Source organism: Stenella coeruleoalba (assembly GCF_951394435.1).
Source record: "Stenella coeruleoalba genome assembly, chromosome: 15".
In the NCBI taxonomy this organism is placed as follows: Eukaryota; Metazoa; Chordata; class Mammalia; order Artiodactyla; family Delphinidae; genus Stenella; species Stenella coeruleoalba.
The window spans coordinates 61,471,386-61,615,564 of NC_137161.1; the positions used below are offsets into that span (position 1 = coordinate 61,471,386).

Sequence of the window (144,179 nt, forward strand, 5' to 3'; positions counted from 1 at the left end):
TTTTCCTATCCCTCTTACTCAAAAGCAGGTTTTCAACTCGGGTAGGAGTTCCAGGGTCCATGATTTTGTTTGTCTGCTATGGGCAGGTCTTCTTTAATGAGAAGTGGCCAATTCATACAAGTGTGAAAGGACCAGTGTCATGAGTGTCAGACCTGTCTTCTCTTTCTAATCAGCTGTGTGACCTTGAGCAAGTTACCTAGCCTCTCTCTGAGCTCCACTTTGAAAATAAAAGTGGAAATTACTAATACCTACTTTATGGTTGTGAGGATTTGATGAAAATGCACGTAAAGTCAGCTGTTTGGTTACCTTGTGAGAAAGTCTAGTTAAGCTGGAAGCATTTTCATGGAAAGGTCTTTACAAGGCAAAGATAACTTCCGTTTCACCTGTATTACCTACTTAGTACCAACTTAATCTCAGCTGGAGGGGAAGGGCCAGAAGGCTCCACCTGCCAGGCAGTGCTTATTACAGCATCCTGTAGACATTCTAATAGTTTTTGCTCTGTGTGAAGTGGGGCCTCTTTTTCGTCCCACCAGTCTTTTGTAAAATTATTTTTGTTAATGTGGAGTTGGATCTATTTGGGTAATATTTCCAAGTTTTAGAATAGCTAAAACTATTTTAAACTCAAATAAGGTGAGAAGTCTCACGCCAGGGTACCTGTCCTCAGTAGGGTCTGTAGGGTATCTTGCTGATCTTTACTCTCAGGGTTCTTAGCCCATCTATGAGTGTCAAGCACCAGGTGTTATTAATGATTTCTGAATGTGTGGAGCTAGCAAACTTTAGGCTCCATTTTCCCAGTTTAAGACAGGTTGTGTTTACTATTAAATACAATCCTATGGCGCAGAACGGCAGGTTCGGAAACTCGGAAAACTTGCTCAAGGTCACTATGGGAAGTGGCACAGCCGGGATATGAACCTAGGCAGGCGGCGACCCCAGAGCCCGCACTCAGGCCAGGTTGGCTGAAATGTGAGCCACGCTTTCAGAACTACATTTCCCAGCGCCCCTAGCGGAGGCGGGGCGCTCCCTCCCGTTTGGACTACGTTTCCCATGGGGCCATGCGCCACCCACCTCCCCCCCCCCCCCCCCCCCCACCACCATAGATTTCCTCAGCCTCTTGGGGCTGCACCGCTTCCGTCGGACTCCACTTCCCGGTGGCACCCGCGGCTGGGCGCGGCGGCGGGGCGGCCCGAGAGAGAGGGCGAGGGCGAAGGCGAAGTCGAGGGCGGGGGCAGGGGCGGCGGGCGGCCCGCGGCTGAGGAGGCCACCGCCTCCCTGGGCCTGTCGGGGCGGCCGCCTCCGCGATGCCGCTGCTCGTGGAGGGGCGGCGAGTGAGGCTGCCGCAGTCCGCTGGGGACCTCGTCCGAGCCCACCCGCTTCTGGAGGTGAGCAGGGCCCGGGCGGGGGGCTTCGAGGCTGGCCCGAGGGAATCTGCAGGCGGTCCAGAGCCCTCCTCACCCCGCCGCCACCACCCGCTCTCCCCGAATCAGGCTCGAAACTTGGCGCAGCGGAGGTGCTATCGGCACATCCGGAGCCCAGGCCGCCGGCAGCAGAGTTTCTGCCCTCGCTTGAGGCATCTGTGGAGCTTTTACCTTCTTTGGACCTTAGAGGGCATCTGCTGAGGCCCCTCTTTTCCAAAGGAGGGAACGGGGGCCCAGAGAGGTTAGGTGACTTGTCCAGGGTCGCCCAGCACCGCGGCTTGAGGACACCCCGGGACCCCCTTTTTCCAGACAGGGCGGTCCCAATCTCCAATCCGGACTTGGCCCGTTTAGGCAAATCTGGGCAGCGCCCTTGCTCTTTCCCTCGCCGGGGATCCCCACCCGTGGTGAGCGCGGCATCGTCCTTGGGTCCTCAGGAAGCAGGAGGTTTTCTGGGGTGGGCAGGGGCATCCTGGCGGGTCGCCTAGTCTTCTAGACCCGGGATCTGGGGCTCCCGGTTAGTTTCAGTCGGAAGAAAGGGCCCTATTTTCACCCAGCTGGGGCGTGTTGAGGAACCACACCCTATGGAAGGGTTTTTTGTTTTGTTTCCTGCTTTTGTCCTTAGATGGACCTCTGAACCCTTAGTCCAAGCTTATGCAGAGACTGTTTAGAAAAGGGTTCTTACTGTAAAAAAAAAAAAAAAAAAAAAATCCGAACCAAACCTCCCACTTGCCCCAGATCCAGTTAAGGGGAAATCAACCATTTCATTGATTTAAGAGATTCATGTTGAGCCTCTAATGTACGTTGCCTATGGTGTTTGCCTCTTTCCCCACAATCAGGACATTTATAGGGTGGGGATGTTTTTTAATCACAGGGTGGCTCAAATACCATGACTGTTAATTAAGTGCCATAAAGGGAAAAAAAAATGCCCCTTTTCACTCTGCAGAGTGAAGCCGGGGAACCAGATTGAGTCTGTAGGCTTAGGGAAGGTATTTTTGGGTTTTCTTTTGTAACAGTTGCAGGGTGATTTTGTCTGCATGCTTGTTTTGTTTATTTTCCTTTGGTCTCGCCCCCAGAATGTAAGCTTCCTGAAGGCAGACAGTGTGTCTTTGTATCCTCAGAGCCTAGGGCAGTCCCTGTCAGTGAATCTGTGCTTTGTAAATATTTGTTCCACAAATGTCTGAGCAGAATGACCCCTGAAAATGACCCAAAAGATGAGGCGGGGGGGGGGGTGTTACTGACAGGGAAAAGAGGACAACTCTGTGTGGTTCTCAACTTGCATTTCAAGAAAACAGTAGTGATATTAGCCAACACATATGGGGCACCTAGCAGACACTAGGTTAAGTGTTAAATACTTTCCTTGTACTGTGTCACTGCCACACCATGAACTGGTGTAGTTGGGAGTACGACTCACCAAGGGAGAAAAATTGCAGCTGCCTAAAGAATATAGGTGGCACCCTATTTTTACGTCTGCTTGAAATTTTCTATGATAAAAAGTTAGATCAGTGTCCAAGGCAGCCCCCTAAGTGTGTAGAGAGGGGGGAATGAGATGAGATACCAGGGCGGCTGGACCCCTAGAAGGGAGGTTTGGCCTCTCTGGGGAGACGTGGCCTAGAAATGCTGTGTAGCGGGGACCAGTTTGCCTTACAGGAACGGGGGGGGCGGGGGTGGGGGCACTTCCATCTCGGCAGCCTAAGGGAAGAGGGGGAGGGCATTCTAGCTGAGCAAGCTGGACTGTGCCCCGTGGCCCCTGGGCGGGAGGGGAAGGGCCCCGAAGGCGGGTGGACTGGCCCGTTTCCCTGGCAGAGAGGGCAGGAGGGGCAGAGTGGAAGATAAGCTGGGAGGGGTAGGTCGTACCTACGTGGCAGGGGTTTAGATGGATCTTTCAGCAGACATGCAGTGTGGAGAAATGAAAGGTTTAATTATTTTTTTAAATAACAAGTAGTGTTCCCTTGGTAAGAAAATAGAAATTATAAATCTCAAAAAGAAGAAAAAAGAATCTGTGACCACAACCATGCTTCACATTTTGCTATACTTTTTTACATGATAGCGTTACTATATATTCTGTTCTATAATGTGTCTTTTTCATGTGACTGTAGGTTGTGAGTATGCAGTAGCAGCACTTACAAGCCTGTCCATAGCTATGCTTAGCATAGGATAATAGTAACAACAGCAACAATGATAGCAGTGCCGTGGAACTTGCTGAGCATCCCAGCCCTAGGAAGCAGGTACTGCTCCTGTTCCCATTTTACAGATGGGGACTCTGAGGCACAGAGGGTGGAGTAAATTGCCCAAGATCCCACATCCTGTGAGTGGTGAAGCCTGGATCACAACCCAGGTGGTCCGCCTTTGCCTCTAGAGCAGCAGTGCTCAATATGTTAGCCACTGGCTGCATGTGGCGATTTACATTTAAGTTAATTAAAATTTAATAAAATTTAAAAATCAGCTCCTCAGTCACAGTAGCCGCGTTTCAAGTGCTCGACAGCCACGTGTGGCCAGTGGCTGCTGTATGAGACAGGGCAGGTACAGATCCTTGCCATCGCTGCAGCAAGCGCCTTTGGGCGGTGCTGTGTAGAGCCTTTGTTCTTAACCAGTCACTGGATGCTCAGGAACTGGTCCTGCGGCCTCTTGAGAAACAGTCCCATGGAATTCCACGTAACTTCGTTCCTGCCTTTAAGCATGCGCAATATTTATGCTCTTTCCCCATTAGGAACGTTCACAGAGCTAAATCTCTATAAACCCCTGTAATTATTCCTCAGAAGGGTTTTTTTGAGCAGAAAAGCGGGGTCAGGACAGGGGACCAGAGGTGGGGAATGGTGACAGCCACCCCCTACAGACCTGCTGTCAGTTAATCCTCCCGCAGCCTAAGGAGTGGCCGTCATCAGCCCCGTTTCCCAGAGGAGGGGACGGAGCACCGAAGCTCAGCCTAATGCCCAGGTCACTGGCTCAGGGAGAGGCCCCCGGGCACTATATTGTAGGAATTTAGGTGTAAGGGAAGAAAGGACTGAAATGAGGTAGCGCCCGAGGGGTGGGAGGAAGGCTCAGTTCTGAGGGCTGCGCCTGGCGGCACTCTCATACTTGCTCTCCCGTTTTCTTCAAATTTCAGTGTCACTCATAAGTAGCTTTCTGGGGACACAGCCACGGCCACTTGTCATGTGTCGTCTATGCTGCTTTCACGCTGAGGAGCTGAGACCGCACGGTCTGCAAAGCCCAGGATACTTATTGTCTGGCCCTTTCCTGAAACAAGTGTACTGACCCCTGCGTTAAGAGAACAGTGCCATCCAATAGGGATTGGGAAATGAGGATGAGCCGTAGCAGGGAGAGACTGAGGGAAAAGATATTTTTTCGTGAATCTGAGCGTCCAGCGAATAAAAAAAGTTCAGAAAAAGTTCAGAAAACGACTGCTTTTATTTCAGAAAGGATGCGAGTTTATAAAGTAGGACTGTGTGTTTTTCCACAGAGGAGAACTTTGGCTAACCTTTTTTCATTTTTTAAAGTGAAAGACGAAAGCAACGTTGCTGTTTTCACTTTCTGGCCATTCTCTCTCCTGATAATTTGTGCTTCTGTTTCTCTGGGAAATAGTAGGAGCTGTGTCGATGAGAGACATTGTGATTTTTGGTCTTGGGCACGCAAGTGATAATTCATTTCTCAGAAATAGCTTTGCTTTTGGGTGGTGACCAAGTTGTGAAAATAAGTGGTAAAAATTTGCCGTGACTTCTCCCTCCCCCTCCCCGAAAAGAACAAAAAGAGGTAAGTATTAAAGGAATAATAAGGAAATTCTGCATTCTCCTTTATCTTATCTTGAATTAAGGTGAGAAATGGCGTGAAAATGAAAAGTGCTTACTGCTATGAGGTGTTGTGAGTTTTTGCACAATTGGCTGCATCTCTTTCTCCCAGACTCAGCCGTCCGATCACACACTGCACTTCACTCAGTCCTTAGTTCCTTTCTTCTTTAAAAAATTTTTTTTATTGAAGTATAGTTGATTTATACTGTTAATTTCTGCTGTACAGCAAAGTGATTCAGTTATATATATACTCTTTCATATTCTTTTACATTATGGTTTATTACAGGATATTGAATATAGTTCCTTGTGCTGTACTGTAGGACCTTGTTGTTTATCTATCCTATATATAATAGTTTGCATCTGCTAATCCCAACTTAGTTCCTTTCTTAAGTGGAGGGGCCAGTCTCACTATAACTGCTGCCTTGCTTCCAATTAATGAAAGTTTATTAAAAGAGAACCCTCTAGAACTCGTCAAGTGTATTGTCATGTTTTTTTACATCTCTTGTATTTTGTTAAGTAAGCAAGTACTAACCTAAATTAGCACCAACAGTGAGGAATGGCCAGAAGCCAGTATAAGACCATAAAAATATTTCCTGGTCTAGACAGTACACAAGCTCTGTATTTGCACACGTGGTTAGGAAATTGTTTATTGAGGAGTTTATTTGTTGCAAGTAAGAAGAAAATTATGAAACATTTTAGTGATGCCTCAATTTGATGTTTTTGAAGAAAAAAAAGTTTAGTTCTCATGAAAGAATTAACCACCTGAGTTTTTTCCCCCCAGGCTTACTAATAATTTATACAAATATTCAATTAGTCAGAATTTTCACACCTAATATTAACCTGTCTTTTCATAAATTTGCTTATTTATGAGGGCTCCTTTTTGGTTTTCTACTTTAGTAACATAATTACATCATAAGACATTTGGAGAATAGAGCGACAGTTAAATGACTTGTGTTTGCCCTGTTCTAACACAATCATGGTTATATTGGTGAATTTCCTTCCAGTATTTTTCCCTATATGTGGCGACATTTTTAGCATTGTTGTATTAACAGCATATTTGCAGCTTAAATTTTTTTACTTGAATCTTGCTCTTCAGTTTATATTTCCAAGCTCTTTTCCCATAGTCTTCATTTTTTCATGTCTGTGCAGTTAGCAGTTGTGAGTTGGTTCTGCATAATTTACTTGCCTTTTCTGTGGTTGTCCCCAGCTTTGTGCCATTCTCGATAACACAGGGATTGAGTGCATTTTAGGTTATTTCCACAGTACAGATTTCCAGAGGTGGGAATTACTAGATTAGGAGACAGGTAAGGTCTGGATCCCTCCTCCTCTTTAAAGAAAGTGAAGGTCTGTGATTTCTGAGCCACCCAATCCACTAGTCCATATGATCTGATTCTCTTTACAATTGTAAAGAATGGGGAAAGATTTTTGCATCTTATTTCATAGGTACTAGGGTCTTGTTCTATAGGGTGAAAAAAGAACAGAACTTCCTTGTTTCCTTCACATTGTTCCACATGGTAGTTACTGCTGCTGCCTTTTTATTTTAGCTTTTCTGTCAGATAATACACACACCTCAGACCTCACAAGTGTGTGTTTCCCACGTAGGGCACACTTTGGCTCTCTCCACCTCTCTAGTCACTCAATCCTCACTAATTTCCATCACTATTTTATTTTTTTTTTTAATTAAACAGGAAAGAGCCAGACTTCTCAGAGGTCAGTCTGTTCAACAAGTGGGACCCCAGGGCCTTCTGTATGTTCAGCAAAGAGAGCTTGCAGTGACCTCCCCAAAGGATGGTAGGTTAGGAAGCAGTGAATTGGGCGTTATCCCCAAAGGCTATTGGATATTTTATTTTATTTCTTTTTTAAACAGGCTCCATCTCCATTCTGGGTTCTGATGATGCCACCACTTGTCACATTGTGGTCCTGAGGCACACAGGTATGATGAGAGAGATGAAGGAAACCGTTAACTTAAACGGACCCGACACGTGGGACCATGAATTTCTCGATTTGCGTTTCCTGGCTCCGCTTACCTCTTCTCCATCTGCATGGCCCCTCCCTGTGGCCCTGGTCAGATGGGTTGGCTGGGCAGCCCAGACGTCTCTATTTTTCCTTTTACAGGCTGTTCAAAGATGAGGCGGTCCGAATGGACAGGCGTAGACCTGGCCTGCTGCCCGAGTTCTCATCGGGAATAACATGAGTCGTTTCACCCTTGTTCTTCAGGTAATGGGGCTACCTGCTTGACACATTGTGACGGAACTGACACCAAAGCTGAGGTCCCCTTGATCATGAACTCCATAAAATCCTTTTCCGACCACACTCAATGTGGAAGGTGAGCTCCACGCTACTCTGTTTTGTGATATTGGGAACTTGACACCATCACATAGAGGGAACAGCCGTGGCAGCTGTTCCAGCAACGTGGCCTGTCACCAGCACAGTGGCCGCCTGGTCCCCCTGGAGCAGAGCGTGGCCCAGCGTCGGCCCCTCGTCAGTAGTTGCTGAGGGAGTGAATGGGTGGCGGGTACGAGGGGAGGTTTGACTTTGAATCTGTAGTTCTGTTCTCAGTAATGTCCTCTTAGATGTCCGTTTTGCGGACATTGCCTTGTTACATCCCAGCGGTGGAATCTCTTCATTCTTTCAGCAGTTGTTTGTTGAATGTTTCCTGTGAACTAGAACTTGTTTTAGGGACATAGCAGTGAATGGAGTAGACAAACCCTGCCCCCGCGGGGCTCATATTCCATAGCAAGGAGATGTCAGCAAAACAGGATTTTAACGGTGGACAGGGCTCTGAGGAAAACAGGGCTGGGGAGGAGCCGGAGATGGCCGGGAGGAAGGGGGTGCAGTTCTCAGTGTCATGGATTCTGTATGACAGCTGACGCCTGCCCTGGGTGTCCACCACAGCGCCCAACCCTCTCACCGGTGACAGAAAGCATGACCACCTGTTTCACATGTGCGGCCCCGAGATTCAGCTTCCCAGAGTCACAGGGTTAGTTAAACGGGAGGCCCATGACCCCAGCCTGGCTGTCTGGCTGGTACTCACGCCTGTCCTCTCCCCTTTCTCTCTCGTTGGCGGGCCTGGCAGGCATCTCATCTTATTTGAAGTCTAAGGCAGCAGTTCATTTGAATGAACTAGTCATATGCAAGTTCTTAGAATTCCAGGGCTTTAAAAGACCAGCCTCTCTGTTCTGAGTTTCACTAATGTAACACAGAGCAGTTTTAAAATTTAACTCTTCTCCTGCCAGGTCTGCGACAGGCTGGGCTAGCCTCACGGCTTTGTGGCTTGTGCAGTCGCCAGACTGCTGGGCCCTCCAGGTTACGTAGCCGGACTGGGCCATGGGCCCAACTCCGTGATTCTCAGCACACAGTTGTGAGATAGAAGATGTCATGAGGCGACTTGATGCTTTGCCCTGTGCTGCTGATGCAGAAGATTCTGGTTCATTCCTCAGGAGGATTTCGTCTGTCAGTAGAAGGGATGTGAAATACGGCCACACTTTCCCAAGCTCTGGTTGCCAGGTTGTCATAGGCTGAGGACCAGGGGTTAGCAGAGAAGTGTGCATGGGGCACTCAGGGTTAACAAAGTTAGTGTGGTCTTTCCAGCTGTAGGGCTTCCTACCTGGAGCTTTGCTGTGCATGGTGACTCCCTTAGGGAGTAGGCAAGGCTTCCCAAACTTATTTAACCCCAAGAACACTTTTTTCTGTTTCATGAGGCCAGTGTTCAGGGGAACACACTTTGGGAAAAGCTGGTGTTGTAGATAAGCATGTGCTTTAGACACAGACGCAGTTTCCTTCTCTGTGAAACGGAGATGCAAACCCATCTCTCCACGACGCTGGTAGAGAAGACGGCGTCTGTGCAGGGAAGGTGTCAGTCCCGCCCTTCCCAGTTCTGCACCCCAGGTCCTCTTAGGCTGAGACTTTTAAGAGGTTTTGGAAGCATCCCGCTCGGGGCAGGTCCATTGTGTGACATGGTTGTCTTCTTCCAGAGCAGCCTTTTTCACCCTGTGCCTCGAGGTGGCATCATGTTGGTGTTAAGACACAGCTCCGCTCGGCCCCCAGGCACCCGGGCAGGGTCCCAGTGTGCCGCATGGGTTCTTGTGCATGTGCTGAGGTGTAAACGGGGCCCGGGAGCCGAGAGCTAAAGTTCACAGCAGACCCAGCACACGCTGTCCCGTGCTGTTCGGCCTCTGACCACCTCCTGTCTCTTTGCCAGGCTGGAAGTGCACCTCGTGGGCGGCTTCAGTGATGACAGGCAGTTGTCACAAAAACTGACTCATCAGCTTCTTAGTAAGTTCACTTTCTTCCTCAAATTTGATAAAAATATGTATCTATTTTTGCTTAGATAAAAATCCCAATTAGCACAGAACCCAATTAGTATCTATTTTTGCTTAGATAAAAATCCCAATTAGTACAAAATCCCAATTATTAGTACAGTACAAAGGGGTGCACCTGCTTGGAGCCACACAAACTGCTCAGCTTGGAATCTTCCATAAAGACAGGATAGCAAAGAGCTAAATGCTTAGAGGTAATGGGATGGGGACAAGATTTTCTTTCAAAATAGCAGGTGATGCATCCCAAAATAGCAAGTGCTGTGAATTGTTTGAAAACAAGAACCACCTTCTGGGCAGAAATGTCCATTTTAATCTGAAAAGAATTAAAACCCCGATAAAAGCCGATTTTTCCCCTGTTAAATTAGCAAATATTAAAAAAAAAAAAAGATGTTCTTTGATTAACCATGAGGCAGCGAGGTGGGTGTATTCCTGCAGCACTGGAACATACTTTGGTGTAACCTGTCAGGAAAGCCATTTGGCATCATGGTCCATCATGGACCCAGTAATTCCCCTTCTGGGAATGTATTATAAGAAAATAATCTGAAATGTACACAGAGATTTATGCCCAAAGATGGGCAGTAGAATGTTATTTACAATTGGAAATAATCTAATGTCCATTAGTAGAGGAACAGTTATATAGCCATTAAAAAATAATACTTATGAAGAGGTTTGAATTACATGAGAAAATACATATGTACAAAACAATCAGGATATAAAATTGTCTACATCTGAGCTCAGCTGTGCATGGACAAATATGGCAGGAAACATACGAATGTTAACTGCTAGGATTATGGCCATTAAAAGCCCATACACTTATATCTTTAAAAACCCACATATTCTTTCCACTCTGCTGTATTTTCCAAATTTTTCATAATGATCAATTTTTTTATGACTGATAATCAGGAAAAAAAAGTTATTTAGGAAAAGGGTAAAAATCTTATGAATTTGTCCCCCCAGCCTCTCAGAATGGAGAGAAGAATGGAAAGCCTTGGTCGAAGTTTCCTTTGAGCTTGAGGCTAGGAGCACATCTGTCCCTTGGCAGGCAGGGTTCTGGGCATCAGCTCATGTGGATCTGACCTCTGATAAGAGGCCAGGTTGTGACCGGAAGGCTAGTGGATCCGACTCTCTGTCCCCTTCTTGACTTGTTCAGCATATGCTCTGCTAATTAAAGGAACTTTTTTTTTTTTAATTGTGTGTCAAATGCCTGAAATCTTTTGAATACTGCACACAGCTCAGAACTGGCTTACATATTGGCAGATGGATTTTGTTTTTTTTGTTTTTGTTTTAGTATTTATTTTTTTTAGGCTGTGCCGGCTTAGTTGCGGCACTCAGGATCTTCCTTGTGGCACGCGGGATCTTTTTAGTTGCAGCAGCATGTGGGATCTTCTTTTAGTTGCAGCGTGAGGACTCTTAGTTGCAGCATGCACGTGGGATCTTGTTCCCAGACCAGGGATCGAACCCAGGCCCCCTGCATTGGGAGCGAGGAGTCTTACCCACTGGACCGCCAGGGAAGTCCCTAAAGGAACTTGTTTGACATCAGTTTTTAAATTCTCATCGTAGGTGAATTTGACAGACAGGAAGATGACATTCACTTGGTGACATTATGTGTGACAGGTAAGTTCTGCCATCTTTCCCAAAGCAAAGCTGTAGATTTCGGGGATGTTTTGCCCTTGCTCTTAAAGCAGGACCCAGCATCCGTGCCTCAGTCGCAGACGGCACTGTTTGTCAAATGCTTTGATGCCTTCTGGCTTTTCCCATATCTTCTGGGATGGCCTTCCCCGCCCTTCCCACTCCAAATCCTGCTCAACCTCAGTTGAGATCCTGACCCACCCCCTTGAGTGCAACTCCTCTGTCCTTCCTTGGGATTCTCAGCAGTCTGCTCTGTACTCCTGGGAAGGTGGAGGGGCCAGATCCCGGAGAGGAGCTGCCGCCACGCGTGTAGGCGGCTGGGAGGCCCAGACTCTGGAGAGGCGGTTTGTTCGCTATAACCTTACTGCTCTGGGGCTCAGCAGGGAAACAGGGACACAGTCCCTTTCATGTTCTGATTTCCCCCCCTTTTGCAGTGGGGACTCCTCCTTGGCCTTTATTTATGGAAAATAAAAGCGATTGTTGGTATTTATTAAAAATTGATCTTAAAATTTCTTTTTTTTACGTGTTAGAATTAAATGACCGGGAAGAAAATGAAAACCACTTTCCAGTAATTTATGGCATTGGTAAGTAGCATGTTGATCGGAGGGTTTATTGGTCTCACACTGACAAGACAAGCTCCGGTTAAATGCCGATTCCACCAGCTAATAAGCCCGTTGCTGTCGGTGTGTCACAGCCTTAGGTTCTGATCCTGACTTCTCGGTGTATTTGCTGGGAAAGAAGCTTACCTTCTCTAACCTTTATCTACAAAATAGAGAAAACATCCACATCCTAAGGCTGTGAAAAGAAACAGGGTAGCAAATATAAAGTGTAGGCATCACCCCCATTAGGAGAAAGCTGAATGTCAGTGGTCTCTGCTCCCCCAAGAGGCCTCTCTGCTTTTTTCCAGCCAGTGCTCTGGGGGCTGGAGCAGGGCATTTGAATTTGAATCTTAGGGATTCAGTCGAATCCCTAAGAAGATTCAGTTGAATCTTCTTCCCTTCTTAGGGAACTAATTAAGGTTTTGATTGAGAACAAAGATCCTACAAAGGAAAGTGTGCAACCACCAGGCTAAAGAAAACCCAGAACTTTCCTCCCTCCTGTAACAGCCCCGAGGACTCCCAAGGCTGTAATAGGGTGAGCCTGCCTGTCTCTACAGAGGGCTCCTGCCATATCTGTGATATTTATTTGGCTGGGCGTTCACTGCTTTATTCTCTATACTTTGTATGTCTGAAATAGTAAAAACTAACAGACAAACACCAGATTTGGCCCCAGTCCCAGGCCATGTTCGCAGCCGTGTTTGGTCACAGGGCTGACCAGCGAGGCTTTGCCACGCACTGCCTGAAGAGATGGTGCGCCTCCTGTGGGGGGGGCCCTTGGTTTGGAACCAGGTCTTACCTAGTCCAGCTCAGGCCTCAGCTCTTCTCAGCGAGATGCTTGGCTAAAGGGTTGCATTATCCCTTTCCAGGAAGGTAGATGCTACAGACACCTAAGAGTAACTTTGTTCAGTTTCCACTCTTTTCTCTCTGAGGGAGACTCATCCATATTCTATTACATGTGGTGGTAGAAGTGTGAGACTGTGCCAGCCCTTGTGGCTTTTGTCAGGGAAGTCATCCTGTTGTCCCTCACAGCTGTCAACATCAAAACCTCGGAGATCTACAGAGCCTCCTTCCAAGACCGAGGTCCAGAGGAGGAGCTACGTGCCGCACGAGCTTTAACAGGAGGACCAGTGAGTTTGATTATCATCTTTGTGTTACAGGGTTAAGGAAAAAAGGGGGGCATCAAACTCCAAAGTCTTAAGTTTTATAGACCTTAGAAATGAAAAGTTTGTCACTTCTTTAAAGTTGTACATGATCAGGAACCATCACGAACACGTCACGTAGAATAATAATGAACGTTTTCAATTATAAGCTCAAGACCCCAGTTCTCTGCCGTGAAGATGTTGGGGAGGTATGTGAACACCCAGCACCCAGATCCAAAGAGAACGAGCCCCTTTTACTTTGTAAGGACTTTACCAGTGAAGCTGCTGCAGAGAAAGGCGAGCTAAGGGGGAAGAAGAGCCTTCTCCCCTCTGCACCTCAGGATCACACTCTCCTCCGGACCAAGTAACTGAAGACCAGTTTGCTGGGATGAATTGATTAACCCCCAAAATAATCAAATCACTTTAGGAGTCTGATTGCTTTAGGGTGCTTTTTAATTAAGTAACACCTTCATTTTAAAAGTTAGAAAAATAAAAACCTAAGACTTACACATTGAGGAATGGGTGAAAGAATCCTTTTAAAATGCTTAAAGTGAAAAAAATAGAAATCGCATTCAGAGCACCCAAAAGAAATCTGCTCACTTATGAAATACTGCCACTTTCATTGGAAATGTCTGGATTCAATGGTCTGTTCTGCCAACCCTTTGACATTGTTAGGGTTCCTTTTGCAGCCTCTCAAGTAGCATAACAGCCTTGATTTAGCTAAGATTCAGGACATATTTCAGTCTCAGTAACCAAAATTGAACATTGCTGGTGAAGCTGAAAACTACCATTGGCACATTTGAGAATTCAGGGAATTGATCATTTGGCAAATTAACATTTTTACAAATTGGTTTTCCCCTTCTTCTGATGGGGCAATGGCATGTGTACTTTTAAGTTTCAAGGTTACTCGGGGTGTGAATAATGAGGCAGTGTTTCATGTAGCATTGAGGAGTGTGGACTTCAGTCAGACACACCTGGGTCTGGGCCTGGCCCTAACTCTTACGGACATGTGACCATGGGCAACGGGCCCGTCTCTCTGAGCCTCGGGTTTCCAACCAAAATGGGAAAAATGCCATCTTCCTGCAGGACTGTTGTCAGAACTAAACAAAGTAATGTCTGTTTCCCACAAAGTGTAGTACCAGAGAGGTGGAAAGTATTCAGTAAGTAGCAGCTTCTGTTACTTATGAGACAAAAATTGAAAGAAGCTTATCATCCAGACAAATGCCTTAATTTCAAGACTACACTGGAGCTTGCATTAAAGGTAGGGTTTAAGCTGATAACATTCCTTAAATTCTATCCTTGAAACGTTCTTTTTTAGATGATTAGTATTTACGATGCAGAGACAGAACAACTTCGTATAGGACCATATTCCTGGATGCCATTTCCCCATGTGGATTTCTGGTTGCAGCAAGATGATAAGCAAATACTAGAGGTGAGAATTTACAGGTTGGGTAAATCTTAAATCTGTGGACCTTGGTTTCCTCATCTGTAAGGAAAAAAAAAAGGGATTAGACTAGATAACAGCAGCTTTTCCTTCAGTGTTTGGAGGATGCCATTGGCAGACCCTGTTTAGCTGCTGTGTCAGTCAGGGTAAGTGGAGTCCTGGATGGACATCTACACAGGGCAGCAGTAGGCAACCAACTGTTTTGTTCTCATTAACCCAGGACACCTCGTTTCTTATGTAATTTTACAAATTACATATATATATATATATATATATATATATATATATAGATCTGAGAACAGCCTGATTAATGTTTAAGGAGCAGAGAGAGACTCTGACATCTTTATCAAAGTAGGGAACAGAGCAGGGTTCTTCTCTCATGCCCCAAATCTTGTTTGTTTTTCCAGAACCTTTCCACGTCACCTCTGGCTGAGCCCCCCCACTTTGTTAAACATATTAGATCTACCTTGATGTTTTTAAAGAAATACCCTTCTCCGGCTAACACGCTGTTTCTTGGAAATAAGGCTCTACTCTACAAAAAAAATGAAGATGGCTTATGGGAAAAGATCTCTTCTCCAGGAAGCTAAAAATAAATAGGAATTACCAAAGAAAGCAACTTTTTGGCATGACAAAAGACCACTGGTGGAGGTAGGAAAGAATATCCATTCTACATCCATTCAGTCTTAGGTCTCTTTCCTTGCTCCGTGTTTTTCAAATGACTTTAAAATAAAATCTTATTTTGGCAAAGGCATTTGTTTAGGTTTACTTTTTGGTTAGTAATGAGAGGCAGAAGAGAAGCCAGCTTTCTCACTGTGCTATAAGCAGCTATTTCAGATACTTGGGTAAGTCTAATTCTGCTAAATTAGTGAATAAGGGAAAAACTGTCATCTATTTTGTTTAAAAGAACTATTTAAAATGCAGTAAAGTTCGGTGAGAATTTATACATCTCACAGAGATTTTTTTTTTGACCTCAAAATATTTTAGAAGCATCAAATCCAAAACTGATGTTATATTTTTAGAAACCTTTATTTTTCTGAAATTGTTATCCAAAAGGAAGTTACCATGCCCAATTAATGCTAAGATTTATGAAGTGAACTCAGTGGTAACAATTTCAAGAACCTTTATTGAAACCAACATTCAAATAGTATCTCAAGGGTGAAATTCTGTTTCAGCAAAACCAATTTAACAATTTCAAATATATATAAAAACATTTAAAAATTAATCTTGTTAAAGGTGATAATTTCCCCTTCCCCCATTTTATCTGCTATACTTCATTGCACCAAATAAACAGGGAAGACTTTGTTTAATCATTTGCACCAAAAAAAAAAAAGGAAAATTGCATTTTGACAAGTGCCAAATGTCAGAAATCACATCAGATCAGAGTGTAATTACAGGCTTAATGTGGTATAACTAAGGCTTTCAGTACCTACAGTCCACAAACCCAACGTGAATCCCCACCATCTTAAGGTCTCCCGTAGCTTGACTTCACTGGACTAAAAGGCACAGGGGCCCTTACCTATGATAAACGAAGTGATGCAGTACTTTTGGAGAAGTAGAAACAGGCAGTAATCAAGGGTTACTTCCAATTATTTCAGCAGTAGTCTGGCGTGATCAGCCTGAGAAAGATTACATTTCTGGTTCTTGTTTGAGTTGGGCCCAAAAGGCTGAGCTGCTAGTGGAACAGAAGCTACAGAAGCTCCCATGAGAATGGGTCAAAGGTGTACTTAATTTAGAATTTCAGCGTAACGAGGTGCTATACAGCATATTAATACGAGGCTTTTAAGAGTAGCATCTATTGAGTTTTCAGATATTAAACATAGAAATAAGTAGTCTGTACTTGTGTGCCAATTTAAAAGCTTTATCAGTATTTAAAAATATACACACATATATATATATATATAATATGGTCAAGAAGAGTCTTTACAGTTACCCTTAATAGATGAGTCCTTTAATTTGTTTACAAATAGTATATAAAGGGAGAAATGGATTTGTGGCAGAGCTAAGTCAGACAGAAGCACTGTCCAGTCTAACTTGCTTGACGACCCTGCCACAGCTTGAGCGGACACGGTCCTTCCTGACGTCTCCGGGGAAGCAGCAATCGGGGGTGGCAGGAGAGGGCTTCTGACACTCTTATTTACAATCCCATTGAAACCCACTCTCCTTCAAGCCAAACGCAATCCAGTTGTATACTGCAACCTGATCAAACTAAACACCAAGCAAAACAGATGGCAAAGAATGCTGTCTGTCTCCTCTGCAGCAGGACAACAGAGAACCCAGAGAGTTCTAAAGAAAGCTGTCTTACCGAAGGGTTATTACGTGCAACCTAGTAACTTCTCACACGTGTGTTTAGAAAGATGAGAGCAAGTGTTTCAAGTGGCAGGCACTTGAAATTCTAAGATTTCTCTGTGAATAAAAAGTGTTTATGGTAACTGGGGGGAAAAAGGTATTACTACAGTTGGGTAGACAGAAACAGTAGTTGTTGGTTGTTCTATCAATACATACCCACAAAATTACACAAGTCAATTGCCCTCCCAGAAGCCTGGCTTTCAGGCACATTTTTGTGCAAAAATCCCAGTTAAGCACAAATAACAGTAATTTCTCTCATACTAGCATGTGGCACAGTTCACATTTTCAGAATAACTTCATCTTCCCTGAAACAATATTCAGTACAGTCTCCAAGCAAACACTGAATTTTATCTTAAGCTCTCTGGCTCCTCTACCTGTGGGCAGTCATCTTCCAGGCGCTGGGCCCTGTCCTGGAGGGCCCCCGTCTGCTCGGCTTCTGGAGGGGTGGGCACCCCTGGGTGCCACTCAGGGCTGTTAGCTTCCGAGGCATCTTGCCCACCCGACAGGTGCTCGATCTTCTCTAAGTCCTCGATGTGACTGACTGAGCTGGTCTCGCTCACAGCATCTGAACCTCTTAGGGACCTTTTAAAAGGCTTCTGGCCTAGAAGGAAGATCAATGAACGGCACTGAACGCTTGGAAAAGGACACCCCTGCAACGGAAGCTGTCTGTGCTCTAAGTGATTGCTTTATTTAATCACAGCTGCTTCGGCAGAAACCCCTGGGATCACTGGCTCTGAAGCATTTAAGTGATGAGGTGAGAAATGAGAGCTGATATGACATTAACACGCCCCCAGTGCCGAGGACTTTGAGGGAACCTCAGTCAGGAAAAGCTCAGGGGAGTGAACACCAGGTTAAGCGTGACAGCTATCCAGACCCTGACTTCCCCCGGGGAGTGCTACCCAGGTATTTCCCCAAGGCTTTGAAAAAGCTAAAGGGACAGTGACAGCTGTCCTTAAATGATGAGAAATAGGACTTTGGGTTGAAGAATCAAGAAAACAGAGGAATGCAGGTAATACCAAACGGTTAGGCGTTACATGATGCAAAGGTCTGTTTTACCAGGGGAAATACAACCAGTTTTCTTCAGTGTTAACGAACTCAAACATGGAGACGTGACGTACCTGGAAGTCTCTGTTTAGTGCGAGCGCCTGAGGGGGTCTGAGGCGGTGTTACTCCCGAGCCTTGTACTTTGTACACGTATGTGTGTTCCGTGGACTCCAGGGAGCCTGCAGAAAAGAGGGGGGTGGGGAGGTGTGTGTGGGGGGAGGTCCTGGCGCAGGCGCCCTGGGGGAGGCCCCGGGTCTCCTGACATGTGCCGGGAAGCGACAAAGCCATCTCGCAGCTGTGCCCACGAGTGAGTCCCGGCCCTGCTGGGGTGTTTCAGCCTCGTCTCCCCACGTGTCCTGTGTACATGTGAAAACAACCAGACAGCAGTGTGGCCCAAGTGTGCCTGAGGAGCCAGGCCCCAATGGGAAGTGTCCTTTAGCAACAAGGAATGGATGCCTCTTTGCTAAAGGTTTGGCGGGTTCAGTGTCAGATTATCCCTTGCTGTCATATGACAGTGTAGTCATCATTTCCTGGGGAAGGGGCCCCAGGTTCAGGGAATTATTCCACTGGTAGAACAGGAAAGGAGGGGCCTGCAGCTCAATATCTTCCCCAAATCCCAGCAACTGGTAATACTTGCTAGTTGCCTGGTTTGAGATAAAATGGCTCAGCACTACAGACTATAATCTTTCACTTGCCCCTGGCAAAAGCAGCTCTCTGCTGGGGCGAAACACTAATGAGGACTGCACAGAATGTGAACACTGAACCAAAACGTCCAAGACACACTGTCTGGAGGACTGAACAGCTGAGTGAACGCGTTCTTGTTGAGGTCAAGAGGAGTCTGCTGTGGGCAACAGGCACCTGCTTTCGTACTATTTCAGCTGTCGGGGCAGGAGAGGGAAGATGACAGAGTCCCAGGGGCAGACAAATCTCGCCTCCTCTCACAAGAGTCCCGGCCCAGTGCTTGGTGTAAAGCCTGGGACACAGACAAGGACCCTCAGCACGAGTGTGGGATCCCAGGGCATCATCTGGCAAAACTCTCCAGATGAAAGAGAGTCCTACCTGCCGTTAGGTTAAAAGTTCTTCCCTTTTGTGAAGCCTGTACTGGAGAAAACCAATTCAGCACGGATCCTACCACGGGGATTTGCCGTAACACCCCCTGCAAAACATAACCGTTGCTCAAGGCCATCCTGTGGAGGCTGGTGCCCAGCCTGAGGCCAGCTGGGGAGCCCACCCTGGAGCCTCACCTCTTCCAGAAGTCGCTCCTCATTTGCCTTCTGCAGTTGAACCTGAGCTTCCTGAATTCCTTTCCGAACCACTTCTGTCATGTTTTCCAGAAGCTGTGTTAAGACCAAGAAAGGCATTATTTGTCTAAGCTTCTTGCTGAAGGCCTAGAACTATTAACATAGCGCTGGGGACATTTTTCAAAAGTATATTAGTAAATGGCACTTTAAAATGTCAGTGTAAAAATAAAACAGAATGTCAAATAGAAGAGGTCAAAATGTTAAAGGAGGCCTAGGCAGACGTACCTTGGTGACCAGCCTCATTTGCCAGGGAACAGCAATAACTGTCCCTGTGATCTGAATGTCATATCAATAGGAAACAGACATGACTCTCAACATTCATGGAGACAGAGGCAGAAGTAATATAGGCGGGTTTGGAAGAAACTTCAAGAAGTCCACCCAAGAATGAAAAAAGTTGGCTCCTAGGCTTCATTTCAAACTCCCTTCTCTTCCGCACCCCTACTACCAAAAGTGAATCACATGACACAGGTTTCTGCCTCCTCTCAGACCAGTCTTGCTTTGGTCCCTTTTCTCTCCTTTTGAGTAATTTCTAGTGACTCGCATATCTGGTGTGGAGAGCGTCCTGTAAGTCTGACAAGCCTGGTCCTCCGTGCCAACTGGCCAAGAGAAGCAGGTCTATTACTGGCGGAAAGTTCTGTTATCAGAAGCACCATCCCATCCAGCCTCAGGACCAGCTCCAATCAGGAACTCTTCCCTGGCCTTGTCGGGCAGAGGTGGACACAACTTCCTGAATGCATAGCCTCCCCTAACTTCTGTCCACAGCATTTACTACCTCAGTTGCTCACATGCGTCTCTTCCCCACTCTGGCTTGTGAGTTCACTGAAGGCAGTGACCGCATCACATCACCGGCATCCCTGATGCCTGCACAATGCCTGGCTCACAGGAAGCCTTTAAAAACTTGGGGAAAGAACGAATGAACAGACACTGCTAAGGGTAGCTTCTTCCTTTGTGACTCCAGCTAATTGCCCAGGGAAAACCCAGAAAAGGAATGAGACACTGATTAGTCTTACAGACCCTGGAGTTTTCCTCGATTTCTCGGGCTGTGACTGCAATGGTCTCCACTAGTTCAGAAACATCTATGTCGTCACTTGCCATGCCAATGTAAATACAGCTCTTCATGCTTTTATACTCAGGGCCTGCGGGCAGAAACAACAGACTGACTTGGTTCCCAAGTCCTCAGACACGGGCCACTCCCTGTACAGCAGCGCGACCAGGCACAGGAGAGCCTCCCCGAGGGGGTGAGGACGTGGATCTAATGAGGAGATGGGACCCAGAGAGGCTGCAGAAGGGGTGGAGGGCTCTATCACCCTGGGAAGATCTAAACAGCTAAGAGAGACCATTTCCCTTCAAACCAGTTAGAAAACAGCTTTCAAAGTTCAAAGTTGACTTTAGAAGGAGTAATTACCCATTTTAAATGTAAGGTCAGATTCCAGTTCATTTAACTTTTTCAGGAGTCCAGCATGGATTTTTTCCCCTTCTGGATCCGATTTCAAACTGCTCTTATCATCATTAGCGTGTTCATACCTATAAACGATATCACATAACAGTACTTCAGCAATCTACAAGATCAAGTGTCTCTTCAGACACAGGATAACAGGTGGAATAGAAGCTACTGGAAGTTACCAAGGATGTGGAATGAGACAAAGGGCAAAGGAGCCACTCAGAGGGTCTCAAGATCAAACCTTTCCAGAAAGTCCCAAGGGAAGCCCAAGTCTCCAGGGGCATGAAATGTAGAAGGAGGGGCAAGGCTGGGAAGTCCCATCACTTGTAAGAGGAACAGGAGGCTTCCCTGATCCAGAGAGGGGACGAAGGGGCCACAGGAGGGACACACACTGAACCAGAGGAACAGGGAACTGGCTTCTCCTTAGTGGGCTGTAGTTCTCCGTACGCACGTCAGTGGTGCACCCAACGTAGTTCTCCTAGTAACTTTCAAGCTGGCACAGAAAGAACACAGCAACTCCTATTTCACTCAGTGAGCGCTGGGCCGCCTGCCCGCTGTGCTCTTGTAAATGCCCAGCACATCTAGATGAACTTTCATCAGACATGAACACTGTCACTCCACGCAGTCATCTTAGATTTCTAAGCTGGTTCACAAAATGACCCACCCACGGTCTTTACACCGTACCTGACAACCCCTATTCCAGGCCAGTTTGGGTCATCAACGTATAAGAGACCTGCTGTTCCCATCACCTCCTGCTTGAACTCCTCTCGCAGCTGTAGTGTACAGGTCAGGACTGGCAGCTGGCTCTGGATGCAGGCTACGAGCTGATCCACATCCTCTCCCCGAGTTCCTAAAACTGAACACGTGCACAGAATGTTAGGCAAACGCTTAAGGAATGGCTAAAAATGAGGGGGCAGTGCTCCCACTTCTACTGTCAGAAAGTCAGCAGCTCTAGGTATAGCACATTAGCTGAGCTGAGGAGTTTAAAAAAAGAAAAAACCCCACTAAACCCAGATATGGAAGAATCGTGTTAAAAAATCATATAGCTGGCTGCCCAGGTGTAGACACATTTTTTCCTTACACCGAAGAATTAGCCTATCCGATTTAACACACAATGAAATCCTACCATAGAAATCAGATTCTTCTCACAGAAAGACTGCTTAAGTCAGGTTATAAACATCATAGCACAGGTTAGAAACAAGGAGGCGTCCACACAGTTCTCGCTCTATGTTCACATGGAGAGAAAGAGAGGGGTTTCAGGGAGCAAGGGTGGGGGGCAGAAGGGCAGGGTGATGATGGCTTCTGAAGGTCAGAGCCTGAGAGGTCTCCGGGTTCAGGGATGCAAGAGTCTTGGCAACATCACTGCACCCTCACTTCTGCTGATTCCAATGCTTATATGATCTAAGCCTCAACGTAGGTGGCCTGGGGTAGCCACAGCTAGCTTTTCCAGTTTCAGAGGCTAAACCTCTGGGGCTAGGCCCCCTGCATAGCAGGAGCAGAGACTCCTGGAAGGTCTGGAGGCCACTGGCTATCTTCACGATGGCTTTTCTGTGCAGGACAGTTGCCTGCACTTCCCCACTTTGATGTTTTTGAGAAAATATCTTTCCAAAAATGTTGAAAACACCTCATGAAACACCATCAAACATTTTCTGAAAATGTTTAAATCGTCTCAGAAAAAAGCACAATCAGATTTTTAAGGCATCTCTTTTCAGCTTATTTTTAAGTGCCTACTATAAAATACGCCAACCACCATCCAAGCTATTTCATATTCATGATCTCACAATTTAATCTTCACGTCACCACTATGAGGTGGTGGGGAACAGGTCTGGAGATAAGAAACTTGCTCCAGGTCCTACAGGTATGAAATGGCCGAGGAGGGGACAAGAATCCCCAGGACTTTGTCACAAAAGTCCACGTGCTTTCAGCTCTATAGTTCTCTAAAATGTCTAAAACAGTGGTTCTCGACCTTCACTGGCCTATTGTGCCCAGGCTCCACTCCAAGTAAACCCAGTCAGTCAACCAGAATCTCTGCAGGTGGGGCCGAGGCGCTGGGAGTTTTCAGAGCTCCACAGGGATTCTAAAGTCAGTCTGGGCTGAGAACCACTGAACAGAGGGTCACAGGACATCAAAACACAGGAATTCAATTGACTTCAGAGGTCTCTCTGAGAAGTTACCCCGGAAGGTTAATCTACCTAAACTCAGCCCAAAGGAAAAGGAAAAGCCTCTCCAGGGAGAGAAGAGAATATCACAGCCTGGACTTCGACAGACACAGCACTGGTGCTCCCAGAACAGCGACGGCGACCCACGAAGACTGGTTACCTGCCGCGGTAGTCAGGGGGCTGAACCGCACGCACGTGCCCTCCACCTCCAGATCCATGACCGTGAGGCCACTCGCGGGCACCAGCTGCTTCAGCTGTTCTCCCAGCTGCAGGGAAAGGGGCAGAATGAACACACTCCCGCAAGGAGGGAATCCAGTGTCTCTGGACCTGCCCTCGTCCGCTCAGCCCAGACCCAAGAGGCTACTGGAGGCTAGTTTCCTTTCACCTTTGATTTTCTTTGAATACTTATGGTACCTTGTTTTTTTTCCTTTTTTTTAATTAATTAATTAATTTTTGGCTGTGTTGGGTCTTCGTTTCTGTGCGAGGGCTTTCTCTAGTTGCGGCAAGCGGGGGCCACTCTTCATCGCGGTGTGCGGGCCTCTCACTGTCGCGGCCTCTCTTGTTGCGGAGCACAGGCTCCAGAGGCGCAGGCTCAGTAGTTGTGGCTCACGGGCCTAGTTGCTCCGCGGCATGTGGGATCTTCCCAGACCAGGGCTCGAACCCATGTCCCCTGCATTGGCAGGCAGATTCTCAACCACTGCGCCACCAGGGAAGCCCACCACCTTGTTTTTAAAAACCGTAAATTTTACCTTTTTTCTTACTCAAAAATATAAGTTCACTATAGAAAGATCTAGGCAATACACGTAAAGTAAAAACAAGAAAATTTACCCACAATACACCACTGAGAGACACACACTGTTGACATGTGGTATAACCATCCCCCACCCCCGGATCTTCTGGGTGTGTATGTGTGTGTGTGTGTGTATGTATGTGTGTCTTCTGTTGTCATAAAACATGACATTCTACATGCTGTGTAGTAATCTGCATTTTTTCACATAATTTACAATGACCATTTCCCCTCTGCCGTAAACATGCAGCTATGTGGTTTATACTGGCTGTTCTGAATGTCACTGTGTGGATGTACCATAATTTATTCACCAAAACCCCTAGGTTAGGCATGTCCAATGTTTTTTGTTTTGTTTTGTGTCTTTTTAGGCTGAGCCGTGCAGCTTGTAGGACCTTAGTTCCCCGACCACGGATCTAACCCTCGCCCCCTGCAGTGGAAGCGCGGAGTCCTAACCACTGAGGGCTTCTCCAGTGTTTTGCTAGGATTGGTACTGCTCTAGTGAACATCTTTACATCGTTTAGAATATTCTTTATACTCAAATCCAGGAGGTATGATTTCAGTGTCAAAAAGAAGCCAAAGCATAATGCTCTTGATCCATGTCGCCAGACTGCCAGAGGCGTGCAAGGGTCTGGCTCATGTGCTTCTGGTATCACCAGAGCTCCAAAGTGGCTGCACCGCAGGCCACGTCTTGCATGTTGTTGTTCAGCCTTACACAGCAGCAGGGAAACAGTCCCGTGAGGAACCGGCGGGAACAATGTTGACAGGACCTGCTGGAAGTCGTGCAGCACGTGGGGCTGTGGTCTGCTTAAGAAGCCCAGGACGAAGCCCCGCGCCTTCACAAGAGGCTCCCCTGTGGGTTTCTGATTTCCCAGACAGGACCATGTATTATCCCAACCATCCAGGACGCAGAATAAAGGGCACGTGACAGCTGATCTTACCCAGCGGTTCAGTGAGTCGCAGGAGTGCCTCTCCTGGCTGACTGCTGACGGGGCCATGTTGGGCGCTGGGATGGCATTAAGTCCTGGATCTGACACACAACACAGAGAGGGGATTCGCCTCCCAGAAACACAGCTAACTACACAACACCCCTCCAACCCCGTTTCACTTAGCTCCCAACGTTAACCTGAGAGAAATGTCTCAACCGGAAATCAAATGTGTATCTCACCACGAATGAACAAAATGGCACATACATACAACGGAGTACACACAGCCGCAAGAAGTAAGGGAAGTCTGTCACATGCTCAACACAATGTACCCTGAAGGTGTCATGCTAAATGAAATAAGCCAGCCACAAAAAGACAAGCACTGTATGATTCCACTTACATGAAGTAAAGCTGTCTAATTCAGAGAGACAGAGAGTAGAATGGTGGGTGCCAGGGGCTGGGGGGAAGGGGGAATGGGAGTTAGTGTTTAATGGGTATGAAGTTTCAGTTTTGCAAGACGAAAAAATTCTGGAGAGCTGTTGTCCAATGATGTGAATATATTTAACACTATTGAACTGTACACTTTAAAATGGTTAAGGTGGTAAATTTATGTTTTTTTAACCACAATTAAAATTTTAAAAAAATATATATGTTACAGAGGGTTTAAAGCTTTCACTTTTTTTCTCATGAAAAATACATTTGAATATATTCTCACAAATAGAATTCTTAATTTCATTTAAAAAGTTTTTCTTTCAAGGAATTTTGAGGGAAAATCAAAGCATAAAATTATAAGTTACCAACCAGTCTACCAGCACTGAGCACCGTGCAGGGAAGTCAGAAACCCAGCAGCACACCAGGCCTCAAAACACAACTGGCTTCCTTTTGTTAAACGGTTGAGGTGCCTGCTTGTGCCAGGCACTGTGCTGGGCACGGGGTTATGATATGAGGCAGACAAGGTTTTTGTCAGGGTGGTGCTTACCTTCTATTGAAGAAGTAGCATAAGGAAATGAAATGAAATCACCATACACTGTTGTTAGGGCCTTGAAAGAAGGCGGGAGCTCTGATATAATGTGAGGGAGTCACCTTGGACAGGACAGGCAGGGAGGACCTCCATGAGGAGGTGGACGCTGCAGGGACCTGAATGGTGAGAAGGAGCCAGAAGAGCGAGAGCGAGGGGGACAGCAGTGCAGAGGTCCTGCTCTAGGAGACGGTGGAGTGTTCTAGAGACTCAGAGAAGACCAGTCTGACTGAAGAACAGTGAGCAGGAAGAGGAAGTCGGAGGGGAAGGCGAGGGCTAGGACCCGCAGGCCTTCCATCTGGAACGGAAGGTACGCAGGCTTCTGGGCAGGGAGGTGGCAGGATGTGGAGAGCGGCCCGGAATGGAGCATGTGGAATGTATGGAAGTGAGAGGTCAGGTGAGAGGGGACCGTGGCTGTCAGGTGAAAGATAACAGAGCCCTGGACTGGGTAGGGGGCACTTGGGACATTCTTTAAAGATAGAGATTCCTAGATCCAGCTTACTGAGTCAAAATGCTCAGGAAGGAGGGCCCCCAGCTCTATTTTCAAGGGACTCTCTCTCATTCATTCCAGCACTAGTCCAGGGACTGGTGTTTGGAAAACACTGGTTTAATCATAGGAAACTGTCAGGAAAATGCTAAGGCAAATAGGTCTGGAGTTCTTGTGAACATTATTCAGTTTTTTTTTGAAATGATGATAAGATTCTAGCAATCAAAATATTTTGGATTATTTAGTTAACTTGAAGTGGTTTAAAATTCAAAGCCCTTAAACACAGAGAGAAAAATAACCCCCTTTTTAAAAGCACCTACCTGAGCCTGGTAACTCCTGGAAAAATCTGAACACCACCACTGGCGAACTGAGCTCATCCTCCACCTAAAAGATGGAATCTGATTATTACCAAGTAACAGTAAATTTCAAAATTTCAAAATTTCAGTGAGCTTGGAAAATAGGCTACAGACATTGGCACTTAAACACATAAAGGGAATCCCTAGTGGTCCAGTGGTTAGGAGTCGGTGCTTCCACTGCCTGGGCCTGGGTTCAACCCCTGGTCGGGGAACTAACTTCCTGCAAGCCAAAAAACGCACGCACGCGCGCACACACACACACACACACACACCCCCACCCACCCCCACCAACAAAAAACCACATAAAAAAGTTCAAAGGTTAATTTCATTTGCTAGAGAAACAAAAGTCAATGGTTTAGTAAAATTCTTAAGACATAATTATAAGCCAGTCCCGAGAATACATGGCTGAATTATAACATCTGACACTGATACCTTGAAAATGAAAAGTGGGAGGAAATTTTAATAATTATGGATAAACATGGGTCTAACGTGAAAGATAAAAAAAGGCAAGGAAAAAGTGGCACTAGAATCACTGTCGAGCGTCCGAGCTTTCAAGAATCCAGAAGTGACGCCACCTCAAGCAGGACTGACTGGAGCTTTTTCTACTCACCCTGTAAAACTCTCTGGGCAGGATGCAAGTCCTGCTGGCAATGTGGATAACCACAGTCTAGAACTGAAGCTACATTTTTCTAAATCATTGAAGCGGTACTTATACTCGGGACAGGCATCAGACAACTATCTTCACTAACAGATTTCATAACAGCTGAAGACGTCCACTGCATTAAGATTGCACAGCACTAGGTCCATGTTCTCCACTGAACGAATGTACAGTGAGCCGTCAGCTTTCCCGTGGGGTCAGCACACAAAGGGAGCGGCAATGCCCTTGACAGACTGCGGTATTTGAAGTGGGGGGAGGCGGGAGAAGGGAGAGAGGATCTCTAAGCATTTAACAATTCCAGTACTACAATTCTCGTCTTGAAACCATTTCCCAAGGCTCTGCCAGTGATGGCTCACTCGTAGGCCCACAACAGGATGTGCTAACCGGAGAGACAGGAAGTAGCTGGTGCAAGATCTTCTCTACTAAGCTTTTCAAAGGGACAGTAGATGTGATTCAGATCAAGCAAGAGGTACATTCAAATCTGCCAATTATTTATTGAGCCAATTCCTGTGCTTTCATAGGTACTATCTCCTTTAACTTTCACATAAACAAATAAATCTATTAATACCTTTAAAGTTAGAGGGGTTTAATATTTATATAGAACGGAGTAAGCCCAATAAGTAAAGAGGAACAAAGTGACAAAATTCTACACCCATTCCCCTATTCTCAGGATAAGGCAGAATGACTTGAGTGCCAAGACTTTATAGTCTTTTGTTTCTTATTTCTTTGAGCTCAGTGGTCTCAAATGTCAGCCTGCACAAGAAATCCTGTACAGGGTTACATACATAGAATTCTGGTTCCAGCAACATGGTAGACCAAGCTAATACTTAAGTCATCAATTCTACATACCTGAAACGCTTGATTAAATGTCACCAATAACCAAAAGAAGTTCAAACCATTGCTAGGCTCACAAAAAAAGGTGAATCCAGAAAGAAGAGAAAACAGAAAGGATAGTATAAGCTGAGCTACAGGGGCTGGGGGGAGGGGAGCACGGATGGGGCCTGGAACTTCGCTTTAATGTCTAAGGTCATGGGTTTGAAACCCATGTGAGGGATAGTGCTGAGTTTACATAAAGCCAGGACCCTTGAAAAACACTCTTCATGAAAAGAGAGAAAAATTCCACCCACTGATCAGTAAGAAAGCTTAACTCTGCCTGATGCTCTGTAGAGAGAGAAAAAATTCTCTCACGAGAAATCAAAATGTCAGGCGTGCTCTGCACCTGGGTGGGATGTCCTCTGTAGTGTAAGACTCCTAAAGCTGTGAAACCAACATAAATACATGGACCTAGGCCAGTCAAAGAAAAAAAAATCTAGCTCATAACAGAAAAATTACAACACACACAGGGAGCAAGAGTCAGCAGACACAGCTGAGAGGACAATTTGTGGCCCCAAGGACCGAGACACTGAAACAACCATCAGAACAGACGTCGATCACTGCGTTTAAACAGAAACGAAGGACCAGAAATCTTTTTTTTTTTTTTAAAGATGCTTAAAAAACAGAATAACTTGAAAAAGAACTAAAGAGAATATCCTGAAATGAAAAAGAGGTCACTGAAAGTTAAAACGCAGTGAATAGGTTAAACGGCAGATTAGATGCAGCTCCAGAGCAAATTACTGAACTCCAAGAAGGATCTGAAGGGCTACACCAGAAAGCAGCAAAGAGATGGAGGCATCCAAGAGACTGATGGAAGGTGGGATGACAAGGTTCAATATGCAGCTCACTGGTGTTCCAGAAGAGAAAGGGAAAGAGGTCATAGCTGAAAAAATGAATTTTACAGGATTAAATAAAAGAATCCTCAGGTTCAATTAGCACAAGTCCCAAGCAAGATTAAAAAAAAAAAATCCTTACTTAGATATACCATGGTGAAAGTGGCAGTACACTAAGGACCAGGAAAATCTTAAAAGCCAGCAGAGACGTAAACACGAAACCATGTTAACTGCCCCCCAGAGGCACTCTGGGATTTTCAGGTGTAAGAGTGACAATATTAGAGTTTCCCCTCACATGCTGACTTTAGAATCTACTCCATGTGCTGGATAAGAGTCCTGTGAAACAACAGCCTTATCAGAATGCAGCTGCAGAGGAGACTGAATTGGGCACTGATAAAGCGGGGCACAAGCACCACCCCGGGCCCTGGAAAAGGCCTTGGTGCTGGAGGCAGTGAGCTGGGGCAGTGGGCCTGTGCTTCTGGGATGGGAGAGGCTCCTGAAGGGCCATCCAGGTGGGAAGGAAGGCGGCCATGGACGCCTGGAGAAGGGAGTGGCTGAGCAGCAGAGAAGCTCTTCTGTGATAACCTGGGGTCAAGTCCTGGCTTTGCCACATACTAGTTCTGGGACTCTGGACACACGACTCATCTGAGCCGAAGAAATGGAGATAACGCTACTCTACCCCAGAGACTTACTGTGAGGATTCCGGAGTCAGTACCTATGAAAGCACTAGACTAATACCGTGGTGAGGAGCAAAAGACACTTAATAATTACTTCTATCTTACGGCGCCTGACAGTCTTCATTTTGCTTTCCCATGCATTATCTGATATACCCCCTCACAACGAGCCCGAGGCAGGAGGAATTCATTCTCCTGTAACTGACCTCAGAGGGATGGTCCACTGACTAAGTTCGCAGGCATTGAGTGTGCATCCCAGCTCTACCACTGCCTCGCTGGGCAGCCTGGGCACGCACTCAACCTATCTGTGCCTTAGTTTCCTCACTAGTAAAAAGGGAATAAACACTGCGTCCAATTCACAGATTCTATATATTTATTCACACTTGCGTGCCTACTGTATGCCAAGTATCATACTTGGCACAGGACATAAAACCATGAAAAAACAGGCAAAAGTCCTTGCCTTTACAAGGCTTCTTCAGGGGAAAAACAGACAACAAACAAATACAGACCACAATTTCAGGTAGTAATAAGTTCAATGAAGGAAAAAACCCAGAGCCCAGAGAGTGATGGAAGGTGGTGGGTGTTACTCTAGGTAGGGTCGGGGCTCAGGGAAGGCCTCTCTCAAGAGGTGATATTTGAACTAAGATCTGATGGATAAGAAATCAGTAATGAGAAGAATTAGGGGGAACAGTGTTTTCAGGTACAGGGAACAGCATGTACAAAGGAGACTTGTGAGGGTTAAATGAAATAGGCATGTAAGGGACTTAGTACCACGTATGCTACACAGCAAGCATTTCAGAAACAGCATCTGTGATGATGATGATGATGATAATGATGATGGATTACCGACAGGCCACAATGCCTCATGGTGTTTGCCAGTTACTGTGCCCCCTACTGAGTAAAGCAGCCACTGGAGGGAGGGAGGGAGCAGGGTTATGCCTGGGCCATATGTGGCCTTACAAAGATGTTCTAAACCAACTGGAGATCAATTAGCATCATCAGCTCCTCCCTGCTTGGAGGAGAATGAGGAAGGAGAGGACATGAAGAGGAGCTCCAGAGGGCTCAGCCAGGGTGGGACAGGAAGTACACAGGCCCAGCACTGCCTTCACCCCACCAGCACACTCATTCTAGTCCATAATTTAGGTCTCTGTTTGCAGTCAAGGGCGTCCAACCAACATACCTTCACCGACAGCTGAGCTCACAGGCTTAGGAGGTTAACAGAATGAGTCAGTGTCACAGGGCCCCAGTGGTACTGCTGAAATTGGAACCCAAGTCTCCTGACTTACATTCATCCCTCTGCTTCTCCGGAGGGGCCACTGTCCTCTTCCAGGCTAGGACTTGAGTCACCTCAGGTCAGCTGAGTAGCTCCAAGCTCCTACTCAGAAGGCAATGCGAGCAGCCCCCATTCACGCACTTAAACCGAACTGTGTACTAAAGTGGAAATAAACTGCACTCACCTGAACCCCAAATAAACTCAAACATTCGTTTTAAACTTAACTGTATCCTGCAGAATTGTCAAAGAAACACCAGTGACCCTGTTTAAATTAGAATCTGATCTACATATTTTCTGAAATCCTAAAATACAATGAAGCAAAAGATGAAAACATTCAAACGTGAACTGATACTTGGTTATCAAACCCCCTAAATCCTCATCTACTTGTCTAGTTACCAGCCTTAGGGCACAATCTCTGACAGATGGTGGTACCTTTCAGGAAGATTACCAGGGCAAGAGGAGCAGGGCCGCCCCCTTTTCTCTGCCTTATTCCCCTTCATGCAAATGCCAACTGGGGTTTCTGGGGTCAAAGGGTTTCAGAAAGAGTAGCTCAAAGCACTCACAGACAAAATGATTTTTCATTTCAGGAAAATGGGTGTTCTAAAAATCCTTGGGCAGGTGAAATCAATGGTGCTTATTACATCTTTGTGCAATGCTAAATTTTAACAGAATAAAAACTGCAAATGGATTATATGAAAAGCACTGTATGGGTTCAAACAGTATATGGGGCAAATTTCTAGGCTTTCTGCTAACCGCAGAATTAGGTCATCAGTACATGCATGATGTACAAAGAGTGTGGTTTTACTGGAGCTGCCACAATTCCATGGACATGCATCAAATCTGGAGAAAATCATTCTAACTCTTAAATAAATTAAGAGTTATTTACTTCAAAAAACAGATCAAATTATATACTATACCAAGATTTTGACGTGGTTCACTTTCTTCAAACTTTCTTGCAATCGCTGACTCTGCAAATGACAGAAAAACAGCTTATGTAATTTCATATTAAGAAGCGTTTTTTGTGGGGTTTTTTTTTTGCGGTACGCAGGCCTCTCACTGTTGTGGCCTCTCCTGTTGCGGAGCACAGGCTCCGGATGCGCAGGCTCAGCGGCCATGGCTCATGGGCCTAGCCGCTCCGCAGCATGTGGGATCTTCCCGGACCAGGGCATGAACCCATGTCCCCTGCATGAGCAGGCGGACTCTCAACCACTGCGCCACAAGGGAAGCCCAGAAGCGGTTTTTATGAGGGTCTTTGCAGGTCTGCAAACAAGGATCTCAGGCAGATAAAGCCATCTGCAACTTGATGATTTCTAATTTCAGCTGCCAATTTTTGCATTTAAACATCTGCAAATATTCCCCAATATTTCAGTTAAAAGTTACATTTAGTGGTTCCAGAAAAGCTTTTTCTAATGAGACATATGTGAATTTGTCATATTAGCAATATAGGTCATTCATTGATTCAAAAACTACTGAGTGCAAGGCAACAAAAGCAAAATTAAACAAGCAGACTATGTCAGACTAAAAAGCTTCTGCACAGCAAAGGAAATAATCAACAAAATGAAAAGGGAACCTATGAAATGGGAGAAAATATTTGCAAATCATTTATTTGATAAGGGGTTAATATCCAAAATATACAAATAACTCATACAATTCAACAGCAAAAAACCAAACAATCCAATTAAAAAATGGTCAGAAGATCTGAATAGACATTTTTCCAGACATAGAGATGGACAACAGGCACACGTAAAGATGCTCAACTTCGCTAATCATCAGGGAAATGCAAATCAAAAGTACAATGAGATATCACCTCACACCTGTTAGAATGGCTGTCATCAAAAAGACAAGAAATGACAAGTGTTCACAAGAATGTGGAGAAAAAGGAATGCTTGTGAACTGTTGGTTGGAATGTAAATTGGTGCAGCCACTGTGGAAAACATATGGAGCTTCTGCAAAAAATTAAAAATAGAACAACCATATGATCCAGCAAGTCCACGTGGGTTATCTGAACTGAAGAACATGAAAATGCTAATTCAACAAGATATGTTCACTGCAGCATTATTTATGATCACCAAGATACGGAAACAACTTAAGTGTCCATCAAAGGATGAATGGATAAAGGAGATGGGATACACACACACACACACACACACACACACACACACACACACACACACAAACACACACACAATGGAAAATAATCAGCCATAAAAAAGAATGAAATCTTGTCATTTGCAACAACATGGGTAGACCTTAAGGGCATTATGCTAAGTGAAATAATTCAGACAAAGACAAATACCATATGATCTCACTTACATGTGAAATCTAAAACAAAACAAAACAAAGCTCATAGCTACAGAGAAGACTGGTGGTTGCTAGAGGCGGGGGCTGGCGGTGGGTGGGTGAAAGGGATCAAAAGGTACAAACAGCAGTTATTAAAAATGAGTCATGGGGAATATAGTCAATAATACTGTAGTAACTTTTTTTTTCTGACCACAACTTGCTGCTTGCAGAATCTTAGTTCCCCGACTGGGGACTGAAACCAGGGCCCAGCAGTAGAAGCACAAAGTCCTAACCACTGGAATACCAGGGAATTCCCAATACTGTAGTAACTTTTTTTTTTTTTTTTTTTTTTGGCAGTACGCGGGCCTCTCACCGCTGTGGCCTCTCCCGTTGCGGAGCACAGGCTCCGGACGCGCAGGCCCAGCGGCCATGGCCCACAGGCCCAGCCGCTCCACGGCATGTGGCATCCTCCCGGACCGGGGCACAAACCCGTGTCCCCTGCATCAGCAGGTGGACTCTTAACCACTGCGCCACCAGGGAAGCCCCTGTAATAACTTTAATACTGTATTGCATGTTTGAAAGTTGCTAAGAGAATAAATCTTAAAGGTCTTTATCACAAGAAAAGAAAATTTTTTGTTAAGTATGTGTGGTGATGGATGTTAACTAGACGTATTGCGGTGATATTTTAACAATGCATACAAATATCAAATCATTATGATGTACTCCTGAAATGAATATAATGTTATATGTCAATTATACCTCAAAAACAAAAACAAAAAACAAAAAACCAGGGGCTTCCCTGGTGGTCCAGTGGTTAAGACTCTGTGCTTCCAATGCAAGGGGTGTGGGTTCAATCCATGGTTGGGAACTAAGATTCCACATACCACATGGCGTGGCCAAGGAAATGTTAAAAAACAAAAACAAAAACAGAAAAAAAACAAAACCAAACTACCGAGTGCAAATGTGTGCAAGGCACCGTATTGATATTGGGAGGAAGAGCAAAGGTAAATGAGAGTGCATAGCACCGTTAAGAGTTGGTCAGGAGCGTAGGGTCTGGAATAACCACATCTGGGTTCAAAACCTGGCTCTGCCCCTTACCACCTGTGGGACTGTGGGTAAATTACTTATCTGCCACTTACTAGCTATGACCTTGGACAAGTTTCTCAGCCTCTCTGTGCTTCCGTTCCCTCAACTACATAGTGGGGTGACAGTATCTATCCTCCACAAGTTGATATACGTTAGGTGTCTAGAACGTGGCATGCATTACGTAAGTGATGACGACTGTCATCATCGTTAATATCTCAATCCCAGCTCTCTCATCACTAATGTGGGGACAAAATAACATATACTGCATGGCCTGGGGGTCATTAATTCAACAGATGTTTATTTGAGTGTTGGACACAGGAAAACCCCTCATGAAAACTAATTAATATGTTATCAGTGGACCTTATATTCTGGGGAAGCTGTAGGGACCAAGTGAGAGCCTGCATCCACGGTGCTGCGCAGCGCCTGGCACTGAGTAAATGCTCAGGAACTGCTTCCCACGAAGACGAAGATGAGAAGGAGGAAGAAAAGAAGGACACTGATTTTTGCTTTCAGGAAACATGTGACCTGGTGCGGACTACAAAGGCAGGACTGGACACAGGCGACCACACCTGCTAAACCTCCATGCGGTTTTCACATGTGCATTTAGCAGCAGTGAATCAGCAGCAGAGTCAAGTGCTCAGGAGGGTTTGAGATCCGCCACAGCGTTTGCTGGCAGGAAGATGCCAGAGCTGCAGTGACCTCAAGTGTTTGGTGGCTAATTGTCATCATTATTTTCCTGCGCCCCATTGAATTGAATTGAAAAACACTGAAGGGAATTGAAAAACACTGAAGGGAATTGAAAAACTCTCCCTGGAGTGCCCAAACCTTCCCCAAACTGACTTAGTTACCATGGCGATGAAGGCTTCTCCTTCCAAAGGACCAAACCTCAAGATGTGAGCCAACAGCCCTGTGAGAAAATGTTTTTAAAAATGTGGTGCTTCTGTAAACATAATGAACATAAATCTTAATATTACTTAATATAAAAATGAAACTACTTCATTTAGAATGTTTCTATTTCATTAGAAACTAATGTTAAAATGAACTATCCTAATATTATAAACCAAAGGACTCCTGCTACAGTAATATGAAAATACTAATTTTTCTTAAATATAAAAATGACATGAGGAAGTGTCAATTCCAAGAACATATTTAAAACAAAGATTTATTTTTAAAACTATCTGCATACCTTCCTATATGACTAGGTGCTGCTATAAGAGCTTTACATTTACGAACTAAGTCCTCATAACAATCTTCCATCACATCATCACCCCTATTCTACAGGTGAGGAATTGGAGGTACAGAAAGGTGACATCATGCTTTAGACTTAGGTAGAATTCAGCTCTCAAACTGTGTAAATATGGCATTTTTTTTGCTTTCTAAACTACAACATAATTATATATTTTTCACAATTAGAACACCTCAAACAGAGAATTAAAATTGTCCCTAGAGCCTTGCAATTTGGGAGCCCAAGCTGGTGGCTGTTAAAAATATCCATGCCAGCCTTACTCCCCTCAACCATCATATTTCTTTACCCTCAAGAGTCGGTCAGTCAAGTGGAACATTTATCCCAGCTTCTGCATTCTTCTCCACTCCTTCGCTGTCACCTTGGGACTTCTTTTCTCCCCCATGCTGACACCAGCATTCATTTTAATCTGATTTCATATGGACACAAATGCTGGGACAGCCCCAGCAGTCTCTCCCAGAACTTTGAACAAGAAACCTATATATGCAGGGAAATTAGTCTGCTTGCTTATGAGATGGGAAATCCAGACAACAAGGTATTGGGGGGAGGGTAAATCAATGAAGCATTTTTCTGTCTCTGTTTTTGCCATGGAGTATCTGTGACTCATTTGAACTTCAGGTTTCTACTCACCAGCTGACAGGCATGCTTAATTCTCTCCACAATCCCATCAAGTCCCAAGTATTGTAAAGACAACCACAGTGGCAGAGCACGGAGCTTGTCTGTTGGCTTATTTGATGTAAGACCGGCAACTAAAGTCTAAAAAAGCCAATATGGGTTTATTAATCAAAGCCAATGAAATCACATAGCAGAACTAACTAGTTACCATTTACTATGCACTTGGTTTGTGTCAGATGCTATGCAGGCACTTGGCTTGCATTATTCATTTGATCATCAAACAACTCCATGAGGTAAGTATTCTAGGCAACTTAGCTCAGAGACCTTGCTTTGTCTAAGGGTTCACGGCTAAGATGTGGCAAAGCCAAGATGAGAATCCAAATGGGTTCATCCCAGAGCTGGAGCACTTAGCCATTCAAGCGGCCCCTCCCAAGGCTGTTCTGAGCATCCTCAAACACCTGGCCATTATCACCGGAGCAAGGTATTAACTGTTTAAGAAGAATCAATGAAAGCTTATTTTGCATATGCCTCTCACTAACTGATCCACTAACAAGAACCACCACTATGCTTTTAAAAACTATATCATGTTACAACCTTTTAGACAATGTGGATCAAGAACCTTAAAATACTCTTACTCATTATTAATTCCACTTCTGGGAACCCAGTGTAAGGAATAATTTGAAACACAGAATGATGCTCATTATTTTAGTAACAAAAATTTGAAAACAGCCTAAAAGTTCACAAATGGAGAATGATTAAATAACTGTGGTACTCAAGTGATGTAATATTACACAGTGATAAAAAGTTTTTCATACACATGGGGTAGTATGGGGAGACTAAATAGAAAAATATATATGGCATAGTTTCATTTATGTCAAAAACATTTTTTTCAAAAAAAAAGTCACAGAGGTAACATTAAGGAAAGTGTTCACTTTTTCCTTTTTCTGTATTTTGCCCCCAGACCCAATGATTATTAGCCACTCCCCAGTGAGAGTAAGCTTACCAAGGCAGGATCGTCGTGCTTATAAAGCGTCACAGCAGGAACTGCTGGCAAACCCAGCCATGGGCCTGGAGTCAACGTCATGCTGTCACATTTGGTTGCAGCCTACCACAGAGAGAACAACTTCTTGTTACACTATCAGGATACACTAAACCCAACACCTTTCTCCATTCATAAAAACTGTGAAAAGCCATCAGGGATTAAGTGATGTTAAATTCCTTCTTAAAAACACAGTATTTAGTAAATCAACAACATACCAGCACTGATGAGGAGACATAACCTAGAGCCAATGTTGCCAGATTCACACTGGAAGAAAAAACACAGACCTAAGAACTAATTATTTACTGCTGCTTATTCACTAAATACACATTTTAAATTTAAAAAAGTTTTTTAAAAAGGGCTGTGCTGTTCCACACTGACATTTACATGTCTTTCAGCTGTGTTGGTAGCTTTTATAACAGCAACATAAAGTGTGGTACATATACAACTTTCAGGAAAACCTGGAAAATGCATTTTAATCAAAACGTATTTCAGGGGGTGTCATCTACTTACTTAGTGTAATGGGTGTCTTATTTTATATTATTTTATATCTTTGGTAGATACCAGTATTATTTCCCAGTCATCATTCTTTCCCAGAGGGACAAATTAAAAAGCAACGCACCGTGTACGTGTATGATGTCCTGGAAATGGACTACTTGGGCTGCCCTGCATCCTCTCCCCTCTCTTCTCTTAGCAGCAGTCCAATGGCCTTCTGGGAAGCCACCCCAATCTCCTCTATGAGACCACAGCTTCACAAATCACCTAAACTATTAAGAGTGTTACATTTCCCTCGCCACAGCAACTGGCTCAGTATGAGACTCCTGCTGGGACTTCTGACCCTCTGCACACACCTGGAAAGGCGGATGGAGTTGCTGCAGCAACTCTGCACCAGAACAGGAAAGGCTATCTACAGACGGAGCCACCACCATGGAGGAACTTCAGCCAAGTGACCCGGCTGACGTGGTGCCTAAGGCCAATCCTAACACTTGTCTTCTTAGCTATGGGAGCCAATAAAACTTCTTGCTTAAGCCAATTTGGGTAATTTTGTAATCTGCAAGCCAAAGAGCCCTTAGTGATACATGTGACGACAAAGTGAGCTCCTCCTGGGCACTCTGCCAGCCCACCATGCAGCCAAATTCCCCTCCACTCACCCTTTCACGTGGAGCCATATGCCGTACTGCTCACAGAGCTCTTTCAAACGCCCAATCTTATCTGTGTGCCCTACTGCTGCAGTTCCTAGGATAAAACACACAAGAAAGGATACTAAAACAAATATTTTCTGAGTCTTTGCAGCATGATAAAAGCTTCTATATACATTATCTCCCTATGAGAGAAGTAACACTGTAGCTCTGTTTTATTGAGATTTTCTTTGTGGACTGGCTTAAAATCAACTTTTGCAAACTGGTTATTCAAGTTTTGAAGAGTGTGTATTGTTCACTATATGTATCTATAAAATCAAACTTGTTAACTGTGTTATTTAAATCCTCTATATACTTATTTTCTATTTACTTGATCTGATGTTTCATGAGAAATATATTCAAGTCTCCCACCAAGATTGTGGTTTTGTCAATTTATACTTGTATTCTATCAACTTTTCCTTTATATATTTCAAAGTTATATTCATAAGCATTCATACCTGTTATATCTCTGAGTAGATGCCATGAATCATTATTAATATGAAGTCTACTTTATCTCACAGCAACCTTGCTACAGTACTTGTGTTTCGTTAGCATTTGCCCAAGATATCCCTTTTCCACACTTACTTTTTATCACTTTCTGGGTAATTTTTATTTAGGTGTGCTCTCTATAAAAAAATACATAGATGAATTTGTTTTGTTTGTTTTAACCAAATTTGAGAGGTCCTTTGTGGTTTTTTTGTTTGTTTTCTTTTTTGTTTTTTGCTGCACTGCACGGCTTGCAGGATCTCAGTTCCCTGACCAGGAATTGAACCCAGGCCATGGCAGTGAACGCGCAGAATCCTAACCACTAGACCACCAGGGAATTCCCGAGAGGTATTTTGTTTTAGTATAGAAAGCATTCTGAAGTCAGTTGAAACATATTACACACTTTAACCCATTCCCTAGGTGATCTGTTTACACTGCAGGCTTTGCTGGGCAGATCCTCCTCACAGAGCCTTTAGTAAAAGGCACAGTCACACATTCTCCCAACTGTCCTAAATTTCCAGTTAGCAGAACCCACCTAACAAGATTTCTAACGCTCTTCAACAAACACAACTAATACAAGTGCTTCTTTTGCAGGGGTTATGCCAGGAAAAGGGCTGACAACTCCACTCCTCCCCCCATCCAAATTTGTCTCAAATTTTAAAAAAAAATCTAAAATGACACATTTAGTTTAGTTGAAACAAGATCAAAGGCCAACGCATGGGTTGTGTCACATGAGCCATCAAAACATAAAGCATTGTGCCGTGTTTAAGTGACTGGACCACATTCGGGCTCTCTTCCTTTTGTGGCAACGCCCGCTTGCTAACCACTGGGACGTGCACTCTGGTGACAATGTAGTCACACTGGTAAACCACTCAATCACGTGTAAACTGCAGCCTCTCCCATCTATTAAGTGATTGATAGTAGACTGGTTATGTTTCTTTCTTTTTTTTTTTTTTTGCGGTACGCAGGCCTCTCACTGTTGTGGCCTCTCCTGTTGCGGAGCACAGGCTCCGGACGCGCAGGCTTAGCGGCCATGGCTCACGGGCCCAGCTGCCCCGCGGCATGTGGGATCTTCCCGGACCGGGGCATGAACCCGTGTCCCCTGAATCTGCAGGCAGACTCTCAACCACTGCACCACCAGGGAAGCCCAATCTCACACTCTTTTATTTGTAGCTGTACAGTAAGTCTAAAAGTCAGATAGGATAAGTCTTCCAGTGTTGTTCTTTTTCACAATTATTTTGTCTCTTCTTAGATCCTTTTATGTCCATATAAATTTTAAAATCAGCTCATCAATTTCTATAAGAAATGGGAAGTCTGCTGAGATTTTGATAAGGATTGAGTTGAATCTATAGATTAATTTGGGGAGATATGACTTAATAATATTGCGTCTTTCAACCCATGCACATGCCATATTGTTCCATTTATTTGGGTCTTCTTGAATTTCTCTCAGCAACATTCTGTAGTTTTCAGTGTACACATCTTGCCTTATTTTGTTAAATTTATCCATAAAGGTTTTTTTCTTGATGCTATTATGAATGGCATTTAAATTTCAATTGTTCATTGCAAGCTTGATAGATCTGCTTATTAGTTCCAATGGCTGTTCTTTGTGGTTTCCTTAGGACTTTCTACCTATACAATCATGCCATCTGCAAATAAAGACAGTTTATTCTTCCTTTCCAAACTGTATGTCATTTAATTATTTTTCTTGCCTTACTCCACTATCTAGAGCTTCAAGTACAATGCTGAATACAATGTGGTGAGCACAGCAGAAAGTGGTAGCTGACCAGCTGTCTCAAAGGTGGACATTTAAATGTGACATTTAAGAATTTAATTTAGGGCTTCCCTGGTGGCACAGTGGTTAAGAATCCACCTGCCAATGCAGGGAACACGGGTTTGAGCCCTGGGCCAGGAAGATCCCATATGCCACGGAGCAACTAAGCCCGTGCGCCACAACTACTGAGCCTGTGCTCTAGAGCCTGCGAGCCACAACTACTGAGCCCACATGCCACAACTACTGAAGCCTGTGCACCTAGAGCCCGTGCTCTGCAACAAGAGAAGCCACCACAATGAGAAGCCCACACATGCAACAAAGAATAGCCCCTGCTCGCTGCAACTAGAGAAAAACCTGCGTGCAGCAACGAAGACCCAACACAGCCAAAAAAAAAAAAAAAAAAAATTCAATTTAGAAAGGAAGCATATGAAGGAATAGAGAAGCACAACCTAAATGAAAAAGTATATACACACAAACAAGAACTCCCAAAACGAACCAACAATTAAGGGAATCTAATGAGCTAAAACTTTAGTACTGTAATTCTCACCACAGTGCTGATACCGACCTTCCTTAAACATGTGGCACACAAACATTCTTAAGACTTGATCTCTTTTAGGCTAACTATCTAGCCTCTTTCTTGTATGTCCAAAATGGAAGATTCAGGTTCATGATACCTACCAGCATTTGCAACAAGCAACAGGGGCAGTTTTCCTCGTTCTATGTCATCTTTAATCAGTTTCTCCAGGAAGGCAACGTCCTGGGATTGAAAGACAAACCACAAAAACATGAGACAACCAGCACAAAAGCGTATACACTGAAAAATTCTAACTTCTAAAAGAAGATGACTCTCAAAATTTATCAGAGCAATTCTTTTCTTGACCATTTTCCTTTTTTCTCCAATCACAGTTGTGAAAATAAAATCGTTTTCCTTGAAGACTAACTAGAAAAATCAGTTAAATGAGATTCAAGTTAGAAACTGGACATACAGAACCAACATTTCTCTAGTTTTAAACATTTAAAATAAAAAAGAATGTTCTCTCAAACCCCCACCCCCCCACCAAAAACAACCAAAAATGTATCTCTGATATTACTCATTGACGTATCTGAACCAGAAAATCTAACTACCTTGAAAAAGAAATGCAGAGGGCTTCCCTGGTGGCACAGTTGTTGGGAGTCCACCTGCCGATGCAGGGGACACGGGTTCGTGCCCCGGTCCGGGAAGATCCCACATGCCGCAGAGCGGCTGGGCCCCTGAGCCATGGCTGCTGAGCCTGAGCGTCCGGAGCCTGTGCTCCGCAATGGGAGAGGCCACAACAGTGAGAGGCCCGCGTATGGCAAAAAAAAGAAAAAAGAAAAAAAGAAACGCAGAACCCTAAAACCTATCTCTTTTGCTTCTGACTTCAGTATGGAAAGGCTTATCACTTGCATGTCTAAAAATAAGCAGAATCCAATGCCAAGGATTACAATAATCAAAATCTGCCCATTCACAAATCCAGGCAACAGTGATAACCATTTGAAAGAATGAGCTTTAGAAGGAATTTCTGAGGCTTAACTGGACTCCATGTTTCTACTTAAAACAGGTGATACAGTGATTACAAGATTCCTTAAGAGCCAGGTGCTCCTCACCTTTATGCCAGCCAATCTTCCTGGACATTCAAACCTGGCAGCATGTATTATGCAATAGGAAGATCTAAGCAATCCATGAATAAGCTAATAATTATCTGGAGGCCAGCAAACAGAACTGCAGTTTAAAGGAAGGTACGGTTTCAAAACACAATTCTTTATTATTTTATAAACCTAAAGAACTCACCATCTGATGCTGGGATCCAAACATAGTGTTACAGGGTACACGACACAAGCAGGGGAAGGGCAAGCCAAGCTGCAAGAAGAAACATGCAATTTTACAAGAAAGATCTTTGTCACCATTCCCTTATGTCCCCAAAAGATTGTGGCTCTAAGTCACAATTATTCTTTTTAAATATTCTCTCTCCTTAGGAACTCGCAATATGAGCATTTGGGGGGATAATTCAGAATCCTTCCTCCAAGGATAAGTGGTAAATAACACCGGCTAAAGGCATTCAAAGTACAATATCTTATTTATGGGTCCACCCATTCCTAAAAAGCAATAGATATGGACTAGCAGATGTACATCTCTTGAGAGAAATGAAGTCAGCGTTATGGAGACAGTAATTGTCGAATAAATTTTATATTCCTCATTTTTAGCTTCCAAATCCTTAAGGAGTATATGTTTTAGGAATTTTTTTAACATTTGCAGCATATTGCTCTGTATAACTAAAACTTGGAAGCATTTAAAGACCAAAAATTTAACAAGCACTTTATTCACACTTTATCCCCTTAAAGAATTTTTCTTTTAAATTATGAAAGTGAAACCCAAGTAAAACACACAATAAAAAATTACAGAAATTAAAAGTGAAAATCCCCCCCCATAAGCAGATAATTGCTAGGCAAAAATACATATATTTTTCTAGGTATAAAAAACATATGCATATAAGCATGTACACACTTTTTAAAACATGAACATGACTATTCTGCCACCTACCTTTCCCACTTAACAGAACACTCTCACACATCTTTCGCAGATTGGACTGCTGTTCCAAGACAGCTCTGGGTCCATAAGAGCCTGGCCTACAGTAGGTACTCAATAAGTAATTTGTTTCATGTTTCTACAGAGATATTATAAAACTCCTTATTTTGTACACCCTCAAGAAGAGGACATAATTTCTTGCCACCAATGACCACAGCTCAGAATAAACTTAAGCCCTGAGTTTCCCCTATGTATCTCCCTGGACTCCTCCATCTTACAAAAGCCAACCCCTCCAATCCTATGGGTTTTACTTTAAAACATTCTTGGCCAAGAGGCTTAACAAGTTCTTGACTCAAGGTAGCCCTGTAATCAGGCTACCATGAACTTTAAAAAATGGTAATGCAAAAAAAAAAAAAAAAAAGGTAATGCTCTTTGATCTAATAATTCTAGACTGGCTCTGAAAATCCATCTGAGGAATACAACCCAAAGTATAGAAAAGCTTCATGCACAAAGATGTCCATAAAAGCACTATACGAAGAGCACTTCCTCAAAATGGTCATAAAAAGCAAAAGAATGTGAACACTCTAATTACCCAAAAGGGAAACAGTTAAAATACTATATACTCACTTGAAGGAATATTATGAAGATATTAAAAACATACTTTACTTTGGAGAACTGGTAAAACATGATATGAACCTGTATAACAGTAAGTGAAAAAAGCCAGCTATAGCTATGTAAAAACACACATACACTCTGATTAAGCCAAGTCTGAAAGGAAATAAAGTAACGTGTTGACTGTGGTTGCCTTTGGGCAACTAAAAAAAAATACATATATATATATCTAAATTTATTAATACACATTTATACATAATAATGACAAAACAAGCTTATAAGAAAATCACCTTTCTTTTCACTTGAAAAAAACAGCAGCTAAAGAAAAACTTCCAGGACAGAACAAAACATCGTTTCTTTAAAATATCCACCTTATGCCGCATTACCTGATTACAGAGGTACTGGCCCAGGCCAGGCCTAGCAGCAGCACTTAGATATATAACAGGCGTCTTGTTATATAACACATTGAACCCATCCACCACAAAGTCTTCATAACGGGAATGAATGGCAAGCCTACAGATCTTTGCAAGTCCTTCTCTTTCTTCTTCGTGGAAATAAGCACAGCCATTTTCATACCTGTTAAGAGACACCCATATGTCAGTATGTTCTTATCTCTGATATTATATCCCAGTCTTATAACCATGGAAGTAATTCTTTTCTCAATTCCTATCTCAGTGAAAGGAGATCGGAATCACCCTCATCTCAGTGGGCTGACACCTCACTGCAGCTGGAGGTTATAAAGAACAGAGGCAATGACCCCTCATCCACACCCAGCTCCAGAAAGAGCAGAAACTATGAAAACCAGTAGAGAATGGGAATCCCTCAGATATAAAAAGGCTGAAGATCATGCACTGGCTTACTTTACAATAAAGCCAGCACTGGATAATGCAGGCATGGTTCTTAGTAGTTTCAGCCCTAAAACATCCAAAGTTAAGTGAAACTGTCAAAAATGCTAGTCAGCCTAACTTTTGCTTTCACTAATATCTGCCTGGGACATTTTATTCTTCTCATTCTCCAAAAAGAAGGACAGAGAGATTTTCAGTTACAGGTATTGGATTTTTATTAGAACAGAAGAAAATTTCTCCTTTGCCATACAGTTAGGCAAATTCATACTCTCGCCAGGTCAAGCTCTTTCCCAGCATCTGAAAATAAGTCTCCTAAGTTAAATGTTCCAACGTTAGGTAAACATTCCTTTTCCATAAACGTAATAGCATAAATAAACACAAAATACCATTGGTCCCATTTCTTCTACTGACTCCTTAGTCTGCTAGAATTCCTTAATAATGCCAATATTATCACAGTATAAAGCAAATTTCAATTTCATAACACATACTCATCTTCCTTACGACAGCATTTCCTTTTTACTAAAGCACAGCTAATACTTTGATTAAAAATACTTGAACCTATTCCACTGCTGTACCTTCTATCAACATGTGCCAATTAGGAATCTTAAGAACAAGTAACTGTGGACATTATCCAACATGTATGTGCTCATGTTCTCAGCTCTTTACATGTATTAATTCATTAGTTCATGTAATCCTCACAACAATGTCATCAAATAGATATTAAGGCTATCCCCATTTCATAGATAAGGAAACTGAGGCATGGAGTGGTTAAGCAACGCTTCCAAGAGGAAAGGGAAGAGGCAGAGCTGAACCCAGGTAGCATAGCTCCAGAAAATAGATCTCTCACAGTCTATAACCAACGCATAAATGTCTTTACCAGAAACTAAAAACTTATTACCTGAAAATTCTGCATAGCCATAAGGTAGTGTCTGAAAGTATCCTAGTTGTAAGTTTTCTCAGCTTCTCTTTGTCCAGAGTTGAAATGTAAGCTCCCAGACTGTGCCCCAACAAAGCTATATGACCTTGTTCTCCAATATTCTGGATTCTGTTAATCAAAATTTATTAGATTAAAAAAAAAGTATTAGTCAAAGCATAAATATATAAAACACAGAGACACATTATTCCACAGAAATTTCTGTCAGACTTGAAATGCATTTAATGGCCTAGAAGGCAGACACTGAGATACATTTAGAAAATTCAATGCATAAGGTATTAATAGTTTGGGGGGAAATTTTTTTTTTAAATTCAAGTCCTAGGAGATAAATATCCTTTTTATTGAATACCAACTAAATACACAAACTGTTTTTGAATAATTTTCTCCAAAAAAGTTTTTTAAATTAAATACCAGTTGAAGAACTATGGAGAGTAGAGCTAAAATGTGCAGAAAATTTAATAATCAACAGACGAAGATCAATTCCCTGCATTAAATAGCTATTTATAACAACACAGCACATTCAAGGGGAACTAGGTATTGTTTTACATATTATTAAAGTGGATGGACTAATTTCCCTTATAAAGAATAAATGTAAAAAGAAAAAAACAAAAAATTGACAGGATACTGGGCAAAGGAGACAGTTCATAGAATAGGGAATATAAATGTGTCTTAAAACATACAAAAAGACACTTAATCTGGTTCATAAAAAAAATGCAAACTAAAACTATGCTGAAATATCATTTCTCACCTATCAGACTGGCAACGATCCTTAAGTCTGCTAATACCCTTTCAGGCAAAGGTGTGGGGAAAGATGTACTCTCACACATTATGGGTGGGAATGTGAATGGGCACAATTCCACGAAGGGAAATTTGGCAATATCTGTCAAATTTACAAATGCATAAACTTATCTGGCCCAGCAATCCCACTTCTAGGACTTTAATCTACAGAAACACTTCTTCTATGAGAAATGACACATGTACAGAGTTACTGGCTGTAGGAATGTTCGTAAGAGTAAAACATGAAAAGGAGACTAGTTAAATAAAATATGGCTCATCCATTTAGAGTAACACTAAACAGCTCTTAAAGGAGAAAGCTCCTTGTATACTGCTATGCCAGGAACTCCAAGACATAAATGAAAATAGCAAGTCACAGAACAACATGCATAGTATTTAGGTACTGGAGGGGGTGAGCACAGACATTTTGCTTGGGTGTACATACACATGAAATATCTCTGACGAATACACAAGAAACTGGCAACTTATCTCTAGGAAGGAGAACAAGGTAGGGAGGCAGAGGTAAGAAGGAAAATTGCCTTTGTGTATACACCCTTTCTATCTTTTGAAATTTGAACTGGAAGAATGAATTACTTACTCCAAAAAAATTAAATTTAAAACTATTAAACAGAAAATGAAACTAAATAAATTGCTTGATAGATGCATAAACAGAAATAAAATAAACAGATGATTCACAAAGTGGCCTGCCACCAATGAATTCAGCTGCAGCACTTCTCAGCAATCAGAGGCGGAAGCACAGGAGCAGAAGCAGTCAGAAACAGAAAAGCACACAGCAGCTATGCTCTGGCCCCTGTGCCAGCCCCTCCCTAAGACACAAGACCATAAAAACGACAAGATTTTAGTAAATGACTTCCTTTTACAAAATATATTATCTAAAATACGTCAATGTCTCTCTGAAGAAACTGAACATCATTTTAATATCACATGTAACTAGGAATTAAATATAGCTTATTACTGCAGCAACTTGTGAGAATGCAATCATTATCAAAATCAAGAACACATATACTTTCAAACAGAAGCTGCCAACTGTTCTCCATTACCGGGTACTCTGGGGCTCCTCATCTTCATCTCCGTGCATCAGATTCTGAACTAACTGGAGGATGCTCACCATGTCCTGTCCACTGCGGAACAGAAAAACAGCTGACAAACAGGTGGAAACAGCACACATCCCTCACCAGTCTCTCACTATCTTCTCTCATCTAAATTAGCTTGACATGTTTTCTTTTTTAACTGAGGAGCTACGAAAGAAATAATGTGTTTTGAGATACAGTATACATCATTTTTAAAACAAACCTCAAATTATCAACTGAATTCTGAATATAACCTTACTTGTGATTAATCTTCTGCCTAAATATTAATTTGATTTTTAAAAATTTCACCTGCTTTAGCAATATTTCTCTACCTGTTCATTTGAATCTTGGAGACTATTTAATAAGCATGTAATAAGGGCCGAAGTAGTCCTTATAAGCTGTTGGAAGGTCACAAAAGCAGCAAGAATACTCCAGTGCCACTGGTGTATCTAGTTTCTCTCCATGTGGGAGTCTTGTCTGTTTGTTCTAACAGAGCTAAACATGAAATGCAAGCATGATTTATTATTACCTCTTCCCCAAGCTGGGGAAACTGCAGATTCACTTGCAGTGTAAACACTTACTTCTATCCAAGATATGTTTTTAAACGCTCATCACATGAGGAGGTGGAAACTTATGAGAAGAATGTGAAAGGTGAAGTTCTAAGCAATGGCAAGGCAACTTGTAAAACATGTGATGTCAAAATACTATCACTTTATTAATGAGAATGTGACTAATAAAAAGTTCTCTCTTTCGGGCTTCCCTGGTGGCACAGTGGTTCAGAATCTGCCTGCCAATGCAGGGGACATGTGTTCGAGCTCTGGTCCAGGAAGATCCCACATGCCGTGGAGCCACTAAGCCCGTGTGCCACAACTACTGAGCCTGTGCTCTAGAGCCCGTGAGCCACAACTACTGAAGCCCGTGCACCTAGAGCTTGTGCTCTGCAACAAGAGAAGCCACTGCAATGAGAAGCCTGCGCACTGCAACAAAGAGTAGCCCCCACTTGCCGCAACTAGAGAAAGCCCATGCGCAGCAATGAAGACCCAATGCAGCACCCCCCCAAAAAAGTTATCTCTTTTCAAAAAGCACCATCAAAACAATGTCCCCAAACCTATCTTCCTCAAGGTGCTGACCTTCACGTGTGAGGGACTCTGATCCTTGGACATTGTGTAGAGATGAGGCCACATGACCTCGAGCAAGCTACTGAAACTCACGAAGCCCTACATTATACAACTGTGAGGATGCTGTTAGTCCATGAAAAGCACCGAATGCCACGCCTGGGGAACTGCTATCTCAGGCGCTGGCTATTAGCATTATTAGTGTGAGTACTCCTGACTGGTGACATTAATGCCCTCCCACTCTGAGAATTACGGATGTTCTTGGTAGTATGTCTTCTAGGGAAACTTCTGTGGGATGAGTGGAACGCTTTAATTCCCTTCAGTAGGCCTGGGATGAGGAGACTTACAAGATTTGGTTCCTGTTCTCAGCTGGAGAATGAACTTCACCCGTAGAGGACTTCAAGTCAGCACCCTTCATCTACAAGCAGGAGTGCTTATTTTAAAACGTTAGTACCTGGGGACTTCCCTGGTGGCACAGTGGTTAAGAATCCACCTGCCACTGCAGGGGACACGGGTTCGAGTCCTGGTCTGGGAAGATCCCACATGCCGCAGAGCAACTAAGCCCGTGCGCCACAACTACTGAGCCTGCGCTCTAGAGCCAGTGAGCCAAAACTACTGAGGCCCGCGTGCCTAGAGCCCGTACTCTGCAACAAGAGAAGCCACTGCAATGAGAAGCCAGCACACTGCAGCGAAGAGCAGCCCCTGCTTGCTGCAACTAGAGAAAGCCTGTGCGCAGCAACGAAGACCCAACGCAGCCAAAAAAAAAATTAGTATCTGGGTGTGTTAGATGTGACATTTATTGGCACACTGGGATCCTTCCTCTATACTACTCTTTTGCAACATACTTATTGTACATATTTATATTCAAGTCAAAGGACAACTTAAGGGAGTTGTACTATTTACCTACGTACAGTTTCCTGGTTATAAAAAAAATAATAAGTTTGTCTGAGGGAAACTGGGCCGGGACTTTAACTCCAGATAACTCCAGATTGAGTGCTAACATCCTGTGAAAATGTTAGTTGGATAACTACTTATTTTTCTGACTTCTTCCCTGATAGCTCAAGTCACAAACACTTGACAGATTTGCTTTAGTTGCCAAAAAATAAACCACTCTGCTAATAAATTAGAGTTGACATTTTCCTTTCATTTACTATATAATAAAATGATAAATCTTATCAAGTTAAAATAACTCTCACAATAAAGCTCAGTCTACCAAACAGATTACTGGTTTCAAGGATGAATCAAGTGTGATAGCTGAGTTATGAGTTTGCGTATCACTTCTGAGTTACAAGGTTGTGTTAAACTCTGAACGGGAAAGGGGGAGAAACAGTAGGTTTAGCGTTATCACCAACCAACCAATGGCATTTCAGTTTTCTGTTACACTACATATAACTCTCAATTTGCTTTGTGCTCATTAAAACTAAAATTGTAAGTCAGTGATGGTAAAATCTTGGTTTAAAGAAAGTGTACACCCTAAGTAAAGGTACTTATCTTCATTGCCACCTACCTGCCTTGCAGTGGCCCTGGAATATCCCCTGATAGGAGCTTCTTTCCATTTTCCTCCTCTGTTCTTCTAATTTAAACGAAATAAAAAACTGTTAACCTTCTAACATTTGAGCATGAACATGTGATAATGTTGCTCACAACCTCTTAGTAACTGATATGAGATTTGAAACACACATCTCGCCTTCTCGTCCCAGCCCCAGGCTGGGGTAGGGTTTAGTTTCAGGAAAATAATATTAAAAATATAATAATACTTCAAGCCACTTCTTGGTTAGTTGATGCCCTATATGACCTGAATATACAGTAAGAAGTATTTATAGATTCAAGTCAATATATTAAATAAATGAAACTCTTAGTAGGCAGGACTGAAAATTATAAGTCCTGTCCCTTAATTTCAAAATCCTTTAATTACAAAGCACCTTATACCCAAGACAAATACCAATTTTAAATTCAGCTGAAGCTAAGTGTGACGTTCTGAAACCAAGAGGTGTCTTTTTTTTTTCATCTTTATTGGAGTATAATTGCTTTACAATGGTGTTAGTTTCTGCTTTATAACAAAGTGAATCAGTTATACATACACATATGTTCCCATATCTCTTCCCTCTTGCGTCTCCCTCACTCCCACCCTCCCTATCCCACCCCTTTAGGTGGTGACAAAGCACCGAGCTGATCTCCCTGTGCTATGCAGCTGCTTCCCACGAGCTATCTACCTTACGTTTGGTAGTGTATATATGTCCATGCCTCTCTCTCGCTTTGTCACAGCTTACCCTTCCCCCTCCCCATATCCAAGTCCATTCTCTAGTAGGTCTGTGTCTTTATTCCCATCTTACCCCTAGGTTCTTCATGACATTTTTTTTTCTTAGATTCCATATATATGTGTTAGCATACGGTATTTGTCTTTCTCTTTCTGACTTACTTCACTCTGTATGACAGACCAAGAGGTGTCTTTAACAGAAGGAAACTAGTGCTGTCAGTTTCACAGCAAGTTGAACACATTTAATGGGTCACTTCTGTTCCACAGGCTCACCTCTGACTGTCCTCTAGCATCTTCATGGCCTCCTTCAAGTTTTTTCCCATTTCAGCTAGTGTAGGGTCTGCTATCTGGGAAACAAATTTTCAAAAGGTTAAATTTTAACAACCCTCTATTACTTCTGCAACATAATTCATCCAGAAAAACTAAATGCAAGTCCATTTTCTTCTGGATTTATTATAAAATACCTGCATTATTAAAGAACATGTTTGATTTTAAAATTCCAACAGTACAAAGGTATAACATAAAAAAGTCCCACTCCCCAGGGGAGGCCACTTTTAAGTTTGACGTATATCTCTCCAAAGTTTCACTTTGCTCATATGCATCTCTCCAAATTGCTTTTTTCTGCTTTATAGTGACTATGGTTCCATGTCAGCAGGTCCACTTCGTTCCTCTTAGTGGTTACACCTTTTTGCATCTGATGGATGTATTATAATTTACTGAACCAGTCCTGAATTAATGGACCCTTAGGTTATTTCAGTTGTTCACTATTAGAAGCAAGGTCCAGAAAAGTATGTATAGTATACTATTCATTTTACTGTTGTAGTAGGCTGAAAAATAGCCCCCCAAAGGATATTCACATCCTAATCCCTGGAATTTGTGAACACTACCTTATACGACATAGTCTTTGCAGATGTGATTAAGGATCTTGAGATGGCACGATTACCCTGAATCATCCAGGTGAGCCCTAAATTCAATCACATGTATCCACATGAGAGAATCGGAGGGAGACCACACAGAGAGAGAAGACTATGTGACGACAGAGCAGAGAGAGATTTGAAGATGCTGGCCTTGAACCTGGAGTGATGGAGCCACCAAACAGGGAAGGATGGCTGGCAAGCAACATCAGCTGGAACAAGAAAGGAAGGGACACTCCCCCCGAGCCTCTGGAGGGAGCGCAGCCCTGCCAGCCCTTGATTTCAGCCCCGCGACAGTGATTTCAAACTTCTGGCCTCCAGGACTGAGAGAGAATGTATTTCTGTTGTTCTAAGCCACCCAGTTTGTGCTCATTTGTTACAGCAGCCCCAGGAGACTAATACGCTCAAACATCTGCAAGTGCTTCTAAAAACTTTGGGACGCTTACACAAGCTAGCCATAGTGATTGCCTCCAAAGAATGGCTACAGGGGTCAGAGAGAGTCTTTTTAGTTCATATCCTTTTGTTCCTTTTGGATTTTAGTACCATGTGTACATCTATCTCCCATTCAAAACATAAACGAAACAAATTTTTAAACATTCTTGCAGAATTGAAACACTCATTTTCCTTTCTTCTCACATCTCCGTAAAAATTTTTAGAGAGACAATCTTGTTGCCCTGAATCTCTGTATAGTATGAATTGGGTTATAAACAATCACAGAAGCTCTCTCTTGTTCCCCCCTTACTCTTCAAATACACTTCAAGTGTATTTATCTGCTTTTCTCTTCATATTGTCTCTTGTACCTCGTAATAGTTTACACAATGTAGATGTGCAATGAGTGTATATTACCTTTAGTACTGTGTTACCTCCTCAAAATTGTTTATTTTTTTAAAGAAATTCTACTGTTTATCAATGTAAGTATCAGAAAATATTAATTCTAGAAGGGACCTTAGGGGTCTAGCCCAGGGATTTCCCACCTGTGTTCTTCTCAGCCTTAAGACTCCTGGAAAGAACTTTGGGGAGAAGGGGTTGGGTAGCCAGTTGGAGCTGCTACCTCTCTGCCCCCGCCTTAAGGAGATCAGCTGTTTTTAACAATAGGGTTTTGAATAAAGTTTCACTTGTAAAAAGTTTCATTAAAAAGAAGAAAAGAAAAAGTATAAGCATGAAAACCTCTGATTCTCGTATAACATTTTAGAGGAGAGGAAACTAAGACTTAGAGAGGTACACTGACTTGCCTAGGCTCATGGAAGTAATAAATGACAGAGAGGTGCCAGAACCCTGGTTTCCTGATGTGTTTCTGCCTGTTTCTATTACATCACACTGATTCTACAAGAGATTAGAAAATAATCACATAGCCACATCCGATCTAATTTTTACACGAGAAAAAAAAATCATTAAAAAAACAGGTGTTTCCAATAAAAATCACGATTTAAATGTAAGCACCAGATGGGTTAGAGAGTAATCTAAAAGGGTCTCCATGCTCTCCATTAACAGTTGTGAGTAGGATGAGGAACAGATAATGGTCAAGAGAATTGATCTTGCTCCTCAGTCTGCTGGTCACGGTCCTTACTACCCTCATCTCCTGTGACACATCAATCCCTGATCATCTGGCCAAATGAAAAGATAAACAGTTTGCTTGATCAATTACACCTCCGTGTTTCATGCTTATAACATCTGCCCCATCTGAAATGTCCTTGTACCTTTTACCACCTCTAACTACCTATTAAATCACAATTCACTACTTCTAAGAAACCCCTATGGATAAAACCATTTTCACATGTTCACATCCCCTCTAATGATATCGATACCATTTTTTCCTAAACCAAAAATCTGGACTCACTGCCTGACAAATGATTGTATTTATGGGGACAACAGGACGGAAGGCTTGAAACTGGGGCCATTCTAATATGCAACTGCCATTTATCCTCACGATTCTTTACATCCTTTACTATGAATTGTTTTATAGATGATCTTTCCACTATAGGTATTCTCCCCAATTAGATTATATGCTTTTTGAAAGCAGCCATTCAGACTCCTACTAATTTTGACTTCTCTTATAAGACCAAGAATCTAAAGTCAGCTTGATTCTTGGGTTGTCATATTACCTCTGAAACCCCTTAGGAAGGCATGGTATATTGGATATCAACATGCTGGCTCTAAGTTCAACACGGCTAACTTCTCCTATAAAATTGAACAGATTTTTCAGTTAAGAATAGACAAAATAGTTGACTTAGTTTAGAAGCCACTTCATATGACAATACTTATTTTTAAACACCAGAATCACATGTGATGACAAGATGTTTACACTGAGAGAGGCAAGAGAGAAGTGCAGCATCACATTTCTCCATCTGAGTCTCTCGAGAGAGCAAGCACACACTCATTGAATGGAAAGGCTGACATTTAAATTGCTCTTGATCCTACTCAGAGTGAAGTGGGGACAGCGGGGAGTGGGTAACGGGTGCGTAGGGAAAATAGCACTTTTAGTTAAATTTGACTCAATTAAATGGGAATATGATGTAGACCCTCACGTGCTTGTGTTAACGGGATAATCCAAAATATAAAATGTTATCCAGTTGCAGGATATTAGGCCTTAAGTCAAGAAATGCTCGAAGAAAAATATTTATAAATTGGTTCCTTAAACCATGCCTCCATCAGCTTCTACTAAGGGCAGCAACTACTTTCTTATTTGCATTTCGTATCCTCAGTACCTGTTACAGTGCCAGAGTACTTGTGTGATAAATGTTAATAAATAATAGCAGGGTAACAGCCAGACACAAAACGAGAGAAAATTAAGTTGAATAAAGATGTCCATTATTTGGTATTTAGAAGGAGGCTGTTTTACAATATTGAGGGAAGAAAAAAAATAGTATTCTATGCCAGGTTCCCAGAAGAATGTCATATTTTTTCAACCCTTAGCATCTAACACAGGATCTGGCACAGAAAAAGGGCTCAATAAGATTTGTGATCCTTAATAATTACTAACACTTACTGAGTTGCTTGCTATATTCAAGCATCATCTAATTAACACCTTTACATGCATTACTGCCTGGCTAACCCAAAGGCACAGAGTTAGTATGTTTTGAAGCCAGAATTTAAAACAAGGTCTGTACTACTCTAGAACCAGTGCTCTTGACCACTAGGCAATACTGCTCCTCAATTTCATCAAAAAAGTAAACAAAGCAACTCACATTTTGAAAAAGCTCTTGTCTCAAGAACCATAATTAGAGCTAAGTAAGGTCTCATTTTAAAGATAATCCTTGGGACTTCCCTGGTGGTGCAGTGGTTAAGAATCTGCCTGCCAATGCAGGGGACTCGGGTTCAAGCCCTGGTCCGGGAAGATCCCACATGCCACGGAGCAACTGGGCCCGTGCGCCACAACTACTGAGCCTGTACTCTACAGCCCACGAACCACAACTACGGAGCCCATGTGCCGCAACTACTGAAGCCTGTGCACCTATGGAGTGTGTATATCCACAGATTCACTTTCTAATTACAAAACTACCACGTGTTCACTACTGAAGATTCAGAAACCATTATTAGACTGTTAGTCATTAGATTGCAAATTTGTAACTTATATTTCAGCTATGTTGATTCTGTGTAATGAAGTGGATTCGGTATTTTTGCTTCAATTACGTCTAACATTGATGCATGGCATGGCTTAAAGCAAGTTCAAAACTCCTAAGGAGAACCATTCAACTGTTCATATGATAACTGTCACAGAACTAGACAGCTCATTTTGTAAAACAAGCCCCGCCATTCATCCTTTGATAAGCATCTTTTCAACAATCATTTTTATACTAGTTGATTTCCATCACTTTCAGTCAGTGTGGGATATTAAGTATTAAATATTAAAATATCCTGCCACTATCAGAAGAAGAAATAGTATATATGTAATGGTAAAATATCATTAAAATTCTCACAATTTAAATGTTGGAGGAAAAAAGTTGAAAGTCAAATGCAAGATAAAATAGTAAAGGAGGTCAGGAAGTAATTCTCTATTTTTCAAGCCAGGAGGAAATTATACATTTATTTGGAATAAGGCAACATGGGTTAATGAAAAAAATCACTTATTTTTTGCTTTTGGCTAGAATTATATCAACTTAGTTATGAGGTAACACTGGTACTATTCCTACCCGTATTATTCGGAATACATTATATTTATCATTTTATTCTACTTCATTAAAAAAAAAACTGCTGGCCATGACCTGCTAAATTGATTTGACATCTCATATAAAGGATGTAACCTGCAGTTTGGGGGGGAAAAAACCCACACTATTTTAATGGATGTTATTGAAAATTAACATCCAGTTATTAGTAATGGAGTGAACAATCATTTGTTAATAAAGTTTATTAACTGAGAAGTTGTTTATAATAACCTTTCAAAAGTGGAAACTACATGGGCTTCCCGGGTGGCGCAGTGGTTGAGAGTCCACCTGCCGATGCAGGGGACACGGGTTTGTGCCCCGGGCCAGGAAGATCCCACATGCCGCGGAGCGGCTGGGCCCGTGAGCCATGGCCACTGGGCCTGTGCGTCCGGAGCCTGTGCTCGCAACGGGATAGGCCACAACAGTGAGAGGCCCGCGTACCGCAAAAAAAAAAAAAAAAAAAAGTGGAAACTACAGCAGAAGAATAATAAAATCTTAGGGCCTAAGATCTGGGAACTACTGCTCTCCAGTCACTTAAAATTTTCTCAGCTTTCAAATGCTTAATCAAGCTCTTGTATACATTTTCTTCAGTTAAACCAGCCTACCAAAGTGTGACCAAAAACTATATGATTTACTTTCATATGAATTAAGGAAAAAATAATACCTCAAGCCCTGAATTCATAAACATTACTGTTTAGCACAAATCTAAGTTTAAAAAAAAAAGGGCTGTAGTGACAGAAAGCAGATCTGGGATCCACTTGCAAAGGGGCACAAGGGAACTTTTTAGGGAGATGGAAATGTTCCATATCTTAATTATGCTGGTGGTTATATGACTATACACAACTGCCAAAACTCAAACTGTATAATTAAAGTGCATATTTTTATTGTATATAAATTGTTCCTCAATTTTAAAGAAGGAGGTTGAATTGATTTAGTCGATTGAAAAGGAATATTAAGCAAATAACCGTACAAGTGGTAACTGATGTGACAAAATTTGCAAAGATTGTATATGAATAACTGCTGTTTGAAAAATGCAGAGCTATACATTTAAAAAGAAGCAACGTCCAGAAAAGGGGAAGTTTAAAGAGTAATTTTAAAATATATAAATCACAACATTCATTAATAATAGAAGTATACAACACCATGTTTCAATAAACTTTTTTCAGGGGAGGAATGTTCATTTTGGGGGGTTCTAGGACTATTGACAGAAGAAAAAGAAAGCATGTGAGAATACTAGCTGATCGTACCAGATAGAAGGCCTTGATGTTAACAAATGCTAGTTTCCAACATTTGCATTAGACTTACAAAAAAAAATCACTACACAGAAATTACCACAACACTATAAATCAACTATTACTTCAATAAAAAACAAATCACTACCTTTCTTCAATTGATCGACGTTATCAGATAAAGCTCTGAATTGATGTTTCTAACATTTCACCTACTCTTTTGCCTTCCACAGCTTTCTAAGCAAGGTTAATCCTGGATAGTGATAAGCATGCAAGTATCAACTTTCCAAAAACCATATATTTTCCTCCCAGGTGAAAACACAAAGGATGCCTGCTGTCTAGCACTAAACAAGTGCCCCAAATACTACACATCTCAGAGAAGCAATAAGAACAGCAGCAGCTGCTTCAGGAACAGAGCTGTTCCTTATGGGTCAACAATGAGAGAAAATGTAGGGATTCTCCAAGGTAATAATAGCACCTTGCAAACCTGACTTACTCATTGGAGCCTCAATTTCTACATCTATAAATACTTTTGTGTAGTTCCAACAGAAAAGTATTTAATTAAGAACAAGGCACTTTCGTCTATGTTTGTCTTTTAAGGATTGGATACTCTTGGAAAATCTTATTTTTAACTATGCTTGAGTGTGGACTTTATGCTTGAGTGTGTGAGAGCATGAAGACATACTGTACTTATTGGCTCATTAAGCAAAATATTTTAGTTGAAAAGGGATTTGCAAATATTGCATGAGGTGTTAGTATTTAAACTTACAAATTCCTCATGAAAAGAGGCAAAAAAGAACATATAGGGGAAAAAAAGGGGCAAAAATATACAAAAGAGTGGGGAAAATCTGGTAGCAATAAGGAGGCAGCAAAGTTAGTAACACCAGATCAAACCTGGCATCAGTAGAAGTACACAGGGACTTCCTTGGTGGCGCAGTGGTTAAGAATCCGCCTGCCAATGCAGGGGACATGGGTTCGAGCTCCATTCCAGGAAAATCCCACATGCTGCAGAGCAACTAAGCCCGTGTGCCACAACTACTGAGCCTGCGTGCCACAACTACTGAAGCCCTCGCGCCTAGGGCCTGTGCTCTGCTACAAGAGAAGCCACCGCAATGAGAAGCCCATGCACCGCAACAAAGAGTAGCCCCTCCTCACCACAACTAAAGAAAGCCTGCGTGCAGCAATGAAGACCCAACACAGCCATAAATAAATAAAACGGTTTAAAAAAAAAAAAGAAGTACACAGAAGGAAAAAAGGGGCATTCAATTTACTTGCCTTAAGATACATGATGGGAAGGCCAGGGATCGAAATCTAAATTTCAGAAAATGTATTCCAAGAGAATCAATTCACTTAGACATTTTATTTTATTTTTTATTTTTAAAATTTTTATTGGAGTATAGTTGATTTAAAATGTTGTATTAGTTTCAGGTGTATAGCAAAGTGAATCAGCTATACATATACATATATCCACTCTTTTTTAAATTCTTTTCCTATATAGGCCATTACAGAGTATTGAGTAGAGTTCCCTGTGCTATACAGTAAAGTCCTTATTAGTTATCTATTTTACATATAGTTCATTTAGACATTTTATTATGAGTGTTTGCCAATAACTACACGGATGGAAAAATACCACAACAGGCAAGCTCTATTTCTAAGAAGTTTACTAGTTTATCTGGAATCACATACTTATTCTGGAACAAAAAGAAAATTGCTTAAAGCAAAACATGCTATAGTCACTGGAAAAAATAAGTCATTAAGATATGCTTCTTAAAGAAGGTGTTTCCTAGGACTTATTGGGGGATCAATTCAGAAAGATAAAGATATCCATTACCCTTATCAATATCATTATTTCCAAAACTGAATTGGAATTATGCAGGTTTAATGTTGCCAACCTTATCTTAAAAATAATAATTCTAAGGAAAGGAACCCATCAATTCCTTCCTTCTATGTATCTTCAGAACTTTACTGTTGTAAAACTGTAAACTGTGTGAAACTGCCAATATTCAGATATTTCTAGGGGACAAAAACAACAATTTCATATGACTGCACCAATACAATGTCCAGTCTAATAAGTAATTCAGTCTCACTAGGCTCCTGAAAATCTCACTGTAGCAAAATGTTCAATGTCCCTGAGTTGCACCTTCAAATTGAAGGCTTTACTTTGCTGTTTCTGTTTTTCTGCTCATAGGAAAAAGATCTCAGAAAGGTTTACTTTGCCCTCAGAATGCCTTTTCCACAGGCACTGGGGGAAAAAAAAGTGGACAGGGCCCCAGGCTGGGCCTCAAGGACTAACTAACCTTAAGGCAGCTAAACACTTAGCATTCGCCACAAAAAACAAAAACTACTGCAATAGTAACAGAAATTAAATAAACAAAATATTAAACTCAAAATAGTTTTATGGCCCTTGACTATTGTTTGGAGGGAATGGATTTAATTTAAGCTAGATAAGTTTCTGAAAGGAATTTTTAAACATTTTCAAAGTGACTGGAGGCATATTTTTTATATCTAACTTTAAAAGGTAAAATGGCTTCCTTTCTCTTATGTTCTACCAGCAATAACATTAGGCACAAATATAAAGTAAAAATCTACATTATATTTACATTTAAAACAAACCTAGAAAAGCCATGATTCTGAACTAAATATTCTACCTAAAGAATCTCTTCCACATACTCTTTCCTGGTCACTCACTCGATGCCCTTTGTTTCTTAATTCCTGTGATTCTTTTTACCCCTCTTTGCTATACAAGGCTTTGCCTAAACTTGTATGCCCCTTACTATAATGTAACCTCTCCCAGGGATCATGTCTTATGCACCTTGTGTCTTTCTCAGCACTCAGCACTGGGCTTTGACCATAGTTGACCAGCAATAAAAAATTTAAGTCAAAACAGGTTTCTGCTTCAGGTGAAAACATGACTTTAAGCTCAAGCAACTGCTATCTATAATTATAACTCATAATTCTAGATAAGGTGGAACACACAGGACTGGGGACACCAATAGCTCTACTAACTACAGCTGAAATTTTGAATAAATTGAGAACCACCAACGCCATAAATTTTTAGGATCAGGAACTTTGTGCCACGCTTTCCCTGACACCCAGCATTTGATAATCATTTACTGCCTTAGGCACCATGCACCTGTATGCAAAATCCTCAATCATGATGATATAGAGATCAGCTTTAAATGAACGGTAACATTATAGGCTATCATATCCTCACAGAAGTCCTTCTATTCTAGGTAAGAGAGGGATCTACAAAGGCTTATCACAGAAACTGGTCATTTCAAGCTTGGCTAATAGGGGTTCTTTACATGAGCTTTTTAGGTAAAGAGCAGGAATAGAAATTCTGGTAGTCCTTATCAGTAATGATCAGCAATGTTCCATCCACGCAGCTCCTATTGCCCCTTATAAACAGTAAGGTGGTAACAGAATTTTCCAAGATCAGGTCCAAGGTGGTAGGGGGGAACTTAGCTCAGGATGAGTACAACAGTAAAAAATGGGTTTGGTTGTAATTATTTAGGTCAGAAACAGGGTCGAGGTTGCCTCTTTTAGAGACAAGAATTAGATATACGGTACAGTAAATAAATTGGCCCCGCTCTATAGCACTACCCAATAGAACTTTCTGTGGTGAACATTTCTATTATCTGTGCTGCCCCAGTACTGCAGCCACAAACCACATTGTGACTGTTGAACACTTGAAATGTGGGTAATGTGACTGAGGAACTAAATATTAAATTTATTTAATTTTAATTAATTACATTTAAATTTAAATAGCCAAATGTGGCTGGTGGGGTTTCCATGGTGGCGCAGTGGTTTAGAATCTGCCTGCCAATGCAGGGGACACGGGTTCGAGCCCTGGTCCAGGAAGATCTCACATGCCACAAAGCAACTAAGCCCGTGCGCCACAACTACTAAGCCCACGCACCACAACTACTGAAGCCTGTGCACCTAGAGCCTGTGCCCTGCAACAAGAGAAGCCACTGCAGTGAGAAGCCCGCGCACCGCAACGAAGAGTAGCCCCACTGGCCGCAACTAGAGAAAGATTGCACGCAGCAACAAAGACCCAACGCCGCCAAAAATAATAAATTAAATAAATTTTAAAAAAATGTGGCTGGTGGACAGTGCAGCTCTAGATTCTCTAAGTCAGTGGTTCTCAGAGGGGATCCTTTCACCCCCAGGGGACAACTGCCTCAACTGGAGATGTTTTTGGTTGTCACACTGTGGGGAGGGGATGCTACTGGCATCTAGTGGATGGAGGCCAGGGATGCTGCTAAACATTCTACAGTACACAGGACAGCCTCCTACAATAGAGAATTATCCAGCCCAATGTCAGTGGTGCCAAGGCTGAGACATCTGCTCTAAGTTTACTCAAGGTTGGAATTAAAAGTGCAAAACAGGGCTTCCCTGGTGGCGCAGTGGTTGAGAGTCTGCCTACCGATGCAGGGGACACGGGTTCGTGCCCCGGTCCGGGAGGATCCCACATGCTGCAGAGCGGCTGGGCCCGTGAGCCATGGCCGCTGAGCCTGCGCGTCCGGAGCCTGTGCTCCGCAACGGGAGAGGCCACAGCAGTGAGAGGCCCGCGTACCGAAAAAAAAAAAAGTGCAAAACAAACTGCTATACACCTTGTCTAAACATAATACCCAGGAAGAATGAGATTTTTCCAAGCAGCAAGAAAAGATCTGGGCTGTTCTACAAGTTTAAAGTAGCAGGTTTTTACTAACAGGTGTTATGTAGGTGTGTTGAGTACCTTATTAAAATCTTCAGCATCAGCGTTATTACTTCCTGTGGCATTTTTAAACTTGGATATTAACATAAGTAAACACTGTGAGATTTGTTCCTTATGAGTTGGACGTACAGTATTGGGGGGGCTGAGGCGCCAACTCTTCTAGTTTGAATTCCTTGTCCCTATAATTAACCTATCTATAGTTTCTCTGGATGTCACTAATTTTGAATACAAAAAGAAAACATATATTGTGAAAGAAAAGCAAATCAAGGCAAGAAAATGGCTCTGTCATCGCAGGTCTGCATGTCTACATATTACTTAAAGAAAAAGCAAGGGTACAAAATTATATTTGGACCAAAGGAAATGTACTGAGTGATTCTATTAAACAATGATAGCACACTACATTATAGAGTGAGAGAGATTACTTGAAATTTTAGAGGATGGGTATCAAATAACATTGTGGTTTCTGTAGCCAGTCTAAATTATGCAAGGATTAGTTTAAATGGCATCATTCAGAACTGCTCAAATAGTTCTTAAATTTATACTAGCAATGTAGAATTTAACCCAGCAGTCTATTCCTCAAAGAAACCAGAATAATGGACACAATTCAATGTTTTACTTTGATTCAAACTGTTTTTCACAACACAAAATTTTCAACATTCATATTACAGCAATGCTTTTTCTTTTCTGCCCACTTAGCACCAAGAGAAATTGTTCATTACAAGTAAAGCCCTGTCTTGCTTCAGGGAATATAAAAATAAGACACAGTACTAGTTCTGAAAAACTTACATTCAGAATTTACACACTGGCCTAAGGCAGAGACTTCCAGCCCACACATTCTGAATTCCTGAAAGATCCCTGCAATTTTTGTGAATGTGCCAGGCTTAAGCATGCTGGAGTTTCAGTACCTCTTCAGATCTTCATTTGAAGAGTTTAAGATCTTTTATCATCAATTAACATTTAGGGAGCAACCACTGTAATCTAGTAATCAAATACCAGAAAAATAATATTTGAAGCAGGATTCCAACCCATTCTGTTTTGCAGACCTGCCTATAACAAACTATTCTTGGAGGAAAGAACACTCCAGTTCTTTAGATTTCTAACTGAAATGCCACAAAGCCCCTCCCATCTTCTTTATGAAATTGGAAAGGAAACAACACTGAAGGGACATTTTTAGCATCATTTTGTATTCAACCACAGGCGTTTGTATTCAACTACTGGTCCACACACGGTGTAGACCGGGGCTCTCAGCCTCAGCACTACTGATAATTCTCTGGTACAGGGTCTGTCTTGTGCAATGTCAGATGTTAGCAGCATCCCTGGCCTCTACCCACTAGGTACCAGCAGCCCCTTCCTAATGCCTGATTGTGACAATCAAAAGTGTATCCAAACGTTGGCCAAATATCCCCTGGGGAACAAAACAGCCTGGTGGTTGAGAATCACTGATTTAGACTGAAACTCAAAGTACCACAAGGTAGACACTGTGCTCATCAAAAGCCTGGGAAGACTTTATTCCTAGACAGAAAAACATGTAACATTCACCACAGAGGCGGTGTAAGAAAAACATATTATCTTTGTCCTTTCTTGATTCCTTCCACCCAATATATGAGAAACAACGGAGGCGTAGGCTATACCACTGTGTGCACATGAAGACATCTGGCTCAACTTGTACAATTACTCCCTTTAACTCTCCAGTGACAAGTGAACAAATCCACAGCAGCTGCTGCATTGAAAAAATGACAAAATATGTTACTTCTGCCAGTTCAAAATTAAAATAAAGCAGTCTTGAAACACTAGCATTGCTCCTGAATTCCACATATATGAAAAACCGGGTCTGGACAAGCGGACTCCCAAGCTTGTAAAGAAAGAAGGACTTTGAGGGAGGGCAGAAAGTCAGGGTCTGAAAGTAGGTATCCGTGAAGAAATCCAAGCACTGGTTCTCATTTACTAGTTCTAAATCCGGGACAATTAGAATCCATTTCACATGCCAGAGCGGTCAGCCAGGTACATCACGCTGCTGTTTCCCTAAGAGGAAATCAGAGTAAAACCCTGCTACCAGCGGATTTCCGACTGACCTCAGGGTCCCCCCTCGCCACGGAAAGGGGGAGCCAGAAAGTTGTGGAGCAGCAGCATTCCCAAAGACGAAATTCACAATCTACAGAAGCCCCGCCCCTTTCTGGACCTCAGGGGTCTTTCAAACTACTGCATCAGAATCACGTGAGGACCTCGTTAAACCCACAGATCCCGGTCCCGTCCCCCAAGGTTCCGACCCGAGGGCTGAAAATCTGGATTTTTACCAAGGGCCCCAGGTGATTCCTAGGCTCGCTGAAGATGGCAAATTACTGCTTGCACATCTCCCTTCCTAACTTGGAGCCCACAGACAACCTACAGGTTTCCAATTGGCTCCGAAACAACTGGGGCTTCATTCCAGGAGCTTCTGCGGCCGCAAGTTGTTAGCTCTGTCATCCGAGAGGGTGAGCCGAGCTCTCGCAGGCCCCAAGGTCGGCCCCGCGGCCCCCGACTGGGCTCCGGGTCGTTCGCGGCCCCGGGCAGAACCCGGCCCAGCCTCTCCTGGCCCACGGGGACCCCAGAGACCCCCGGCCCCGTGACGTGACCAGGCCCCAGCCTCGAGCGACGGGCCGGACGCCCTCGCGACCAGGCCTCCTCAGGCGGGCCCGTTAGCCCCCGGCCCCCTCCCCGGTCACAATGGCAGCTCGCGACCGGGAAACAGGCGCCCCGCAGGCGGGGGCCTCGGGCCGCCGCTCCGCATCCACCCCCGGTACGGACCTTCTCCAGGGGCGCGTCCATGGCTAAGGCGGCCGGTGGAGCCCGATGGAGGCCCGGCGATCCCGGGCACTACTTCCGCCTCCCGAGCTCCGCCGCCGTTTCCACGCTGGCAGCGCTGACGTCCCGCTCGCCCGCGGCCGGCGGGGCGGAGAAGAGAAGGAACTTCCTGGCTGCGCAGCGGGGAGTGGAAAGCGGGGCTCGGGAAGGCGGGGGAGGCGGGGCCCACGGGGAGGCGGGGCCCATGGGGTGGGCGGGGCCGTGGGTGGGCGGGGCCCTCCAGGCTTCCGTACAAGGCCGTCACGCCGGCCAGCCCAAATGTTTCCAGATGAGAGGGGGAGAATGGATGGTGGAGCCGTTCCAAACTCTCTTCAGAAGCCTGTCCTGGTGTCAGAGTAGAAGTATAATAATTACAAGGGGTCACTCATGTAGCAAAATGCTGGAAATACTGGTAACGCACCTCTACTTCCGGGCCTAGTGTTCCAAGTTCTCCCCGCTATCGCCATTCCTCAGGAATGGAACAGGCCATTCACCACGGAGAGGCGGGGCGACCGAGCGCCCCCGCGCACGCGCAGCTTTGGTGGTTTCCTAGGTGCTCAGGGCTTCGCGGGTTTCAGCTATTGGACTCCTGACCAGTGACCGCTACTCTGAAAAGGCGCTGATCAGAGCTGAGGTATTTGTCTCAGACCTTACCGCAGAATTCTAGACGGAAACGACTTTGAGACAACTGGCTCAGCCACTTTCTTCGTGTCAGGCCACAATTATGACTTGTTAGGTAATAATGATAATAATAGATCAGTTGCTGCTATTCCATTTTATGGTACAACAGCCTTGTGATGTAGAGATCATTATTATCTCCATTTCACAGTGCCAATCTAGGTTGGATCCAAGCACCCTGACCCCAGCGTCTGTACATTACACATACTGCCTCTATAACCGCTTCCACCCCTCCTGTATAATCATAAGGTGTTTCCAGGGAATAAGAGAAGACATAAATTTCCTTATTCTTCCCTCTAAATGAGGAAAACTGAAATGAACTAGTCTATCACGGTTACAGTCCGTAAAACAATTCACCACTAGTACACCGATGACGTTACAACCGCAAAACCATACCTCTTCTCTCCTGTTCTGGGCGCCTCTCTTCCGAAATCTGTGTAAATGACTGGGTTGCATTTTCAGTGTAGTAATTATATTTTTTGAGCTCTCTAAATTGTGTTAGATAAATTGCCCAGTTATGTTAATAAAATTATTTTCTACCAAAAGAAGCTTTGTGTACAGTGGGAACTATTCAGATTCTCCACAGAGCTCTGCAAACAGAAAAGGATGATAGATTTATGTCTTCCAAGATCTAAAAGTGGAATGTACCTCTTCGAGCTAAACAAGTCACCTTTTCCAACGTGTTGTTATCAAGCATTTAGAAAAGTTGTTATACCATGAACACCCATATGCCTATCCTACAATGAACATCTATCTGTATTTGCTTTACAAATATGATATTTACATAAGTATCCATCTAGCTATCCATCAATACGTCTTATGTTTTGATACATTCCAAAATTGCAGACATCAATACGTTTCACCCCTTAACACCTCAGCCTGGGTATCATTAAAAACTCCTAATTTTTAAAACCACCTCCAAGTATCTGGATTATATTAAAAAGTAGATTCTACAAAACAAATACTAGAGAGATGAAACTTACATTTTCTATTTTAAAAGTAGACTTTAAAAGCCAACATGAAGAAAGTGGGAATAATTGGTTCATTCAATATTTATCCAAATGTTTATCGACTGCCATCTTGGACAGTTAGGGGCTAGAAATACAAGATCCTGCCCTTAAGAAAATGCTGTTTAGGGCAGAGGTTTTTACTTTGGACCCAGGGGGAGGTCTGTGAAACTCCTGAAACTATGTTCTAAATTTTGCATGAGTGCATTTTTCTGGGGAGCATTGCATAGCTTTCAAGATCAAGTTGGACACACACACACACACACACACACACACACACACACACACACACTCCTGTCAAAAGAAATTAAAACCACTTGGCTTGTAGACAGACAGATATGTAAGCTGATAAATTATAATGCGGCATTCTATGGGCTAGAACAGAGAGATGAGAAAAATATTGTTGGAAGCCAGAAGATGAAACCACTCATTGTGGGAACAATTTGGCTTATATGTTCTGATATAGACCTTTCCTGATTAATAGGCAAAAAGCAAACCAAATAAAGGAAGTTTGTGGTTATTTTTCCTTTTGGGTCCATTCACATGATTTTTGTTGTATCCTGAATAATATTTACATACCCATATTGTAGATGTTGTTTTTAAGTCTTTAAGTTTTAGAATCAACCAAATTACACATATGGAAGATATAGTTATTATTCACTATGGTAATGTAAAAATGATAAATTACCAAAAAGTGGGCAGGAAGAGGCGAGGTGAAGAGGAACATAAGGGGAATCACTAATGTCCTCAACTTCATTCCAGGAAGTAAGTAGATACTCTCTAAAAGGGCTAAATCAAGGACTTCTCTGGTGGCGCAGTGGTTAAGAATCCACCTGCCAATGCAGGGGACATGGGTTCGAGCCCTGGTCCGGGAAAATCCCACATGCTGCAGAGCAACTAAGCCCATGCACTACAACTACTGAGCCCACATACCACAACTACTGAAGCCCGTGCACCTAGAGCCCGTGCTCCGCAACAAGAGAAGCTACCACAATGAGAAGTCCAAGCACCACAAGGAAGAGTAGCCCCGACTCACCGCAACTAGAGAAAGCCTGCGCGCAGGGATGAAGACCCAACGCGGGCATAAATAAACAAAAGCATTTAAAACAGTGAATAAAAGAGCTAAATCAAGATTCAAAGTTTTAACTACAATATTTAAAGACATAAATGAAACCTCGGAAGAAATAAAATTAACAAAAATCAGGAGTTGGAGAAGATAGGAAAGCTGATGCAAATGGCAATAAATTTCTCATTTTTATAGTAAGGAGTCAATATATTTTTTCTGAATTAAGAAACAGATATAAGGATATTTTTTACAAAGTAGAAGGTAAAGGCTTTGGAGGAATGGGACTAGGAGTTTGGAGATGAAAGAAAAGAAATGGCAATATTCCATTTTATATTCTTCTGCACTATTTGAATTTTTATCATTTGCATGCATTTTCTCTTATGAATTAAAAAATTTAAATTAAATTGCCTGTAAAAACTAGATTTCAATCATTTTTTAATATTTTAAAATTTTGAGAGAGAAGTCTGCAGTCCCTAAAGGCGACTTGAGGTGGCAACCCTGAGACCATTTGTATCCTACCTTACTTCATTAGTTACACCAAGTTCACTAACAAATTTTTTTTAATCTTTCTATTGTTAAAATATAGAAAACAACTTAAAAGAAATGAATTGTCATTGACTAACACCCTATAATCACTAACACCCTATAATCACCATCCCCCCATGAAAGGAACCTTCTCAGATATTCCATAAGCCCCAAAACAATCCCAGTCCCCTCCCAAGAAAAAATAACCACTCCCCCACATTTATAGTAATCATGCACTTACGTTTTCTTTGTAGTTTTATCACCCAAAGATGCATCCCTAAACACAACAGCTTAGCTTCATCTTTAAAAACAAAAACAAAAACTGAAACAAAGCCCCATCTGTATCTATATCTGTATCTATATCTATATATCTTTTTAGTCTCTTTTAATCTATAGGTTTTCCTATACCTTTTTCCTCGTTTGCAACTTATTTGTTGAAGACACCAGATTATTGTTCTAGAATTTCCCTTAGTCTGGGTTTTCCTCTGTTCTCTATATTTCCTGCAGATTGGCAGTTGGACTTAGGCTTAATCAGATTCAGATTTGAAGTTTGGGGAAAAGTAGTCAAAGATGGTGTTGTTCTCTTCACCAAGAGGCACAGAGTACCTGGTTTTCTCTCTTTTTGTGTTGTTAGCAGGCACTAATATTCTTTAACTTACATTAATTCTGACCTGAATGGGAAGGACTGTGGATTTTCTTATACCATACACATTTTTATATCTGAGGGAGGTTCTTCGAGAGTGTAAGTCCGAGATATGATTTCATATCACTCTACTTTCATTTTTGGGTTTTTTTTGATGTAATTTCAAACTTGTAGGAAAGTTGTCAGAAGAGTACAAAGAAATTTTTAAAACTCTTCACTCAAATTCCCCAAATGTTAATATTTTACCATACTTGCTTCATTGTTCTCTCTCTAAATAAATATGTATATACACATATTACTTTTTTTGTGAATCATTTCATAGTCAGTTGCAGATGATGCCCTTTGATTTCTAAATAAATTAGTGTATATTTCCCCCCAAAGAAGGACATCCTCCTTCACAACCACAATACAAGTAATAAAATCAGGAAATTAACATTGATACTATTTCCTCTTTAAAAAAATTTTTATCGAAGTATAGTTGATTTACAATGTTGTGTTTAATTTCTGCTGTACAGCAAAGTGACTCAGTTATACATATATATATATTCTTTTTCATATTCTTTTCCATTACAGTTTATCACAGGATATTGAATATAGTTCCCTGTGCTATACAGTAGGATCTTGTTGTTTATCCATCCTATATATATAAAAAAATAGTTTGCATCTGCTAATCCCCAACTCCCAATCCTTCCCTCCCTCCCCCTCCCTCTCCCTTGGCAACCACAAACGTGTTCTCTATATCTATGAGTCTGTTTTTGTTTTGTAGCTAGGTTCATTTGTGTCGTATTTTAGACTCCACATATAAGTGTTATCACTTGCTGTTTGTCTTTCTCTATCTGACTGACTTTGCTTAGTATGATAATCTCTAGGTCCATCCATGTTGCTGCAAATGGCAATATTTCATTCTTTTTAATGGCAGAGTAATATTCCATTGTACCTATATACCACATCTTCTTTATCCATTCATCTGTCGATGGACACTTATGTTGCTTCCGTGTCTTGGCTATTGTGAATGGTGCTGCTATGAACATTGGGGTGCATGCATCTTTTTGAATTACACCTTTTTGAATATATTCTCTGGATATATGCCCAGGAGTGGTATTGCTGGATCATATGACAATTCTGTATTTTTAGTTTTTTGAGGAAACTCCATACTGTTCTCCATAGTGGCTGCCCCAATTTACATTCCCACCAGCAGTGTAAGAGGGTTCACTTTTCTCCATACACTCTCCAGCATTTATTTGAAGACCTTTTTTCTTTTGTAGTAGTAGCTTTTGTTTTTATTTTTATTTATGTATATTATTTATTTATTTATTTTGGCCGCATCGGGTCTTAGTTGCAGCATGCAGTCTCTTCGTTGCAGCGCTTGGGCTTCTCTCTCTCGTTGCGGCCCTCGGGCTTCTCTCTAGTTGTGGCATGCGGGTTTTCTCTCTAGTTGTGGTGTTCAGGGTCCAGCGCGTGTGGTCTCTGTAGTTGTGGTGCACGAGCTTTCTCATTGAGGTGCACGAGCTCCGTAGTTGTGGCACATGGGCATAGTTGCCCCGTGGCATGTAGGATCTTAGTTCCCCGACCAGGGATCAAACCCGCATCCCCTGCATTGGAAGGCAGATTCTTTACCACTGGACCACCAGGGAGGCCCCTATTTGAAGACTTTTTAATGATGGCCATTCTGACTGGTGTGAGGTGGTACCTCATTGTTGTTTGATACTATTTTCTAATCAATATACTCTATTCAGATCTTGACAATTATCCAAGTAAAGTCTGGGAGAGTAAAAGTCTGGAATAGTGTGTTCTGGAGTAGCTCCTCCAACTACCAACATACAGTTGTTGGATTTCCTCAGCACTCAGCCCTAAAGCCCCTTTCTTTCCTTATTCTACACACTCTCATCCTCCATTATTCAAGTAACATCTATACCTGGGCTCTTAAACTGAGAGTCACTTCATTAATGCGTTGTGAAATGAGTTTACTGGGTCATGTTTAGCAATTTTTAACAAATCAAATGGAATAGAAAACACCAGAGCACATGACATATGGAATAAGAATAATTAGGAAAAACTCCAAATGTCCGTCAACAGGTGAAGACATAAATTGTGATCTGCCCATGCAATGGAATGGAATATTACGCAGCAATGAAAGAGAACAAACCGCTGATATACAGAATACCATAGAGCAGGGATCAGCAAACTTTTTCTGTCAGGCGCCAGGTAGAAAATATTTTAGGCTTTGCAGACCATTTGGGCCCTGTTGCAACTACTCAGCTCTGTGTAGCATGAACATAGCCATAGATAATACATAAGGAAGTGAATCATGACCAAGTCTCAATAAAACTTTATTTATAGGCACTGAATTTTGAATTTAATATAATTTTCACATCATGAAATATTCTTCTGATTTTTTAAAAGTTGTTTGAAAACATAAAGCCATTCTTAGCTCTTGAGCCTTTAAATAAACAAGGAGTGGGCCAGATTTGGCCCACAGCCTGTAGTTTGCTGATCCCTGTTACAGATGAATCTCAAAAACATTATGCTGAGTGAAAGAAGCCAAATACAAATTGACACAGATACTGTATGTATACTGTGTGATTCCATTTATATGAAATTCTATACCATGCAAACTCATCTATAATGACAGAAAGCCTAGGGCCAGGGGTCAAAGGGAATTGAGTGCATAGAGGTGCTAGGGAACTTTTGCAGGTGATAGAAATGTTCTGTATTTTAATTGTGGTGGAGGTTCAGAGGTATATACATTTGTCAAAACCCACTGAACTGTACAAGTAATATGAATGTATTTGATTGCAGGTAAAACATACTTCAATAAAGTTGATAAAACATATCAGAGTGAATCAACTGTAGTAAGGGTAATCATTGTTTCTGAAACTTCTCTTCCAGTTATGTATATATAGATACGTGCAGTGACTGAATTGAACTCATCCTCTTCCACCCCAAATTCCTCAACATTCCTCGTCCCAGTAAAGGCACCATCATCCACCCAGTAGTTCAAGCCAGGAACCCTGGTATCTCTCTCTCACACACACAAACTTTCTCTTCCCTAGCCACTTTCAATCACTGTTGCCACCTATACCTCCTAAATATCTTCTAAAGCTGTCTACAAACCGATCTCTGTTGCCACACCTTGAGTACTGCCATTATATAAGTGATCTCTGTAGCCACACAGAACCCAGAGTGTAACTCAGCCTATGGGGCCTTCCCAGGATAGACCGTTACCCTATATCCTCTGCTGTAGCTCCTCTCTGAAGTACCCAGATAATAGTATCTCATGCACATCTCCAGAGTTTTTCAGATGTTAAAAACCACCACCTTGGGACTTCCCTGGCAGTCCAGTGGTTAAGACTCCATGCTCCCAATGCAGGGGGCACAGGTTCCTCCCTGGATGGGGAACTAAGATCCCGTATGCTGAGTGGCATGGCCAAAAACAAAAACCAAAAAACTCACCACCAAATGGAAGAAATTAACTACTTGTTGATCATGAGCACATAGCCCCCAGACCTACTGATGCCTCAGGATAGATATAGATAATTTTAACCCCTGTGACACCTCCCTGCTACCTCACCATCAACGGATCAGAGAACTGTGCACAAGCTGATCACATACCCTGGGATGCCCCTCCTCACTTTGCCTTTAAAAAGCTTTGCTGAAACCCTGCAAGGAATTCAGGGGCGGGGCAGGGGGGGAGAGGGGAGGGCATGAGCCACCCGTTCTCCTTGCATGGGCCTGCAATAAACCTTTCTTTGCTCCAAACTCTGATGTTGAGGTTTTTTGGCCTCACTGTGCGTCGGGCACCTGAACTTGCATTCGGTAACAAGAGTAGTCTGTTAAACAGAGAAACTGGATCCTCTGTTTATAAGCCTTCCGTTGCTCATAGAATAAAGCGTGCATCCTTCACACGGCCCACAAGTGTGGTATGACCCCTTTCTACCTCTTCGGTCTTGGTTGTCATTCTTTGGGAAATGTCTTATGTACATATAGGCACCTATAGGCCCCTATGTCTCTCTTTTAATGTACTTAGCATAACTGTAATTAATTAGTTATTTAATGTCTTCCCCCCAAAAGACTATATAAATGCCATTTCTGCAGAGATGGAGTCTGTCTTTAATGTTATTTTGTCCCCAGTGACTAGCAGGTAGGCTCTAAAAATTATTTGTGGAATGAATGGATGAATGAATGAATGATGAATCTACATACTGGCACGATGTGCAGATTTTATTCCTAAACATTTCCATTATTTTCAATCTGGTTTTAATGGGTATCACATCTTAAAAAACTCCACAGTCCAAGTGGAGATTTTACTTCCCAAGTCTAGCCAGGTCAGTGTCTAGGATGCAGTGGGGGTTCAATGAATGAATACTGAATGCAATGATTCAACAAATACTTTCTGAGAGTCCACTATATGCCAGGCAGTATTCTAGGAATTGGGGATACCATGATTAAGAGATTGTCTCTGCATTTGCAGATCTTACATTCTTTTGGAATGGGGTGATAAAAAATGGCTCTATAATATATTAATTTGTTGTAAGTATCATAAGCAAAATTAAGCAGGATAAAAGAATGGAGAGTAAATTATAAATGAATCCATGCCTCAGGACGTAAACTTGAAATCTTTGTTCTAAAACATTGAAAATATTTGTTCAGTGATAACTAGCTGGAAATAGAAGAAAATTAAGCAAAACCAACTTACTACCATCAACAATTTACTAATTTTCAAGACCTTGAGGAAGGCATTTCTGTTGATTTCTGTTACTTAAAGGACTTTTCTTTGATGTTTGAGCACCTCTGGTAATTTACACTCTACCATCATCTAACTATCCCTGGAGCAGGATTGGGCGTGATGTCTTGGAAAATCTGAAGCAGATATGTTAACATTGATACAGCAATATGAAAAAAAATTTTGCTAACATTTTAAACTATGATTTAATTTATGTTTAAGACTTTCTTCTAGGGACTTCCCTGGTGGTCCAGTGGGAAGACTCTGTGCTCCCAATGCAGGGGGCCTGGATTTGATCCCTCTCGGGAAACTAGATCCTGCATGCATGCTGCAACTAAGAGTTCGCATGCTGCAGCTAAAAAAAGATCCTGTATGCTGCAACTAAAGATCCCACATGGGCTTCCCTGGTGGCGCAGTGGTTGAGAGTCTGCCTGCCGATGCAGGGGACACGGGTTCGTGCCCTGGCCCGGGAGGATCCCGCATGCCGTGGAGCGGCTGGGCCCGTGAGCCATGGCGGCTGAGCCTGCGCGTCCGGAGCCTGTGCTCTGCAACGGGATAGGCCACAACAGTGAGAGGCCCGCGTACCACAAAAACAAACAAACAAACAAAGATCCCACATGCCGCAACGAAGATCCTGCAACTAAGACCCAGCACAGCCAAAATTTTAAAAATAAATAAATAAAATACTTTCTTCTAAGTAGGATTTTAGAGTATACTTAAATTTTAGGTGACGCTGTAAAAAGGTGAAATAGTATAAAAAGGTGATTTCACCTTTCATTTGTTTCAGATTTATTTATATTTTATGAAAGAATTCAGCCTTCTCTAAAACTGTGTACCCGAAAAGAACGAGCAAAGGCATTAACAGACGATATAAGAAAAGAAAAACATGTGCAGATGCTCAATTAACATGAAAAAGCACCAACATTACTAGTGATTAAAAAAATGCAAAATTCAAGTGAGTTTTTGCCTATTAAATTAACAATTTTTTTTTTTTTGCTTTTAATAATAACATCTACAGTTTATTAGAGTAGGAGAGAAGAAATACTCTCATGCATTACTGGTTGAATTTCAAATTGTTATAAACCTTTTATAGGTTTCAATTATATTCAACTGAATGCAATTTGGCATTCAGTAATAACAACCAAAAAAGCCTAAAATATACATATCTTTTGTCCGCAAAATTCTGCTCCCAGAAATTTAAACTAAAGACATCAAGTTAAAGACTTTACTATAAGAATGTCATATCAGATTGTTTATATTGGTGAAACATTTTAAACAATCTGTATATTCAATAATATAATAAAAAATTGGTTAAGTTATGGTAAATTTGGTCAAAACACACCTTCACAAACAATGATGTAGATAACCTACTTATTGACATGGAAAGATGATATATAGTTAACTCAAAAAGATATCTAACTCAAAAAGATATCTAAGAAAATAGCATGTATAACATTAAATAGTACTTGTGCTAGTTATTAATTTGTAATCTCCTGGCTCCAAATCCATTCTTTTTGCCTGCTCTGTAAAAATGTATCTGGGCCCTTTAAATGTTTCTCCTTTGCCAGCTGGCACAATGTTAAGTTTTATCAGTAGAGGGCGCGGGAGAGACATTGCAGGAGGAAAGGGGTTTGCTTCCAGGTTCTTGCTACTGGGCTTCTCCCTTGCCCTGCGAAGCTTCCCCCATGCAAGGAAAAACTTACTCCTCCTGTGCCTCCTCTACTCTCGACACTCTACTACAATCCTACTTCACTCCTACCAGATGTGCGGGTTTTCCACTCATCAAGCAGTTCTGTAACATCAGCTGGGTGTCCTAAGTTTAACCCAATTCTGACACTATCTACGTGGGGAGAGTCTGATCTCATAGGTTAGGGTCTCACTCCCACAAGACTTCCTCCCACTTTACACGCCAATCACAAGTCCAGGTTGTTACCTGTGTTTCTGACCAACTGGATATAAATCAGAGGTTCCCACAGCCTCCTCACTGGGTTTGATTAATTTGCTAGAGTGGCTTACAGAAATCAGAGAAACAGGTTTCTTGCTAGATCACCAGTTCATTATAAAAGGATGTAACTCAGGAACAACCAGATGGAAGAGATGCACAGGGCAGGGTATGTGGGCAGGGGTTCGGAGTTTCCATGTCCTCTCTGGGGACCACTCTTCCCCAAATCTCCACACGTTCACCAACCTGGAAGCTCTCTGAACCCCATCATCTTGGGGTTTTATGGAAGCTTCTTTACAAAGGCGCAGTTGATTAAATCCTTGTCCACTGGTGATTGCTTCAATCTCCAGTCCCCAGCCTGCATCCCCAGATGTGGGTGTGGGACTAAAAGTTCCAACCCTCTAATGATGAGATCGGTTTCCCCTGGCAACAAGCCCACTCTTAGAAGCTTCCCAAAAGTCACCGCAATAGGGGCTTCCCTGGTGGCGCAGTGTTTGGGAGTCTGCCTGCCGATGCGGGGGGCGCGGGTTCGGGCCCTGGTTTGGGGGGGTCCCACGTGCCGCGGAGCAGCTGGACCCGTGAGCCACGGCCACTGAGCCTGCGCGTCTGGAGCCTGTGCTCCGCAGCGGGAGGGACCGCGGCGGTGGGGGGCCTGCGCACCGCGATGAGGAGTGGCCCCCGCTCGCCGCAACTGGAGAAAGCCCTCAAAAAAAAAAAAAAAAAAAAGTCACCGCAATAACATAAGCTCAGGTGTGGTTGAAAGGGGCTTGTTATGAACAACAAGACACTCCTTTTATATCGAGGACTCAGAAGCTCTTTCAGGCAGAGTACAAAACTGTAGACCAAATATTACAACAAAATGATGCTCCCATTGCTCTTATTACTCAGGAAATTCCAAGCATTTTAGGAACTCTGTACCAGAAACAGGACACAGACCAAATAAATATTTCTTATTATAAATCACTGTATTAAACCCTGGTACCCACTCTGGTGGTTTTGTGGCCGAGTACCTCCAATGAGTTCCCACAACAGTTTACCCTAGAGAGCAGATCTCCAGCAAATTCCACCGGCTGTCAGGGCATTAGAGCAACTGACTTCTTTGTCATTCGGTGAGACAGGGCTGTACCCTCCCAATAAGATCAGGATTTCAGCGCTAGAGGGTAGGGAGGGTTCTTCTTGGGCGTTTTATCTCAGTCTTAGTGGTAGTGGCTGGTCCTTATGTTTGCTATTTCTATACTCTTTAGGGTTCTCTTATTATTCAATCCCTCATCATTCCAATTCCCTGTTAATAATTCTTTATACAGTCAATAATCATTATTTGGTGATTCCATATTTGCAAATTCCCCTACTTGCTAAATTTTCTTTGGAATCCCGAAGTCAATACTCTTGATGCTTTTGCTGTCATTTGAAGACATTCACACACTCAGAGCAGCAAAAAATTTGAATCACCCAGCTTGCACTTTCCCAGCTACAGTCAAACAGGTGATGCTTGGCCTTTTTGTTGTGTCTCTCATACTGCAAGCAAGTGTCCTTTTCACAGTCTATTCCCACATTTTTTGAGCTTTCTGTCAGGACTTTCACTGTTTTAAATGGCCCTCGAGTTTAGTTCTGCAGTGCTCATAGTAACTTTATAGAATGTACCTACTTCAAGTAATAAGAATCGACTGTATTAAACTTTCCCTGTTCCAATTACAATGTGATTTCTCCCTCCTGATTGGATCGTACAGAGTACTAAAATCATCTCTAAACCATTATTCCACTAATTAGTTATTTCTTCCACATGTTAGTAGAGTCACATATTTCTATAGTAATTGAAGTTTCAGAGGTTCAAAAAAGCATAACTGGAGAAGAAAACTCTCTGAAATTAATTCCACCTTTTATGTGGGAATTCTTAATCATTTGCATATTTGAATATGCAAGATCTTTAAAGCTACCTCTAATGTTGGGTTTTTCATAATTTCAGATTTTCTATTTTATCTCTTCTTTATGTATTTTAGAACTTAAAAAGGTATTTCTTTTCCCAAAACTTAACAATGAAAAAATTAATGAAATAAATTTAATTGGCTGCTCTATTATCCCACACCAATGTGGGCAGAATAGTTTCTTAAAATAAAGCTGGTGAAAACAGAGTTCCTGAACACTCTACTTTGAATATTTCTTCCAAATGGCACATTTTCAAAGCACCAAGTCAGAGGTGGAATCTCTGATGGCCGCCATCCCTCTTAAGAAATCTGTTATCACATTTTCGTACTCTATTGGGGGCAGGATAGAAGGATGGGGAAGTGTTCCAAACTTCTAACCAAGAGCAAAGGACGGGTACAATTCTCACCTTAGTACTTTGTTTTCGTTCCAATGTTAAGATGGTCTGAAAATGACCATATGGAACCAAGCACCTTTCACATAATTGGTGCCAATGTCAAGGGCATAAGAGTTGCCTAGGTCATAGAGACAGAATTCTTAGGGATGGTTTTTCCACAGCAGAGCTGAAATGCAATGATATCATGAAGGAATTGTTTAATATCATTTCTGTTAACAGGAAAAATTAAGGCTCTGGTGGGAACCAGGCTTGTATCTTCTTTCTAACAACCTCCCCTCCTGACCTTTTCCAGCTGAGTACCCTTTCTTTCTCTCCCGTGAACATTCATATAGGGAGTCAGCAGTGGTGGTGCCTCCTACCCCCACCTCCATCATTTCAATCCTACCCACTGGAACTCATCCAAATAAAAATAATTTTTGAAAAAGAAAATCATATTTACATTTGCATAAAGCATAGCTCTTTTTATTCATCTGTAGCCACACTAAACAAAAACCTTGTGTTTACTGGGCACGCCCAGCTTCAAATCAAAGTACCCTCTTCCATTCAGGTCAAAGCTGGAGAAATTCCACTAAGAGTGAAGGGTTCTGGAATGAAGGGGTGGGTGGGTGAGAAAATCTTGAAAGAAGGAGAATTAGATAAGGGTTTTTATTGCCAACCTCACTTCAGGTGACAAGGAGGAAGACAGTTGCTTCAGTTTCTGGCTCTGTACTCACACCCTCAGAGACAATTGATATCTCAGAGGTGATATTGAAGGGGCTGGAGGAACTTCATGACCTTTTCTGAAGGTCATGACTGTTTTGGAAGCTGATTGCTTCCTCTGTTCATTGGAAAACAGACCTATTGGTCTTGGAGCCTGTTAAGAGTAGTAGTCTTGTGTTTGTCAGTAGAAATTTCCAGATTAGCAAGAGAAGGTAGAAGATTTTAGACACTGCAGCCCACTTGGTGGTTCTTATTAAGCCCCCATTCATTTAAATAAAATGAAATAATAATGGTTACAAATAAGCTTCATTGTAATCATCTTAATGTATGTTTAATGTGATGCTTAGTTGTTAATTGAAGCTCAGTTCCCACATCAGTACTTTATTCCCTGCTGAAAAAGCTCTTAACAAAACACCTCTTTTCCATTTTAACACAGCACTATGTTCTCTGGTTATCCCCCAGTGTTCAGAGATATTTATGTCACATAAATGTGTTGTCTCATTATTGCCAGAGGGCTCTCAATTACAACTTGCACAGATGATGAAGCATCAATGTAATGACTTAATCTTAGAGCATCTCTTCCCTTTGAAGGCCAAGCAGGTTCTTTAGCATCTTTACTGAATGAGATTGTCTTTAAGTACTGCATTTTTTGCTGCTTTTAAGAAGAGACAAATATACAGCAATAGTCGTAAAACCATCTCAGCCTTCGAAGTATTCATTCCTCTTTCTTTCAATTCCCATTAAGTAAATACATTGAGCTGCTTGATAAAGATCACCATAGATTTTGGAGGATATTTGCCTCTACAGATTGTTACCAATCCCCAGCCTCACTGGCTTTCTGTGAAGAGAAAATTAATTCATGTAGTAAAGTGCTTAGTAGAAAATCGACACCTGCAGTGGGCTCTCCGTAAATGTCAGTCCCATCCCTTTGGGGTTGCCAAATTTAGCAAAATAAATTTTAAAAATAGAGGATGCCCTTGGGACTCCCCTGGCAGTCCAGTGGTTAGGATTCGAAGCTTTCACTGCAGGGGACACAGGTTTGCTCCCTGGTCAGGGAACTAAGATCCTGCAAGCTGTGAGGACAAAAAAAGAAAAATATAGGATGCCTATTTCACTTCGAATTTCAGATGAACAGTGAAAATTTTTTTAGTGTGCCCCAAATATTGCACTGGGACATACTTACACCAAGAAGTTATTCTTTGTTCATAGGAAATTCCAAGTTAAGTTGGCACCCTATATTTTACCTGGAAACCCTAATCTCTCCCCCCACCCTACTTTCCTGCAATTTTCTCCAATTTTGCTCTATTTTTCTCTCTAAAAAGTTTGATTAAGGGAATTGTGTAGGAATCATTAGGGAGATTTTCTTTTTTTTTTTTTTTTTTTTTTTTGCGGTACGCGGGCCTCTCACCGTTGTGGCCTCTCCCGTTGCGGAGCACAGGCTCCGGACGCGCAGGCTCAGCGGCCATGGCTCACGGGCCCAGCCGCTCTGCGGCATGTGGGATCTTCCCGGACCGGGGCACGAACCCTTGTACCCTGCATCGGCAGGCGGACTCTCAACCACTGCGCCACCAGGGAAGCCCAGATTTTCTTTTTTTCATAATGAAGAGCACAATTTTCTCTGATTTAGGCAGGAACTCGTTTTGGGGGTTTTTTTTTTTTAAGCACTGCAAATACAAATCCTTCCCACAAAGCCCATAGTTTAGTGCCTGGCACATAACTGTGCTCAATGAATATTGATCAACTGAATGAATGAATGAAAGATTGCCTGGAAAAACCGATGGTCCTGATCTCAGTGTGCTGAGAAATGGGTAGTTCGATTTCAGCTAATGTGATCAATTGCTGTGAGAGGAGATCAAAAGGATTACAGAGAAGAAAGGCACGAATAATGGCCCTCCAAAGATGTCCATGTCTTAATCCACAAAACCTGTGAATATGCTATTTTACACGGCAAAAGGAACTTTATAGATGACTCTTAAGATAAGGATCTTGAGATGTGGAGATCACCCTGCATTATCCAGGTAGGCTGAATGTAATCATAAGGGTCCTTCTAAGAGAGAGGGCAGGTGGATCAGAGTCAGAAAAGACTATGTGACAATGGAATGACAGAGAGAGAGATTGGAAGATGCTATGCTGCTGACTTTGAAGGAAGGGGCCATCCAGGAATGCAAGGGGGCCTCTAGAAGCTGGAAAAGGCAAGGACATGGATTCGCTTCTAGGGCCTCTGGAGGGAATGCAGCCCATGGACCCGTTTTTTTTTTCCTTTGGCTGTGCTGCGTGGCATGTAGGATCTTAGTTCCCCAACCAGGGATCCCTGCAGTGGAAGCATGGAGTCTTAACCACTGGACTGCCAGGGAAGTCCCCATGGACCCATTTTAGACTTCTGACCTCCAAACCTCTGAGGACAACAAATTTGTGGCAACTTGTCACAGCAACAATGGGAAAATAATACAAGGGGAATGTAAGTAATAAACAAAGAAAGGTGCGTGCTAGGAGCCTGCTTAGCTGGGACAAGTCTGACAGAAAGATTTACTTGGGACCAGTAACAAGCACAAGGAGAGGGGAGGGATGAGAATCAGCATACGGGCGGATAGAAAGGGTCAAAGAACACAGAAATTGGCAGATTCCCAAGAACTGAAGAGAATGGGTGTATTAATCTGCCCTAGGGCTGTCAGAACAAAATACCACAGACAAAGTGTGTTTAAAAATATATTTTCTCCAGTTCTCTGAGCTAGAAGTCCAAGGTCAAGGTGTCAGCTGGTTTGGTTTCTTCTGAGGCCTCTCCCCTTGGCTTGCACGTGGCCTCCCTCTCACCATGTCCTCACATGATCTTTCCTCTGTGCATGCACTGCCCTCGTGTCTCTTTGTGTGTCCAAATTTCCTCTTCTTATTAGGACGCCAGTCAGATTGGATTAGGGCCCATCCTAAGGGCCTCATTTAAAAAATTTTTTTAAATTAATTAATTAATTAATTTTTGGCTGTGTTGGGTCTTCGTTGCTGTGCGCAGGCTTTCTCTAGTTGCGGTGAGCGGGGGCTACTCTTCTTTGCAGTGTGCAGGCTTCTCATTGCAGTGGCTTCTCTTGTTGTGGAACATGGGCTCTAGGCGCACGGGCTTCAGTAGTTGTGGCACGTGGGCTCAGTAGTTGTGGCTTGCGGGCTCTAGAGCACAGGCTCAGTAGTTGTGGCGCAGGGGATTAGTTGCTCCACGGCACGTGGGATCTTCCCGGACCAGGGCTTGAAACGGTGTCCCCTGCATCACCAGGTGGACTCTTAACCACTGTGCCACCAGGGAAGTCCCAGGGCCTCATTTTTAACTTAATCACCTCTTTAAAGGTCTTATCTCCAAATACAGTCATATTCTGAGGTACCGGGTGTTAGGGCTTCAACATATGAATTTTGGGGGGACACAATGCAGCCCATAACAGTAGGGTTGACAAACTGAGGAACAATCTACGATATAACTGATTAGTGCCCCAGATTGGAGACTAAGGTGATCTATGACAATTCAATACAAGGCAAAGTGATCCAGAATTGAAAGCCAGTCCTTGACAAAGGACTTTAGTGGGACAATTGGCAATAGTTTGAATAAGGTCTGTAGATTGGGTAATAGTATTACATCAGTCGTTCTGAAAATTGTACTATGGTTATGTAAGATGTCAATATTGGGGGAAGCTTGGTTGAAGAATATATGGGAACTCTGTACTATTTTTGCAAGTTTTCAGAAAGTCTGGAATTATTTCAAAATAAAAAGTTAAAAATCAAAAAATTAATAATTAACTAAAATAGGGTAAACAAATAGAAGAGAGAGGGAGAAATTGAGAATGGAATTGGGTGTGACAATGAAGGAAGGAAAAATAGAGGAAAAGAAGCAAAGAGGAACTGATTTCCATGAGATCAGAGGTTACATCTGCTGTTTGGGTTTCTAATGACCCCCTGCTTTTGGGACCTCAGCATATGATTTGGGAGGTAATATTCATTGAGGCACAGACTCTGAAAAGAAGGCAGTAGCCCCATTGAATCCCACCTCACATTCATGAAAGGCCTCAAAGTTTAACTTCTGACATTGTCTCTAAAGACTGTTACATAGTCAGTGTGTGTGTCGAAAGTGTGAATTCCTTGTATGTTAAGACATTTAAAATACACTGCCATCTTGGTAACTGAGTTTTGGTATTCTGCCCACACCACTTTTTTTCCCCAATTTTCCCCTTCTTCTTTAACCTTTTTTGGTTCGTTTTGAGATATAATTCACATACCATACAATTCATCATTTTAAAGTGTAATTAGGGACTTCCCTGTTGGCGCAGTGGTTAAGAATCCGCCTGCCAGTGCAGGGGACACGGGTTCCAGCTCTGGTCTGCAGAGCAACTAAGGCCGTGGGCCACAACTACTGAGCCCATGCGTCACAACTACCGAAGCCCGTGCGCCTAGAGCCAGTGCTCCCCAACAAGAGAAGCCACTGCAAGGAGAAGCCCGCGCACCACAACGAAGAGTAGCCCCCGCTCGCCGCAACTAGAGAAAGCCTGCGCGCAGCAACGAAGACCCAACGCAGCCAAAAATAAATAAATAAAATTTTTAAAAGGGTCTTTAATGGTTTTCCGTGCAACTGTTACCACTATCTAATTATACAATAGTTCATCACCCCAAAAAAGAATCCCACACCCGGTTAGCAGTCACTTCGCATCCCCCCCATCGCCCAGCCCCTTAAGTCTGTAAGGATTTGCCTGTTCTGGACATGACTTGTAAGGGGTTAATGCATATGCGGACCAGCAGTATTTCAAAAGCTCAGCCTCCAGGATCGCCAGTGGCCACGGGATTGGTCGGTGCAGTTGGGTGTACGCGGGGCGCCCAATCGCCTTCGAGCGTGGAGAGGAGGCAGGTGCAGGTGGCGGGAGACGGTGCGCCGGTGGCTGGGGGCAGAGGGCGGAGGCCGGGGGGTAGGGGGTAGGGGGTAGGGGGGCAGGGGGTAGGGGGGCAGGGGGCGGTGGGCGTGGCCCGGAGCTGGCGGCGGTCCCTGGCCGGCGCCCAGGGCACGGGCATGGCGGGCTGGTGGCGGGAGCTCCTGCGCACCGTCCGGCGCTACCCTTGGCCCACGAACGTGCTGCTCTACGCCGCGCTCTTCTCAGCCGGCGACGCGCTGCAGCAGCGGCTGCGGGGCGGCCCTGCTGACTGGCGGCAGACGCGGCACGTGGCCACCGTGGCCGTGGCCTTCCACGCGAATTTCAACTACGTGTGGCTGCGCCTGCTGGAGCGCGCGCTGCCGGGGCGCGCGCCGCGCGCCGTCCTGGCCAAGGTGCTGTGCGACCAGGCGTTCGGCGGGCCGGTGTACGTCTCTGCCTTCTACTTCGGTGAGTAGCCGAGCCAGGCACCTGGGGGCCGGAACTGGGGGACTGAGGCGGATCCGGAATTGGGGGACGAGAGGCAGGGGTCGGGGTTTCAGGGGCTGGGACCAGGCAGGAGGCTGGGGCTCTGGGGGCCGGGGACCGGGGCTGGAATCCTGGGGTGGGGGCCAGGGTTCAGGGGACTGGGAGGGTCTGGATGAGGGCCGGAGGTCGAGGTGCGAGGGTCGAGAAGTTTGGGGACCGTGGATTAACAGGATTGAGGGGAAAGAAATTGAGGGAAGGTTGCCGGAGAGGCCAGGAATTAGGGGGCCAGGTCGCAGTTCGGACGCTGGGTTGCCCGTAGTCTGGGGCTGGAGGTTTCAGGGGTCCTGGGGCATACGTAGGCCGGAAGTGAGGAGGCAGGGCTGGGGATCCGTTTTCCCCTGATAAAGGTCCACGGGAACGTCGAGGAGACCCCAGCTTGCTACCATGTCAGCTGTGAGCCCCGTGACCATGTTGTGGGGCGGGGTCTCCTTTCCACTGGCGGGATACTCCTTTTCAACATACAAACAAAAGGTGAGGGGATTCAGGATGGTGCGGGCAGAGCCGGTGGAATCTGAGGTGCGGCCCGGTTCCCCTCAAAATGTGTGCTCAGGGCGGTAGTGCTGCTTTTGTAACAAGATTTCCCTGAAGGGGGTCCCATCCCCATATCAAAACCCACAGAAAATGTCAGGAGACCTCGGACCCCTGCCATGAGAGGACTGTGTACCTGTGAGGGTCTGGGGAGCCCCCTCCTCAAAAAGTCCACCCTGGAGCCTGAGGGCCTGACTTTGGGAACCTTTCTTAGCGCCCTAAATTCTAAAAACAATGGCAAGGGCTCTGTGGCCTTCATCTTCATAGCGTTTTCTATTGCTTGGAAGGGAGTGGGCAGGGGAGGGGCACCCGATCCCCTAAGAAAATTCAAGGGTCCTGGGCCTGGCCTTGGCCTTGGAGATCACAGATCCCCCAAGGGGTCTTGTCAGTGGCTGTTGGTGCTTTCTTCTAAACTGTGTTGAAGTGGTCAAGTCACCACTTTGAAGGAACCTACACTGCCCCTTGGATCTTATTTTGGGGGCCAGAGTCACTCACAAACTCCACAGGAAACATGCCTGATGCAGTGCCAACCACATGGCCCATGGGGTCAGTGAGGTCAGGGGATAGAGGACCTGAGACCAGGAGCTGCCTGATTTATCAGAAGATCTGTCTCTGATCCCAGCGCGTGACTTCCAGGCCAGATTGGCAAACAGGTTCCTCATGCCTGTTACTGCAGTGCCCTTGTACTCTGGTGATGGGATGGAGGGTTGGGGGCTGCTGGCATTTGGGAGTCAGATTCCTATCTAATCCTCAAACAACCCAGTGAGGCAGGTATTGTTATTCCCATGTTACAGACAAGGAAACTGAGGCTCAAAGGGATAAACGACCTGCCCGAAAGCAACACAATCCATGTCATGGTCTTCATCTCCCTGGGGAATGTCAGTGTTCCTGAAACCAGAAAGATGCTGCAGTCACAGGGCTGCTGGGGCCTGTGGTTCAAGCCCGAGGCCCCTGAAACCGATTCCTGCCCACATTGCTTCTTTGTTTTGCATTTCAGATTTCTGGGCCCTGTTTCCCTCTCCTCATGTTAAACTGAAGGGGGATGGTGGGAAGGGGGTGGGTTGGATGTTTGTTCAAGGCACTTCAGACTTGGAAATTGCCTGTATCAGATGTTCCTTTGTGCTGGGGCTGCCTTGGGAGGTAGAATAGTTGTGATTGAAAGGTCTGGCTCGGAATCCACACCTGGGTTGGACTTGGATCACTATCAACCTCTCTGAGCTCTTTTCCTCCTCTGCAACTCCATCATCCTTAGCTGAGGGTTAGGAGGGTCAGATGAAAGAAAACACATCAAGTGCTTAGCCCTTAATTAGTGCTGGGTAAGTGGAATACTATTACCAATATTGGGCTCCGTTTTCTTACCGGTCCTGTTCTAAGAATCCCCTGCAATTGACTAAAAAGATTTTATTTCCCCTTCTTCCTAATCAGAGTTGGAGGAGACTTTTTAAAGCACTGTCATTTTCCTAAAATAGGAGGGTTTTTTCCTTGTTCCCTGACTTCCTTTTCAGGGTTGTTGAACGTCAAAGTTTTCCGGATGTTTTTAGGAAGTCTGAACTGGTGTTCTGCTTTCAAATTCCATTTAGAAAGCCTCTTAGATGGGAAATCTGAAGTTGCTAGAATACCCAGAGCCCAGCAGCCTTTTTGTAAAAGAAGGAAATTAAATTTTTAAAATTTTAAACATTTCACAACATGTTTTGAAGGGAGAGAAGAAAAGTCACCAATAGTCCCACCATGCTAACACTGAGGTTTTTGTGAATTCTCTAACAGATTTTAAAAAAATAATCATTCTGCTATAACTCGGTACCCTGCTATTCTCAGTTCATATTTATCATCACTTTAAAATTTACCTAACTTTAGAATGGAGATTATCTTTTGTTTTCACTGTTGGGTCAGACGGAACATACTGAGTTAGTGATAGTGGTGGTTACCTTGCATATTGGAATAGAAAACTTGAACATGAGCTGTTATACAGTATTCTTCGTATTAAATCTTTTAAAATTCTTTTGGTGTGTGTTTTTTCAAATAGGTATGAGTATTCTCCAGAAAAAGGATGACATATTTTTGGACCTGAGACAGAAATTCTGGAATACATATAAGGTAAGACAGACTTTTGAAAATACGACCAGGATCTTTTTGTATCTTTTTAACATTAAATACATTTAAATAAAAATATTCTTGGGTTTCCCTGGTGGCGCAGTGGTTGAGAGTCTGCCTGCCGATGTAAGGGACGCAGGTTTGTGCCCCGGTCTGGGAAGATCCCACATGCCGCGGAGTGGCTGGGCCCGTGAGCCATGGCCGCTGAGCCTGCGCGTCTGGAGCCTGTGCTCCGCAACGGGAGAGGCCACAACAGTGAGAGGCCCGCGTACCACCAAAAAAAAAAAAAAATTCTTAAATTAGGGCTCCAGTTGGTTGGCACAGGGTACTATATTTTGACAGATCTTAAATTTGTTTTGATAGTTGAATGAGAAGCTTTAAGAGTGTCTATATGTGTCTCTGAATTTTAGTCAATGTTCACAACGATTTCTGACATTCTTATATTTATTCTTGTTAGTGATCACGGTGATTTTTTTGGAGCCAAAGAAGTTATTGCAAAATAGGAATAGTAGAATGTGAGTGGCTTAATGGAATCATTCTCACATTTAGAGCTGATGTTTCCAAGTGTGCATTCTGCTGAGTCCCTACGAAAGGAACCTTCTTGACATCACAGAGGTATTTACAGAAAAGGAAGGTGTTTCCCAGGGTTATCCTGAGGCTGGAATCAAGTCACCTCTTGCCCTGTTTGCTCAGTACAAATATATATATGATCCAATCCCACAAATATCTATTCATTTATTCAATGAAGATTTATTGAGCAGTGTCCTCAAGACCTGGCAGAGTCAGGGATGCTTTCCATCTCTGGCCTAGTGTGATTCTATTAATGACAATGTTTGATTCTATTTGATTCTATTAATGACAATGAGGTGAATTTTCAGGATTCCAGAATATACACAGCCTTGTCTAGGGCTCCACATCTACTTAATTCCTGATCAAAAGCAGTGCCAAGCCAGCCCCAGCCATCCCGCCACCCTCACCCACACCCCCAGCATCTTCTGTTGAACTATTCTGAGCACGAGAACCATTATCACCCGCTTGGTGGTTGAAGGCAGATGACAGGGAGGGTGGAAGCCACATGCTGCTGAGCCCCTCCGGGGGGAAAAGCATTCAGAACTCTTGTTACTTCTCTTGAGGCAAAAATTATGGGCCCATGGTGACATCCAAATATGATTTTCTTCTGCTTTACTTTGGGGAAGGAACATTTATACATTTATACGAAGAGCAAGCCAAGCAGAGTTGTAAAAGAAAGGGGCTTTGACCAAGGATTTGCAGATATTTCAGATTCTCCTTCTTTAATGAAGACATACAGGCTATCTTCATTGGGTAGAAACGTGGCGACTTTTACACACCTTTTTAAAAACAGTGGTTCTGGGATTTCCCTGGTGGTCTAGCGGTTAAGACTCTTCACTCCCAATGCAGGGGGCCCAGGTTCGATCCCTGGTCAGGGAACTAGATTCCACATGCCGCAACTAAAGATCCCGTACGCGGCAACGAAGATCCTGGGTGCTGCAACTAAGACCTGGTACGGCCAAATAAATAAATAAATATTTTAAAAAAGAAAAAACCAAAAGCAAAACACAACAAAAACAGTGGTTCCAAATGAGTCAGTTGTATCTATGCCCTTGAGAAGAAAGAGGGTATCGGCAGTCTGATGCCCAGCACCATTTGGGGACTTTCCTGAAGATCTCCCATAACAAGAAACTATCTGCTAGGCATTGCACTAGGTGTTAGCAGAAGATAACACAAAACATATATATATATATATATATATATATATATAGAGAGAGAGAGAGAGAGAGAGAGAGAGAGAGAGAGAGGGAGAGAGAGAGAGATACACGCACACACATTGCTACTGTCTTTAAGGGACTTACAATGTAGTGGGGTAGATAGACAAGTAAATAGACAAACATTAACCTCAATGCCAGGAGCAGTGCTCAGAGCATGCAAACGGGTACTTAGCACAGCATGGAGATGTAAGGGCGCGGCTCAAGGAAAGCTTCCGGGGGCAGGTTATGCCTGAGCGGAGTCTTAAAGAACTCAGGGGAGTTAGGCGGATACCTGGGGCCTTTCCAGGGGCAGAAGGAGCCGAGGAAGGAATGCATAAAACACTGTGGTGTACCTGTAAGGGAGAAACTACAAGAGATGCTATTCATAGAATATAAAATATGAATTGAGGAACAACTGCAAATGACTTTGGATCTCGGAAGGTGTTGAAGGCCATGCCAAGGATCTTGAACTTAAGTGATTACTGGCAAGGGAGACCAGTTAGAGGGTTACTGTGACCAAGTTCACGTAAGAAATCATGAAGCAGTGGGCAGAGGAAGGATTTCAAAAATACTTAGGAGATAGAATTGGTAGGTCTTGATGATGAATTGGAAGTAGGGTTGATGGGCAAGGACACATCTACGGTGACCCATCCGCATTTACTAGGTAGCGCGCAGCATTCTGTAAGCAAGAGCCCCCTTTTCTCTCCCAGTTATTTGCTTATTTCTCTGTTATCAGTAGGGACTCAGGGATTCCCATTTTTTCGATGGTTTGTAACTCATTGCTGTGTTTAATTATTTTTGTTTTGCAAATGTCCCAGACTTGGCCAGTGAGAGTCGCTTCAAGCTGGCTCCTATTTCCTTGTGAGAGTCCCCCCATCTTTTTTTTTTTTTTTAAGCCACTTCCTTACTTTATATCATAAAGATAGATGTTCTAGGCTCATCTTGTACCTTGTACCTGCCCTACTCTGGCCCTGGAATCAACCATTTCTTTGAGGAGTCCTTTTTCCTTTTTGTGGGGAATGGCATGGGAGACCAAGATCTGCACACTGAGTGAGGCTACATTCTGAAGAAAAAAAATTGCCATAAGAAGTGAAGCCATGTTTGGATGGGTTTTTCCTAAAGTAGTAAATTCTTTTTTTTAAAATAAATTTATTTATTTATTCATTTATTTAATTTTTGGCTGTATTGGGTCTTCGCTGCTACACGCGGGTTTTCTCTAGTTGCTGAGAGCAGGGGCTACTCTTTGTTGCGGTGCGTGGGCTTCACGTTGCGGTGGCTTCTCTTGTTGCAGAGCGCGGGCTCTAGGCACATGGGCTTCAGTAGTTGTGGCCCGTGGACTCTAGAGCACAGGCTCAATAGTTGTGGTGCACAGGCTTAGTTGCTCCACGGCATGTGGGATCTTCCCGGACCAGGGCTCGAACCCGTGTCTCCTGCGTTGGCACGCGGATTCTTAACCACTGCATCACCAGGGAAGCCCCTAAAGTAGTAAATTCTTAAATGAGTATACACTTTAAACTTTAAATAGCTTTTATTGCAACAGTTTATTATAGAAACTTTAGAAAATAAAAATTAGTAAAAACAAAAAAAGAAAAAATAATACCACCTTTATATTACTAGTGTAATACCACTTGTAAGGACTATTTTAAAAACCTCTAGCTTTTTTTTTTTTAAGATATAATTTACATACCAAGATCTCTATCTTTAAAAAAAAATCCATAATGATCTCTTTTGTCAGAATGAACAGGTTAAAGCCTGTTAAAATAAATCCATCTTTTTTTTTGGCCACACCACGCGACTTGCAGGATCTTAGTTCCCTGACCAGGGATCAAACCTGGGCCCCACCAGTGAAAGCCCTGAGTCCTCACCCCTGGACCACCAGGGAATTCCCACAAATAAATACATCTTAAAAGCTAAACTTATTCTGTAGCATGAAGTAGTTAGAATATATTATTATTAAATCACCATAAAGAACAGTTTAGTCTAGAGTTTTAAAAATTGATTGATGATCCTGTATTTTATCAATATTTCCCTTGCATCATTTGCATGGGCCAACAGGAAAATTGCAATATATAAATATGTGTTGTGGACTTCCCTGGTGGCTCAGTGGTTAAGAACCTGCCTGCCAATGCAGGGGACACGGGTTCGAGCCCTAGTCCGGGAAGATCCCACATGCCGCGGAGCAACGAAGTCCGTGAGCCACAACTACTGAGCCTGCATGCCACAACTACTGAAGTCTGCGCGCCTAGAGTCCGTGCTCCACAACAAGAGAAGCCACCACAATGAGAAGCCCGCATACCACAACAAAGAGTAGCCCCCCCTCGCCGCAGCTAGAGAAAGCCCGCACGCAGCAACGAAGGCCCAACGCAGCCAAAAGTAAAATATGAATAAATTTAAATAAATAAATATGTGTTGTTATTTTGAAAGCAGTTGTCTTCTAGAATTGGTACTGATTCAGGTAGACTTTTTATTGTAAATTTGTGAATATAATAAAAATCTTTATTCTTGTGCCTAACGGCTGTTTGTACAACTCCTTACCCTCTTCCACTCAAGAGACCATAAGTAGTCTAATTTAATCTGCTTAGTCTGAAATGTAATACCGCGTCCACATTCCACCTGCCTGGTGTTTCTTAATGCTTTATAGAACGAACTGTGTGATCGTTTTGTGCGATTAAAAAGCATCCTAATAAAGTTTCTCTTTATTCCAGAGTGGTCTGATGTACTGGCCTTTTGTACAGGTGAGTTTCAAACTGCTTAGAATGCCAACTCATGGGTCTGGTTTATATGAGCCCTAAAAGACTCTTTCTCTCTCTGTTATAGCTGACCAACTTCAGCCTCGTTCCTGTTCACTGGAGAACAGCTTACACTGGGCTCTGTGGTTTTCTGTGGGCCACTTTCCTCTGCTTTTCACAACAGGGTGGTGATGGTACCTTGAAGTCAGCTTTTACTTTCCTTTATATAAAGGGAACAAATGAAGTTGAAAGACCCCCAAAGAAATGACAAGTCAAGAACTCCCTGAAATTGCCTAATTTTTTCCCCTTAAATGCAGAGGATTGCCTGCTGATGAAGTACCCTGCTTACCAGTTATGTGCTCCATTTTGAAGAATTACTATTCTGTAGACCCAATTGTTTTGTTTTGTTTTGTTTTTTTATTGCGGTACGCGGGCCTCTCACTGTTGTGGCCTCTCCCGTTGCGGAGCACAGGCTCTGGACTCGCAGGCTCAGCGGCCATGGCTCACGGGCCTAGCCGCTCCGCGGCATATGGGATCTTCCCAGACTGGGGCACGAACCCGTGTCTCCTGCATCGGCAGGCGGACTCTCAACCACTGCACCACCAGGGAAGCCCGACCTAATTGTTTTTTAATTAGCAATGATAACTTTCAATTCTATTCAAATCTCCTTTTTTTTCATTCTAATCCGAAAGTATTATTGATACTTCTCTAGTATTTTCTCTTCCCTAATACTTTGGTTAATATCAATAACAGTGGCAGAATGGCAGTTTATAATCATTACTATTTCTGGTCTAATATTTTATTGCCAGTTGATTTAAGGAGCTTCCATTTTGATTGTACACATCTCTCTTCTAAAATCTCAGGTTATCTCTTAAACACTTTTGGCTCGGATTACCTTTTATACCAAAAATAGTCCTTATAGTTAATTTCTGTTTACACAGAATTCAATCAGGAATATGGAATAACCAGATTTTCCCCTAAAATGCTGTATAATAATTTATTGTTATGCTAATACTAAAGTTCTGCAAGTACGTTTTATGTAAGAAGAAATGTGCACAGTGTGTGATTAGTGTTCTGTATAGAGTGTATTTTACTGATGTCTTCTACTTTTATAGTTTTTAATTATTTTTTTAGTTAATGTTTTTTAGTTTTCAGCATAGTCACTTCGCTAAATATCCCATTTCCTAGATATACGAAATATATAAAATATTTCACTTTTAAAAGAAATATATTGAGTGAAGTTTCTAAAAAAAATTAATAAGTTTTCTTCTGGAAGGGAGAACTCTATTCCATAAAGTTCCAGGGAAAATGGTTACCCCAAATTCACACTGATATTATCTTTTTTAAAATTAGTGCTTTAACATAAATCTTTATAGGTAATCTTTAAGGTGTACATGAGAAACTTGATCCAGTTTTTCAGATTTACTCAGTTTTTCTAACTTCAAAACCAGTGGGTTTAACAATTATTTGACTATTTCAAGAAGTTTTAGCAATTTTCACCCGAGAATTGCATCACTATTCTGTTGCTTCCCATGGAGTGTTTCACAGATTTAAAGATGTGAAGCACTGAGATGTTAATATATTTATCTTGAGAATTTATATTTAAGATTAATTTAAGAATGTATGCCTAAATATTTTAAGCATATAATTTATATAACTTGTAATATAAATAGATATGTCATAAGTAAATAACTTTTAAGTGTGGATTTATTTGAATTTAACAGATATGAATATATTTTACATTATTGGGGCAAGAGTAAGGAAATTTCTAGATAGTTTAATTCTAAAATAATTTTTTTTCAGTAGTTTTAAAAGTAGTTCGTACAACAGAAGAGCTATTTCACAACATATAAGACACGTTTTGTCATTTGAAAAGAATATCCAGAGTAACTATAGAAAAAACTACCTGGCAATCTTTTAGATGAGCTTCAATATTACTTATGGTGGAAGAATAGTGTTTGGGAAAATATTTCAGAAAACGAACCTTGTTTATACTGTCGAGGGGGAAAAGCTTATTATTCATAAAAGTATGATAATCTTTACTCAATAATGTGTTACTCTGTACTGTAGAGAGAATATGTAGCATGTATTCTCTGAATTTTTGCAAATAATACCCTTTTAATTTTTATGCAGGACTACTTTTTTTTTTAGCGTGAGAAATGGAACTCATTCGAAATAATGCAGTGTTTGTTTTAAAATGCTGCTGTCCTTGGTAAAACACGCTCTCAACCTTCCAGTGTTTAGAACAGAGCAGGTGGCTCTTATTCTTCTTCCAGGTTTTCCCATTCATAAGGTTTCTTTAACTTGCTTGTGTGTTGCCACCTGGCCCCTTTTCTGGCCCCCTGGTTGCTCAGGCAAAGGCAAAACCTTTCATTGATTTCCCTTGACAGAGTTGAGGTAGACTGATTTTCAAAACAACTTGACCTAATAGGTGTAGAAAACAAAAGGGAAATTTAGAGGATGTTGAAGCATTTTTTTGAAAAAAGTTTACAGAATATTGCTTTTTGATCCTGGGTCCTGGCATTTGAGGTATTTACCTTGTAACTCTAATGGCATCTACCCAGCTTTCCTACTTTTCTGATGCCCTGATGGTCATTGTATGGTTATGCCATTGGCCACCACTACCGGGGAGTTGTCTCCTTGGCCCTGCTACCAGTAAAATCAAGAGTGCCCAGTCCCATCTTTTTGGACTCATGGTTTCCATTTCCAGTCTCAGATATAGGCCTTTTACCCAGATAACTGAAAAATGATTTCTCAGTTCAGGGGAGATCTTTTCCTTCTATACAAGTGGATGCAACCATCCTTATAGTCCACCAGGATAACCATAGTAGATAAAATTTCATAACCCTTATGTAAATAATAAATGTTATTAAAGGGCCACTGTAGGGATGTGAAGAGGGTAAACAACAAGGCGATAACTGTTAAAAGAAGTCCGTGGTCTAGTTGGGAGTATAAGTGAAGAAATTGATAATCAGGTTCTCAGGACATCTAATCCGATTCATCATTGATTGCTTGAACAGCATCCGTGACAAGTGGTCAATAGAAAGCTTGAATATTACTCAAGTAATGCATCCCAGCTGTAGGTTAGTGACATAAGCAGTAGGTACTTTGAAATCATGGTGCCTGGGGCAACCTGGGAAGGCTCCATGGAGGAGATGCCTGAGCTGGGTCTTGAAGGATGGAAAGTCGCAAGACTGAAGGTCTGTGAACTGGAGTGGTGATGATAGGATCAGATGAGATGAGATCTTGAAAGAGAAGAAAAAGGAACGGCATTTAAGTTCTAAATTAGAGGGAAATTTCCATTGGCTGTTCCTCAACTTTGAATAAAGTAGATGTTTCTGTCCAGCTTACTTGTAATTAAAAATCATGCATAATTTGTAACCTATCAGTCTTTTTCATTTGTAGGAAAATTAATGAAAGTTATTCCCTTTTAGCTATATCATAGTGGGTTTGGTGAGGAAAAATTAGGCAATGTGAGAGTTTGCAAGTTTGCAATTTTTTTTGCATAACAATTTCTGATAACAAGTTTGAGAGTGGCATGTAAAAATATTTTCCTCAAAATCTGTCAGTAAGGTGATTCAGCAGACAAAGTGATTATCTGCCCACTACACAGTCAGTGAAATTTTGCATTTAGGGGTTCATGAGATTTTGCATTTAGGGGTTCATTTAGGGGTTCATGAAGGGTGCTTTAGGAAAACTTTATCTTATTTGTATTGATGTTTTGGGGGGCCAGAATAAGAAAAGTGTTTAATGAATCAGAGAAATTACAGCTACTAAAAGATAATTCAAAGAGAAAAACAGTTTCACATTCTAGTACTTCATTAATAATTGCAATTTTGGTTTTTAATACTTTGAAGAAAATTTTGTTTCATTTCTTTCACTGTAAAACACATAGATATAGAGATTTAACTTTGGTATTTCAGGTTGTGTCTAAATAAGGCCTCCAAGTCAACTGTGTTAACCACAACCAAATTAAACATAGATAGTCTCTCTAATTGAGGTAGATGACCCAGAATTACAATTTCTAACTCACCCATACTTTATTTCTCTCCAAGAATTGTCATCCTTTAGGATTCATTTGAAGCTATTGAAAAATATCTTTTGCTAGGTGGGCAATTTACTTTTAGTTCAGTGAAATTTTATGTGAATTTCTATAGTGTTTGCCAAAACAAATTATACCCAGAACATGCTTAACCATATATTCTGGAGGCAGCTTTCATTTGAAATTAGGTTCATTAAATTAGAAATTTAATGGATTTTTTGTGCCTGAAGATCTTGACCTTGCATTGACTACACTTAACCTAGTTTTACCCACAATGTTTAGAATCTTAAGGAACAGAAAATGCAATTAAACAACTATTGAAAATTTTTCTTTTAATAATGGGGAATAAGTGAAAGGGGAAATCTGGAGATTAGCAATAAAGGATGTACTTGGAATTTCAAGCTACTGTGAGCAGTAGCCAACCAAGTGAATAAAATGGAATAGTCAGTAACTGAGTAACATTATTGGCATATATCAGTTAGAAGCATATCTTTTTTTTAGTTCTCTTCCCCCTTGTGTCTTCCTTTCCTTAAATCTTTATTTATCCATACCTTCCTTACTTTCTCTGTCGAATGGCCATAACAAGCCCCCTTCTCCTGTCCTTCATCGCTCCCTAACCCTGACCACCCAAGACAATCCAAGGGGACAGAATAACTGTGATGAAGTTAGGGATCAGACTACGTAAGTGACATAACAGCCATGATGTAGAGAGATGGTAGCAGAGCCTCTTCTTTGGATCTTTTCTTCCCTCTGGGGGAAGAAAATGTGGAAGGATCAATCAGCCCTAGGGAGAATTTTGAAGTGAGTGAACATTCTGGAGGCAGCTTCCATTAGAAATTAGGTTCATTTTCTGAAAGTATTAGAAAGTTAATGGGTCCTTGTACTTGGAGATTTTGACCTTGAAGTGTCCCCTTTCTTTTCAGATATCCTCTCCTTCCTCTGGATGCCCGTTCCCTGCATTCTCTCTTACTTAGTGCGATATCTTCCAAATCGTTCTCATGTCTTTTCCTCACCTCTCAAAACTCCCATTCTCTCTATCTGACTGATTTCAGCTACATTTAGAAAAGTAGGTTTATTAAGCTAATTTACTGAGATGTGGATGACAGCCTTTGTAGTTGAGTTTTGTTTTTTTGTGTTTTAATTGCTAACACAAATGAATCTCTGGATGGAATTTTAGTAACTATTGCTGTGGTGGGAGGGGGTGGAGATAAGAGGGTATTTTGTGGCAAGAAGACCTCTGAGACACTTTACATTATGCTATCATTGCAATGTATTGTGAGCCTTCCACAATGGATAATCATTATCTGTTTGCATATTTGTATTCCCTTCTAGACTGAGCTTCTGGAGGGAAGAATATATTTCTTATGCATACTTGTATCTGAAATGTCTAGCACAGTGTTGGGCATGTAGCAGAGGCCCTGTAATACTGCTGAATGAATGAATGTAATTTGGATTTCGCATCTTTGTTTTTTGCCTCTGGACTGCTGCTGAGCAGTCTGGACTGATGGCCCTTTCATTTTCATCCCCATGTGCAGGCAGCTGTTTCTGTCTTAAGCTGGGCACAGTCCAGACCTTCACCTACTTTGGCCTCAGGCCCATAAAATTGTCTTTTCTTGGAGATGGCTATGACTTGTAGGCTTTGATGCCCCTGGCCCAACTTGCACATACCCTCTGAAAACCATCTCGTCACACCTCTCCCCAGCTCTACAAAGACTGGATTGTTTGTCTTTAATAATTGGGTGGAGGGGGCTTCCCTGGTGGCACAGTGGTTAACAATCTGCCTGCTAATGCAGGGGACATGTGTTTGAGCCCTGGTCCGGGAAGATCCCACATGTCGCGGAGCAACTAAGCCCATGCACCACAACTACTGAGCCTGCGCTCTAGAGCCTGCGAGCCACAACTACTGAGCCCACACGCCACAACTACTGAAGCCCGTGCGCCTAGAGCCTGTGCTCCACAACAAGAGAAGCCACCGCAATGAGAAGCCCATGCACCGCAATGAAGGGTAGCCCCCGCTCGCCGCGACTAGAGAAAGCCCGCGCGCAGCAACCAAGACCCAACACAGCCAAAAATAAAAAAAATTAAAAAAATTTAAAAAGGGTGGAGGGAATTCCCTGCAGTCCAGTGGTTAGAACTCCATGCTTCCACTGCAGGGGCCCTGGGTTTGATCCCTGGTCAGGTAACTAAGATCCCGCAAGCCATGTGGCATGGCCAAAACAAAAAAGGGGGAATTGGGTGGAATCTTGATAGTTGGGCCTTCTCCAAACCACTAAATTACCCTTTGTGATGGTTAGTTTTATGTGTCCACTTGACTGGGCCACGGGGTGCCCAGATACTTGGTCAGTCATTATTCTGGGTGTTTCTCTGAAGGTGTTTTTGGATGAGAGTAACATTTGTATTGGTAGACTAAGTCAAGCAGATTGCCTTCCCTAATGTGGGTGGGCCTTGTCCAATCAGCTGAAGGTCTGAATAGAACAAAAAGGCTGGCCTCATCCCAAGTAATAGAATTCTTACTGCCTGACTGCCTTCAAACTGGGTCATTGGCTTTTCTTCTACTGTTGGACTCAAACCATTGTATATATATATATACCACATCTTCTTTATCGATTCATCTATTTATGGACATTTAGGTTGCTTCCATGTCTTGGCTATTGTAAATAGTGCTGCCATGAACATTGGAGTGCATGTATCTTTTCGAATTAGAGTTTACTCCAGATATATGTCCAGGAGTGGGATTGTAGGATCATATGGTAGCTCTATTTTTAGTTTTTTAAGGAACCTCCATACTATTCCTGTAGTGGCTGCACTCATTTAACATTCCCATCAGGTCCCCTTCTGTTGTTTCAATATTATAATTGAACTGTTGTGGATATAATGGAAATAGTAAGTGGCTGTCAGGAAGTTAACTTGGAGGGTGGGAGATGGAATTCCTTTCCTTGTACCCATCTGTTAGCTTTTAGTTCTAGAATTTGAAGGGAGATAGAACAAATGAAATAAAGTAACATGTAGAGTTCAGGTTTGTTAAAGTTTCATGGGTCATTCTTTCTGAATGTCTTCTGCATAAGGGTTGTAAATTGGAAAGTTGAAACAGAAACTGCTAAACCAAAGTGAAAATATTCCCTGTCCACTTGATTTCTTCAATAGCAGGCCTCTAAATTGAAGATTAAGAGAATGTTCTTAGGGGGGAAAAAGTATGTCAGTAAAGTTGTACATTTGGCCAGTTTAACTTTTTTCTATGAAAGGAAAATGGGAAAAAGTCAGTTTATGCATGGGTTGAATGCCAGAGAAAACAATATTTAGAGGACTTAATAAAGGGACATGAAGTATTAAATTAATATACTGAACAGTAACATACAGACCGACCACACAAAAATTATAATTTGCCAAGTTTTTGCAGTCTGTTTTTGCTCCATAATGATAAGTATTACTAAAGTGAACCACAATTTCCAGGCTTTTGGCCAATAATGAATTTGTGAGAACAGTATTAGAGAATCTTCTGCAGGTGATGTGTGAATTTTTTTTTTAAGGGTGATAGGTAAGTTGCTTGTAATATGTTATTTATTTACCTCTTTATCTATTTATTTATGGCTGCGTTGGGTTTTTGTTGCTGCGCCCGGGTCTCTAGTTGTGGCGAGCAGGGGCTACTCTTTGTTGCGGTGCGCGGGCTTCTCATTGTGGTGGCTTCTCTTGTTGTGGAAACAAGACCCATATATATGCTGTCTACAAGAGACCCACTTCAGACCTAGGGACACATACAGACTGAAAGTAAGGGGATGGAAAAAGATATTTCATGCAAATGGAAACTGAAAGAAAGCTGGAGTAGCAATTCTCATATCAGACAAAATAGACTTTAAAACAAAGACTATTACAAGAGACAAAGAAGGACACTACATAATGATCAAGGGATCAATCCAAGAAGAAGATATAACAATTGTAAATATTTATGCACCCAACATAGGAGGACCTCAATACATAAGGCAAATACTAACAGCCATGAAAGGGGAAATCGACAGTAACACAATCATAGTAGGGGACTTTAACACCCCACTTTCACCAATGGACAGATCATCCAAAATGAAAATAAATAAGGAAACACAAGCTTTAAATGATACATTACACTAGATGGACTTAATTTATAGGACATTCCATCCAAACACAACAGAATACACTTTCTTCTCAAGTGCTCATGGAACATTCTCCAGGATAGATCATATCTTGGGTCACAAATCAAGGCTTGGTAAATTTAATAAAATTGAAATTGTATCAAGTATCTTTTCTGACCACAACACTATGAGACTAGAAATCAATTACAGGAAAAAGTCTATTAGAAATACAAACACATGGAGGCTAAACAACACACTGATTAACCAAGAGATCACTGAAGAAATCAAGGAGGAAATAAAAAAAGACCTAGAAACAAATGACAGTGAAAACTCGATGACCGAAAACCTATGGGATGCAGCAAAAGCAGTTCTAAGAGGGAAGTTTATAGCAATACAATCCTACCTTAAGAAACAAGAAATATCTCAAATAAACAACCTAACCTTACACCTAAAGCAATTAGAGAAAGAACAAAAAACCCCTAAAGTTAGCAGAAGGAAAGAAATCATAAAGATCAGATCAGAAATAAATGAAAAAGAAATGAAAACGGTAGCAAAGATCAATAAAACTAAAAGCTGGTTCTTTGAGAAGATAAACAAAATTGATAAACCATTAGCCAGACTCATCAAGAAAAAGAGGGAGAGGACTCAAATCAATAGAATTAGAAATGAAAAAGGAGAAGTTACAACTGACACTGCAGAAATACAAAGCATCCTGAGAGACTGCTGCAAGCAACTCTATGCCAATAAAATGGACAACCTGGAAGAAATTGACAAATTCTTAGAAAGGTATAACCTTCCAAGACTGAACCAGGAAGAAATAGAAAATATGAACAGACCAATCATAAGTAATGAAATTGAAACTGTGATTAAAAATCTTCCAACAAACAAAAGTCCAGGACCAGATGGCTTCACAGCCGAATTCTATCAAACATTTAGAGAAGAGCTAACACCCATCCTTCCCAAAGTCTTCAAAAAAATTGCAGAGGAAGGAGCAGTCCCAAAGTCATTCTATGAGGCCACCATCACCCTGATACCAAAACCAGACAAAGATGTCACAAAGAAAGAAAATTACAGACCAATATCACTGATGAATATAGATGCAAAAATCCTCAACAAAATACTAGCAAACAGAATCCAACAGCACATTAAAAGGATCATACACCATGATCAAGTAGGATTTATCCCAGGGATGCAAGGATTCTTCAATATATGCAAATCAATCAGTGTGGTACAACATATTAACAAATTGAAGGAGAAAAACCATATGATCATCTCAATAGATGCAGAGAAAGCTTTTGACAAAATTCAACACCGATTTATGATAAAAACTCTCCAGAAAGTAGGCATAGAGGGAACCTACCTCACCATAATAAAGGCCATATACGACAAACCCACAGCAAACATCATTCTCAATGGTGAAAAACTGAAAGCATTTCCTCTAAGATCAGGAACAAGACAAGGATGTCCACTGTCACCACTGTTATTCACCATAGTTTTGGAAGTCCTAGCCATGGCAATCAGAGAAGAAAAACAAATAAAAAGAATACAAATTGGAAAAGAAGAAGTTTGCAGATGACATGATACTATATATAGAGAATCCTAAAGATGCCACCAGAAAACTACTAGAGCTAATCAATGAATTTGGGAAAGCTGCAGGATACAAAATTAATGCACAGAAATCTCTTGCATTCCTATATACTAATGATGAAAAATCTGAAAGAGAAATTAAGGAAACAATCCTATTTACCATTGCATCAAAAAGAATAAAATACCTAGGAATAAACCTCCTTAGGGGGACAAAAGACCTGTATGCAGAAAAGTATAAGACACTGATGAAAGAAATTAAAGATGATACAAATAGATGGAGAGATATACCACGTTCTTGGATTGGAAGAATCAATATTGTGAAAATGACTATACTACCCAAAGCAATCTACAGATTCAATGCAATCCCTATCAAACTACCACTGGCATTTTTTACAGAACTAGAACAAAAAATCTTAAAATTTGTATGGAGACACAAAAGACCCCGAATAGCCAAAGCAGTCTTGAGGGGAAAAAGCGGAGCTGGAGGAATCAGACTCCCTGACTTCAGACTATACTACAAAGCTACAGTAATCAAGGCAATATGGTACTGACACAAAAACAGAAACATAGATCAATGGAACAAGATAGAAAGCCCAGAGATGAACCCACGCATCTGTGGTCAACTAATCTATGACAAAGGAGGCAAGGATATACAATGGAGAAAAGACAGTCTCTTCAATAAGTGGTGCTGGGAAAACTGGATAGCTACATGTAAAAGAATGAAATTAGAACACTTCCTAACACCATACACAAAAATAAACTCAAAATGGATTAAAGACCTAAATGTAAGACCGGACATCATAAAACTCTTAGAGGAAAATATAGGAAGAACACTCTTTGACATAAATCACAGCAAGATATTTTTTGATCCACCTCCTAGAGTAATGGAAATAAAAACAAAAACAAACAAATGGGACCTAATGAAACTTCAAAGCTTTTGCACAGCAAAGGAAACCATAAACAAGACGAAAAGACAACCCTCAGAAAGGGAGAAAATATTTGCAAATGAATCAATGGACAAAGGATTAATCTCCAAAATATATAAACAGCTCATGCAGCTTAATGATAAAAAAAAACCCAACCCAATCCAAAAGTGGGCAGAAGAGTTAAACAGACATTTCTTCAAAGAAGACATACAGATAGCCAAGAAGCACATGAGAAGTTGCTCAACATCACTAATTATTAGAGAAATGCAAATCAAAACTACAATGAGGTATCACCTCACACCAGTTAGAATGGGCATCATCAGGAAATCTACAAAAAACAAATGCTGGAGAGGGTGTGGAAAAAAGGGAACCCTCTTGCACTGTTGGTGGGAATGTAAATTGATACAGCCAGTATGGAGAACAGTATGGAGGTTCCTTAAAAAGCTAAAAATAGAATTACCATATGATCCAGCAATCCCACTACTGGGCATATACCCAGAGAAAACCATAATTCAAAAAGACACATTCACCCCAATGTTCATTGCAACACTATTTACAATAGCCAGGTCATGGAAGCAACCTAAATGCCCATCGACAGACGAATGGATAAAGAAGTTGTGGTACATATATACAATGGAATATTACTCAGCCATAAAAAAGGAATGAAATTGGGTCATTTGTTGTGATGTGGATGGATCTAGAGACTGTCATACAGAGTGAAGTAAGTCAGAAAGAGAAAAACAAATATCGTATATTAACGCATGTATGTGGAACCTAGAAAAATGGTACAGATGGACCGGTTTGCAGGGCAGAAATTGAGACACAGATGTAGAGCACAAACGTATGGACACCAAATGGGGAAGGCGGCGGGTGGGTGGGGGGGTGTGGTGTGATGAATTGGGCGATTGGGATTGACATGTATACACTGATGTGTATAAAATTGATGACTAATAAGAGCCTGCTGTATAAAAAAAATTAATTAAACAACAACAACAACAACAAAATCCAAATGTTTATTGAACTGAGTACCTACTCTAGTTTTAAAGTTGTTTTTCAAAGCCCAGTCCCCGACACCTTGCTACAAAGCCATCTCTGCCTGTTCTGGCTTTTGTTACACTTCTTTTCTCCTGACTCTGAGAGCATTTATAGTCTGTACCAGATAATTTAGCACTTTATTTTGTTTTATTCTCTATTATAAGCTATTTTGTATGTATTATATTTTCTCCCAATGAAATTGGAGCTCTTCCAAGTTAAGGGTTATATTTTATATTTCTTCTGTATCCCTCTAGCCCAATGCTTTGCCCAAAGGAGTTCAAGAAATACTGGTTGGTTGACTTCTGTGTAAATGAGTACTGACAATGGCACTAATTGCATTCATGCATAGAAACCCCCTGAAGTTGAAGAAAGTAGATTTCTTTGACTTTACTAACCAGTGTAATAAGTAATATACCATTAAAGCTCAAGCAAAGAGAGAAGGGAAGGCGGAGGCGGGAATTAAGATCGAGGGCAATGGTTCTCATCTGGGGATAATTTTTCTCTCCAGGTAGGGTTGCCAGATTTAGCAAATGAAAGTATAGGACACCCGGCTAAATTTGAATTTCAGACAAACATTGAACACTTTTTTTAGTATAATTATGTCCCAAATGTTGCACTTGGGGCATATGAATAAAAGTGATTTGTTGTTGATCTGAAACTTATATTTAAGTGGAAGTTCTGTATTCTATCTGGCAACCCTACACCCAGGGGATATTTGGCAATGTCTGGAGACATTTTTGGTTGTCACAGTGGGGTGGAGGGGAGAGGGTGTGCTACAGGCATCTGGTGGGTAGAGCCCATGGATGATTCTAAACGTCCTACGATGCACAGGACAGCTCCCACAAGAGAAAATAATCTGACTCCAGATGTCAATTGTACTAAGTTGAGAAACTGTTCTACAGGATATAAGGAAACTAGTTCCAGGTTATCTTACCTTTTGGGCACTGTAAGCACAGCAATTAGGGTCTTTGACCTTTGAAGGTTTATAAAGATGTTTAAAACTTGAAGTGTGTGTGTGTGTGTGTACACATATACATACATGCATATATACATAAATGTCTACACATACATAGGTATGGCTTCAAAATACAAAAAAAAACTCACAAAATTAAAATCAGTAAGTTTAAATCTCTTAAAAGAGAATATAATGTCGGCCAGTAATCTGCAACTCAATTCACATAATTATATCATCTATATTAAATGTGGGATGTGGGTGCATTTCAATATATTTGATACAATGTAGCGTAATCCTCTAAAACAAAGAGTAGAGTGTCTGGATTTTACAAAGGTTTAAAAGTAGTTCTGCTGAAGTCAGGCAGCATCCAAAATATTGTTTCTGGATGGGTTCCTGAAGGGAGAAGGACGAGGTTTTGAGATATGGAAGATGCTAGAATGTAAGGTCCACATGGAATATCCAAGGAAGACTTGAGTGAAAACCCAAGGCTGACAGGATAATCAAGGACAGAAATTAGAGGCAAGGGAGAAAAAAAGAAAAAGCTTTTCTGAATCATCATGAGTATGAAATAATTTGTTATATAGTGCTAAAGAAATCCTACCTTCTTATTCAGTTGTCACACCAGTAAGTCATCTCATGTCACTCTTCTGAGAATGAACCCTGGCAGTGGCTCTCCACCTCACTCTGAGGAACAACCAGGATTCTTATAGAAGCCTGGAGATCCTACCACACCTTCACCTTGACCCTCTGTTCTCAGTTCCTACCACTTCCCTCTCTGCCTCACATTCTCCAGGCACAGTCTTATTTAGGGTCTGTATTATTTATCTGTTGCTGTGTAACAAATTACCCCAAAGTGTAATTAAAAGAAAAAGCATACATTATCTCACAGAGTTTCTGTGGGTCAGGAATCTGGGAGTGGCTTAGCAGGGTGGTTGGAGCTCAGGATCTTCCATGAGGTTACAGTCAAGATGGCAGCTGGGGCTGCCGTCTGTGAAGACTTGACTGGGGCTGGAGGACCCGCTTCCAAACTCACTCACCTGGCTGTTGGCTGGAGACCTCAGTTCCTCACCACATGAACTTCTCCATTGGGCAGCTCCCAACACACCTTTCTGTAGAGTGAGATCCAAGAGAAAGAACACTCGAGAAAACACCAACACATGCCTTTTATGACTTAGTTTTCAAGTCACACACTTTCACTTCTGCCACACTCTCTTCTCCTCTCTTCTAAATTCAGCCCTCAAGGGCATGAACACCAGGAGGCAGGGGGTCACTGGGGGCCCTAATGGAGGCTGGATACTGTAGGATCCTTGCACTGGCTCTTCCCTATGATAATCTCATGGCCAACTTCCTCAACTCCTTCAATTCTTTGCTTAAATGTATCTTCTCAATAAGGTCTGCCCCTACCACCCTGGTTAAAATTGTCATTGGCCCCCCTTTCCTCTATACTCTCCCAATCCTCCTTACTCAGCTCTACTTTATTTTTCCATAGCTGTAACGTCGTCTTCTACTATCCTATATAGTTTATGTATTTATTATGTTTATTGTTTATTGCATGTTTCCACCCTTCTCTTCCCCCAAGCTCCAGGGAGGCAGGATTCTTTGTCTCTTTTGCTGACTGATGTATCCCAAGCTCCCAGAAAAACACCTGACCTACAATAGGTACTCAAGAGACATTTTTGATTGAATAACTGAAGACCATAAAGCAGAAACAGTTTATTTTTAAATTGCATTATTAGGAAATCCCTGGTGGTCCAGTGGCTAGGACTCCACACTTTCACTGCTGAGGGCCTGGGTTCAGTCCCTGGTCGGAGAACTAAGACCCTGCAAGTGTGCGGTGCGGCCAAAAAACAAAATTGTGTTATTTAGGATAGCCAAGATATGGAAGCTACCTAAGTGTCTATCAAGAGATGGATGGATAAAGAAGATGTGGTATGTTTATGGTGTGTATGGCAGTAGAATACTACTCAGCCATAAAAAGAGAATGAAATTTTGCCATTTGCAGCAACATGGATGGACTTGGAAGGCATTATGCTAAGTGAAATAAGTCAGATAGAGAAACACAAATACTGTATATCACTTATATGTGGAATCTAAACACCACTACAAACTAGTGAATATAACAGAAAAGAAGCAGACTCACAGATACAGAGAACAAACTAGTGGTTACCAGTTGGGGGTGTGCAATATAGGAGTGGGGGAGAGGGAGGTACAAACTATTGGGCGTAAGATAGGCTACAAGGATGAATTGTACAACATAGGGAATATAGTCAATATTTTGTAATAACTGTAAATGGAGTGTAACCTTTAACAATTGTATAAAAAATAATAAAAATTTTAAAATTGATTTAATTTCTCAATGTCTCAAATAGACAACTACAGCATGTATCAGAAACTCTTATCTCAAAAAGAAAACTGGAACCCAAGCAAGTTCAGACTTCCATAGGATAGAAGAAGACAGAAATGAGAGATGAACTAGGAGTCTTTTAACAGAGGCATGCAGGGGAGAATGGACAGATCTGGCCCACAAGAGTGCTTTATGGCAATCACAGTTTGAAGATGGGAAATTTCATATTAAAAACCTGGGTTTCTGGCATCTCCTGAAAAATCTACTTCCATCGGAGAGTTCACTGTAGACTTCACTCCCTACGTCTGACAACCTGCCCAATGTGTTCATTTCCATTACCCACCTGGCCCCTGAAGGCATTGAGTTTGCAATCCCCTTTTTGGATTGTACACTACACTGGTGTCATTGGCCAGATAACCACACACTAATTATAAGCTTAGTTGATAGAAACATAATACAACGTAGGGACATAGTACCGTGACATTTCTTGGATCTGTCCACTGGTAGAATGACGAACCTGTTGGTCAGAGATGGTCTGATTCCATCTTGCTCACTATTCAGCACGTTATATTAATAGTGTTAACATCTGATGTGGTACAGTGTGATTCAGCTTTTCTCTTGCACTTCTCCTGGCAACAACAAATGTTTCCCTTCTGAGTCAGCATTACCTAGATGCTACTGCTGACCAAAATTAGACCGTATATTTTCAACCACATAAATAAGAGCAATTCAAAGTGTTCTTAATATTGAGTATGTAGGTCATGTAATCAGCCTATGTTCATAGTTCCTGTGATCTGAGCCAGAGGCAGAAATACAGCAGCATGCTCTGCTATGCAAGCATCATTATATTATAATGAATAGGTAATATTAAATTGGGCTAATGAGTCATATTACCGTAATCCAATATTTCCCTTGTAAAGTCCCTGAGGTTTATACAAGGAAATCTTTTCTAGTAACAAGAAGAGTGGTTCTGAGGCATGTGCCTCTCAGCACCTGGGTCTTTATTTATTAGTTGTGTGATTCTGGGTAAGGAGCTTAACCTTTCACAGCCTCAATTTACTCAGGATTAAAAGAGATCACATTTGTGAAAGCTTGAAGGACAGCGCCTGGCACATAGTGGGATTAATCGATGTTAGTGTCTTTTTAATTGACATTGATTCTTAAGATCCACAAAATAATAGACTAGATCAGCCGTCCTCTTGAAACTTATTTTCCTATATAATATGGGATCATGTAGCGCATGCTCAAGCAACACTTCTTGAATAGATTTAAGGGGGAAAGAAAGAGGTTGATTTTCTTCTCTTCTACTCCCAAGCCAGGCAAAGCAGATAAAGACACTTCACTTAGTATTTCTTTTCTGAATTGACCCAAAATTAGAGCAGACCCCTAAAAATATATACTGAAATTTATTCCAATTTTAACCCCAGTCTGTAATTCAACTATATCCAGCTTGGTTATCTTATCAGTGTCGTGGACCAGCAACAGTGTATGTTTTCATATTCCCTTAAGTCATACGATCCTCTCTTTTTTCTTGTAATAATTTCTATAACTCTATCACATTGTATTTCCCATTCCAACTGTTAACATTAATTCAACAAATATTTACGCTATGTCCCAGGTGCTGTGCTAGGCATGAGGGACGCCTGAGCTGAGAAGGACCCCATTCTCTGTTTGCTTCTGGTCTAGTAGATAGACTTATAAGCAAATTACAGCTACCACTTACTGTGCGCCCACAAACTGCAGACAAGATTCTGTGCCACGCCCTTTGTATAATGTACTAATAGGTGTGGTGTAGTGAATAGTTGTCAGCTGTCTCTCCAGCATCCATTTTCCACCCTCCTTCCCTACAGCTCCCAGTTCCTGTTTGTAGATCCTCAGGGAGGGTGATTCCACTCCTGGCTCAAAGGATGGAGCACCTGACCAAGGTGAAGCCAATCAGTGCATTTCCTGCCTGTGGTTACAGTGATTGTTTCAGGGATGGCCATGTGACCTGCAGTGGTAGGCATTAGGAGAGAGATACTCCTAACTTTAGCTGGGAACACCAAACAAAGGCATTCTTATTTTCAGGTTGGGGTATTAATACAGATGTGAGTGCTAGAACTGATGTAACCTTTTTTTTTTTTTTTTTTTTTTTTTGCGGTACGCGGGCCTCTCACTGTTGTGGCCTCTCCCGTTGCGGAGCACAGGCTCCGGACGTACAGGCTCAGCAGCCATGGCTCACTGGCCCAGCCGCTCCGCGGCACGTGGGATCTTCCCGGACCGGGGCACGAACCCGTGTCCCCTGCATCCGCAGGCGGACTCGCATCCGCAGGCGGACTCTCAACCACTGCGCCACCAGGGAAGCCCGCTGTAACCATTTTTATTAGCATGAAGGGCACAGGAAGAGGAGTGTATCACTGAAAGAATCTCAGAGAAACCCTGATGATTTCTTAATCTCTACACTAGCCTATTTCAAAGCTTGCTTTACCTCTGGGCTTTTCTGTTTCAGTAGCTGATAGATTCTCTTCCTTGTTTAAACCACTGTGAATTAGGTTTCCTATTACTTGAAGGAAAGCATCTTGAAGGCTACACATGACCTCACAGTAGATGGCGCCTCCATTTTTATAACTGAGGAAGCAAAGGTACTTGTCTTCATCATCAACCCAATACATGGCAGAGCTATGATTTGAACTGAAGTTCGATTGGCTCCAAAACCCACACTTTCTATGATTGTAGAATTGCTTTCAGCATTTCCAGTGCAGTGTGATAAGTATATTAAAGATGTGGCAGTGACACAAAGGAAGAGATTGTTAATTCGTGTGTGTGTGTGTGTGTGTGTGTGTGTGTGTGTGTGTGAGTGATGTGGGCATGGAGATATTCAAGGAGAAGGAATAACATATGCAGAGGCATGGAGTGACTGGCTCATGGTATATGCTGAGTAAATGTTTTCTATTTCTTCTGACTTTATGCTTTTGAAAAGTTTATGTTGCCAGAGAATCTTAACTGGAGGGTACCAGTATCTCCATGGATCCTTCAAGATAACATAAAGGACTGAGAGTTACTTCCAAAAAGCTATCATTCTAAAGCAAAGTTGCACAGATTAATTCAAACATCCCTTCTGTACCATTCGCAGGAGCTGTGTCAACTCAGTGTGGCTACCTCATGCTCAGGTAACCTCAGGTAGCTCAGGGCAACAAGTCATGTCTCTTTAATATCTGGTTAGTCCATGCCCTCCTTTTGATTCCACTGTCATTTTTTGTTTCAAGACTTCATTGTTTCTCGTGTAAAGTCTTGCTACTCAAAGTGCAGTCCATGGACCAGCAGCCTTGACACCACTTGAGAACATCTAAGAATCTCAGACCCTCACCCCAGACCATCTGGATCAGAGGGTCCATTTTAACATGTTAAACTTTGGGAAGGGGCTTCCTGGTGGCACAGTGGTTAAGAATCCGCCTGCCAATGCAGGGGACAGAGGTTCAATCTCTGGTCCGGGAAGATCCCACATGCCGCGGAGCAACTAAGCCCGTGTGCCACAACTACTGAACCTGCGCTCTAGAGCCTGTGAGCCACAACTACTGAAGCCTGCACGCCTACAGCCCATGCTCTGCAACAAGAGAAGCCACCGCAATGAGAAGCCCGTGCACTGCAATGAAGAGTAGCCCCTGCTCACTGCAACTAAAGAAAGCCCACGCACAGCAATGAAGACCCAACACAACCAAAAATAAATAAATAAAAATAAAATAAATTTATTAAAAATAAAAAACTTTGGGAAGTACTTATGTATTTTACCACTAGAGTCTCTCAACTGATATCCCTACCTCTAGTTTTATGCCACCTCCACTCCTCCATCCCATTCTCCTTAGGACCATCAAATGACCTTTCAGGAGTAACACTGAATATATCTCTAGCCTGCTAAAAATCAGTGATGAAAATTATTGTCAGGGGTAGCGATCATTTGAGCGCAAATTAGTTCAATGGGAGTAGAAGTAGGGAGGAAGGGATAGTCTAGGTTGATGAATTCAGATGTACCTAGGCAATATCAGTAAGATTTATAGGACAAAATACACATTTTCTGGCTTGACTGACTGGCTGGAAGGAAACTTACCACCTGTGGAAGGTTTTGGAAGGAAGAGATTTAAACTGAGGTGCTTTGGTGACATTTATTCTAGCAGAGCTGTACAACAGAGAGATGCATATGCAGTCGTCCCTTGGTATCCCTGGGCTTTTGGTCCCAGGACCCCCTGGATACAACAGCCACAGATGCTCAAGTCCCTTACATCGAATGGTGCAGGTTTTGCTTATAATCTACACTCATCCTCCCGTATACTTTATTTTATTTATTTATTTAAAAAATAAATTTATTTATATATTTATTTTTGGCTGCATTGGGTCTTCATTGCTGCACGCAGGCTTTCTCTAGTTGTGGTGAGCGGGGGCTACTCTTCGTGGTGGCTTCTCTTGTTGCAGAGCGCAGGCTCTAGGCGCGCGGGCTTCAGTAGTTGTGGTGCGCAGGCTCAGTAGTTGTGGCTCACAGGCTCTAGAGCGCAGTCTCAGTAGTTGTGGCGTACGGGCTTTAGTTGCTCCGCGGCATGTGGGATCTTCCCGGACCAGGGCTTGAACCCGTGTCTCCTGCATTGGCAGGCGGATTCTTAAGTACTGTGCCACCAGGGAAGCCCCATCCTGTATACTTTAAATCATCTCTAAAGTACTTATAATACCTAATACAAGGTAAATGCTATGTAAATAGTTATAAATATAATGTAAATGCTATGTAAATAGTTGCCAATGAGCAGCAAATACAAGTTTTGCTTTTTGGAACTTTTTGGAATTATTTTCCCCCAAACATTTTTACTCTGTTGTTGGTTGAATCTGCAGATGTGAAACGCACAGATACAGAGGGCCGAATGTACACATCCGGAAATATAGATTTGTGAAATTTTAGCACCCTTTTACTCATTTTACTATTTAGGTTAACTCCTTTCCAGATAACCTCTAACCTGCATAGGTGATGATGGAAAATTGAAGAAATTACAATAAGATTGGGTCTGTACATGTGTAGTGAATATGGATAGGAAGCGAAGATTTTGTTCCCGGGATGGAGCACTGTTGTGGAGCATCCCATAAATATCGATCCCATGTGCAAAAGGATGCTACTGGATTAATTCTACATGAAACAGTCAGATTTAGACAACATCTAGAAGTTGTGTTACGATATGCTTGTGTTAAGTTATACACAAGTCGGGGAGCTTTTCACAAATGGACATTTCTTCTGTTTATTCAGTTCTTCATTCATTCAGCAATCATTTGCTGAGTACCATGTGCCGTTCAGTATTCCAGCTCTGATTATTTGAAAATGAATAGAACACATTTCCACTCCGTGGGTATACCCATGAAAACATGTGAATTCTAGTAAGTTGTAGTACACACTTCTGGTGAGTGTAAGTTAAGTACGGCATTTCTGGAGAACGGTTTAATAATAGTCATCAAATGCCTTTGACAATGTGCATATCCTTTGATTTAGCAATTTCACTTTAAGGAATTCATCCTAAGGAAATAAAGGACATCTACAAAGCTTTAACTGCAAGACTCTCCTCATGGTTTTCTTGATAATCTCAGGAAGTTGGGAATAACCTGATGGTCCTCAAAACGAAGGAGATTGCTTATGTAAATTACTCTGCAGGCAGCAGGAATCCAGTGGAAGCTTTTAAGCATAAGAGTGGCATTGCATGTGTATATGTGTGTGTGTATTTGTATGTGTGTTTTAAAGATAATTTTAGGGGACTTCCCTGGTGGCACAGTGGATTAAGCTCCGTGGTCTCAGTGCACGGGACCCAGGTTCGATCCCTGGTCAGGGAACTAGATCCCACATGCATGCTGCAGCTAAGGAGGCCACGTGCTACAACTAAGGAGCCAGGGAGCCACAACTAAGGAGCCCGCCTGCCTCAACTAAGACCTGGTGCAACCAAATAAATAAATAAATATTTTTAAAAAAGATATTTTTAGAAGCAATGTGGAGAATAGTCTCTAGTAGGGAAAAAACCCAGAAAAGATGTTTTTTTGCAATAGTCTGGGAAAAAGGTGTTGCAGCATTGAGCTAGAGCAGGGCAGTGGGAATGAAGAGGACAATTGGATTTTGGAGAGATTTCCAAGGTAGAATCAACAGGATTTGTTGACTGACTATGTGTAAAAAGAGTGTGGAATGTTTGAGAGTAAGGTACAGAGGCTAAATCTGAGATTTCTAATTGAGGTGGAGCAGGTTTGGGGGGAAATATAAGGAGTCTGATTTTGAACATGTTCAGGTTGAGGTTATAAATCCCTCTTCCTGGCTGTTGCCATGGTGATTCCTGGAGGAGAAAGGAAAGCTTTGAGAGGGGATGTGGGATTGTGGTTAAGTGTTTGGACTCTGAGACTGGCCGACTGAGACTGAGTGCAGGTGCTGCCACTTACTGGCAAACTACAACCTCTCTGTAGCTACAAACCCTGATCTCACAGGACAGAGATACAGAGTTAAGAAGGGTAAGTCTTGTAAAGTGCTTGGTACCAGTAACCACTCAATAAACATTGAAAAACAGAAAGCACCATAATAGAGTCCCCACATGCCCTGGGGAGTTTTTTTCAGACTCCCCCCACCACCACCCTCTTACAGGCATGTAGCATTGACCTCACTCCTAATAACTTCATGCCCCAGCACAGCCAAAACACATGATCCCACTCCTTGAGCACTTTGGGCAGAAGTACCAGCTCCCTGCTCTCCAACGGATGCAGGATTTCAGGTCCGAAGTCTTCGGCATGTTTCCTCAGCTTCTTTTCTCTCTTCTAAACCTCCTTTAAGAGGAATATACAGTGTGCTTTCTGGAACTCTCTTTAACTCTATTTTCTCTTCCAAACCCATTTTCCTCTTTTTATCAATTTCCCCAAGACTGCTGGATGTTTCTAAGAGGAGAGAAGGACGGGGGCTGGAGATGGAGATTGAACAGAAGATGGGTTTAACTAGGAAGAGGTGAAGAATGAGAAGAGGAGAAGATGAAAGGGATAAACACTGGGAACCTTAACTGAAGGGGGTGAGTGATGGAGAAAGAGCTTGTGAAGGAGACGAGAAGGGAGGACTGGAACAGCAGGAGTGGGAACCAAGAGGACAGGAGAGAGCATGTCCTGGAAACTGGGTACAGAGGGAGTTTGGAGTAGGGTCTGGTCCACAGCGTTATATATTTTTGGAGAGATTAAATAGGATGATGACTGGAAAGAAGCTATTGGATGTGACAAAAAATAGGCCATTACGAATCTTTAGAGCATTTTCAGGAGAATAGAGAGGAAGTGACTTGCCCAAGGTCATACCGCTAGTAAGTGGTGGAGCCAGGATGACAGAGCCCAAGTTTTTTTTATCACTCTGCTCTACAGGTAATATTCTTTACATGCCTACTAACATGTCCCAAGTGTGTCTTGTGTTTATGTGGGTTGGAAACTGATGATATGTTATTTTATTATAGAAATGAAACACTAAAACCCCAGATCTGCTTTATGAAAGTGATGCCTTCTTAAGACATTGATCACTGACTTTACAAATGGAACACACCAAAAAAAACACATAAAATAAAAATAAAAAATAAACAAATGAAACAAACCAACAAAACACCCCAGTTTTGATGAGAGAAGAGAGCTGTACTAATCCCAACTCTGCCTGATGAAAGTGTACGGTTCTGCTTTGGAGTCTGCCTTGCAAGCATAAGTGACAACTTCTTTGCAGAGCAGTTGACATGGGGTAGGCTCCTGGACTGTGCAGGAGGCATGCAACCTGGTCCAGTTTTTGCATTTTCCAGTCCTTTTCTGTGAATCTCTTTCACTGCTTCCTGAAACTCCTCATCTGTGGAACTCCAAGATATCTGCTAACCATCAATTTAGGAACGTGTTAATACTGGATAACACTGATCTCCCTGGAAGAGTCTGTAAAATTAGGAATATTATTATGACAAATGTAATGACTTCATAGAGTTGCATATTCTGGGATTTATGTAAGGATGACCTTGATAACTTGATGACTACAGCACAGCACGGAAGCCAACTTTTAACTTCAAGTATTGGCAGCAGTGATGAAATTAACAGAATAAATGACATTTATTGAATATTTATTCTGTGCCATGTGCTGTACTAAGCATGTTTCATAATTAACCCCATTTTACAGGAAAGGAAACTATTTCTTGGACAGCCTCCATAGTTGGTTTAAGGTAAATAGCTTCCAATCATGGAGTCATGATCTCACTCAAGCATCCTGACTTCCATCTATGGCCCTAACCTCTAGAACTTTTTCTTCTGAATCTTAAAATTAATGTTTCTTCTCATGCAAATCATAGTTTCTGGAATTCCCACATTCTAGAAGCAACACTTCTTATATTTCTTTGAGACACGGGGAGATTTTTTTTTTCCCTCTGCATTAGGCTTTTCATTGAAACACAGATGAATTCTTTTTCTTTTCCCAGTTTTTTTTTTGAACTTCTGAATTTTATTTTATTTATTTTTTATACAGCAGGTTCTTATTAGTTATCCATTTTATACATATTAGTGTATGTATGTCAGTCCCAATTCATCCCCCGCCCCCCCACTTTCCCCCCTTGGTGTCCATACGTTTGTTCTCTACAGACACACAGATCAATTCTTCTCTGGCTATTCCACTGTTTCTATAATCAGGGTGTGTGACTGACAGGATGTGATTCAGTTGGAATACAAGGTATAATGCCATACTGATTATGGGGGGCATTCCACTTAAATGGCTAGTAACGTCTTTCCCTGAAATATTCAAAGAATGTTTTCCAGGAATCAAAGAGAGACAAGGCTGATAAATGATATGCTTTAATAAAAAATGATCTATTAGGAGAAATTGGGGCCATTAGGGGAGGGACCCATTTTGTGAGAGTAAAAATAGCTTGAACAATATCAGTGCATCTCCACACCCACATTTTCCCCCTTTCTCCATGATTTAAACTGGAATGAAAGACATATCATGGGAATGGGAAATGATCCTTCTGATGTTCTTTCATGAATATGTTTGCATTGCAGTTGAAACTTTTACTATCTCTCCAGATATAGAAGCATCGCTGTAGTCCTACTAACATATAGCCTATATACTAGTAGCAAAATGGCTAATTCACTAAAACCCCAGGATAATGCTGGCCAAGGTACATATTAAGTGGGAGACAGAAGGGTTGGCGGGGGTGGGCTGATGGGTGGGGAGGTGTTTGCCTAGCCTAATTTTTCTGAATCGGGCCGTGTAATTGAGCCACTAACTGGGGAATCACTGTCCTGGAATCACTGTCATTGTTTTGGAAATTCCAGTTGCCACAGGACCTCAAGTGACATCCATCAACACACAAGCTGATGGGGGAAGAATGGATCGGGGGTATGGGATTAGCAGATGCAAACGATTACATATGGAATGCATAAACAACAAGGTCTTTATGTTTAGCACAGGAAACTATATTCAATATCCTGTAATAAACCATAATGGAAAAGAACATGAAAAACACACACACACACAAGCTAGAATGGACAGCCACCATCAGGTAATGCCAAACCCCAGGTAGGACCAGGACAGATTTGGATTGTGTGGCCAGACCCCTGGAATTCCCTGCTGGCTGGCTGCACAGGCTGGCCTTAGTCTCCATTAACCTTATGATAATGTGTTGCGATTTAAATGGTTAAATTCCATTCAATTTAATTTTTTTTGTTAATAGCTTTATTGAGATATAATTCATATACTATTCAAATCACCCTTTTAAAGATACATATTCAAAGGTTTTTAGTATATTACTAGAGTTATGCAACCATCATCACAATTTTAGAACATTTTCACCAAAAGGAAACCCTGTAATCTTTAGCAGTCCCTGCCTTCGCCTATTTTCCTCCACCCCCAGCCCTAAGCAACCACTAACCTACTTTCTTTCTCTGTTGATTTGCTATAATGTTTTCTCTGTAGATAAAGAATCTAGACAGTTTATATAAATGGGATCATATAACTTATGGTCTATTGTGACTGGTGTCTTTCACTTAGCATAGCGTTTTCAAGATTTAACTGTGTTGCAACATGTATCAGTACTTCATCCCTCATTATTACCAAGTAACATTCCCCTGTAGGAATATACCACATTTTATTTATTCATTCATCAGTTGATGGACATTTGGGTTGTTTTCACTTTTTTGGCTATTGTGAATAATGCTGCTGTGAGCATTTGTTCAAACAAGTTTTTGTGTGGATGTATCTTTCATTTCTTGTGGGTCTATACCGAGGAGTAGAATTGCTGGGTCATGTGATAACTGTGTTTACCCTTTTGAGAAAATGCCAGACTGTCTTCCAAAGTGGCTGCACCATTGTACATTTCCACCAGTAATGTATGAGGGTTCCAGTTTCTCCACTCAGTGTTGTTGTTGTTGTTGTTTTAATTTATTTATTTTTGGCTGTGTTGGGTCTTCGTTGCTGTGCGCAGGCTTTCTCTAGTTGTGGTGAGCAGGGTCTACTCATCATTGCAGTGTGCGGGCTTCTCATTGCGGTGGCTTCTGTTGTTGCAGAGCATGGGCTCTAGGTACGCGGGCTTCAGTAGTTGCGGCATGTGGGCTTAGTAGCTGTGGCTCACAGGCTCTAGAGCGCTGGCTCAGTAGTTGTGGTGCATGGGCTTAGTTGCTCCGCGGCATGTGGGATCTTCCCGGACCAGGGTTTGAATCCGTGTCCCCTGCTCTGGCAGGCGGATTCTTAACCATTGTGCCACCAGGGAAGTCCCTATTACCTTAATTTATGCTCTTATTATTATTTTTCTACTTCACTTAGGTTTTATCTCTTCTTTTCTCTTGTAGTCTTTTCAGTTGAATACAATGATTTTTTTTTAACCAGTTCAACTAGTTTTAAGTGTATAGCTCAGTGGTATTAAATACATTCACATTGTTGTGCATCCATTACCCCCATCCACCCCCAAAACTCTTTTCATCTTGAAATACTGCAAATCTATACCCATTAAACAAAAACTCCGCATTCTTCCCTCCCCTTAGCCCTCAGCAACCACCATTCTACTTTCTGTTCCTGTGATTTTCACTACTCTAGGCACATCACATAAGTGGAATTGTACAGTGTTTGTCTTTTTGTGACTGGTTTATTTCACTTAGCATTATGTCCTCAAGTTTCATCCATGTTGTAGCATATTGCAGAATCCCCTTCCTTTTTAAAGGCTGAATAGTATTCCACTGTATGGAAAGACCACATTTTGCTTACCTATTCATCCTAACCCATTTATTTTTAGACTTACATTTTTAAATGCATGCATTTAAGGCTATGCATTTACTTACATCAAAACTTACAAGTTTTGATATGTGATACTCTCATGACTATCGAGGTCTAAATATTTAAAAGTTTTCATTGTTATCTCCTTTTTCTCTCATGAGCTATTTAGAAGTACTTTCCTGATCATAAATTTTTGAAGCCTCTTGCTGCTGGTTGATAAATCATTTTCTTAAAGCCTTTTCATACCTCCACAAGCTGTGTGGATACTTGCCCCAGATGATGTCTTAAGAATAACAACAAACAACAAATGAACAACACATGTCCTATAGAGCTTCTCCCCCAGCCCAGTACAAAACTACATACCTGTGCAGTCAAGAAGGTCAGTACAATAAAGAGGCTAAGTCTGGATTCAAGTGCTGACCAGACCACTTGGTAAGTGTGGGAATTTGGGCAAATAACTTAATCTTGCTGCACCTCAGTTTCATCTTCTATAAAACAAAGCTAACAAAACAGTATCTGTTTCACAGAGTTATTGGGGAGTGTTTAGCACCTAGCCATCATTCAATAAATAGTACTATTTTAAAAATCAGTCTAGCTGCTGATTTTACCTTGTACTTTTAATGCTGCTGTGCTTTGTTGGTTAAGATAAACCTCTGGGTTTCTGGAAAGTAAAGACCCATGTTCCAAATAGCTTTGTTATACTTGTGTCCAAAATAGTTTCATGTCTCTCTGAAGTTCATGCAAACACATACAGAGTGGACACAGGCACCGGCAGACAAGACTGTCCCATTTTATATTCAAATTCAAATTCAAAATACACACAGATGCAAACGACAGAGATTGTCACAAAAACGCACTCAGCCAAGCCCAGAACCCACAGATCCAGGTCCACACTCACGCTTCTGTAACACTCGCCACAAAGATGGATCCATTGCCCCCAGATAGAGATGCTCTCACAAATCCCACTCAAAACCTAGCAGCACGCTGATGTCACAAGCCCCAGTATGGGCTGCTGCCTTGTTTTTACTTCCTTTGTGATGGTTCTGTTTTAGTTGTTTTGTTGTTCTTCGTAGAGTTATCACCTACCCTCTTTTCTGTCTACCCAGCCCCCAAGCTCCCCGCCCCAAGCCTCCATTGCGCATGCGTCCTCATCCTTTTTTTTCTCTCTCTCTCTCTCTCTCTCTCTCTCTCTCTCCCTCTCTCCCCCTCCTCCCCCCCCCCCCAACACTCCTGTACCAGTCGGCTGTCCCCGGCCCTGGCGGCGGAAGAGATGGAGCAACGTCACGAGCGCCCGGCCCCTTAAGACGCTGCTGGCTGGAGCCGCCTCCCTCCCTGCAACCCGCAGCGGAGATGGAGTAAAGGGAGACCCGTCGACCTGCCCGCGGAGATCAGCGATGGAGTTAAAGCAATCTTTGTCCATCCATCTGGAAGCTGAGAAGCCTTTGAGGCGCTATGGGGCGGTGGAGGAGACGGCGTGGAAAGCGGAGGGACTGGGGAGAAGTGAGTATTCGGGCGGGGGGTGGGACAGTTGGGGATCCGTGCGCTGGAGCGGGTGGTCGCGGGAGCGCGGGGTTGGTAGGGAGCGGACCGAGGGAGGCGCCCCCGCAGCGGGGCTTTCAGCGCTGCGGGGATGCGCTGCGCTGCGCTGCGACGCTCTCTCCCTCGAACAAAAGCCTCCGGGTTGGGCTTCACCGGGAGGCTCGGGAATCTCCAGGCAGCTGAGCCGGGAGTCTGGGGTGGACTCGGGAGTCCCGGATCCAAGCTCGCAGCCGGTCTTGGAAAGTAGGGTCTTTCCCGCAGCCGAGGGAGGAGGGTCTTTTCTCCACCGGGATGCACTAGGACGCTGGAGCCTTTGGACCATCCTGGAAAGCGCCCACGTCTCTGGAGAGGGGGGAGTGTCCGCTGGGTTTCTGCTTTTGCTTCTCCCCCGGCGTGAGGTTCAGGGCACACCTGAAATTCCCAGCGTTTCTTCTCCTGCCTTCTCCAGGGTCGCGAGTGGGAGGGAAAGGATTAGGGGAAGGTTAACCCTGTGCACGCCCTTCTTTCTCTCTTGACTCAAAGTCTCTGGTTTGGGTACAGTCCTAGAAGGCAGTTCTGAAATGGACAGACTGTATTTGCTACTTCTCTCTACGGTATTTTGGGGTCAACAACATTAACAAATAAACTAAGGATTGTTTGTTTTTAATGAATAGGATGCAGTAGTTGAAACTCCTGCTCTCAAAGTATAGAGGCAGCTGCAGGGGTCCCAGCGTCACCAGCCCTCCCTGCAAACCCCGGGCGCTTAGCAGTCCCCTGCCCTTGCACTGCTTGCTTTAGCTCCGTACCTCCATCCGGGCTGGGAAGGGCCGTCTCGCCCTTCACAAGGACCCTCAGCTTCCTGCCTTGGCGCTGAGCTATGTTGGACCGAAGTATTGTGAATATGCTCTTTTCCTGTCTTCACCTGGTAGAAGATTGTGTGTGTGTGTGCTTTCTCCATACCTGTAATTACAAATTAAGAAGATCTTTTTAGAATGGCTCAACTGTACTCTGGTTTTCATGGGTTCAAGTAGAAATCACAGTCAAATGTCTTAGTTCTGCACCTGGAAACCAGAGTGTGTCCAGCCTCTCTCCTTTTCTTTTCTTTCTCCTTTTAAAATATGGGTCCTTCCTTCCGTTTCATCCTTTCAAAACCCTTTGGCTTTGGTACTTTAACATGACATGAGGGCTGAGGGTCTCTGGTCTTCCTGCAAGCTCAAAATAATACCCACAATGGCTGCCTTTTGTTGATAGATTGCCATGTATTAGGTCTTGCCTGTGCTAAGAACTTTAAATGCATCCTCTCATTCAATCCCTGGAACAGCCTCCTTGAGGGGAATATTATGACTTATGACTCCCCTTACATAGATGGAAAAATTGGGGCTTGCTAGGTGAGGTGATTTAAGTGGCAGAGTCAGGATTTGAACTCAGGTTTGTTGGGCCCCTGCACCCCTCTCTGCTTTTAACCTGAAGGTGTATTGCTTTCACATTTTCAGGAAGCTTTCTAAATCTGTTGAGAGTCCCAGAACACATTCAGTGATTTTAAGTATGTGGCAGCCTGTTGGTCTCTGGAGTTCACGGTGGCCTTGAAAGACTACTGGGTCTGTGCAGAATAGAAGCCCTGGGTTTGAATCCTGGCTCTGCCCCCTTGCTGACATGTGACTGAATTTATAACTAGTCACATTTTTTTTAAGCCTCACTCTGCCTCTGTTCTCTGAAAGGGAGATGATAATAATACATACCTTATGGCTTAATTGTGAACATTCAATAAGATGATGTAGGTAGAGCTCAAGGTAAGTGCTGAATATATTGGCTGCTTCCATTATTTTGTTACTACATCTGTAGAAAGAACCTGTTTTTATCCTTTGCAAAGAATTACATAAATCAACACTATGGACTAAAGCTGCAATGTTGGCCAGGTCCCTAGTAATTCTCTTATGTTTTTTTATGTTCTCACCACTTTATTAGGAAAAATTTCAAGCATACAGAAAAATTGCAGTGAAAACCTGATTTATAGCATTTTTGCTCCTGAAATTTTTGTACTGCTAAGTCTTAGGCTGCAAACTGTTAAAAGGTTGGCGGAAAGGCTTTCTTATCCTCTCTCTTCCAAACCAACAAAGATTCTCACTCTTGCTTCCCATTCAGATGCAAGACCACAGTTTCTGATCTGCTTTTGGTGTGGATCCCCAAATCTTTTTTTTTCTTTCATTTTTACCTATTCAAATTCAAAATCTTCTTAAAGCACTGATCCAGAGTTTCACTTTTTTTTTTTTTCAGAGTTTCACTTTTGAATCTAGACTTTTGATCTCTAGACTCTTGTCTGCAGCCTAACTTTTTTTTTTTTTTTAAGTGGACTTTTTTTTCTTTTTGGACTCTCTCTCAACTCCCAGGGGATCTGTGGATCCATCCCATAACATCTGGGGCCTCCACTTATTTATTAATGAAGTGTGAAAATTAGTACTATTGATTCTGTGGCATAATAATTGTCAAGCCAATGTCGCTATGCAGGAAATGCTGGAGAAAAAGAGAGGCCCATTAAAAAGAAGACACTCTCTGTTTAACTTTTACACATATTTAAATATTTTATGTTAAACACTGAGTAGGTGTTACTTAAAAAGACTTGAAAAGGGGAAAAAGATTGCAAAACTGGTCATTTTCAGTTAAGGTTGTATTAACCATTCTCTTTAATGTTAGCTAGAGTTTCTAGGTAGAAGATATAAATAGTATAGTAGCTAAGAATGAGAGTTTTGAAATCAGGTGACATGGATCCAAACCAGCTCTAACACCTTGTTGCTTTGTCACCCTGGGAAAATTGCTGAACCGTTCTTTAAGTTAGCTGTCTCATCTATAAAATGGGGATATGTTGGTTTGAACCCTTGGGAACTTGCCAGCTGAAATCTGAAACTGGTCCCGTACTCAGAGGGCAAGAAGAGGCCAAAGAAAGAGACAGCCACTCCAGATTGGTAGGTGGCAGGTTTAGCAACAAGAGAACTTACATATGAGGCTTGTATTGGGCGCCACAAGATCTCTGCACCGGCCCGCCAGAATCTCAACAGTTTACATAGAGGCCTTAATGGGGTTCAGTGGTGTATCCCATCCTGATGGTCTCAACAACATCCTACTCTCTCAAAGCCGCATCCTTGAACTGGCTCCTAGTGCAAGAAGAATGGGTGGAATATACATTTCAAGGACGGGAGGGGTGAGGAGCCTCCGATGACCCCAGTCCTGCTCAAGAGTCAGCTGGCAGTTCCATCCTCTCAGTGACATCTTCCAACAGGATAGTAAGGACCACTTCAGGCTGTTGGGAGGATTAAATGAGATAATGTATATAATGCATTTAGCACAGTGCTTGACATACAGTAAGCACTCAATCCATGCTGAATGGTTGTCACAATAGGGCAGGGGTCCCCAACCCCGGGCCATGGACCGGTATCAGCCTGTGGCCTGTTAGGAACCAGGCCATACAGCAGGAGGTGAGCAGCGGGCAGGTGAGCGAAGCATCATCGGTATTTACAGACTCTCCCTATCATTGCACTACCGCCTGAGCTCCGCCTCCTGTCAGGTCAGCTGCGGCATTAGATTCTCATAGGAGCTCGAACCCTACCGTGAACTGCGCATGCGAGGGATCTAGGTTGCGCGCTCCTTATGAGAATCTAATGCCTGATGATCTGAGGTGGAGCTGAGGTGGTGATGCCAGCGCTGGGGAGCGGCTGCAAATACAGATTATCATTAGCAGAGAGGTTTGCCTGCACAGAGACCATAACAAATCAATTGCTTGCAGACTCATATCAAAACCTTATCAGTGAGTGGCAAGTGAAAACAAGCTCAGGGCTCCCACTGATTCTGTATTATGGTGAGTTGTATAATTATTTCATTATATATTACAATGTAATAATAATAGAAGTAAAGTGCGCAGTAAATGTAATGCCCATGAATCATCCTGAAACCGTCCCCCCACCCCCGGTCCGTGGAAAAATTGTCTTCCACGAAACCGGTCCCTGGTGCCAAAAAAGGTTGGGGACCACAGCAATAGGACATAAGAGGATGGTGCCCAATAGCATTGGAGGAGATTATTCCAGCCTGCCAGTTTTTCCTTGCGTGCATTTCTTTGTAAGTTCCAGGTAATGATTGTGTAGATACCACCTTCTTCCTTATGGTAAGGTGTAGGAAACGGCTTTTGCACCCTTGGAAACCACCTAGTATTTTCTCCTTTGAGAAAGAGTCTAAGGAATTGATCCCATCCACTTATTCTTTTTTTTTTTAATACACTTATTTATTTATTTTTGGCTGCGTTGGGTCTTCATTGCTGTGCATGGGCTTTCTCTAGTTGCGGTGATCAGGGGGGCTACTCTTTGTTGTGGTGCACGGGCTTCTCATTGCGGTGGCTTCTCCTTGCGGAGCACGGGCTCTAGGCATGCGGGCTTCAGTAGTTGTGGCACACGGGCTTCAGTAGTTGTGGCTCGCGGGCTCTAGAGCACAGGCTCAGTAGTTGCGGCGCACGGGCTCAGTTGCTCCGTGTCATGTGGGATCTTCCCGGCCCAGGGCTCGAACCCGTGTCCCCTGCATTGGCAGGTGGATTCTTAACCACTGCGCCACCAGGAAAGCCCTCCCATCCACTTCTGACAACATTTTTCCACTAGAAGTGAGTAGGTTTTTTGTTTTTTTTTACTCAGTTGGAAAATGCATAGTGACATTTCAGTGTGGTTAGATATATAAAAGTATTGCTTTCAACCAACTGTAATTAATTAGGGGAGACACAAAGACAAGGTGCCTTTTGACAAAGCACAGAGCTTTTTAAAAGCACAGTTGTCGGTGGTCATGGCCGTTTCTTGAAAGATTTGAGTGTGCCTTAAAGGATGATCAAGATTTTGGACAGGGGAGGTGGGGGATGGTGGCACAGCGGGTAGGAGATGCCAGGAGAGATAACAGCATTGGCAAAAGCGTAGAGGTGGAAATAAATGTGCTTATGAGTAGGAGATTGGAATAAAGTGGAAAGCTCAAACGATAATCTTTCTATAAGCCCAGGAGAGATGACAATTATTTAAAAATCCAAGGGTGTGTGCCGACTGGCAAACAGATCATTAAACTGGCCAATGTTTCATGTTTAATAAACAGTGTGGAGACTGAAAAATATGAATTGCCGGCAATGTATATTATAGATACTTGGGAAAGAATTTGTGTTACTTTCATCTATTTGATTAAATATGCTAATTTTATTATTTCAGTTTTGTTTTAGTCTTATTTCTCTTTTCTTATTACAGAAGTAGTACATGCACTTTATAAAGAATTCAAACTCATCTGAAATATAAAAATAAAAAGTGAAAAATTCCCATAATCTGCTCCCCCTTCCCCATTTATTCATTCAATAAATAGGTATTAACTGCTTTATAAGTGCCAGGCAGTGTTCTAGGGGCTCAGACACAGTGTGGGGCAAGACAGGCAAGGTTCCTGCCTGCATGGAGCTTCTATTCAAGGGGAAAGCAGGAAGTGGGCTGGGAGTGAAGGTGACAGACAATACATAAGCAAATAAATAATGTCGTTCAGATGATGATGTGTTATATGGGAATTAATAGGGGAGGGATATTTCCCGTCTAGTGGTCAGGAAATGCTTTCCTAAGGAGGTGACACTTTGCCATGTAAATGTCAAGGATCCAAGAAGCAAATGCAAAGGGCCTTGGTATGTTAGAGGAAGAGACAGAAGGCCAGGGTGGCTGGAACCGGGAGGGTCAGGGTAGAGAGAGGAGATAAATCAGCAAGGAGCCAGACTGGGTAGGACCTTGTAGGTTGTGATTAAAAAAAAGAAAGTACAGATTTTATTCTTGTTGTAGAAGCTGCTGCTGATTGTCTAGCTTAACTAACATGAGCTGGTTTTTGTTTTTAAAAGGTCACATCGGCTACTAGATGAAGAATCAGACCATGGGGCAAGTGGTGATCGATGTAATCACTGTTCGCTGTAGTCTCAGGGTCCTTCCTAATCAATCCCATTTTGGATAAGTGGTAGGAATTTCCTTAGTGTGAAAGGAGTGACAAGGGTAAAGGCAACATGGACCACCTTTTGGGAGACTGAGCATCGGGTTAATGTTTAGGAGGTGTGCTAGTCTCTGCAGTCTCCCTGGAGAGGCAGCTGACTGTGTAACTTTATTGCAGGAACCATAATAGCAGGAAGGCAAAGATGATGAATATGATATTATCTTGTATGTCCTTTGAACAAAACCAATTATTTACATAGCTCTGTTTATTCGGTATTCTAAGTTTCATTTTTGCAAGCGTTTCCTTCTTATATGTGCATTGAAGGAAAAATCAGTTATGCCTATTCTTGGTCTTGGATTAATTATTAAACACTTATTAATAATAATAGTAGTTAGTGAGCCTTAGCTATGAACCGGAGCTTATTAAATTCTAACAACTCTATTAGGTCAGCAGATAATTATGCCCCTTTCATAGATGGGGAAACTGAGGCTTAAGGAGGTTAAGAAAGCTGAAGGCCACGAAGCTAGTGAATGGTAGAGCTGGAGCCTGATTCTAGCTCTCTTTGACTCTAGATATTCCTAGTCAGTGTCTGTTATTCGTGGCACCGCGCTAGATGTTGCAGAGATTAGAGATGAAATAAGACACAGCCCCTACTCTGAGGAAGCTTACAGATTTGAGGAAGGGGAGCACAGATGTGAAGAACATCATGATATATATTATAAACCGGTATAAACAGTATGAAATAGATGCTAAATGAAGGTACAAGTGGGAAACGAGCAGAAGAAGAGATTGGCTCTTCCTGGGGGCTCCAGCATGACAGTAGGAGGAGTGTTTGCACTGGACCTGAAGGCTGAGCAGGGTTTCAGTGGGTGAAGAGAGGGGAGAAGGGCATTTCAGGTGAGCTGCCAGCCTCAGGCAAGGAGGTGGAGATCCCAAAGGCCATGCACCACTTTTTTTTTTTTTTTTTTTTTCTGTTTCTTTCCCCTTGGAAAGAAACCTTGGGGTCTGTTTCACTCATGTGAATCACCTGTTACCTGGATGATCCTGAGGGCTGGAGACAAGCACAGGTGGAGGCTTTTTATGTGTAGCGCTTCAGAACATCACTCACAAAGCTCCCCCAAGGATGTTTACCATACAATCCACTCATTCCCTAACTATTCACTTACCCGATGGGCTTGAGCCCCTACTATGCATTAGCTAATGAAGAAGACCCAGACTTCACCATTAAGGAGTTCTCTGGCTGGCTGTGTTCCAATCCTCCCTCTGCTGCTTCCCAACACTGTGATCTTGGACAAGTTGCCTAACTTCCCTGGACCCCACTCTCTTCATCTGTGAAATGGGAATGTACTTAATACCATGGAACTGTACACTTAGAAATGGTTAAGATGGGAATTCCCTGGCGGTCCAGTGGTTAGGACTCAGTGCTCTCATTGCCAGGCGCCCAGGTTCGATCCCTGTTCAGGGAACTAAGATCCCACAAGCCGTGTGGCACACCCAAAAAATAAAAAATAAATAAATACAGGTATAATTTATATAATATAATAACAAATATATTGTAGGTCCAAGTGGTCACACCGAGGGATGGTCCTGGGGTCTGGAAGAGAAAAGGACTCTTGAAGTAGGCTGAAAAGGTGAACAACATTTCATCACTGAATGAGGGGAACAGCATTCCAGGCAGAGGGAATGGCACACGTGCACATTTTACCCAGGAACTACAGCTGGATCAGTCATGCTTGCTAGGCTCTTAAAAAGTGAGGGAGACAAGACGGGCAGGAGGTGAGTGCATTTTGGAGTCCAGATAAGTTTGTAGGAGGCTAGACAGGAGAAGGCTCAGCTCCACATTTCCTGCAGGGTCCACGTGGGGTGACCAAGGACTAGACTGCTAGAATTAAGTTTGGGGATTTTTGTTTGTTTGAATGAGTCAGAGTCTGACTTACTGATAGTTATTTTTTAGTTAAAATGCCTTGACATTAAAGGAGCAAAACTAGTGATTTTAAGAGAAGTAGAAGAGAATGATGGTAAGAAATATCATACACTGAACACTTACTATGTGCCTGCTCCAAGCACGTGTTTACGTGCATGCTCTAATTTACTCCTTCCAACACACCCTATGATGTGAGGTGCAATGGAGCCATTTATTGCTCTATTTTACAGATGAGGAAACTGAGACTCAAAGAGATTAAGCAACTTGCCCGATGCCAGTCTGCTAGTAAGTGGCAGAGCTGGAACTTGAACCCAGCACGGGTGACTTCATCCTACTGCCTTTCTTATTTCCTGGGATTAGTAAAACCGCTCTTAATACAGATACAGATAAGGTCGGTTAGACACTTCTCTGGGTTTCTTAGTACTGATTCTGTTCTCTGGCTCATTAATTTCCTTTTCCATTACAAACGCATCCCTTGTAAACTTGAGGACTACGTCTCACTGCTTCAGAGTGCCTTCAGGGTAAAACTGCGGTGGGAGCTTAAAGACATTTACAGAAATGCAGCAGAAGAATTTTCCTGTTTTGAAAACTTGTAGCTTCCCAGAGAGAGGCCTCCCTGGGGGTGACCAAGAAAGATTTCATGGACAGTCTAGTGTTTGAGAGTGGGAATTCTGCCTGCATTTGAATCATGACTTTAACACTTATTAGCTCTGTGACCTTGGGTTAGTTACTTAACCTCTCTGAATTTCATCTTCTCAGCTATACATAGCTTTTTTTTTTTTGGTGGGGGGGGGCCCGCACTGTGCAGCATACAGGATCTTTGTTCCCCAGCCAGGGATTGAACCTGCATTGGGAGCGTAGAGTCTTAACAACTGGACCGCCAGGGAAGTCCCTCGTCTTCTCATCTATAAAATGGAGATAGTAAGAAGACCTGCCTCATAGGGTAATGAGGAAGATTCAGTGAGATAATGTGGAAAGCCCTTGCAGAGAATGTGGAAAGCCACAGTCTCCCTAAATGATGGTGATGGTGTTGATGATGATGATACTGACAGAACAGGATATAAAGTGGACCTTAACTGGGTAGTATTTAAACAATTGGAAAGAAGGAAAAGAGGAAAGTTAGAGTGGGCGGTCTGGCCTCAGGAAAAGTGTGGAGGTGATGATGTGTAAGGAGATTGTTGGAGGCATGCATGAACTTGGCTGCACTGGTGGATTGGGGAAGTCCAGGGTTGATTGATCAGGGCCCCTAGACTTGAGCAGATTAAAAATGACAGGCTGCATGGAGCCACTGCAGGACAAGGGGCAGAGGTAAAGAAAGTAGCATCTTAGGAAGACTTGTCTGGCAGTGGTTGCAGACGGGATGGAAGGGCAGGGACTCCGGGGCGGTGGAGGACCAACCAGGCGTGTTTTGGAATCATCTGATCGTGAGTTCACAGGGACTGGCGTCTAAAGCAGTGGCAGTGGGTTGGGAGGAAGGGACTAACCAGGCAGACATCTGGAAGGGAAAAAGCATTGGTGGTTGATTACGGAGAGGAAAGAAAGAGGGTCTTCTAAACATAGGCAATGTGACAGGTGGGAAATAACTGTTGTTAGCCTGAGGTCTTCGGAATTTAAATACATCAGCACCAGTGCTGCTTATTCGCACTTTCAGTAGGTTTTAAAGAGGTGCATGGATTATGGGTGTCGGCAGAAGTAATAGTAATGGCCTCTTACCTTTATAGCACTTTCCAGTTTATACTTTTCCTGTGTTTTCTAATTTACTCTTTACAAAAAAGGGCAAAGGGCAGAAGTCATCATGGCCCTTTGTAAGTGGGGACACAGGTTAAGGACTCACCCCAGGGAAGGGGTGCAGCCAGTATGGACTGAGCAAGGACACAACAGCCCAGGCTGTTTGCACTAGACTAGGGTTTCCAGGGACATATTTATTTGGATAAATCACAAACAACAACTGCATTACAAGATGGTGACAAGTATGTCTAGATTTCATAAAATGCAAATTGGAAAATAACTATAATGCATGACACTAATTAATCAGTTTATTTAAAATTCCCAAACAGGTAAGTCATTCATTCATGTATTTGTCCATTCATCCATTCATTTCCTCATCCATTGAATACATATTTAATGATAGCCTCTTATATGCCAGATATTATGCTAAGCTCTTTAGAATACAGTAGCCCTTTGAGTAGGACATCTATAGTCCCTGCCTTCAGGTGACTTAAGGTCTTTTGGAAAAAATAGAACTACTATATGATCCAGCAATCTCACTTCTGGGAATATATCTGAAGGAAATGGAAACAGGATATCAAAGAGCCCTCTACACCCCCATGCTCACTGCAGCATTATTCACAATAGCCAAGACATGGAAACAACCTAAGTGTCCATCAGCCGATGAATGGATAAAAAAGATGTGCTGTATATATACAATGGAATATCATTCAGCCATGAGAAAGAAGGAAATCCTGCCATTTGTGACAAAATGGATGGAACTTGAAGGCATTTTGCTAAGTGACATAAGTTAGAAAGACAAATAGTGCACGATATCACACATGTGGAATCTAAAAAAAAAATCAGTCTCATAGAAACAGTAGAAAAGTGGTTGCTAGGGGCTGGGGGAGGGGGGAAATGGGAAGAGGTTGGTAAAAGGGTACCTACCAGCTTTCAGGTATAAGATGAAGGAGGTCTGATAAGAACTTGCTGTATAGCACAGGGAACTCTACTCAATACTCTGTAATGGCCTATATGGGAAAAGTATCTTAAAAGAAAAAAAAAAAAGAGTGGATCTATGTATATGTTTAACTGATTCACTTTTCTGTACCCCTGAAACAAACACAACATTGTAAATCAACTATACTCCAATAAAATTTTTTTTTAAAAGATGAGGTCTGAGGATCTAGTATAAAACATGATGACTATAGTTGATAATACTGAATTATATCATTGAAATTTGCAAAGAGAGTAGAACTTAAATGTCCTCACCAAAAAAATAAACAAATATATAAACGTGTGGTGATAAATGTTTTAGCTAACTACATGGTGAGAATGTTTTCACAATGTTTACCTATATCAAATCACCACAATGTACACTTTATTTTTTTTAACATCTTTATTGCAGTATAATTGCTTTACAATGGTGTGTTAGTTTCTGCTTTATAACAAAGTGAATCAGTTATACATATACATATGTTCCCATATCTCTTCCCTCTTGCATCTTCCTCCCTCCCACCCTCCCTATCCCACCCCTCTAGGTGGTCACAAAGCACCGAGCTGATCTCCCTGTGCTATGAGGCTGCTTCCCACTAGATATCTGCCCTACGTTTGGTAGTGTATATATGTCCATGCCTAACTCTGGCTTTGTCACAGCTTACCCTTCCCCCTCCCCATATCCTCAAGTCCATTCCCTAGTAGGTCTGTGTCTTTATTCCTGTCTTACCCCTAGGTTCTTCATGACATTTTTTCCCCTTAAATTCCATATATATGTGTTAGCATACGGTATTTGTCTTTCTCTTTCTGACTTACTTCACTCTATATGACAGACTCTAGGTCTATCCACCTCAATACAAATAGCTCAATTTCGTTTCTTTTTATGGCTAAGTAATATTCCATTGTATATATGTGCCACATCTTCTTTACCCATTCATCCGAACATGGGCACTTAGGTTGTTTCCATCTCCGGGCTATTGTAAATAGAGCTGCAATGAACATTTTGGTACATGACTCTTTTTGAATTATGGTTTTCTCAGGGTATGTGCCCAGTAGTGGGATTGCTGGGTCATATGGTAGTTCTATTTGTAGGTTTTTAAGGAACCTCCATACTGTTCTCCACAGTGGCTCTATCAATTTACATTCCCACCAACAGTGCAAGAGGGTTCCCTTTTCTCCACACCCTCTCCAGCATTTATTGTTTCTAGATTTTTTGATCATGGCCATTCTGACTGGTGGGAGATGATATCTCATTGTAGTTTTGATTTGCATTTCTCTAATGATTAATGATGTTGAGCATTCTTTCATGTGTTTGTTGGCAGTCTGTATATCTTCTTTGGAGAAATGTCTTTTTAGGTCTTCTGCCCATTTTTGTATTGGGTTGTTTGTTTTTTTTGTTATTCAGCTGCATGAGCTGCTTATAAATTTTGGAGATTAATCCTTTGTCAGTTGCTTCATTTGCAAATATTTTCTCCCATTCTGAGGGCTGTCTTTTGGTCTTGTTTATGGTTTCCTTTGCTGTGCAAAAGCTTTGAAGTTTCATTAGGTTCCATTTGTTTATTTTTGTTTTTATTTCCATTTCTCTGGGAGGTGGGTCAGAAAGGACCTTGCTGTGATTTATGTCATAGAGTGTTCTGCCTATGTTTTCCTCTAAGAGTTTGATAGTTTCTGGCCTTACATTTAGGTCTTTAATCCATTTTGAGCTTATTTTTGTGTATGGTGTTAGGGAGTGATCTAATCTCATACTTTTACATGTACCTGTCCAGTTTTCCCACCACCACTTATTGAAGAGGCTGTCCTTTCTCCACTGTACATTCCTGCCTCCTTTATCAAAGATAAGGTGACCATATGTACGTGGGTTTATCTCTGGGCTTTCTATCCTGTTCCATTGATCTATCTTTCTGTTTTTGTGTCAGTACCATACTGTCTTGATTACTGTAGCTTTGTAGTATAGTCTGAAGTCAGGGAGCCTGATTCCTCCAGCTCCATTTTTCGTTCTCAAGATTGCTTTGGCTATTCGGGGTCTTTTGTGTTTCCATACAAATTGCAAAATTTTTTGTTCTAGTTCTGTGAAAAATGCCATTGGTAGTTTGATAGGGATTGCATTGAATCTGTAGATTGCTTTGGGTAGTAGAGTCATTTTCACAATGTTGATTTTTCCAATCCAAGAACATGGTATATCTCTCCATCTATTTGTATCATCTTTAATTTCTTTCATCAGGGTCTTATAATTTTCTGCATACAGGTCTTTTGTCTCCTTAGGTAGGTTTATTCCTAGATATTTTATTCTTTTTGTTGCAGTGGTAAATGGGAGTGTTTTCTTGATTTCACTTTCAGATTTTTCATCATTAGTGTATAGGAATGCCAGAGATTTCTGTGCATTAATTTTGTATCCTGCTACTTTACCAAATTCATTGATTAGCTCTAGTAGTTTTCTGGTAGCATCTTTAGGATTCTCTATGTATAGTATCATGTCATCTGCAAACAGTGACAGCTTTACTTCTTCTTTTCCAATTTGGATTCCTTTTATTTCCTTTTCTTCTCTGATTGCTGTGACTAAAACTTCCAAAACTATGTTGAATAAGAGTGGTGAGAGTGGGCAACCTTGTCTTGTTCCTGATCTTAGTGGAAATGCTTTCAGTTTTTCACCATTGAGGACGATGTTGGCTGTGGGTTTGTCATATATGGCCTTTATTATGTTGAGGAAAGTTCCCTCTATGCCTACTTTCTGCAGGGTTTTTATCATAAATGGGTGTTGAATTTTGTCGAAAGCTTTCTCTGCATCTATTGAGATGATCATATGGTTTTTCTCCTTCCATCTGTTAATATGGTTTATCACATTGATTGTTTTGCGTATATTGAAGAATCCTTGCATTCCTGGAATAAATCCCACTTGATCATGGTGTATGTTCCTTTTAATGTGCTGTTGGATTCTGTTTGCTAGTATTTTGTTGAGGATTTTTGCATCTATGTTCATCAGTGGTATTGGCCTGTAGTTTTCTTTCTTTGTGACATCCTTGTCTGGTTTTGGTACCAAGGTGATGGTGGCCTCGTAGAATGAGTTTGACAGTGTTCCTCCCTCTGCTATATTTTGGAAGAGTTTGAGAAGGATACATGTTAGCTCTTCTCTAAATGTTTGATAGAATTCGCTTGTAAAGCCATCTGGTCCTGGGCTTTTGTTTGTTGGCAGATTTTTAATCACAGTTTCAATTTCAGTGCTTGTGATTGGTCTGTTCATATTTTCTATTTCTTCCTGATTCAGTCTTGGCAGATTGTGCATTTCTAAGAATTTGTCCATTTCTTCCAGGTTGTCCATTTTATTGGCATAGAGTTGCTTGTAGTAGTCTCTCATGATCTTTTGTATTTCTGCAGTGTCAGTTGTTACTTCTCCTTTTTCATTTCTAATTGTATTGATTTGAGTCTTCTCCCTTTTTTTCTTGATGAGTCTGGCTAATGGTTTATAAATTTTGTTTATCTTCTCAAAGAACCAGCTTTTAGTTTTATTGATCTTTGCTATCGTTTCCTTCATTTCTTTTTCATTTATTTCTGATCTGATTTTCATGATTTCTTTCCTTCTGCTAACTTTGGGTTTTTTTAATTCTTCTTTCTCTAATTGCTTTAGGTGCAAGGTTAGGTTGTTTATTCGAGATGTTTCCTGTTTCTTAAGGTGGGCTTGTACTGCTATAAACTTCCCTCTTAGAACTGCTTTTGCTGCATCCCGTAGATTTTGGGTCGTCGTGTCTCCATTGTCATTTGTTTCTAGGTAATTTTTGATTTCCTCTTTGATTTCTTCAGTGATCACTTTGTTATTAAGTAGTGTATTGTTTAGCCTCCATGTGTTTGTATTTTTTACAGATCTTTTCCTGTAATTGATATCTAGTCTCATAGCGTTGTGGTCGGAAAAGATACTTGATACGATTTCAATTTTATTAAATTTACCAAGGCTTGACTTGTGACCCAAGATATGATCTACCCTGGAGAATGTTCCATGAGCACTTGAGAAAAATGTATATTCTGTTGTTTTTGGATGGAATGTCCTATAAATATCAATTAAGTCCATCTTGTTTAATGTATCATTTAAAGCTTGTGTTTCCTTATTTATTTTCATTTTGGATGATCTGTCCATTGGTGAAAGTGGGGTGTTAAAGTCCCATACTATGAATGTGTTACTGTCGATTTCCCCTTTTATGGCTGTTAGTATTTGCCTTATGTACTGAGGTGCTTCTATGTTGGGTGCATATTTACAATTGTTATATCTTCTTCTTGGATTGATCCCTTGATCATTATGTAGTGTCCTTCTTTGTCTCTTCTAATAGTTTTTATTTTAAAGTCTATTTTGTCTGATATGAGAATTGCTACTCCAGCTTTCTTTTGGTTTCCATTTGCATGAAATATCTTTTTCCATCCCCTTACTTTCAGTCTGTATGTGTCTCTAGGTCTGAAGTGGGTCTCTTGTAGACAGCAAATAAATCTTGTTTTCGTATCCATTCAGCCAATCTGTGTCTTTTGGTGGGAGCATTTAGTCTATTTACGTGTAAGGTAATTATCGATATGTATGTTCCTATTCCCATTTTCTTAATTGTTTTGGGTTCGTTGTTGTAGGTCTTTTCCTTCTCTTGTGTTTCTTGCCTAGAGAAGTTCCTTTAGCAGTTGTTGTAAAGCTGGTTTGGTGGTGCTGAACTCTCTCAGCTTTTGCTTGTCTGTAAGGTTTTAATTTCTCCATCAAATCTGAATGAGATCCTTGCTGGGTAGAGTAATCTTGGTTGCAGGTTTTTCTCCTTCATCACTTTAAATATGTCCTGCCAGTCCCTTCTGGCTTGCAGTTTCTGCTGAAGGATCAGCTGTTAACCTTATGGGGATTCCCTTGTGTGTTATTTGTTGTTTTTCCCTTGCTGCTTTTAATATGTTTTCTTTGTATTTAATTTTTGACAGTTTGATTAATATGTATCTTGGCATATTTCTTCTTGGATTTATCCTGTATGGGACTCTCTGTGCTTCCTGGACTTGGTTAACTATTTCCTTTCCCATATTAGGGAAGTTTTCAACTATAATCTCTTCAAATATTTTTTCAGTCCCTTTCTTTTCCTCTTCTTTTTCTGGAACCCCTATAATTCGAATGTTGTTGCATTTAGTGTTGTCCCAGAGGTCTCTGAGACTGTCCTCAGTTCTTTTCATTCTTTTTTCTTTATTCTGCTCTGCAGTAGTTATTTCCACTATTTTATCTTCCAGATAACTTATCTGTTCTTCTGCCTCAGTTATTCTGCTATTGATCTCATCTAGAGTAGTTTTAATTTCATTTATTGTGTTGTTCATCGTTGTTTGTTTCATCTTTAGTTCTTCTAGGTCCTTGTTAAATGTTTCTTGCATTTTGTCCATTCTACTTCCAAGATTTTGGATCATCTTTACTATCATTATTCTGAATTCTTTTTCAGGTAGACTGTCTATTTCCTCTTCATTCGTTAGGTCTGGTGGATTTTTATCTTGCTCCTTCATCTGCTGTGTGTTTTTCTGTCTTCTCATTTTGCTTATCTTACTGTGTTTGGGGTCTCCTTTTTGCAGGCTGCAGGTTCGTAGTTCCCGTTGTTTTTGGTGTCTGTCCCCAGTGGCTAAGGTTGGTTCAGTGGGTTGTGTAGGCTTCCTGGTGGAGGGGACTAGTGCCTGTGTTTTGGTGGATGAGGCTAGATCTTGTCTCTCTGGTGGGCAGGTCCGTGTCTGGTGGTGTGTTTTGGTGTGTCTGTGGCCTTATTATGATTTTAGGCAGCCTCTCTGCTAATGTGTGGGGTTGTGTTCCTGTCTTGCTAGTTGTTTGGCATAGGATATCCAGCACTGTAGCTTGCTGGTCGTTGAGTGAAGCTGGGTGCTGTTGTTGAGATGGAGATCTCTGGGAGATTTTCACCATTTGATATTATGTGGAGCTGGGAGGTCTCTTGTGGACCAGTGTCCTAAAGTTGGCTCTCCCACCTCAGAGGCACAGCACTGACTCCTGACTGCAGCACCAAGAGCCTTTCATCCACACGGCTCAGAATAAAAGGGAGCAAAAGTAGAAAGAAAGAATTAGAAGAAAGAAAGAAAGAAAGAAAGAACGGAGGGAGGGAGGGAGGGAAGGAGGGAGGGAGGAAGGAAGGAGGGAAGGAAGGAAAAAAGAAAGAAAGATAAAGTAAAATAAAATAAAGTAAGATAAAGTATAATAAAGTTATTAAAATAAAAAAGTAATTATTAAGAAAACAAAACAAAACAAGAAAAAAACGGACGGATAGAACCCTAGGACAAATGGTGGAAGCAAAGCTATACAGACAAAATCTCACACAGAGGCATACACATACACACTCACAAAAAGAGGAAAAGGGGAAAAAATCATAAATCTTGCTCTCAAAGTCCACCTCCTCAATTTGGGATGATTCGTTGTCTATTCATGTATTCCACAGATGCAGGGTACATCAAGTTGATTGTGGAGCTTTAATCCGCTGCTTCTGAGGCTGCTGGGAGAGATTTCCCTTTCTCTTCTTTTTTCTCACAGCTCCCAGGGGCTCAGCTTTGGATTTGGCCCCACCTCTGCGTGTAGGTCGCAGGAGGGCGTCTGTTCTTCGCTCAGACAGGACAGGGTTAAAGGAGCCTTTGATTGGGAGCTCTGGCTCACTCAGGCCGGGGGGGAGGGAGGGGCACTGAGTGCGGGGCGGGCCTACGGAGTCAGAGGCTGGCGTGACGTTGCACTAGCCTGAGGCGCGCCGCGTGACGTTGCACCTGCCTGAGGCGCGCCGCGTGACGTTACACCAGCCTGAGGCGCGCCGTGCGTTCTCCCAGGGGAGTTGTCCCTGGGTCGCGGGACTCTGGCAGTGGCGGGCTGCACAGGCTCCCCGGAAGGGAGGTGTGGATAGTGACCTGTGCTCGCACACGGGCTTCTTGGCGGCGGCAGCAACAGCCTTAGCGTCTTATGCCCGTCTCTGGGGTCCGCGCTTTTAGCCGCGGCTCGCGCCAGTCTCTGGAGCTCCTTCAAGCAGCGCTCTTAATCCCCTCTCCTCGCGCACCAGGAAACAAAGAGGGAAGAAAAAGTCTCTTGCCTCTTCGGCAGCTCCAGACTTTTCCCCGGACTCCCTCCCGGCTAGCCGCGGTGCACTAACCCGCTGCAGGCTGTGTTCACGCCGCCAACCCCAGTCCTCTCCCGGCGCTCCGACCGAAGCCCGAGCCTCAACTCCCTGCCCCGCCCGCCCTGGCAGTGAGCGGACAAGCCTCTCGAGCTGGTGAGTGCCGGTCGGCCCTGATCCTCTGTGCGGGAATCTCTCCGCTTTGCCCTCCGCACCCCGTTGCTGTGCTCTCTTCCGCGGCTCCGAAGCTTTCCCCCTTCACCACCCGCAGTCTCCGCCCGCGAAGGGGCTTCCTAGTGTGTGGAAACTTTTCCTCCTTCACAGCCCCCTCCCACTGGTGCAGGTCCCGTTCCTATTCTTTTGTCTATGTTTATTTTTTTTTTTCTTTTGCCCTACCCAGGTACGTGGGAGGTTTATTGCCTTTTGGGAGGTCTGAGGTCTTCTGCCAGCGTTCAGTAGGTGTTCTGTAGGAGTTGTTGCACGTGTAGATGTATTTCTGGTGTATCTGTGGGGAGGAAGGTGATCTCCGCGTCTTACTCTTCTGCCATCTTCCCGGAAGCTCAATGTACACTTTAAATATCACATTTTTGTCAATTATACCTCAGTAAAGTTGAGAAAACTTCTTTGCAAAACCAAAGGACCAAGAGATGTTGCTGTGTCTCCCAGTCCTTCAGAAACAGAATTCAGTCAGCTTGCTGACCCGATGCCCTCATAGCTAAATGTTTTCAAGAGATTAATTCAGTTGTTTGGCCACAGGTGTGTTTTTGCAGGCCCTTGAGAAAGTGAGTCCTAATAGGGTCAAACCAAGTTTTCTGGGCTAACCTGGAGTGCAATTACTTGATTCTGTTTTCCTGTGAGTGCCGTGACCACAGAAACTCTGCGTGTTACATTCACTGCTGAATGCTGAATGCTCGGTGTCTATCACATCACCCAGCACTCAGAAGCTTCACATTCAAAAAAATCACCAGTTGCTGAATTGGGCCACTGTTAATCCACAAAGATTGATATGCAAATGATTTAACTGTGTTTTGCAAACCTTCAAAATCATCAAACTAAAAAGAAATAAAGTTAGCTGGAGTCTTGGTCGAAATCACCTGCCCATCTCCTGCTTTAGAAAGTTTGTTCCTGCTCCTGTGGGTAGATGAGCCTTCTTGCTTTCCTGCTTTGAGGGAAGGTTGCAAGATTTTCAGATCAGATACAAAACAACAGGAATAGCTACTATTATTGTGAACTGGCAGTGCACCATGAATGCTATGATGGGTGTAGGCTGGGCAAGGTGCTTGACATATATACCATATCTCCTTGATTCTTAGATGTCAGCAAATGTGGGATGCACCATTCATAGTCAATCACATCTTTTTGGAACAACAAGAACAAAAAACAGCATGGCAGCATTAAATGTACTGGTCCATTAAAAGTCCTTTTAATTTCATGCGGAGAGCAGAGTCATCTTAGATGCTGCTGGTGAAATCGTTGAGTGTTCCAGCCTTTGGGGAAAGCAGTCAGATAACATCTATTAAAGTTTAAAATACTCATATGCTTTGACCCAGCAGTCTGACTCTGGGACTCTACCCAACAGAAATAGAAGCACCAGTGTACAAGGGAGTATGTGCAAAAAACAGAAAACCGAAACACTGAACACAGTGAAGGCCCAAGAGTAGAAGAATGGTTGAATAAATTATTGTTCATCCACTGTGAAAGGTAGGGAGCTGTTACAAAGGAATAAATTAGAGTAGTAATAGTTGTCTTAGAGGTATTATTGAGGGAGAAAAATGAGATCAAGGAAAATGTATATAACAGGATCTCATTTTTATAAAACAAAATGTCTTTCTCTGTATATATCACATATAATATATATGCATCCATGGATATGTGTGCGTGTTTGTATGTGTGTGATTTTATTAGTACGGAGAAAAACATGGAAAATGCATAACAAGTTGTTGCTATAGGCTACCTGGGGGAAGGTGGGGAGTGAGCGGGGGAGACGGGGCTGATGTGAGGGCCAGAGTGAGGTGGGGGCAATGGAGAGTCAAGCAAAAAAGAAAATTAAAAGGAAAACTTCACTAAAAAAATCTACTTAATATTATCACATGTATACATTTATGTTAAATTATGCATTTGTGGGATGGGGAAGGGGCATCCTAACTTCAGAAATGCTAAAATGTGGGAGAAGAAAGTGGTCTCAAAATTGAAGAGATACAGTTTTATCTGATTTACTCCCCTCTACCACCCTATAAGTTAAAGCATTGTGTGTGTGTGTGTATTAATATATATATGGAAATCCAGGAACAGAGAGATGAAAATCTTGCCCCATTAATCAACGGAGAAAGGATTTGAATCTAGGACTATCAAAAAGTCCATAACTTCCCCTTTAGTTACTTGTAAGCTTCCAACTATATTAAATTCCATTGGCTTTCCATATTTTTAAAGGGAAAGGCACCGAAATAGTGTGTGGAAACCAATTTTAAAGATTCTGGGTTGTCACCATGCTGACCCTTCCCACTTAGACCTTCTCCCATTGCAGTTCCCACGTGCCAGATTTCTTTGTTTTTTTTTTAATTAATAATTTTATTTTTGGCTGCGTTGGGTCTTTGTTGTTGTGCATGGGCTTTCTCTAGTTGCAGCAGTGGGGCTACTCTTCATTGCAGTGCGTGGGCTTCTCATTACGGTGGTTTCTCTTGTTGCGGAGCATAGGCTCTAGGCGTGCAGGCTTCAGTAGTTGTGGCACTCAGGCTCAATAGTTGTGGCTCATGGGCTGTAGAGTTCAGGTTCAGTAGTTGTGACGCAAGGGCTTAGTTTCTCCGTGGCATGTGGGATCTTCCTGGACCAGGGCTCAAACCCATGTCCCTTGCATTGGCAGGCAGATTCTTAACCACTGCACCACCAGGGAAGTCAGTCCACATGCCAGTTTCTCCTGGTGATCCCAGGGCAGAAGAAAGAAACAACTCTCTCCATAATCCTGGTCCCAGAGATAAATTTGGGAAATAGACAATAATGAGCAGAGGAAGGGACAAACCAGTCTTTCCTTACTTCGTGTTTTTCTTCCTGTGTTTATACCCCTTTGTCTTGGTCCATTCGGGCTGCTGTGACAGAAGACCATAGACTGGGGGGCTTTCAAACAACAGCAATTTCACTCTCGCAATTCTGGAGGCTGAGAAGTCCAAGATGAAGACACTGGCAAATCCAGTGCCTGGTAGGGGCTTCCTGGTTCATAGATGACTGTCTTTTAGCTGTGTTCTCATGTGGAGGAAGGGGGTGGGGAGACTTTCTGGGGTCTCTGTTATAAGGGCATTAATTCCACTCATGAGGGCTCCACCCTCATGACCTAATCACCTCCCAAAGGCCCCACCTCCTAATACCATCACATGGGGGATTAGATTTTAATATATGAATTGGGGCGGGACATAAACATTCAGTCTATAGCACCCTCCTCAGTCCAGGAAGGAATTAAAACAGCTGAAAGCTGGAAATTTGTCCAGGCCCTACTCCAGGGGTGAAATGCAGGTGGCTCTTAAAAGTAGCTATCATTGTGACAAGGAACAAAAGTGCTTAAATTATTTCCATTTTGGTTCCATTTGGTTCTTTCACACCCAGCACTTCTGGTGAGACCATTTCACCCACTCCGTGTTTGCGGTGCACTGTTAGTGCTGGAGACCTGCCGTCCACCACTGCACAATCCATCCGTCTTCATCTGTTTAAATAGATGTAGGGAAGGTGTCCCCGGAGCACATCTAAAACAAGTGCAAATGACATCCAGAAGAGCAGCCCAGCAGGGGCGCAGGCGGCCGGGCTGGGATCCAGGAGCTAAGAGGTCCGCTTTTGTAAGGGTCAGCTCTGCCTTGTAGCAGGGCTTTCTTTCTCAAATGCTTATCCAAAGCCAGGACTAGGTTGGCTTTATATGTCTTTCTTCTCTACTGAGATCAAGATTTTATTTATTAAGGTCAATTTCACATACCATAAAATTAACCCTTAACCGTTTTAAAGTGTACAATCCAGTGGCACTTAGTACTTTCACAGTGTTGTGCAACCATCACCTCTATCTAGTTTCAAAACATTTCTTTGCCCCAAAAGGAGACCCTGTATCATTAAACAGTCCCTCCCCCTGTACCCCTTCCCCTACTGCTTTCTGTCTCTTTGGATTTACCTATTCTGTATGTTTCATATACATGGAATCATACAATTTGTGACCTTTTGTGCTGGGCTTCTTTCACTTAGCATCACGTTTTCAAGGTTCATCCATGGTGTAGCAGGTATCAGTGCTTCATTCCTTTTTATGAATAATATTTCATTTATGAATACACCACATTTTGTTTATTCATCAGTTGATGGGTATTTGGGTCATTTCTACCTTTTGGCTACTGGGAATAATGCTGCTATAATCATTTGTGAACGAGTGTTTGAGCACCTGTTTTAAATTCTTTGAGGGTGTATACCTAGGAGTGGAGTTGCTGGGCCATTGGTAATTTTATAGTTGACTTTTTGAAGAAGATACGGAGATTTTTGATTTCCACATTCTTTGGCAATTTCACCCTCCTCTGGCCCTTTTCTGTATCCTGCCTTCCCTTGAAGTTTATAAGTTTAAGTAGATAAGACAGTCAATTAGGGAAAGTGACATCTTATGGTAATTAAATACATGAATTCTTAACCAGGGCTCAGGCTGTTTAGGTTCATAGCTCATCTCTCCCATTTACTAACTGGTTGATCTTAGGCTAGTTTTTATAACCTCTCTGAGCCTTCATTTATTCTTCTGTAGGGATAATAATAATTCCAACCTCACAGGGGGGATGTTGAGAAGTAAGAGTGATAAGGTATGTATAATGCTTAGCACAGGGCCTAGCATATAGTAAAAACCTAAGAATATATTAACAGTGACAGTTACTATAAATAGCTGTATGAGTTTGTTCAGGCTCCCATAACAAAATACCACAGACTGGTGGTTTAAACAACAGAAATTTGTTTCTCAGAGTTCTCGAGGTAGGGATCAAGATCAAGGTACTGAAAAGGCAAAGTTTCATTCTGAGGCCTCTTGTCTTGTAGGAGGCCACCTTCTCACTGTGTGTTCACATGGCCTTTTCTGTTTGCAAGTGCAAGGGGACAGAGAGAGAGGGAGAGAGCGAGAATTATGTCTTTTTTTGATGGACACTAATTCTATCTGATCAGGGCCCTATCCTGATGACCTCATTTAACCTTAATTACCTCCTTATAGACCCTATCTCCAAATACAGTCAAATTAGAGGTTAGGGCTTCAACATAGATTTTGGGGGACACAATAGTAACAGATTTCTTATTTGGGACTAGAAATTATGTTTTAGCATCATGATGTCTTGGGGCTAGAAGGAAATTTGGAATCCATTTGTCCAGGATTTCTCAATCGTGGCACTACTTTTTAAAAAAATTATTGAAGTATAATTGACTTACAGTATTATATTAGTTTAGGGTGTACAGCATAGTGATTCGATATTGTTATACATTATGAAGTGATCACCATGACAAGTCTAGTTACCCCCTGTCACCATGCAAAGTTACTACAACATTATTGACTATAATACCTATGTGGTACATTACATCCGCTTGATTTATTTATTTTTAACTGGAAGTTTGTACCTCTTAATCCCCTTCACCTATTTTACCTATTCCCCTAACCCTCTCTGGCAACCACCAGTTTGTTCTCTGTATCTGCGCCCGTTTCTGTTTTGTTATGTTTGTTCTGTTGTTTAAATTCTACATATAAGTGAAATCGTGGTATTTGTCTTTTCCCTGTCTGACTTATTTCACTTAGCATAATACCCTCTAGGTCCATCCATGTTGTTGCAAATGGCAAGATCTCACTCTTTTTATGGTTGAGTAATGTCCCATTGTATAGATATACTACATCTTCTTTATCCTTTCACCTATTGATGGGCACTTCTGTTGCTTACATCTTGGCTATTGTGAATAATGCTGCAGTGAACATAAGGATGCATATATCTTTTTAAACTAGTGTTTTTGTTTTCTTTGGATAAATCTTCAGAAGTAGAATTCTTAGATCATAAAGTGGTCCTATTTTTAATTTCTTGAGGAACTTCCATTCTGTTTTCATAATGGCTTCACCAACGTACATTCCCACCAACAGTGCACTAGGGTTCCCTTTTCTCCACACTCTCTCCAACACTTATTATTATTCATCTTTTCAACAATAGCTGTCCCGACAGGTGTGAGAGAACCTCAGCGCTGACATTGACGTTTGGGGTAATAATTCCGTGTTGAGGGGACTTTCCTGTGCATTGTAGGATGTTTAGCAGCATTCTGGCCTCTACCCACTAGACACCAATGGCACGTCTCCCACCCATCCCCAGCTATGACAACAAAAGTGTCTCCAGACATTGACAAATGTCCCCTAGAGAGGCAAAATTGTCCCCAGTTGAGAATCACTGATCAGGTCTAATTCTTTTTTGATGCAGATGGCCTAGTTTCATGATGCAGAAGAGTTTAAAGACTTTTCGTGTTCCATCTCTTCATCTTGGCCCCTAGGTTTCTGCCCTCTTTTCCTTCAGATGTCTCACAGTTCACACACACAAAGCGCTGGCAATAAAAACTTGCATATGCTCAGGATTAAGCCAAGAGAAACACTGTTATGAACTTCCTGAAGCATCAAGAGCTCTCCCCATGCAAAATGGGTTTGATTTTCCTCAGGCATTCCTGCCCTGGAAGATTTATACTTCCTACAAATTGAAGCGAAGAAGAAATTGTCACTTTCATTTACAAAAGAAAATGCTTCAGGTAGATGACTAGAAATACCGTTCAAACAATAGCTGTTAATTCTGCTACCAAAAGGAGAGGTGTTTATGTCAGCCCAGAGAACAGAGACTTCCATTTCTCTGGAACATTATCTGTGTCCAGGGACTGACCATTTCTTCTTTATTACCACTCCAAAGAGTGCCCAGACAGTTATGAAAGGACCAAGAAGGTAGAACATACCAGGTGACAGGTGACATCTCAGTTTTTGTAAACAGAAATGAGCACTTCTATGGGTGGGGTGGGGGGAGAAAAAGAATGCCTAGTTCTTTTTTTTTTTTTTTTAACATTTATTTTATTGAAGTTTACTTGATTGACTATATATATACATCCTTTTTCATATTCCTTTCCATTATGGTTTATCCCAGGATATTGAATATAGTTCCCCATGCTATACAGTAGGACCTTGTTGTTTATCCGTTCTATAAATACTAGTTTGCATCTGCTAACCCCAAACTCCCAATCCTTCCCTCCCCCACTCCCTTCCCCCTTGCAACCACAAGTCTGTTCTCTATGTCTGTGAGTCTGTTTCTGCTTCATAGATAAGTTTATTTGTGTCATATTTTAGATTGCACATATAAGTGATATCCAGACGAAGTTCTTAGTGTAGAGGTGTACTCAGAAATCAGGTATTCCTGGTGATTCAGGTGTCTCTTCCTCCTCTTAAGAGAGACAGTGTGTGTACGCGTCTCAGTTCATGTTCAGTTGCTTCTACGGTGTCTGTAGGGGCACAGAATAAAAATTGTTATTACCGGGGATAGGCTAGTTCCTATGTGATCCCCAATTCTGGCTGTAGATTAGAAACCATCCCCCCCAGTAGCTTTTAATAGAATTAGCCCATGCCCCCCACCTCCTTTGAGAGTGGGTTAGAAACCCCTTGCCCAGAAGGCAGATGATTTTCGCAAGTGCTCAAGCTAGGCAGTAGCAGAAATAGAGCTTGAACCCATTTATCCTGTATAATCAAATGCAGCTAAGTAAACAAGAGTTCCCTCCCTTTCTCTACTAGACCATGATGGCCAAACCTGAAAGCTCTCAGTAAAATAAATTATTAAATCTTAAATTGTAAATCTGTCATCACTCTTGGGAAACCAATTCATCCCCTCTGTCCTGTTGCCCTAGATCAGTCATCAATTTCCGAACACAAAAGATAATATTGGTATTATTATTAGCAACCATTATTCAAAAATTTGTCATGGATGGAGAGATACATAACCTGTGTTTGGTGGACGCATCACTCCATTAATTTAGCTCCTTTTCTGAAGAAAGAAAACACAATACACTGCATTTAGAAAAGATAATTATCCATTAGCTAATGCATTTCCCAAAGAAACAGCCTACTATCCTACAATACAACAGGTCAGATGCAGTGGAAATTCACCCGTAGTTCTAATGGGGCAGGGGCAGGAGACAAAGCCATGTTTCAGGGAATACAGAAAAAAAATTAATGTTACTGTTAAAAGGTAATTTTCAGAAAGAGGTAAAATCACAACTCTCACGAAGATATAAAAATGAACACATGTTAAAGATCTTATTCTACTCAATCAATGAGGGAACCAGGTAGATGTTATAACCAATTCAAAAGAATCTGAAGAATGGACTCATTTATGCATCAGAAATAATGAAATGAAGGCACAAAGGAAAGTAAAACTG

At 42.3% G+C, this 144,179-nt stretch overlaps 4 protein-coding genes across 11 annotated transcripts in view; 3 read left to right on the forward strand and 1 right to left on the reverse strand.

The window, feature by feature from the left end:
- Window positions 1-1,160: 1,160 nt before the first annotated feature.
- NTAN1 (N-terminal asparagine amidase) lies at window positions 1,161-15,303 on the forward strand. Of its 3 annotated transcripts, XM_079944079.1 has the most exons (10): window positions 1,192-1,379; window positions 6,886-6,988; window positions 7,065-7,130; window positions 7,415-7,523; window positions 9,399-9,472; window positions 11,077-11,130; window positions 11,676-11,729; window positions 12,774-12,871; window positions 14,202-14,315; window positions 14,735-15,303. In XM_079944079.1, exons 1-10 carry the CDS (start codon window positions 1,299-1,301, stop codon window positions 14,912-14,914), a joined length of 933 nt encoding a protein of 310 aa, XP_079800205.1. In that variant the 5' UTR covers window positions 1,192-1,298; the 3' UTR covers window positions 14,915-15,303. The 3 variants fall into 3 exon arrangements, with proteins under 3 accessions (XP_079800207.1, XP_079800205.1, XP_079800206.1); XM_079944081.1 differs by lacking the exon at window positions 6,886-6,988 and having other exon boundaries at window positions 1,161-1,379; XM_079944080.1 differs by lacking the exons at window positions 6,886-6,988; window positions 7,065-7,130 and having other exon boundaries at window positions 1,249-1,379.
- Window positions 14,244-64,369, reverse strand: PDXDC1 (pyridoxal dependent decarboxylase domain containing 1). 4 transcript variants are annotated; one of them, XR_013831499.1, is made up of 25 exons: window positions 64,161-64,328; window positions 50,645-50,718; window positions 49,622-49,687; window positions 46,970-47,050; window positions 45,099-45,245; window positions 43,742-43,931; window positions 42,009-42,077; window positions 40,877-40,955; window positions 37,915-37,999; window positions 36,982-37,030; window positions 36,728-36,829; window positions 35,740-35,865; window positions 31,418-31,468; window positions 26,154-26,217; window positions 24,344-24,432; window positions 22,779-22,884; window positions 21,144-21,315; window positions 20,424-20,542; window positions 20,033-20,154; window positions 18,962-19,054; window positions 18,777-18,873; window positions 17,792-17,896; window positions 17,048-17,274; window positions 15,844-15,943; window positions 14,259-14,369 (listed from the first exon to the last, which is right to left on the reverse strand). XR_013831499.1 is itself a non-coding variant. In XM_079944078.1 (24 exons), the coding sequence occupies exons 2-24, from the start codon at window positions 50,692-50,694 to the stop codon at window positions 14,310-14,312; spliced, it is 2,349 nt and encodes a 782-aa protein (XP_079800204.1). In that variant the 5' UTR covers window positions 50,695-50,714; window positions 64,161-64,369; the 3' UTR covers window positions 14,244-14,309. The 4 variants fall into 4 exon arrangements, 3 of the variants coding, with proteins under 3 accessions (XP_079800204.1, XP_079800202.1, XP_079800203.1); XM_079944078.1 differs by lacking the exon at window positions 15,844-15,943 and having other exon boundaries at window positions 14,244-14,369; window positions 50,645-50,714; window positions 64,161-64,369; XM_079944076.1 differs by lacking the exon at window positions 15,844-15,943 and having other exon boundaries at window positions 14,244-14,369.
- An 18,459-nt stretch (window positions 64,370-82,828) lies between these two features.
- On the forward strand, window positions 82,829-117,927 carry MPV17L (MPV17 mitochondrial inner membrane protein like; the record flags this gene model as incomplete). Of its 3 annotated transcripts, XM_079946024.1 has the most annotated exons (4): window positions 82,829-83,138; window positions 85,768-85,838; window positions 90,307-90,336; window positions 90,419-91,942. In XM_079946024.1, 4 exons carry the CDS (start codon window positions 82,829-82,831, stop codon window positions 90,596-90,598), a joined length of 591 nt encoding a protein of 196 aa, XP_079802150.1. In that variant the 3' UTR covers window positions 90,599-91,942. The 3 variants fall into 3 exon arrangements, with proteins under 3 accessions (XP_079802150.1, XP_079802151.1, XP_079802152.1); XM_079946025.1 differs by lacking the exons at window positions 90,307-90,336; window positions 90,419-91,942 and adding an exon at window positions 117,801-117,927; XM_079946026.1 differs by lacking the exon at window positions 85,768-85,838.
- A 28-nt stretch (window positions 117,928-117,955) lies between these two features.
- The window catches only part of BMERB1 (bMERB domain containing 1), a gene marked incomplete at its 5' end in the record, with an annotated part of 118,861 nt that continues 92,637 nt past the window's right edge, over window positions 117,956-144,179 (forward strand). Inside the window, one exon of the mRNA XM_079946023.1 lies at window positions 117,956-118,061. Within this exon, the coding sequence (XP_079802149.1) occupies window positions 117,956-118,061 (106 nt within the window). The remainder of the gene's footprint in view (window positions 118,062-144,179) is intronic.

What these genes read in the sequence shown, in the direction of transcription:
- NTAN1 (XM_079944079.1), top strand. Translation starts at nt 1,299, where the DNA reads ATGCCGCTGCTCGTGGAGGGGCGGCGAGTGAGGCTGCCGCAGTCCGCT. An exon ending in TCCAGTAATTTATGGCATTG is followed by an intron (nt 11,730 to 12,773) that starts GTAAGTAGCATG and finishes TGTCCCTCACAG; the next exon opens with CTGTCAACATCAAAACCTCG. An exon ending in ATGATAAGCAAATACTAGAG is followed by an intron (nt 14,316 to 14,734) that starts GTGAGAATTTAC and finishes TTGTTTTTCCAG; the next exon opens with AACCTTTCCACGTCACCTCT.
- PDXDC1 (XM_079944076.1), bottom strand. Translation starts at nt 64,181, where the DNA reads ATGGACGCGCCCCTGGAGAAG. An exon ending in ATGTCTCCTCATCAGTGCTG is followed by an intron (nt 36,830 to 36,981) that starts GTATGTTGTTGA and finishes TCTCTGTGGTAG; the next exon opens with GCTGCAACCAAATGTGACAG. An exon ending in TTAAGCATGCCTGTCAGCTG is followed by an intron (nt 31,469 to 35,739) that starts GTGAGTAGAAAC and finishes TGTCATTTGCAG; the next exon opens with AGTCAGCGATTGCAAGAAAG.